General features: G+C 42.5%; 4 protein-coding genes and 1 pseudogene across 7 annotated transcripts in view; all 5 read right to left on the bottom strand.

The window, feature by feature from the left end:
* slc44a5a (solute carrier family 44 member 5a) overlaps nucleotides 1–13107 on the bottom strand; it is a 74252-nt gene extending 61145 nt beyond the window's left edge. For both annotated transcript variants that reach the window (XM_029725939.1, XM_029725940.1), the window contains exon 1: nucleotides 13005–13107. In XM_029725939.1, the coding sequence (XP_029581799.1) occupies nucleotides 13005–13089 (85 nt within the window). In that variant the 5' untranslated portion in view covers nucleotides 13090–13107. The remainder of the gene's footprint in view (nucleotides 1–13004) is intronic.
* Nucleotides 13108–19584: 6477 nt separating this feature from the next.
* On the bottom strand, nucleotides 19585–35857 carry sdr16c5a (short chain dehydrogenase/reductase family 16C, member 5a). 3 transcript variants are annotated; one of them, XM_029725936.1, is made up of 8 exons: nucleotides 35735–35857; nucleotides 29898–30229; nucleotides 27423–27554; nucleotides 27062–27161; nucleotides 26290–26434; nucleotides 24466–24591; nucleotides 23486–23553; nucleotides 22005–22428 (listed from the first exon to the last, which is right to left on the bottom strand). In XM_029725936.1, the coding sequence occupies exons 2-8, from the start codon at nucleotides 30216–30218 to the stop codon at nucleotides 22388–22390; spliced, it is 933 nt and encodes a 310-aa protein (XP_029581796.1). In that variant the 5' UTR covers nucleotides 30219–30229; nucleotides 35735–35857; the 3' UTR covers nucleotides 22005–22387. The 3 variants fall into 3 exon arrangements, with proteins under 3 accessions (XP_029581798.1, XP_029581796.1, XP_029581797.1); XM_029725937.1 differs by having other exon boundaries at nucleotides 35741–35825; XM_029725938.1 differs by lacking the exons at nucleotides 22005–22428; nucleotides 23486–23553 and adding an exon at nucleotides 19585–20782 and having other exon boundaries at nucleotides 35735–35856.
* Nucleotides 35858–41970: 6113 nt separating this feature from the next.
* On the bottom strand, nucleotides 41971–46945 carry penka (proenkephalin a). The gene is made up of 3 exons (XM_029725935.1): nucleotides 46738–46945; nucleotides 46376–46516; nucleotides 41971–43378 (listed from the first exon to the last, which is right to left on the bottom strand). Exons 2-3 carry the CDS (start codon nucleotides 46511–46513, stop codon nucleotides 42830–42832), a joined length of 687 nt encoding a protein of 228 aa, XP_029581795.1. The 5' UTR covers nucleotides 46514–46516; nucleotides 46738–46945; the 3' UTR covers nucleotides 41971–42829.
* A 31350-nt stretch (nucleotides 46946–78295) lies between these two features.
* On the bottom strand, nucleotides 78296–81960 carry LOC115169872 (inositol monophosphatase 3-like; annotated as a pseudogene).
* A 13612-nt stretch (nucleotides 81961–95572) lies between these two features.
* On the bottom strand, nucleotides 95573–139575 carry LOC115169871 (protein FAM110B-like). The gene is made up of 2 exons (XM_029725934.1): nucleotides 139423–139575; nucleotides 95573–97217 (listed from the first exon to the last, which is right to left on the bottom strand). Exon 2 carries the CDS (start codon nucleotides 96867–96869, stop codon nucleotides 95625–95627), a length of 1245 nt encoding a protein of 414 aa, XP_029581794.1. The 5' UTR covers nucleotides 96870–97217; nucleotides 139423–139575; the 3' UTR covers nucleotides 95573–95624.
* Between the last annotated feature and the right edge of the window lie 4604 nt (nucleotides 139576–144179).

Here is a 144179-nt window from a genome sequence, read left to right as displayed (position 1 = left end):
CGGGCAAGGGCGGTCCATTCAAAAATCATTCCTTCCTCCCCCTTGCCCTGCAAGTGTATACTTGTCAGACGTCATCAGAAGTGTCCACTTAATTTGAGGGCTGAGGGGATAGGATGTGTCTTTTAAGTGTTTGGAATGTAGCCATTGAAGAGGACTGGGAGGACAACATTCCACAGGCTACAAATAAACAGCCTGATCAACTCAATGCGAAGGAGACGTGTCATGCTGCATGAGGCAAATGGTGGTCACACCAGATACTGACAGGTTCTGATACACGCCCCTACCTTTTTTTATGGATCTGTGCCCAACAGATGCATATCTGTATTCCCAATCATGTGAAATCCATAGATTAGGGCCTAATTTATTTATTTCAAATGACTGATTTCCTTATATGAACTGTAATTCAGTAAAATCATTGATTGCTGCAGGTTCCATTTATTGTTTTGTTCAGTATACAGTAAATAGGGGCCAGAATATATGCCTGTTTTCACAGACTACATGTCAGTGGAAGTGTTTGAGGGCTATTGGTGTGGTGTTGTCAATGATGTGTGTGTGTGTTGATGTTTATTTGCTGGCAAGGCCTTATCTGTCCTCGGACAGTGATTTGTCTGAGGACAGAGATAATCCCGGCCTGTCACCCAGAGATAATCCTGCCTGCCTGCTCCCTCCATCTGAACACACAGCACCTGGGAGAAGGTGTCTTACACATACATGCATCATGTTCTCACCCTTTCTCTCAGAAACCATCTTTCCCCAACTCATCTTAAAAACGATGTTCCAAAGACAATCCCTCACTGCCCCACATCCAGATGCATATCCTACACCAGGGATGGGCAACTGGTGGTGCCTCCCATTCGTAGGCCAGCAGATCAGTTTCCAAAAATACTCTTGCCAGAGTGTGTAAAGCTGTCAAGGCAAAGGGTGGCTAATTTGAAGAATATCAAATATCAAATATATTTTGGTTACTACTTAATTCCATGTGTTATTTCATAGTTTTGATGTCTTCGCTATTATTCTACAATGTAAAACCCTTTAAATGAGTAGGTGTGTTTTGGGACCCTTCCCCAGAGCTGTGCCTCAACACAATCCTGTCTCGGAGCTCTACAAACAATTCCTTTGACCTCATGGCTTGGTTTCTGCTCTGACATCCACTGTCAACCGTGGGACCTTACATAGACAGGTGTGTGCCTATCCAAATCATGTCCAATCAATTAAATTTACCACAGGTTGACTCCAATCAAGTTGTAGAAACATCTCAAGGATGATCAATGGAAACAGGATGCACCTGAGCTCAATTTCAAGTCTAATAGCAAAGGGTCTGAATACTTATTTACATTTATTTTTATTAAATTTGCTAACATTTCTTAAAACCTGTTTTCGCTTTGTCATTATGGGGCATTGCTTGTAGATTGATGAGCAACAAAAATTATTTGATCAATTTTAGAATAAGGCTGTAACGTAACAAATGTGGAAAAAGCTGTCTGAATATTTTCCGAAAGCACTGTATGTCTTGTGTTGTACACTTCTTTTCATAATTTTTTATTTCATGAGAGATGTTGTACTTTATCATTTGTTTGACTTTAACACTTGTCCTTTTTGGGGGTTGTGTTAATGTCAGGATAATTTAATGGCACGTCTCATGCTGGACATGCAATTACCAGTCAGGATCTCTAGTCTCCACCGAGTGTTGTAAACAGCCCATGGTTCCTCTTATCCAACAGTCGCTGGAGAAACAAGTTTAAGTGTTCAGAGATAAAACAAGTTCATCCGACTGGCATGGAAGTGCCTAGAGTCTTCAGAGGTGTAAGGATAATTAGGAGTCTGAAACTAGGGAATTTGGTGCAGTGATACGGCTTTTGTTTATAGCAAGAAAAGGAATGGCCTCCCACTGTGATAAGTAGCTATCACCAGCCTGTGATAAGTAGCTATCGGCAGTGAGAATCTCAGTGTGTTTCATGCTTTAGTTTTTATCTGGGAGCTCTTTAAATCCTTTAGGTTTAGGGAGCGAGGATGAAAGGTAAAGATTATCTCTATTTTCACAGAGAAAAAAACAGCTTGCAGCTCTTTATTAATCTGATGATAACAATTGTTATCACAACCAATTACTGTATAGTATTGTCTACTATAATCATGTAGGATCAGTGCCATTCAGCATCCTTGGGACATCTCTACCTAACCAGAACCCATACCTGACCCTAGCCTTTACCATTTTAAAATGTCAACTTCAATGGGGTAGGGATGTCTCAAGGATCTTTACAGACTGACAACTCACAAGGTAAAGACATAAATGTGTAACCACAAGTGAAAACTGTCATTTGACAGTTGCAAGAAGAGAGAGCACCAATAGACAAGGCAAACAAACCTGTTGTACAGTTATATTCACAAGAACAAGCAACTCATGTCCCGTCTTTGTTCCATTTTCCATTTGTGTGTTGCCTAACTTCTCATGATGACTTCCACCCATTTGAGGGTAACCAAGTGTAAAATACAGTAGAGATAGATCAACCTTTACTACACAGACATTTTTTAAAAATCTATTATTGATGTCACCTCATAAAAGTTTCAATCTCAATTCCTAAAACACTGAATAATTCAAGACTTTTATTCTCTAGCCTCACCTAAAATATGTTCATTCATATCTGTGATTTTACCATTTGGTGAGAAGTTTACAAGCATAATGAGGAGATGTTACTGGTGGCAAAAACATCAAAACTGACTCGGGAAGGTAGTGAACAACTTGACTGCCACACATGAATTACCAAGAGCAGGGTTGCAAAATTATTTCCCAAAATTCACAGGTTTTCCAGAATAAAATATGTCCTGATTTCTGCACCCCCCCCCCCTTAGAGTTGTTCCTATGTTGTTGCATTACAAACTGTAATTTAAATTGATTTTCATTTGGATTTCATGTAATGGGCATACACAAAATAGTCAAATTGGTGAAGAAAAAAAATTCTAAAAAAGAAAGAAATTGAAAAGCGGTGCGTATTCACCCTCTTTGCCATGAAGCCCCTAAATAAGATCTGGTGCAACCAATTACCTTCAGAAGTCACATAATTAGTTAAATAAAAGTTCACCTGTGTGCAATCTAAGTGTCACATGATCTCAGTATGTATATATATATATATATATATATACACACATACATACATACATACATACATACACACACACACCAGTTCTGAAAGGCTCCAGAGTCTGCAACATCACTAAGCAAGGGGCACCACGAAGACCAAGGAGCTATTCTAACAGGTCAGGGGCAAAGTTGGAGAAATATAAAAAAATATCCAAAACTTTGAACATCCCATGGAGCACCATTAAATCCATTATTAAAACAAATAGAAAGAATATGGCACCACAACAAACTTGCCAAGAGAGGGCCGCCCACCAAAACTCACAGACCAGGCAATGAGTGCATTAATCAGAGAGGCAACAGAGACCAAAGATAACCCTGAAGGAGCTACAAAGCTCCACAGCAGAGATTGGAGTATCTGTCCACAGGACCACTTTAAGCCATACACTCCATAGAGTTGGGATTTACGGAAGAGTGGCCAGAAAAAAAGCCATTGCTTGAAGAAAATAAATAAGCAAACACATTTGGTGTTTGCCAAAAGGCATGTGGGAGACTCCCCAAACATATGGAAGAAGGTACTCTGGTCAGATGAGACTAAAATTACGCTTTTTGGCCATCAAGGAAAATGCTGTCTGGCGCAAACCAAACACCCCATCACCCCGAGAACACCATCCATGTTTTTCCCTGTCGGCAGGGACTGGGAAACTGGTCAGAATTAAAAGAATGATGGATTGCGCTAGATACAGGGAAAATCTTGAGGGAAAGCTGTTTGTCTTCCAGAGATTTGAGACTGGGAGGGAGGTTCACCTTCCAGCAGGACAATGACCCTAAGCATACTGCGAAAGCAACACTCGAGTGGTTTAAGGGGAAACATTTAAATGTCTTGGAATGGCCTAGTCAAAGCCCAGACCTCAATCAAATTGAGAATCTGTGGTATGACTTAAATATTGCTGTACACCAGTGGAACCCATCCAACTTGAAGGAGCTGGAGCATTTTTGCCTTGAAGAATGGGCAAAAGTCCCAGAGGCTAAATGTGCCACGCTTATAGAGACATACCCCACTATACTTGCAGCTGTAATTGCTGCAAAAGGTGGCTCTACAAAGTATTGACTTTGGGGGTGTGAATAGTTATGCACGCTCAAGTTGTTTTTTGGTCTTATTTCTTGTTTAACAATAAAAAATATTTAGCATCTTCAAAGTGATGTTGTGTAAATCAAATGATACAACCCCCCCAAAAAATATATATTTTTATTTTAGCTTGTAAGGCAACAAAATGCCAAGGGGGGGGGTGAATACTTTCGCAAGCCACTGTAAGGAGTTGGGAAGACAGCACAAACAGATCTGGGAACATGACTAGTTGAAGCACACATAATTTGGCCAGCTTGTCCTGGGCCAAGAGCCTCACAGCCTTTTGGATTTCATAGTTGAGGTTCTCTAAAAAACACATCTGGATTGATGCAAAGCCAGAACAAACTGCAGTCGATGGACTAAATCCCTGTGGCTGTTACAGTAACTATACTATAACACAGAACTCAGGCAGTTGATATGGTCTGCAAAAGTGTGTATTTGGTTGGTGTGTATTGGTTGGTTTCTAATGTCTTAAGCATATTATCTCTTGCAATATGCAGTGTCCTCTCACTGGAATTGAGCCTTTATTCTCAAACAAATGTTTTCGGTCATTAATTTCCTCATGGATCATCATTATCTTCATTTCAATGTGGGCACACACACACACACACACACACACACACACACACACACACACACACACACACACACACACACACACACAGCTTTAAACTGTGAGAAGACAGAAATGAAAAACAGGTACAGAGACAGGGAAGCAGCAGCATGCAGAGAAAATATGTTCTTCAGAAGAAAGAAATCTTTCAGAGGAGATAATAGCCTTTGAAAATCATGAGGAACCACACAGCTACCTTATACAGCAACCATTAGGAGGACTGTCAGCGGTTTCCCTCCCGCACACACCGTTGCCAGGCAGCTCGAGGGAAGAAACTAACAGATTAAAACCACATCTCTGGATCAGAACGATGCAGCAGAGACAACGGGGGAGCTGCTTCATTATTCATAAGCCTTTGTAAACAGGGGAGAGAAACTTCTCCAAGTACAAAGACACACTGGCCTACTCTCTCCCACGCTACACTGCACCACCTCCAGCCCTACACTGTAGTCACCTAGGAAATGACACACAAGCCAGTGATGTCTGTCCTTTGGAGTTTTTACTGTCACCAAGCGGATACTGAACCCTGGTCATCAGTGCAAATCGAGACCGTGTTAGCCCATTGAACTAAAGCCTTGACACTGGGATGCTTCAGGTCTCAGGCAAGGTTAGCTAAATCTGCATGGGCAAGAGAGGAAGTGCCAGGCTTTGGAAATGGAACCCTGAGGAAATCACTGTCAGCAAACAGTTTGACTTTGACTTTGACTCAAGGACCACAGAAAGAGTACCAGTGCTTTACACTCCATGTAAATGTGTGAAACTGATCTGAGGCCCGTAACACACTCCAGAATAGAGCTGGGACAATAAACCGCAAATTATCGATACCGACCAAACCGACCATTTATCAAGGACATTTTACTGATAACATTCCTCTAGTAAAGGCTACTTATCGTTAAGTTAGAAATAAAATAAGTCTGCTAATACGGAACGACTTGATTAGTGTAGTGTTGTGTTAGTTAGCTAGCATTTTTGTCATTTTAGTCAATAAGACTTTCGCAACGTAAGCTCAACTTTCTGAACATTCGAGACGTGTAGTCCACTTGTCATTCCAATCTCCTTTGCATTAGCGTAGCCTCTTCTGTAGCTTGTCAACTATGTGTCTGTCTATCCCTGTTCTCTCCCCTCTGCACAGGCCATACAAACGCTTCACACCGCGTGGCCGCTGCCACTCTAACCTGGTGGTCCCAGCGCGCACGACCCACGTGGAGTTCCAGGTCTCCGGCAGCCTCTGGAACTGCCGGTCTGCGGCCAACAAGGCTGAGTTCATCTCAGCCTATGCTACCCTCCAGTCCCTAGACTTCCTGGCGCTGACGGAAACATGGATTACCACAGATAACACTGCCACTCCTATTGCTCTCTCCTCGTCTGCCTATGTGTTCTCGCATACCCCTAGAGCAGGGGTGTCAAACTCATTTTAGCTCAGGGGCCACATGAAGGAAAATCTATTCCCAAGTGGGCCGGACCGGTAAAATCATGGTATATATATAACTTAAAAACAACAACTTCAGATTGTTTTCTTTGTTTTAATACGATCAACATAAAACATAAAGCTGGAGCCTGAGGACAGTGTGTCCACAATAGTACAAGCACAACATCACTATTAATCATAAAACACCTCAAGTTTATTTGAAAATTCTAAAGAAAAAGAACACACAAACACACAATGCCTCAGTGATTCACAAAAGTATATCACAGATCACAGAACTATATCAGGGTGTCTCATGCAGCACTTTAAGTGGGGTTGCATAGTTTATTTGACTCCTGATACCTGGCATCTTTTAGCTTTCACCAGCGCATCAATATCAGGCGTCACATCCTGAGTGGCAGCCAACTTCAGGATGTGATTCAAGTGCTTGTGCGTGAGCCTTGAGCGCAGCTTTGTTTTATTTATGCTCATTACAGAGAAAACTTGCTCACAAAGATATGTGGTTCCAAACATGCACAACAGTTTTGCAGCGAGGGCTGTCAAGTTGGGGTAACCTGGCAAGAGATTCTGATAAAATGTGTCCAAGCCAGCTGCGGCAAATTTGCCCTTCATATCCGAGTCACACTGCAAGTCTATTATTTCAAGTTGGATGCTGACGGGCAGATCAGAGGGATTCACGGTGAATGGCGAGCAAAAAACGTTGAAGTCTTTCTCCAGTTCACCAAAAATCTGAAAGCGTTGCTCAAACTCCCGTAACAGTGCCGTTATTTTATCTTTGAACCGCTTCATGTCTGCCACATGTTGGGTCGCGCACACATTTTTCAGACAGGGGAAGTGAGCTGCATCACCACCGGCGAGTTGCGTCTCCCACAATGACAGCTTCAACTTGAAAGAACATATGCTGTCATAATACTGCGTGATGACTTTGTTGCACCCTTGCAGCTGTTTGTTCAAGTTATTCAGGTGCTCTGTAACATCCACCATAAATGCAAGGTCCTGCATCCATTCTGCGGAATGAAATTCTAACACTGGTTTGCCCTTTTCTTCCATGAACTGTTCAATTTCTTCTCGTAAATCAAAGAAACGCCTAAGCACAGCACCTCGGCTTAACCATCTTACCTCAGTGTGGTATGGCAGGCCATGGATGTGGTCTTTCTCTCTGAGAAGGCTGTCAAACTGACGGTGATTCAGGCTTCTGGATCGGATGAAATTAACAGTTTGGATGACCACCTTCATGACGTTATCCATCTTTAATGACTTGCAACACAAAGCCTCCTGGTGCAAAATACAGTGAAAAGTCCAAAAATCACGTCCTCCATTTGCAGATTGCACATTCTCTCTGAACTTTGTCACAACGCCTGCTTTTTTCCCGATCATTGAGGGCGCACCATCTGTAGCCAGGCTGACAGCGCGGGACCAGTCCACTCCGACCCTGTCCAGCGTGCCGACGAGTGCGGTGAAAATATCAGCTGCTGTCGTTGTATCTGTCATCGGCACCAACTCCACGAACTCCTCGGTGATGGTCAATGTATCATCAACTCCGCGGATGAAAATGGCCAGTTGTGCAACATCTGTAATGTCCGTACTTTCATCAATTGCAACTGAAAACCCAATAAATGACTTTACTTTTTGCTTCAACTGGCTGTCCAAATCCACTGAAAGATCGGAAATCCTGTCTGTCAGGCTGTCTTGTCAGGCTGATATTTGCAAAAGCCTGGCGCTTTTCAGGGCACACAATCTCCGCTGCCTTCATCATGCATGTTTTTACAAATTCACCCTCACTAAATGGTTTTGAAGCCACTGCGATTTCATTAGCAATGAGGTAGCTAGCTTTCACTGCAGCGTCACTGATGTCTCGGCTGTGAGTAAACACAGACTGCTGTTTCTTCAGACCCGCCAACAGTTCATTCACCTTCTCTCTTCTCTGCTGTCCTTGAAAGTTGTCATATTTGTCGGCATGAAGACTCACATAGTGGCGACGAAGGTTATACTCTTTCAGCACTGCAACATGCTGTGAACACACCAAACATACAGCTTTCCCATTCAATTCCGTGAATAAATAGGAGGATGACCATTTTTCTTGGAACACTGCGTCCACTTTTCTCTTTTTTGACAGAGACATATTGGGGCAATGATGGTGCCAAAGCACAAAATGTTAAAAGTAGAAGCCGTAATAAATATCGCGGGCAAAACAAAGTAGCTCATCTGGACTGGCTGCACTTGCTTGACTTACTTGCTCTGCTCCGTTATAAACGGTTTGCTTGCTTAACACAATTGCTATTGCGCCATCCAGTGGACGCAATTGGAACAGCAGTTTCTTTTATTGAAAAATTGCAGCTCATTTTTATACTTTACAAAACCATCTCGCGGGCCGGATTAAACCCCTTTGCGGGCCTGATCCGGCCCGCGGGCCGGACGTTTGACACCCCTGCCCTAGAGCATCGAGCCAGCGGGGTGGTGGCACTGGAATCCTCATCTCTCCCAAGTGGACATTCTCTCTTTCTCCCCTGACCCATCTGTCTGTCATCTCCTCATTTGAATTCCATGCTGTCACAGTTACCAGCCCTTTCAAGCTTAACATCCTTATCATTTATCGCCCTCCAGGTTCCCTTGGAGAGTTCATCAATGAGCTTGATGCCTTGATAAGTTCCTTCCCTGAGGATGGCTCACCTCTCACAGTTCTGGGTGACTTTAACCTCCCCACGTCTACCTTTGACTCATTCCTCTCTGCCTCCTTCTTTCCACTCCTCTCCTCTTTTGACCTCACCCTCTCACCTTCCCCCCCTACTCACAAGGCAGGCAATACGCTTGACCTCATCTTTACTAGATGCTGTTCTTCCACTAATCTCATTGCAACTCCCCTCCAAGTCTCCGACCACTACCTTGTATCCTTTTCCCTCTCGCTCTCATCCAACACTTCTCACTCTGCCCCTACTCGGATGGTATTGCGCCGTCCCAACCTTCGCTCTCTCTCTCCCGCTACTCTCTCCTCTTCCATCCTATCATCTCTTCCCTCTGCTCAAACCTTCTCCAACCCATCTCCTGATTCTGCCTCCTCAACCCTCCTCTCCTCCCTTTCTGCATCCTTTGATTTTCTCTGTCCCCTATCCTCCAGGCCGGCTCGGTCCTCCCCTCCTGCTCCGTGGCTCGACGACTCACTGCGAGCTCACAGAACAGGGCCCCGGGCAGCCGAGCGGAAATGGAGTAAAACTCGCCTCCCTGCGGACCTGGCATCCTTTCACTCCCTCCTCTCTACATTTTCCTCTTCTGTCTCTGCTGCTAAAGCCACTTTCTACCACTCTAAATTCCAAGCATCTGCCTCTAACCCTAGGAAGCTCTTTGCTACCTTCTCCTCCCTCCTGAATCCTCCTCCCCCTCCCCCCCTCCTCTCTCTCTGCGGATGACTTCGTCAACCATTTTGAAAAGAAGGCTGATGACATCCGATCCTCGTTTGCTAAGCCAAACGACACCGCTGGTCCTGCTCACACTGCCCTACCCTGTGCTTTGACCTCTTTCTCCCCTCTCTCTCCAGATGAAATCTCGCGTCTCGTGACGGCCGGCCGCTCAACAACCTGCCCACTCAACCCTATCCCCTCCTCTCTTCTCCAGACCATTTCCGGAGACCTTCTCCCCTACCTCACCTCGCTCATCAACTCATCCTTGACCGCTGGCTACGTCCCTTCCGTCTTCAAGAGAGCGAGAGTTGCACCCCTTCTGAAAAAACCTACACTCGATCCCTCCGATATCAACAACTACAGACCAGTATCCCTTCTTTCTTTTCTCTCCAAAACTCTTGAACGTGCCGTCCTTGGCCAGCTCTCCTGCTATCTCTCTCAGAATGACCTTCTTGATCCTAATCAGTCAGGTTTCAAGACTGGGCATTCAACTGAGACTGCTCTTCTCTGTGTCACGGAGGCTCTCCGCACTGCTAAAGCTAACTCTCTCTCCTCTGCTCTCATCCTTCTAGACCTATCTGCTGCCTTTGATACTGTGAACCATCAGATCCTCCTCTCCACCCTCTCCGAGCTGGGCATCTCCGGCGCGGCCCACGCTTGGATTGCGTCCTACCTGACAGGTCGCTCCTACCAGGTGGCGTGGCGAGAATCTGTCTCCGCACCACGTGCTCTCACCACTGGTGTCCCCCAGGGCTCTGTTCTAGGCCCTCTCCTATTCTCACTATACACCAAGTCACTTGGCTCGGTCATATCCTCACATGGTCTCTCCTATCATTGCTACGCAGACGACACACAATTAATCTTCTCCTTTCCCCCTTCTGATAACCAGGTGGCGAATCGCATCTCTGCATGTCTGGCAGACATATCAGTGTGGATGACGGCTCACCACCTCAAGCTGAACCTCGGCAAGACGGAGCTGCTCTTCCTCCCGGGGAAGGACTGCCCGTTCCATGATCTCACCATCACGGTTGACAACTCCCTTGTGTCCTCCTCCCAGAGTGCTAAGAACCTTGGCGTGACCCTGGACAACACCCTGTCATTTTCTCCTAGTCCAGGCACTTGTCATCTCCCGTCTGGATTACTGCAACTCGCTGTTGGCTGGGCTCCCTGCCTGTGCCATTAAACCCCTACAACTCATCCAGAACGTCGCAGCCCGTCTGGTTTTCAACCTTCCCAAGTTCTCTCACGTCACACCGCTCCTCCGCTCTCTCCACTGGCTTCCAGTTGAAGCTCGCATCCGCTACAAGTCCATGGTGCTTGCCTACGGAGCTGTGAGGGGAACGGCACCTCCGTACCTTCAGGCTCTGATCAGGCCCTACACCCAAACAAGGGCACTGCGTTCATCCACCTCTGGCCTGCTCGCCTCCCTACCTCTGAGGAAGCACAGTTCCCGCTCAGCCCAGTCAAAACTGTTCGCTGCTCTGGCACCCCAATGGTGGAACAAGCTCCCTCACGACGCCAGGACAGCGGAGTCAATCACCACCTTCCGGAGACACCTGAAACCCCACCTCTTTAAGGAATACCTGGGATAGGATAAAGTAATCCTTCTAACCCCCCCCCCCCAAAAAAAGATTTAGATGCACTATTGTAAAGTGGTTGTTCCACTGGATATCATAAGGTGAATGCACCAATTTGTAAGTCGCTCTGGATAAGAGCGTCTGCTAAATGACTTAAATGTAATGTTAAATGTCTAACGGAACAATGATAGTCACAACATTGAAAGTAGTAGTAGTTTAAGGGGTAATATTTAAAAAATAACTGGTGCACATTAATGTTAAACTTATTGTTGAATTTACCGTTATCGTGATAATTCAGCCAATATATAGTGATATAGATTTGTCTATATCGCCCAGCTCTACCCCAGAACACATTCACACACCTCACCATCACACCTGCACTGCTTCAATGCCTCCAACAATGGATTGTTCAAGTGAGAGAAAACCATTTCCCCACTCTGCTAAGGAATGAGGCATGCAGGCCAGTGAACATAATACTCGTATATACTGGTCTGGTGCACATTGAACTCTTTCACTCAAATGGCAGACTATACACATGCACACCAGAGGCTGGTGGGAGGAGCTATAGGAGGACACGCTCATTGTAATGGTATCAAACATAAACATACCAAAACCACATATTTGATTCCGTTTCATTCATTCCATGCATTACAATAAGACCATCCTCCTACAGCCCCTCCCACCAGTCTCCTTTGATGCACACCTGACAATAGTTGACAGATTATTTTGACTGAGCAGAATGATACTGCACTCCAAAAACAGTACAGGTTGCTGTATCCAGCGGGCACTCCAGAACCAATCGACTGTGTCACAGAGAGCCTGGTATTCAGTAGAGCAGAGGGAAATATTCTGTAATTATGAACAACACAGCAACAATAGCCAGTAGGCTACAGTGTTTCGTGGTGTCTTAATGTCCTTGAAAACCAGAAGTAGACTAGGAATGTTTTTTGTGAAACGCATCAGAAAATAGAGAAGGTCATTTTAATGTTGACAATAATAGAAAATCTTTCTTGCATCATCTTCAAATTCTCAGCGCACTTACCTGGGTATAGACTGCCTGTGTGTTTTGTGCTTAAGGTTTAGTGTGCAAAGAGCAACAGTAAAATAATTTGGGTCGTCTAGTTACAAACTCAAATACAGTCATTGGCCTATAAAAGTAGCCAACAAAATTATGAATAGTGTTAAATACAGAGGGTTCCGTTACAGTTCACTGTCAGATGAGGTTGCAGTACAGTTGCCATCCTGCATATATACCGCGCCGAGATTTGCCCTGTGCGCGAGCGGCACACGACGTCTTAGCAACAAAGTTGCATCCCCGGCAATATGCAGGCGAGCGGCTCGTGCCATTGGTTAACCTCCGCGGCTTCGATTCGGACGGCGGACCAAAATAGCAAAGCTAAGTTAATGCGGAGTTGAGGATTTCACACAGGATTGTTATGTCGTAGCTAGCGTTCATCATGTCCCATAGACCAACATTTTCTAATCAATGTATTTGGATGGCAGGTGGAATGCTCAAGGAGGCTCGAGAACGCGCTAGAATTAGTGGTCAAATTAACACCCTGATACAAAAATAGACTTAAAATCCCTTTTCCCTGTTGTTTTTACAATATTTTAAAACAATTTCCCGTTATACCATAGAAATATCATGTGCCGGCCCGGTAGGATATCTGAGCGTACAATTTCTCACCTATGCTATTGCTACACACGCAGTTAATGTGCCATATTTATTTAATAACAGACCCCATCAATGTGACACACTTTACTTCAATGAGCCTACGTTAGGCTACTCACCGTAATAAAGGGAAGGGACGTCCGTTTTTCTTGCCATTTCACTGTGGACGGTAGAATTGTCTGGTGTGTAGTGGTGCGATGGCATGGATGTTGGGAGTCAATGAACACTCCCGTATTTGGCTCCAAGTTTATAGGATAGATCCTCTCACCTGTGTGAAGCTAGCCACAATAAGGATTAGCCACAATTGTGGAATTTGTGGCTCGCCTTCAAAATAAAAGTCCCTAATTGAAAGCGATTTAAACGGATGCCATATGCCATATTTGGACAATATAAAGAATGCTGAACAAGGTCGGAATGTTGTTATAATTTCCACAAAATAAAATAATTGGGTCATTCCTTCCAATTGGTGCCTTTTCTGTCGCCAGGATATATCACTACTTATTTAGTGTAAAATAGTGTCAAATGTGGATCCCAAAAGGCTTTCAATATAAGGTAAGGTGTCCTTTTTACCTTAAAACCACAAAATATGAATATTGAAAGGGAATTTTATGCATTTTGAACAAGTATTTTATTTCAGTTGATTGAGTTTTTGCCATGTCCCCAGGTGTTATTTGTCAAGTTCCACAAGAAATAGAAGCCATAAAATAAAATATTTAAAATACAGACTTACCTATGGATCTTGGGTCCATGAAACGGGGTATTAGCCTACTCAGTTACTCCAACAGATTACAATTCTGAAGCGTTTATACAAATAACGTTGTAGCTCTTTGTGGGACTTTGTGGGACTGTGAAACCACATAGTAGGTTTACTGGTGATCTTTTGTGTCTCATTTCACAGTGGTTTCAGAGTCCTACAATAAGAACTAGGACGCTAACATTTGTGAAAGCTCTTCACAGCTGTATTCTGTTGGTGTCACTAAGTAGGCTGATGCCCCGTTTCATGGACCCAAGATCCATAGGTAAGGTATTACAGTGCATATAGTATGCCCCCAATGCAATACTAAAGTATAATACATCCACAGATGCCCCCAATGCAATACTAAAGTATAATACATCCACAGTGTGATTAACAGATTTAGCTTTTTTGTGTTTTGTTGAATTGATGCACTCACCAGCCAGTGTATCACCCAAATCAAAGACAGTTTTCTCTGCTACCGCATGGCAAGCAGTACCGGAATGCCATGTCTAGGACCAAAAGGCTCCTTAACAGCTTCTCTCCCCAAGCCATAAGACTGCTGAACAATTAATCAAATGGCCACCAGACTATTTACATTGACCACCCCCCCATTTGTTTTGTACACTGCTGCTACTCGCTGTTTATTATCTATGCTGTCACTTCACCCCTACCTACATGTACATGTCGACCAACCTTTACCCCCGTACATTGATTCAGTACCGGTACCCCCTGTATATAGCCTCTATTTTATTGTGTTACTTTTTATAATTTTTTTACTTTAGGTTATTTGGTAAATATTTTCTTAACTCTTCTTGAACTGCACTGTTGGTTAAGGGCTTGTAAGTAAGCATTTCACAGTAAGGTCTACACTTGTTGTATTGCATGTGACAAAAAGTTTGATTTGATTAGGTACACCACCCCGTTCACGAAAATTAATTGCTCCCTACAAGACAGTGAGTCACGTGGCCGTGGCTTGCTATAAACACAAGCAGACAGGCATCAAGGCATTCAGTTACTGTTCGATTGAACATTTGAATGGGTAAAACAAGTGACCTAAGCGACTTTGAGCGTGGTATGATCAACGGTGACAGGTGTGCCAGATCCAGGACCTCAGAAACGCCCACCCACCCTCCTGGGCTTTTCACGCACATTGTCTGAGGTTTACAAAGAATGGTGTGATAAATAAAAAACATCCAGTCAGCGGCAGTCCTGTGGGCAAAAACAGCTTGTTGATGAGAGAGGTCAAAGGAGAATGGCAAGAATCGTGCAAGCAAACAGGCAGGCCACAGACAGACAAATAACGGCGCAGTACAACAGCAGTGTGCAGAATGGCATCTCGGAACGCACAACTCGCCGATGCTTGTCACAGATGGGCTATTGCAGCAGACAACCACACCGGGTTCCACTCCTATCAGCTAAAAACAAGAAGAAGCGGCTACAGGGGGCACGCGATCACCATCACTGGACAATTGAGGAGTGGAAAAACTTTGCCTGGAACATGACAGCGAGTTCAGTTTACTAGAGTGGCCTGCACAGTGGCCAGACCTCAACCCAATAGAAGATCTTTGGATGAGATGGAATGGGTTGTTCGCAGCATGAATGTACCGCCTTCCAATCTGAAGCAACTGCGTGATGCCATCGCATCAGCATGGACCAACATCCCTTTTGGACATCCCTCCCCCTGCTACTACTTTCCCTATTTAGCCCATTCCCAATGCCCCAGGGCAGTGATTGGGGACATTGCCCTGTGTAGGGTGCCGTCTTTTGGATGGGACGTTAAACGAGTGTCCTGACTCTCTGTGGTCACTGAAGATCACATGGCACTTATCGTAAGAGTAGGGGTGTTAACCCCGGTGTCCTGGCTAAATTCCAATCTGTCCCTCATACCATCACAGTCACCTAATCATCCTCAGCTTACAATTGGCTCATTCATCCCCCCCGTAACTATTCCCCAGGTCGTTGCTGTAAATAAGAATGTGTTCCCAGTCAACTTACCTGGTAAAATAAGGGTTAAATAAAGAATATGAATCTCTGAATCTGGAACATTTCCAACACCTGTAGAATGCCCTGAAGAATTCAGGCTGTTCTGGAGGCAGGTCTGACCCGATACTAGATGGGTGTACCTAACAACATTAAGACATTGTTTATCAATATCTAGTTCAAATATGACATCATTCCACTATTTGTATCCATTTGAATTACTTTCAATGGGGGGACCTCTATTTTGAAGGCTAACTGCAAATTCCACTATTGTGGCTAATCCTTAATGTGGTTATTTTAGCACAGGTCTGCCTCACCTCTCCCTCCTTTCTCCCTAAGGATGCATGCACATACATAGCTCAGAGAGCCAATTTAGGCCTAGCACCTCTCAAATTTTGTAACAACACGGAGAGCTCAGTATAGCTCCGCATTGACATAATTGGTTGATGGTAGGTGAGGGCGGGAGGTCCTGTATAAAACACAAACTCACTTCCTTGACAACAGCTCTGCGAAGGTTAAGAAGTATGAATGCCCTGACCTCAGAGGCCACATCACCATAAAGGCGCTGCACGGTCAATCTGTGTCTGCATTGGCCGTGCAGCATTTACGGTGATATGGCCTCTGCAGAAGTTAGGGCATTCATACTTCTTGCACTTCACAAAGCAGTGCAAAACTGTTGAGGGAAGTTGTCAAGGAAGTGACTGTGTTCATACAGAACCTCTCACCCTCACCTTGTCAACCAATCATCAACCAATCATGCCAATGTGGAGCTATACTGAGCCCGCCACATTGTTAGAAAATGTGAGAGGTGCACCGCGATGCGGTATGGAGCTATTCCCTCCGCAAGGCAATCAAACAAGCTAAGTGTCAGTTTCGAGACAAAGTAGAGTCGCAATTCAACGACTCAGACATGAGAGGTATGTGGCAGGGTCTAAAGTCAATCACGGACTACAAAAGAAAAACCAGCCCCGTCGCGGATCACGATGCCTTGCTCCCAGACAGACTAAACAACTTCTTTGCTCGCTTTGAGGACAATACAGTGCCACTGACATGGCGCACTACCAAAACCTGCGGGCTCTCCTTCACTGCAGCTAACGTGAGTAAAACATTTAAACGTGTTAACCCTCGCAAGGCTGCAGGCCCAGACGGCATCCCCAGCCGCGTCCTCAGAGCATGCGCAGACCAGCTGGCTGGTGTGTTTACGGACATATTCAATCAATCCTTATCCCAATCTGCTGTTCCCACATGCTTCAAGAGGGTCACCATTGTTCCTGTTCCCAAGAAAGCTAAGGTAACTGAGCTAAATGACTAACGCCCCGTAGCACTCACTTCCGTCATCATGAAGTGCTTTGAGAGACTAGTCAAGGACCATATCACCTCCACCCTACCTGACACCCTAGACCCACTCCAATTTGCTTACCGCCCCAATAGGTCCACAGACGACGCAATCACACTGCACACTGTCCTAACCCATCTGGACAAGAGGATCGCGGTGCACCTGCTGTTCATCGATTACAGCTCAGCATTTACCACCATAGTACCCTCCAAACTTGTCATTAAGCTCTAGACCCTGGGTCTCGACCCCACCCTGTGCAACTGGGACCTGGACTTCCTGACGGGCCTCCCCCAGGTGGTGAGGGTAGGTAACAACATCTCCACCCCGCTGATCCTCAACACTGGGGCCCCACAAGGGTGCGTTCTCAGCCCTCTCCTGTACTCCCTGTTCACCCACGACTGCGTGGCCAATGCACGCCTCCAACTCAATCATCAAGTTTGCAGACGACAGTACAGTGGTAGGCTTAATTACCAACAATGATGAGACAGCCTACAGGGAGGAGGTGAGGGCCCTCGGAGTGTGGTGTCAGGAAAATAACCTCACACTCAATGTCAACAAAACAAAGGAGATGATCGCGGACTTCAGGAAACAGCAGAGGGAGCAGCCCCCTATCCACATCGACGGGACAGTAGTGGAGAAGGTGGAAAGTTTTAAGTTCCTTGGCGTACACATCACGGACAAACTGAAATTGTCCACCCACACAGACAGTGTGGTGAAGAAGGCGCAGCAGCGCCTCTTCAACCTCAGGAGGCTGAAGAAATTTGGCTCGTCACCAAAAACTTTTACATATGCACAATCGAGAGCATCCTGTCGGGCTGTATCGCCGCCTGGTACGGCAACTGCTCTGCCCATAACCGTAAGGCTCTCCAGAGGGTAGTGAGTTCTGCACAACGCATCATCGGGGGCAAACTACCTGCCCTCCATGACACCTACACCACCCGATGTCACAGGAAGGCCAAAAAGATCATCAAGGACAACAACCGCCCGAGCCACTGCCTGTTCACCCCGCTATCATCCAGAAGGCGAGGTCAGTACAGGTGCATCAAAGCTGGAACTGAGAGACTGAAAAACAGCTTCAATCTCAAGGCCATCATACTGTTGAACAGCCATCACTAACATTGAGTGGCTGCTGCCAACATATTGACTCAACTCTAGCCACTTTAATAATGGAAAAATTGATGTAATAAATGTATCACTAGCCACTATAAACAATGCCACTTTATATGTTTACATACCCTACATTACTCATCTCATATGTATATACTGTACTCTATACCATCTACTGCATCTTGCCATCTTGATGTAACAAATGTATCACTAGCCACTATAAACAATGCCACTTTATACAATGTTTACATACCCTACATTACTCAACTCATATGTTTATACTGTACTCTATACCATTTACTGCATCTTGCCTATGCCGTCCGGCCATCACTCATTCATATATTTTTATGTACATATTCTTCATTCCTTTACACTTGTGTGTATAAGGTAGTTGTTGTGAAATTGTTAAGATTACTTGTTAGATATACTGCATGGTCGGAACTAGAAGCACAAGCATTTCGCTACACTCGCATTAACATCTGCTAACCATGTGTATGTGACAAATAAAAATGTATTTGATTTGAGCTCATTTTGGCCTCGCCATCCCTCTGGAGGCTCCGCAATTGCGTCACACCATCCATACGGCGCCTCTGACCACATACGTAGATCAAGCATAAATTGGCTTTAAATGCTGCACGGCCAATGCAGACATTGGATTGACCATGCACTGCCTTTCAGCGTGCACTGTTTAGAGCATGTAACGTCATCAAGAGAGCCAAGGAAGGGATGTATGGGCATTGCGCACCTTAGAGAATAACCTTAATCACTTATGATTTGCATTGTGAAATGTCTGTTCTGGAATACAGTATTCCCACATAAATGAATGCATTTAAACTATCAAAGTTTATGGAATACAATTCTGTGCAAGAGAAAAAAAAATGTTGGTACCAGACTAGAATTTGTTGCACTGTATTTCAGGCTGCTAGGCTTCTGAGGGTTACAAGAACGGTCTATTCCCTCTGTATGACCAGTGACCTCTAGTGAACAAAATGTAGTATTGCAATGTCCCAAATAATCTCACCTACACTACATACAAGACTATGCAAATCTACACCAAGGTCAGCATCAGTTGAACATTATTTCACATCAGTTATGATAAAACGAGATCAGTATCAGTAAGTCAACTGTACTTAACAATATTGCAATTCTCTCCAGATGAGACAACAAACTGAGTAACAACTGAAAGGTCAGGAGGTTAAATCGGATATTTAAAAGATTATCTAATACATTATATGAATACATCAAATCTCCCCCAGATGTATCCATTGTATTTGGAGACATCTGGGTTTGAATCCAACTGTTGTCATTCACTAGCCTGGCTGATGTGCTGACCGACATGGTACACAGTGAGGAGAGTGATGTGCAGTCCGAGTCTGTCCCTTTAGTCAGGAAAGTCATTGACAGGACTAGAAAGGGTTTTAAGTTCTCCACAAGATGGGGCTATGATCACACAATCACCAAGTAAACACATTTAGTACCTTGTCAGGGACCATTACAGAACCACCGGAGCAATTCAAAAAATAAATGCCTGACAGAAGACTTTTGATTTCAAACTTTTTACTATTAATAAATGTCTCATGACATTTGTCTTTCAACACAAACACATCTAAAAATGGATAATGTTCAGATACCAACACTTACACACAACATAATGCTAAAAGAGCGATAATTAATATGTAACATGGTTAAAATAAAATGATTAGCTCATATTGTCAACTCTTCAGTGCCAAAGGAAAACATCTTCCTTCAACCAATAAACAGCTCATTTGTTCAAATATAAAGGGTAGGTTCAGAGGACAAATACTGTATATGCAAACTATTTGATCATTTTCCAACAAAACAGAACATTATTTATCCTAACCTTCTGATCCCATGTCTAACACCTCTGTACAGAGCCATTGAATGCATGTGCATTATTACTTCATTGATTATCCTATTGGCAGTAGAGTAAACCTTCATCTGGCTACTGTAGACTTAGCAAACTTCACAAAACTAGTCCAGTACACACAGGTGTCATCCTTTACATGACAGTTTCCTGAGCTTCTCTACTAGGCCTTTTCTAATGTGTATTGTGCATGTGTGCGCATGAGGTAATCTAACCACTAATGACAACATCGCAGTATACTGTACCTCCATACTACTCTACTGTGAAGTTGGTTCTGGTTACCACTGTGGGTGAAACTGCTTTGACATCAAAACAATGGACCTTATGAAAGAAATTAATATAAAAAAAAATTAAAAACAAGTGCATCAATAATAAAAACCTTCCAATTTTCCTTTATACCAAAAAGAGGACGTATTCCACTGAATGTTACAAGAGTGAAATAGCTACCAGATTTAGCAATACTTACGTGTCAGTGTAGTGAGCTAACACCATATGTTTATGCTACAAAAATACAATGTTACATAAAAAAAAGTTTAAGGTAATACATTAATTATTTGATTACCAATACAGCCTACACATATCATTTGTCTGCAGAGTTAAACTAGTACGTAGGCTTTTCTTCATACACTAAAATTAATTATAAACAAGAATAAAACATGGAAAAGAGTAACAAATACAAAAACATGACAGGCACTATTAATCTCCTTTGAGGCACTAATATTACGGAGTATGTCGTCTCTTTTGTTCCTCTCTTCTCTACTCCACCTTCTTGACGCGTCCTTTGAAAGCATCCATAAAGTTGAACGCTCCCAGATACATCCCCAGCAGAATCCCAAGCTTGACGGGCATAATACTGTGGTGATAAAAACAGTCAATTAGGCTACATATTATCAATGATCACTGCAATGCGCAATTTATAGCTTATTAGAACAAACATCGTCTAGAAGAGAAAGTGAGTCCAAATTACTTCATTGGAACTTCATTAGAACCAAGTACATTAAGTAATCTATTATGTTAGTTAGCCTAACTAACATAATAGATGACTAGCCTAACTGGTAATCACAGTGAGACTAAATGAAACCCCTTAAAGAAAACTGATGAATCCAATAAATTATTCAGGGTATAAATCGACGCTGTTTGAATGTCTTTCGGTCCAGTAACAAAACTTATTTCAAAGGGCATAATAACCTCCTAATTGCACTACTTAAGATGTTAATAAGAGAAGCCATTTCATGCTTTAATCATTGTCTAATTGGTGGCGAGTGATTACGTCTACTGTATTCGTCATGGCTGTATTGTGTTTATTCGACATGAAGCCAACGACTCACTCTTTCATTCAGACTCATTCTCAAAGGCCTCAAGGAACTAAAGTAGCCATGGAAGTCATTCCAAATCAAGACTTCCCCACCAGACATACTCAGCCTGTTCAAATTTCTAAAATCCCTCTTTCTCAAGGACATTTCCATAACACAAAAAGCCTTGTGTATATTTAAAATGTTGAGGTTGTCAACTGCAGTCCTAATCAGGTATAGGTCTGAATAAATCTGTGTTGTATCCAGCTAAATGTAGTCTTGTAGTCCACTCAACCAGGTGCTTCTATAACAGCAACTGCTCATTGGCATCTGTATTTTACATAAATGCATAAGAAAGTGCTTAGCAACAGCCCAAAGGCTGGCAGATGGCGATATCGAGTCATTTCCATCTTACCGTCCAAACGCATTGTATGCAGCCGGTAATAGACTTGTATCCTCCTGGACCGGTTCGTAACTAAAACATTATCCATTTAGGCTGCAAAGGCATCAATTTCCTCCTTAACTAGATTTAATGGCAGGAAGGCCGGAATATATGCATACTTTCTTTATGAAAACACCCTTTTCCACCACCAAGCTAAAGTGGCTAATGCCTAGGAATGCTACTCTCAGGTGTTACGTATCACGTTTAGCCAATCAGGTTGCAGCAGTGTGGTTTACCCCTGACTGAACTCCGGGTGCAACAGTACGTAGCATTAGCCACTATCTTAGTGGTGGAAAATGGTGTTTCAAAGAACGTACTCATATCTTCAGCTTTTTTCCTCCTTCTCACCATTAAAATGTAGGAAATCGACACCTTTACAGCCGGAATAGAAAATGTTTTAGGTATGAACCGGTCCACGGGAATACAAGTGTATTGCCAGCTGCATACAATGCGTTTGGACAGTAAGATGGAACCATCAATTCCAGATCACTAGCTCCATCTGTGGCCTTTGGGATAGCTTGCTAAGCGTTTACCGGTACCTGCCAGCCTTATGGAGATACAAAGGCAACCTAATTCTGATCTTTTTTCCCCCACTAATTGGTCATTTGGCCAACACCTCAGAACTTTTCAGAGCTGATCGGATTGGGCAAAAGACCAATTAGTTTAAAAAATATCAGAATTCAGCTTACTGGGCAAATACAGCCAAAGACGAGGTGTTGTGATGTCACGTTGGCAGAGGGGGGAGACTGATGACCTTTTGATAGCCTTCAAAATAAATTGAAAAAGGGATTTTTTTTTAATGATATGATCGATGCAATATGCCCTGGGGTGTACCCAAGCAGCTCTGCCATTACAACAGAAACTGTTTCCTCATTTCTAGGGGCATGTTCAGGAGGGTACAACATTACAAATAGTTCTGATAGAAATGTATGGTGTAGATAAGAGAATATATGGTTGTCGTACAATTAGAATCATACCAGCTGTTTATCAGGTTGTTTCCCCTCCTTAAACACACCCCTGTAACGACTGTATTAGCGCTGACTAGGTTTGCACTGGGTATGAGTGAGGGTTTGCTGAATGATTGTAGAGTCTAGACTAACAGATGACTTCATCCCATCTTACAAAAACACATTTTTTATTATAATTCTTGTAGTAGTCACATATCCCGATGGGATTTACAATTATCACCATATAAAAAGTTGAAGATACACCCAACCACAAAAGTGCATTTCTACATACTGTAACAGGTATTTCATTGATGCACAATGCCTCTTTAACAATGGCATTAGGCCCAAGTGAAACATTCAAACAGCTTTGACAGATTTTTGTAATGCAGTAGTCAAACACAAACTCCCTCACTAGTTCCCTAAAATATGTATCTGTTTGCAAATTCATCAATGCACATGTACAACCCTTCTACAGGGCTTTGGGTGCGGTCTTTGTTTCACAAATAAAGTGACAGAATGAACCTTCAGTACTGATGATAATGCAGTAACACTATGCAGATTGAATTCCCTGATACCTCTGGTGAAAATTGAATGCTCACAATTTACCTCAAGCTGTTGGATAATGTAAATTCTATGCTAACAGAAATCACCTCGGAGCCCTCTCTTAACAGTGTGAAATGTAGACATAACCGTTAAATCTACATTTTGCTATCGGCAGCCAGTGACGCTGATGCACGAATGGCTTCGTAAGTTACAGAAAACAATTCACACCCTGAGGGTGTGTGCGTTTGTTGACCATAGGTATGGTTTAAATGAGGGTCAGAGTGCAAGGGGCTCAAGTGAAGATCAGTGCAGCTTAAGGCTTGTTGTCTCACAGTGCTCTGGGTTCTCGAAGGCACCCAGGTACTTCCCCAGGAGAGCTGCCTGCTTCCACCTCAAGGAGCTATAAGGACACGGTGAAGGGAGGTCAGCAACTTTAGAAACACTCACGTGTGTTTGTGCATTAACCATCTAAGATTAATAACCATCCATAGTGGATCTGAAGTGACATTTTCAACCAGAACCTGTGATCATTAATATGTGCCCCCAAATAACCACATTGTGTCAAGTTCTTAAGATACCACATGTACTTGAATATATGTTAGTGAAAAATAACATGTAACAAGTTTCTTTGAACTATATCAGAAATGACAGCCTGCCTGATGTAGTGAAGAAACAAGCTTCATAAGTGCTCACAGTTTAGCCTGGCAATGCATTCGTCCATAGACAAAATACTAAAGCTGTTGCTTGGCAACCCAGCTCAACTGCTTGGGTCCACAAACACCAACAGTATAAAAATGCTTTGACTTAAAGCTTGGGGTGGTCTGGTTTCTCTACAACTGCTAGTCACTAACCAGATGTTTAAATGTTTGTCTGTCCATCCTCCCTCATCAATTACTGCAGTATGTACTACACTAAATAATTCACCATCCTGTCTGAGACTTGAAGACTAACAGGCTAGTTTGGGTCAGGAACAGTAAAAACAAGCCGTAAAAAAAAGGGAAGATATGGACTATGCTAATTAAAAGACTTGAAAGTAAACTACTTCTGTCAGGGAGGGAGGCAAGAAAACTAGACCGAGGGCACCCTAACCTGGGCATATAATAGTGAAGGAAAATGTTTGTGACCAGGGGTATGACAATACTGTGCATTTTGAGCATATAACAATTTCTGAGTATTGGAATGGAGTGACTGACAGTGTCATTGTGCGTGTTTGTGCAGCAGATCTCTGTGATTGAGGCAGTGCGACAAATAGCTAAACCCAGCATGCTATCCCATCATGAAGTGTAGAGTGGAAGAACATGAAGGGACTCACTTCTTCAGGCCAATGATAAGATACATGGTCTTTGGGAGCAGAAGGTAGACCTGGTCAGTTAAAATGGCTTCAATGATCTTGTTTGCTACGTAGTCTGGATCCAGGATGGGCAACAAGAGAGGCCACCTGTGGGGGGAAACAATTTATTTTACCTACTAGCACAACTGTAGCCAGTCCATAGTATGTAATGCTTCTTCTTGTGTACAGTACACACTTATGTTTGTTGTTGATAGTGAAAAATTATACAATGTGTGGGTATAATCCTGGATGCTGATTGGTTAAAATCGCATTCCAGTCGGTATCTATTCCACAAGTTACCACTTGTTAAATCTATGACGTTCAAATGCCCATTTACTCTGTTCCATCTCACTTCGCAATCCACTGTTTTATCAGTCCAGCCAGGCAATTTATAAACTTGATCTCCATTATAAAAAGCATCTATACATGATCTCCCACTTATTTTATACTAGCATTGATTTTTCAACAACGGAGATTTGTATAAACCTTGCTGTCGGTCTCTCCAACATTGTTTCGATATTGAAATTCGATCTTCAGCTGTCCCATAATAATGAACGTGTCGGGGGGAGACAGACATGCATCGTTTCTCAGCCAGTGTAAATCATGAATCAGCTGGCATAATTTTTATGGACATATACAAAGAAATGTCAATAGAAACAGCTAAAACAAAATGCAGCAAGTTTGCCGTCTTTCCAGCTTCAATTTAAAGTGATAGTGTTAGCTGTGTTGTTGGCTAGCTCCTCTGAACAAGTGTCCTGACGAGAGAGCAGATTTCCTATGCCAGGTGAAATTGCGCATCATTAGCTCATTGGTATGGATGTATCCAAATAAAATGTCACTAGAAAACAGATTAAACAAACGCAAATGCAGCTACTTTGCTGTTATTCTGGCTGCACTGTTTGACGTCACTGTAAGGTAGCCGTAATTGGCTAGCTAGCGAGCAAGCAAGAGATAAAAACGTTGCCAGACCGTTCTAAAATGTTCCATTGCCATACTAACGACTGGGTCGCGTCCTTAGATACAGAACAAAAAGACTGAACGACTGGGCCGCGCCTCCGGCATCTGAACCAATAGAACGAACAACCAGCCGGCTTGGGTAGCAACCCTAGATTGGTGTCAGGACTATATCTTGGGGAAGGATGAAATAGTATGAATAAATTAATCAAAATTACATTAAGGAAAATTTGTCAATCATTATTTGAATATATTGGTAACTCGTAGTATAAAAGTGATAATGCCTCTTGAAGCCAGTGTTTGGAGGATATATTGGAACGATTTGCCTAACATCCCTGCCAATATATCCTCCAAACGCCAGCTTCTCTGGCATTATCACTTAATTGTACCATAGGGCTAGCAATTTTGACTAGCAACGTTGAGTATCAGTCCACATACTTGACCAATATGCGTGACCTTTTATACATAGTGTTGTGACAATAGGCATTAGTAACTCACAAGCACACAGCTCAGAGAGGAAGTCTCCCAGAACTTTTGTAAGTCCTGCCACAACACAATCTATTTTGCCCTGTCAATGCTGAGATGAGGTCATTCAAAAGAACCAAACACAATTTCAAAGGTCTCTCGTAGAGAGTTTCAAAGAAACAGAACTGGCATTTAAAGGGATTGCATATTAAGTCGTTTTCTACATGGACGCATACCCTTTTAGCAGGATTCAATCTCAAACTTCTAATGAGAAACTTTATTAAAATATATGCAAGGAGGATAACCCTTTATAAAAGCATTAAAAATAATATGACAACTTTAAAGTCAAATTAAATCCCGTATAACACCTTATGGCAGATAACTTACTTAGTATTGCAGCCATCGAACATGCCAGTATTGATGAAGTACGGACACACTATGGTAGTCTTGACTCCATCCTTCCCAGTAGCCAGTAGCTCCAGAGCCACAGACTCAGCAAAGCCAATAGCAGCAAACTTACTGGCACAGTAATCTATCAGGAGAGAGAAACATGTTTTTGCAAACAGTTTTAGAGCAGGTACAACAAAAGGTCTCTACAGCAAGATAATGTTTGTCTATACTAAATTGTGAAATTGGCAATGTCAACGTCAATTGAATGTTGAAATAGACTGTCCTTGAACCATTTTTCAGTCCATCTACCTCAGTCTGTCTTTGGAACCGTCAACTACAGTACAGTAGTACAATAAGTTACACATTAAACCCCATTCGAGGTCCACTGATAACATTGTATCGATCAGCTCCATGATAGGAATCTGATTGCACAATGTACTGGCCAGAGTTTACAGCATTGACAAAGGCAATGTTCTGCACAATGGCTACAGGGTGTGTAGCACTGTTGGGAAAAGGACCTATAAGTAAGCATTTCACTGTTAGTCTACACCCATTCTTTATGAAGCATGTGGCAAATAAATGTCCTTAGATTTTCTGTGCAGGCTTTTGTTCTTGCATTGCACCAACACCTGATTAAGCCAGTCATCAAACATTGATTAGCCATCAGGTGTCTTGGTGCTGGACTGGAACAAAAGCCTGCACATCCTGTCACTCTCCAGGTCCAGTATTGAGGAACATTGGAGTAAGTCATGCATAGTGGGTGATTTACCTGCTAGCCCATTGACACCAATCAGACCAGCTGAACTGGCAATGCTGACCAGATGACCGTGGTTGTTGGCAGCCATCGCTGGGAGAAAGGCTTTATATGTCTAGAGAGAAATTAGCGGGAGAACTTATACAATGAAATATGAATCAGTACACAGATCTGTGTTCATTTGATGGGTGTGGGTGGAATTGACAGGGACATAGGCCTACAATGAAGTTAGAGCCATCAAATTTTTATAAACATATTGGTGGATTTAGGATAATGCTTTCACATTTAAAATGCATGCACTGACTGACAAAGACAGCAAGTGAGAGAAACCAGACAAGACAGTAGCAGATGTGCACTAGTCATCTCATTTGCTCACCCAGAAGTGTGCCATGGTGTTAACTTCAAAGGTTTTCTCAATGAGGGAGTCTGGTGCATCCATGAACTTCCTGCCCGTGACGATGCCTGCGTTGTTTATGAGAATGCTTACGTCCCCCACCTCTCTCTTGACCTAAACATAAATATGCGTTAACTTTTACCACACTACTTCAAAAACACACATTGACTCAACACACACACGACATCTTTTTGTTTCCTACATCCTGGCAACCCACTTATCCCCTGTAGCTCAGTTGGTAGAGCATGGTGTTTGCAACACCAGGGTTGTGGGTTCGATTCCCACGGGGGGCCAGCACAGGAAAAAAAAATGTTTTTTAAAATGTATGAAATTGTATGAAATGTATGCATTCACTACTGTAAGTCGCTCTGGATAAGAGCGTCTGCTAAATGACTAAAATGTAAATGTAAATGTAAGGATTATATAACATTGTTGCTGTGTAATTATGGTCATGGGTAACAGATTGAACCTGGGGGGGGGGGGATTTTAAGAGGGACTGAACTGGTTGATTTCCCAAGTGTTTTTCTGTTGCTCAGATTTCAGTCTTGGGGGTGTGGTTCGATGTGGGTGTGTTATCGTACCCTGGCAGTTAGTGTTGTTTGTCGCTCTAGAGACACCGTAGCAACAACATAGCCAATAGCATACCACTTCCTCAAAATAGTCAGAATGAATCAATAAATCTATCATTCATTGACATTTTTGCCAAGGACATTTTAGTCACAATTGGGGTTTGGTGCAGTATTTCGCAAGTTCAAAAATGTGCATGAAAGCTAGTAGTGCGCTAGTAGTGCACTGTAGACTATCAAGTCTGCTGCTGCACAGGACAGCAAGCTATCGCAAATAAAGCACAAGTTACACTGTTTATCAGTGCCAAAAAACACTAGCTAGCAAAGTTCCATCTTTGTTTGTCAATGAAGCTAGCTAGTAGTAGCTTGCAGGCACATTGAGCAGGGAAGCCACGTTAACTATAAGCAGCTTATCAAGTCACTGGCGAGTGCGCTAAGGTACTGTTATGTTTTTACAACTTTCTCACTATTATTATAGAGTGCGTCTGTCTGTGGCAGACTCAGTGCTCGACTTGGGCAGGAGGGCATAGAACTGTGTACCGGCACCTCACATTTTCTACTGATTGAGTTCCTGCACCTCTTATAGAATATTAGCTAAAAAGTATAGTGGAGTTCCTGCGCCTTAATATAAAACGGCACCGTCACCCATAATGAGTAGCCAGCTGGCTCCTATTTCCGTCCAAGTCAAGCACTGGGCAGACTCAAGTGAACACTAGCAAACACATCAACAAGTGGCCACTCCACAAAGGGCTTAGGGGCCAAGTGTTCTTTCAACATAACATTGGCAACATGTTAACTTATGTAAACAAGTCCGAGGCGCTGCGTAATGTGTCTCACCATCTGTGTTCTGCCGTACGATTGGATAGTGCACAATCAGCACATACATGACAATTCCCCCTACGCGTTACCATCCGGTGTTAGTGGGCATGATTGAACTCAAAACCCAACCTCATGCCAGTCCTGATGAACTCTATTACAGAAGTCTCAGTTTTGTAATATACTGACTTTATAACCAAAATGACCAAACTTCCTTCCTACTTGACAAAGAGACAAAAATGGTATCCATGAGTTCATCTGACTATTGGGGAAGTAGATAAAGGGCCTCAAAAATCCCAACGTATCCATTTAAAAAGGTTGTCAGTGTTTCTGATAAGGTTGACAATTACCTGCTAAACGTATTTGTGTGGCTACAATATCTTTAGCTCACAAAATTTTCTGGTTTGCAGAGAAATGCATTGAAAGAGAAAAATGACACTGAGGTCTAATAGATCTAACTTCTGATGCATGGATTTGATTGATGTATTCGATGTACTCTCACTGTTCTCTAAATAACTAATGGCAAGCAAACTCAAATCAAACTTTATTTGACACATGCGCGGAATACAACAACTGTAGACTTTACCGTGAAATGCTTACTATACAAGCCGTTAACTCTTCTTGCACTGCACTGTTGGTTAAGAAAATATTTACCAAGTAGACTAAAACAAAATGTAATGATAAAAAGTAACTCAATGTACAATTGTTCTGTGGTTACTTTTATTACATTTTTCAGCCTACTCTCTTCAGTGGCCGCGTTCACTACACGACAGGATCAATTACATTGATCTCTTGCACTAAATGATGGCAGGTTAAACTGGAAGGATTCTGTGACTTTTTCCGCTGGGAGAGGACTGTAGATAGTTTATTATGCATGTATGAGCTATACATTGACACGAGTCCAAAATGGAAGGTTTTAAAAAATGAGGCAGTTTTCAACCCTCCGGAATCTCCATTTAATATCACTGCCATCAAATCACAGGAGACCATAAGACCTTCTGAGAATTACCCAACAAAGCAGCAACACTAATATACTCTTGATGGAAGACTAGTTGATAAGAATCAGGTGGCTTACCTGGTCAGCCACTCTGTAGACTTCGGCCTTGTCACTGCAGTCACATAAGTAGTAGTGGACCTTAGTCACCCCTTTCTCCTTCACTAGCCTTGAAGTCTCCTTCACGCCCTCCTGGTTGATGTCCCACAAGACCAGAGAAACGCCCAGGGGGGCAAACTTCTCAGCCATGAGCCGGCCAATGCCACTGCCTGCCCCAGTGATGAGGACGATTTCACCGGTGACATTTTTGTTCTTGGGTGGGATGAACAGTCGGACAAACGCCTCCATGTTGTAATAGATCGACATTACGATCACTTGAAGGGTTTCCAGGAGGAAATTCATTTTGCTGATCCCTGGAAAGACAGTTGTGACAATTAAAAGTTAATTTGTTTGCCAACTTCTGCTTGATTTGATTTAATTGTTTTATGCGGGCTTATTTGTTTGTCTATTGAATAGATTGCAGATGAGTATTTTATAGCCTAAACTTTGCAGTTTAGTGTTCTGCTTTTGTAGTTGCCAAATATATTTCTGTAGCCTATAGAAATCAGCATTCTTTGATATGAAAAGGATAACTTTCAACTGATAATATAATGCATGAAATGCAACTAGACTATTCATAAAATCACACGACAAACTCAAAACACACTTTTGATTGTGATGTAAACAAAATGCATGTGCACTGAATTAGGGCTGGGCGATATGGACAAAATATCATATCACAGTATTGAAAAAAAATGGGATGGTATGGCGGTACTTAATGTTTTTGAATAATAAAAAGTTCTACATTTGGTTAATGAGAGGCGTGCAACCCTAGGGTGGCAACACATACATGCTAAGTGATTTCAAAATCAGTCTTCTCTATCCTGATTGTTTTATACTGTTCAATTCAACTTCAACCCAAAATTATTTATACATTTCCTGCACTCATTTGAGATCATTTCTACACTGCCACGTAGGGCTGAACCATCTAGGCCTTATTTTGAACCAAATGTTGCAATTGCAAATTGACTTGCGATTTAGAGCAAAACACTTGGGGGATAGAATGACTTTTCAAATTCTATAGTTGGAATATAATAGTGGACACTTTGAATATAGTGTTTGACATGACAACGAATGAAAATGCCACGGGGAGGAGTTATTGTGACAGAGTAGGAACCAAATTGTTGACAAGTGTTTCCTAGGGAACCCTATAATCTTCGGCTACATTGAATGTTCTCCCTTAGCTACTTCATGTAGCTAACATTCTTACATCGCGTATTCCTCTGATTTAGAAGACACAGTTGCACAAACATGCTGATCTAGGTCTACACCAACACTGGTATTATCAGGCTGTATAGCTAATTATGTTTGCTCTGATTCAGTACATTTATTAGCTAGCTAGTGATTAGCATTAGCGGCTTTACAAGATTTAGGCCAAACTTGCTAAGAAAAGACAAACTAGCTGTTGGCAGATGTAAGAATGTATATTAAGAAGCAAAGTGAAAACAGCATTGTTGTCAACATTGTTACATGCGCTGCATTGACCATGCAGACTGAACGCAAGAGTCTCGTGGTCGAGGAACAACTGTGCTCCTTGGGTGACAGAGGGTGGGGCTAGGTCTGTGTGGAAAGCGACATGGAGAGCTGGCAGAAGTAGCGAAGTAAACTATACAAATTGACATTACACATGCCGTAACACATTTAACACCAAACATTCAAATACCGTTATAGAAGGTAAAGTAAAAACCCAAACCGGTCCGTGCATTAATACCGGTATATTATAAAATACGGTATACCGCCCAGCCCTACACTAAATGACAGGCCAGAGCTAATACAAAGTAGCAAAAACAAACGTCAGCGTTTCAAAATGTATCCAAATTTTACCGACGCAAAAGGTAGGCCTGAGGTTTCCATCAAATTGGCGAATATTCTAAAATCCTCATAAAAAAAAAAACAATATGCCAGAGGGGCGTCCCCATTAAACTGTGCGTGATGACGTAGTGCACATATAAATTACTTTTGCGGTTAAAATTACCATGTACCGAAAAAGTTACATTTTCAACTCTGATGGTTTTGTTTGTAAGAATGTTGTGTTATATAGTGAATGTGCCGACTGGTCTTGGCACATGCGCTCTAGCCAATAGTTCACACATGCAATGCGGGTATAGCCTAAATCAGGGATGGGCAACAGGTGGCCTGCGGCCTCCCTTTTTTAGGCATGCGGATCAAAACAAATATTACAAAGAAAATAAGGAAATCAGTCGGGTCTCAACCAGGGCTGTGGCGGTCACGAAATTTCGTCAGCTGGTGATTGTCAAGCAAATAACTGTCGATCTCACAGCAATTGGCATTAACACATTTAGCATCTCCTGGCTTCCTACAAGCCACTGATGCAGACCTTTAGAACATCTACATTTTAAAAAGTCTAATAAATCCATGTAATATTGCCTACGCCTTCACAATAAATCCATTATTTATTCTAGACAGGTCTAAAGAAGCATGATCTGAAGAAAATGTAGTCTATTTCAGAAGAACAGAATAGCATACTCTGAGTTGTCTTAATGTTAGGTCCTGATGTGGCTATGCCAAATGGCTGTGGGCTACACTAGTTCATTTAGCTGACAAGATTTGCTTAAAATTCTGTGCCATTATTTTATATTATGAAGAATACAATTGAACAAAGCTGAATAAAATAAAGGATATTTTCTCCAAACGATTTGAGGGAGTGCGCACATGCAGCTATTCTGTGTTGAGTGATTAAGAAATAGGTATTCCTACACACTTCATAAATATCTAATTCACAATTTGATAATGCCTCGAATTTCATGGCGGCATTCTCTTAGTGTGGCCATAATGACATCATTTTGTGGCTAGAGGCCGTTGTTCCCTTGGCCCAGAATGCTGCGCGCTCCGAAGCACCTCTCACTAACATGGCTCTCCATCAAGTGATCGGGTCTTTCTCACAGGCTACAAGTGAAGACAGACATCGGGGAAGCAACTGCACACATCCTTATCCAATTGTATTTATTTAACCTTTATTTAACCAGGTAGGCTAGATGAGAACAAGTTCTCATTTACAACTGCGACCTGGCCAAGATAAAGCAAAGCAGTGCGACAAACAGAGTTACACATGGAATAAACAGACATCCAGTCAATAATACAGTAGGAAAAAAAGTATATATACAGTGTGTGCAAATGAGGTAAAGCAATAAAATAGGCCATAGTGGCGAGGCAATTACGATATAGCAATTAAACACTGGAGTGATAGCTGTGCAGAAGATGAATGTGCAAGTAGAGATACTGGGCTGCAAAGGAGCAAAATAAATAAATACAGTATGGGGATGAGGTAGATGGATGGGCTATTTACAGATGGGCTGTGTACAGGTGCAATGATCTGTGAGCTGCTCTGACAGCTGGTGCTTGAAGTTAGTGAGGGAGATATGAGTCCAGCTTCAGCGATATTTGCAGTTTGTTCCAGTCATTGGCAGCAGAGAACTGGAAAGAAAGGCAGCCAAAGCAGGAATTGGCTTTGGGGGTGACCAGTGAAATATACCTGCTGGAGCGCGTGCTACGAGTGGGTGCTGCTATAGTGACAAGTGAACTGAGATAAGGCGGAGCTTTACCTAGCAAAGACTTATAGATGACCTGGAGCCAGTGGGTTTGGCGACGAGTATAAAGCGAGGGCCAGCCAACGAGAGCGTACAGGTCGCAGTGGGTAGTATATGGGGCTTTGGTGACAAAACAGATGGCACTGTGATAGACTGCATCCAATTTGTTGAGTAGAGTGTTGGAGGCTGTTTTGTAAATGACATTGAAGTCGAGGATCGGTAGGATAGTCAGTTTCACGAGGGTATGTTTGGCAGCATGAGTGAAGGATGCTTTGAGGTGCATATTGAAGATATTGGAAGAACTGTCCACATTTACTTCGTCAGCCAACAAGATAAGTAGGCCTAATGAACAGCAAAAGCACTAGCCTGTCAATCTACTATCCCCCATAGTACAAAAGTCCACCTCTTCTATTTTGTGCGAGAAATAAATATTCCAAACAAAGTCTGGGATAGTTGTGGGATGCAGTAGATCCCAAATTAATACAACCACTAGCATCAACAAAAAAACATTTATTTATAAGTTTGTAGTCTTAATATCTGGCACAATTGCCAGAAAATAGCCTAACATCGTTTTTGAAGTTCTTCCAAGTGTTTCTTGCACAGAGATTGAAATCCTCTTTTCAACTTTCCACACTCAAACTCTATTGTCGTATGTGTCTATAGTTAATCGACATCCATTGATGGAAAATGGTCTGGAGAGTTTAATAAGGGCGATTTATATTTTAACTTGCGACATATCCTTTACCTCACAATTATTATTTTTTGGAAAACCGAACGCAGGTTTTAGGGGTCTTCACTCTTGAAATTTTAGCTAGACCTGGCAACCCTAACCATTGAACAGTTGGAAAAATGCTAGAGAAAGGCAAGGGACAAGTCCTGTATGGCGAAACTTTGAGAGGTTAAATGAGAAGGAAATACAAACTTTGCGAGGTGGAATTGAAATACAGTAATGTTAATACAGGTGCAATGCGTAACCATCTGAACTTGAGCACCGTGAGACCCAAACTGTTGCAGCAGCATTGTGAACTCACGTGGAATGTTGTTTTTTTACAAAATTTGATTTTACCGCTTTTATTTTGTTAGTCACCCTAACTCAGATATCACATTGAAAACTGCTAAATGTTTCTCCACCCGAAGGCAAAATTGGTAGAGTAGCAGGAAATGTGTTCTGAAATGACTAAATCTTTTAACAAGCCCCATGGCAAAATGTGTTGCAAATTGCAATGGCTAGGGCTGGCACTGACTTCATAATTTGTATTTGTCAAAACAGCAGCCAAGACTCGATCATCATGTCACCAGGATAAGACCCTCGATCTTTTTTGGAAAGGAGCATCAAGATAAATACCGTGCACTTTCACCAACCTGTTCATATCTTAGTTCATCTGTAGCCTAATAAACTGCAGGCTTTCCAGAGTCGTAGTGGGAGGACCACACAACTGTATCGTGTGACTCCCAAATTCACTTCGATATGATGGTTTAATATATCAAAGATGGTCTATTATATTGATAAGATAGTCAAGTGACCGCTCTAACAATGGAAATACATGTCCTCAAAGATGGAAAGCAGGCGAGAACAGGTGGGACCATTCTAGACAATGAGGGCAGATACGCGTGTGAACAGGCCATATCGATAAATGACTCATCTTTGTAGCCCTCAATGGCAATGTCCATCTCTCTATAAACAGGCACAACTGGTTAAAAGTTATATTTCCACAGTTGCAGAAATGCCACGTGCGTCCACCTTATAGCAGGGAATATAAACCTAACCATTACGAAACTTATATTTGATTAAATAAGCCTCACGTAGCAAAATGATCAATTACATTTTTTTTACCAAATGCAACACTGACCTCCATACAAACATTCCTCACTTCGTGGACATGTTTGAGTAAAACCCCTCGCTTCGCCACTTCCCCTCTGAACATCAACATCAACATCTGTGCATAAAGGCGTTTCTGCCGTAATTTCTCGCATAATACATTTAGCGTATTTTGTCGACATTTGTCAAGTTTACCGACAAATTCAATGTTTCCATCAGGCCCGTCGTGACACTAATAGACACGTCCTTGACTCGCATTAAAAATGCTGGATGTAAACCTGGTTTCTTAATCTGCTTCAATTTTAGATATTTTGTAACAACGTTCGCTTCATTTCAACACTGTAAATTCGGGTCTGTTAACGACTTGTGCACTCGCGAATCAAAGCAAAAAAGACATTAACTAAAACAGGATTTCGTCTCCTTATGTTGAGCTATGTCTTCGGTGACGTTACCTGCACCTTCAGCGTGGTTTATCCGTTGCTTTTCCCGTCGTCAAGTGCCTGAACAGTGCAGCCTACTTTCCTTGAATTGAGCTGGAGCCTGGTTATGTAATGTCACATGACACCCAATCAAAGCCACTGATCAAATCCAGAAAGGAAGAGAGGCCCAACGGGGGAAAATCTGTCTCCCTCCAGCAGGTGGCGTTTTTTCGTTGTTTTGCTCACCAAGCAAGGAGTATGGAGGTCAATGAAAGTGTTGAATATTATTTATTTATGTCTTTTTTACCTTTATTCAACTAGTGTTAAGTTGCGTCAATTCGAATCTGGTATCAGAACAAAATAGTCAGCACATAGTAACTTCTGATTTCTTTGTACTTTAATTAATGCAAACACTTGAATGGTAAATGTGTGGTTCGTATATACGGGCTCCCTGTAAACCCCGCAGGGGAGACAGAGAACTGGTATGACATCACAAGTTCTTCCTTAAATACTGGACAGACTTAGTTCCCTCTCCATGAGGGCCTGTCATAGTAGAGGCTAGAATATGGTTTAGACTTATTCCAGCCTATCGTTGGCGTGCAGGTTGGTCCCAACCTCTAGACGCACTCCTGTTTCCTGGCGTAGCTGTTGTCTCTGGCGGATGTCTCATCTTGTGACTTCACAATGCACAGTTCTCTAAAACCCTTACACCCCCCTGAATATACCTTTCACCCATATCCTGTTATTGCTATTATTCTACAGAAAAGCTCTTGAAAAGCCCTGTTTTAAAGCATCAGCATTCTGTCCACATGACCCACCATCACATGAGCCACTTCCTCTAACATATAGCAGTATTCAATTATCTTATAGTTAATAAACTTATCATTATAGCATCTGTGTTATATTATATAGGTTATGCAAACAGATTGTTATATTATATAGGATATGCACACAAATAGTTGGTCAAACCCTAACACTAGGCAAGTCAGTTAAGAACAAATTCTTATTTACAATGACGGCCTACCAACAGGCAAAAGGCCTCCTGCAGGCGGGGACAGGGGCTGGGATTAAAAATAAAATAAAGATATAGGACAAAACACACATCACGACAAGAGAGACACCACAACACTACATAAAGAGAGACCTAAGACAAGAACATAGCATAGTAGCAACACAACATGGTTGCAGCACAAACATTATGGGCACAGACAACATGCACAAAGGGCAAGAAGGTAGAGACAACAATACATCATGTGAAGCAGCCACAACTGTCAGTAAGAGTATCCATAATTGAGTCTTTGAATGAAGAGATAAAACTTCTAGTTTGAGTGTTTTTTGCAGCTCATTCCAGTCGCTAGCTGCAGCGAACTGAAAAGAGGAGCGACCCAGGGACTTGGTCAACAAACAAATAATGGCTTATTTGCTACATGAGGTTTATTTGATTGAATAGAAGTTTCGTAATGCTTAAGTTGTTACAAGTGCGCTGATATAAGTAGGGTATGTGACATGGCAACTTTGAGAACAAAAAAACACTTTATATCGGATGAGGCTAGTAGCATCGTATCTCTCCATTGAATACAGGCGGCTGACGTCAACAACCCTCATCGAATATTCAAACATGATTGGGAGCTAGACAGCTCGCCCATGTTGCTTTGTGGACAACGACTCCCATTGTTAGGGCACAGAGACTTGTATCTTGTCAGTATATCCATGTTCTTTGTCCAAACTCGAGCTCTCGAACTACACAAGGAATTATGGGATTTATTGATGTTTGTCATTCACAAGGGCCTGCAGACTATATTTTAGAACATTATTTAGATAGTTTATCTTGTAGAATGTCAAAACAAAAATTTCCACACATAAAAAAATGACCGACTACATAATCACATGGTACATAACAATTCACATTTTCTGAAGCATAGGCCTAATGTGAGATTGAGAGTTGACAAGACATTCAATGAATAAGAATTGATTCATTAATTAAATTCATATAATATTTTTATATATATAATATTGTATTTTCCCTCTATTCTTTCAAAATTTTTACATTCCAAATACAAACTTATACATGCAAACAACAACTTACATACACACGCAAACAATGACTACATCTCATCTGCCCAGACCCCCATGCTCACACCCCCATCCCTATTGCCTGCATTATTGTTTGCCACTTAGCCTTAAATTATACCAATTTGTTTTTCTCAGTCGCCCATAATATTTCAATAATGAATCATTCGATTTTTCCATTGTGTCAATGAAGGCTGATTGATTGACATTCAAGTTTTTAGTATATGTTTTTTCAAGATGAGTGATATATTTTGACAAAACATTATGGTCCACCGCTCTTTCAATTACATAGATAGACTGACCAGGTGAATCCAGGTTAAAGCTATGATCCCTTATAGATGTCACATGTTTTTTTATTTTTTTTATTATTATTTAAAAAAATGTTGTAGCTTTATTTAACTAGGAAAGTCAGTTATTAAGAACAAATTCTTATTTACAATGACAGCCCACCCCAGCCAAACCCAGACGATGCTGGGCAAATTGTGCGCCACCCTATGGGACTCCCAATCACGGCAGGATGTGATACAGCCTGGTTACAGCCTTTATTTTGTTAAAGCCACTTACATCAGTGTCGATTAAGAGGAGGAGACAGGTTAAAGAAGGCTTTTTAAGCCTTGAGACAATTGAGACATGGATTGGGTATGTGTGCCATTCAGAGGGTGAATGGACAATACAAAATATTTAAATGCCTTTGAACGGGGTATGGTAGTAGGTGCCAGGTGCACCGGTTTGTGTCAAGAACTGCAACGCTGCTCTTTTTTAAGTTCAACAGTTTCCTATATGTATCAAGAATGGTCCACCACCCAAAGGATATCCAGCGAACTTGACACAACTGTGGGAAGCATTGGAGTCAACATGGGCCAGCATCCCTGTGGAATGCTTTCGACACCCTGTAGAGTCCATGCCCCGACGAACTGAGGCTGTTCTGAGGGAAAAGGGAGTGGAGAGCGAACAACTCAGTGACAGAGTTAATTAAGAAATGAACATCCCATCATGCTTAGGTTCATGTATTATTTTGGCTACCTTGGTTAGAAGACAAAATCTCATTGACTTTCAAAGAGCGGTCTCAAAGGAGCATAGGCGGTTTTCTGTTTTTCTGTGTGTGTGTGTGTGTGTGTGTGTGTGTGTGTGTGTGTGTGTGTGTGTGTGTGTGTGTGTGTGTGTGTGTGTGTGTGTGTGTTCAGATCTCAACCCAATTGAACACTTATGGGGGTTTCTGGAGCGGCACATGAGAAAGCGTTTTTCACCATCATCAACAAAACACCAAATGATGGAATTTATCATGGAAGAATGGTTTCAGACACTTGTAGAATATATGCCAAGGCGCATTGAAGCTGTTCTGGCGGCTCGTGGTGGCCCAACGCCCTATTAAGACACTTTATTTAGGCAGTTACCTGTATTTATACCACAGCATAGTTGAATACTAGTTTCTGATTAGCTAGAAGGGCATTATAGAATGGACATTAAGTAAGGGATAATCAACGAGGGGCTATGCGTTCTATGGAAAGGGTGTTCCCGACGTGCTAGTGGAGTGGAACTGACCTTCCACGGAGTTGCTTTTATATTCCAGAGAACCCATATTCAATTCAACTTTTGCTTTTAAAGGCAGCTCAAACAAAACATGCACAAATTAACTAGCCATTGAATTTTACCGTGCAAATATACCATGCGTTATAGGGAAATAATGCATTCTCTAGAATGCCCTTCAAGCCAATTAGAAAGGAGTATTCAACAACACTGGTATATTCTGGTTGCTAGCTGGCTAGCTAACATGCAAGGGATAAGAACATTGCCAGCGAGCATGGCAATGGAACATAAAGAACGAACGACTGGGTCGAGTCCATAAATTTTGAACTATCAGGAATCAAGGTAAGACCCAGGTGCAGACTGTGTCGAAGTAACAATGTTTATTACAGCAACAGGGGCAAAGGTACAGGACGGCAGGCAGGCTCAAGGTCAGGTCAGGCAGAGGTTGGTAAATCCAGAGGTGGGGCAAAGGTACAGGACGGCAGGCAGGCTCAGGGGCAGGCAGAGTGGTCAGGGGGGCGGGTACAGGGTCAGGACAGGCAAGGATCAAAAACCAGGAGGATGAGAAAAGAGAGACTGGGGAAAAGCAGGAGCTGAATACAAAAACGCTGGTTGACTTCACAAACAAGACAAACTGGCAACAGACAAACAGAGAACATGGGTATAAATACACAGTGGATAATGGGGAAGATGGGCGACATATGGAGGTGGGTGGAGACAATCACAAAGACAGGGGAAGCAGATCAGGGTGTGACAGAACTAATCAAACGAACGACTGGGTCGTGTCTCTAGCAACCAAAAGATGAGAAAGTATGAAGTTGCTTATATAAATTAAAATATCAACGACAACATTTTATTTATATTTGGTAAATGTGTGTGTTAGTAATGTTTTCTTTGGCAACTGTGGTATAAACGGGATAAACAGTTTTAACAAATGCAACAGAATAAACTTTGCTGTTATTCTGGCTGCAGAGGTAATGACTGTGCAGCCGTGGCTAGTTGGCTAGCTAGCAGCAAGCAAGAGATTAGAACGTTGCCACTGAACATTTTTTTATTTATTTTTTTATTTCACCTTTATTTAACCAGGTAGGCAAGTTGAGAACAAGTTCATGGCAACGGAACATGGCAACGGAACATAAAGAACGGATAACTGAGTCACGTCCGTAAATGTCGAACTAATCAAAAGAACAACTGGGTCGCATCTCTAGCAACCAAAAGATGAGAAAGTATGAATTTGCGTGTGCTTTCATATTGTTTTCTTTGGCAACTGTTATAAGCGGGATAAACGCCAATGTTCTGTACATAGAAACCCACAGTGGAGGTGTCATAAGACCCATAAAACCTAGTGGTCAAACAGGGAAATGGTTCCAATGGTTTTTAAACCATAAATTTTTCCTATAGGGAATTTTAGAAACACTTAAAATAAGGGCTGTGTTTCGTGTAGGCTTACCCTGGCGTGACGTTTTGATAACATGTAAATCTCTCTCGGACAAGGTGACTTATCAATATATTCAGCTCTATTTACTCTCAGATTTTAAAATGCTAATTAGCATCAAAGTAGGCCTCATGCAAAACTACAAATCCCTGCAAGCTCCTGCACGTCATCTCTAGCTGACACCTTTGCTAACAGGTATTGTGTCAATTTAAAACTTGCATGAGACAGTTCACAGAATTATCAATTCAAAGAAATGTAGCCAAATTTTGAATTACTACATTTAGCTAACATCAGAGATTCTTACCTTTGCCTCGATTCGGCAGTCTCATCCAGATCATCATGACATTTGTAGTTCTTTATGATAGCCAAATTAGTAGCTAATTAGCATTTCATTTTTGGGGGGTAAATACAGGCGAATATACTGATAAAAGTCACCTTGTCCTAGTGAGATTTTCAAAACGTCATGCCTGAGTAAACAAATACAAAACACTGCCTTTATTTTAAGTTTTTCTAAAATCCCCTTTGGGAAAAATGAATGGTGGAAAAACGATTGGAATCATTTCCCTGTTTGACCGCTAGGTTTTATGGGTGTTTATGGGTATTACTGTGGTACTCTATGACCTTGGAAAAATGAACTACACAAAGGAACTCGGCTCCGCCTCATCCCGCTGCGTCGTCCATTATTTCCCGAGGTAATGTACAAAACATACGCGTTTATTCCTTACATTATGTATGTATCTGCCAACATTTTGGAAGTTAATGGCTGTGGATATAGATATAGTGGTGCCTTTGGAAACAACTACCATTGAGAAGTGAAGTTAGAGAAATTAAAAATATAAATTAATGTGTCTGACAGGAGAGGGGGCTATCTATCCTGTTTTGTATATCTAACTTGTGAGTCATTTAAAATACTGCCTTATTGTGAGGAAGAGCATTCTTCATATAAACCTCTGGGGGGAGATTAAGTTAAGCAAAATATCAATCAGTGAAGTTTTGGTAGTCTGAGACGTTAGGGAGCTAAGAAACTAAAAACCTTTAATATTTTGCGCTCACTTGAGCAATCTGTACAAAAAAAGATAGACATAGGGCTAAGTGAAGCTGAGTGAATGCGTCAAATAAATACAACCCTCACCATTAACACCAGAGTTATTATCTCAGGTGGGCTTGGCAGAGTGAGGCAGGAACGTTGGCTCCACTTCCCAAGCAGAAAAACACATCAAACAGCCAGTGGAGTCCACTTATTTTTGCAGGATACATGGGTTTATTATGTTTTATACAACTAATTGGTCTGAAATGCTGCTCTGTTCTCAATAGAAAGAAGAAAAAATGAGGGCATTTATTGACTGAAAGCAACATGTTTCAACATCAGCATACTGGGATAAGTGTGAGCACGGTGGAAAGAGCAACATGGTTATTATAATAACAATGAAAAGCGACCGACACACTGCCATTAGATGGATAACTACAACACACTGGTATAGCAGTACTTAGAGTAGGGTACCTCCATGTTCCAACAACAAAGCAGATAACATTGATGGGCCCTTCAGTTCCAAAGACCAAACCACCAATGGGAAGGCCACAATAGCCTACTCCCCCATAGTTACAGCCTTTTGTGAGACTTTGTGGTGGAAATGGAAGCTTCAGAAAATGTTCTATGGCCACTTAAAGCGATAATTAACTTTTTTCAAGCTGTAGCTTATTTTAATTTTACCTCGCCAGGAGATTCTGGCCATTACTAAATAACCAACTAACAAACTTAAAAATAGTTTGGATGACAGTTTTTAAGTGGAAACTCGACTAACATTTAAAAAAAGTGAACTATCCCTTTAAAAACCAGTGGCAAGACAAAGGGAAAGAAAACAAACAGGTCATGCCACGATTGGTTTTCCACACATGCCCCAGCCTCGTACACCACAATGAACACAGGTTATTTTATAAATAACCAAAACCATAAAACATACAGTACTCTTTTTTTGTCACATTAAACCCAATCAAACAAAAAGCATGACAGTGAAGCTTTACAACGGAACAAGAATGGATAATCTAATCAACATTGAGAGTCCAGACTCAGGAGAGGTTGGAGGAGGGGCCGACCCCTAGTCCATGAATCCTCCATATCTCTTCTGTATTTCAGCCAGGGGGGAATCACCCCGCTCCCCCTCCCAGGAGCGTTTCAGGAGACCCCCCTGGTTCTTCTGATCCTCCAGCCACTCAGGCCTTCCCACCCTCCTCATGAAGCCCCCGTAGCGCTTCTTCAATGGCCTGCCCACCCCCTCCAGGCCCCCCAAGTCCCCCCCTCTTCTCATGAACCCCCCATAGCGCTTGGCCATTTCTCCATCCCTCTGGTCCTCAGCCTCTGCATTCAGAATCTTCAGGATCTCCAGACGGATGTCCTCTTCCTCAGCCACAGGGCTGTTCTCTCCTCCCTGCACTCGCCCCACCTCTACGGGTGAGCGCCTCCTGATCATGAACCCCCCGTAGCGCTTCATGAAGCCGCCATACTTCTTGGCCAGTTGGTGCTGCTGGCCCTGCACCTCTTCCTGTTTGACATCATCTACTACAACGCGCTCCTCCTCTAATAGGACGTCTCGGCAGAGGCGGAGCTTCGTGGTGTCCAGGCTGCCCTCACATTCTATTGAGCATGTCTGTAAAGACAGGAAGGGAAGAGGAACCTCAAAACACAGAGGTGGATCAGCGGTCACAAACCCATACCTTACTGGAAATCTATTTTCATTGGAGACTTGTCTCTATCAAGGGGCTCATGGTACACAGCCGTGAAGCAGCAATGGCAAGAAAAAGTATGTGAACCCTTAGGAATTACCTAGATTTCTGCATAAATTGGTCATAACATTTTAAGTCACAACAATAGACAAACACTTTGTGCTTAAACTAATAACACAAATTATTGTCTTTTTCTTGTCTATATTGAATACATCATTTAAACATTCACAGTGTAGGTTGAAAAAAGTATGTGAACCCCTAGGCTAATGAATTCGACAAAAGCTAATTGGAGTCAGGAGTCAGCTAACTTGGAGTCCAATCAATGAGACGAGATTGGAGATGTTGGTTAGAGCTGCACTGCCCTATAAAAAAAACACTCACAAAATTTGATTTGCTATTCACAAGAAGCATTGCCTGATGTGAACCATGCCTCAAACAAAAGAGATCTCAGAAGACCTAAGATGAAGAATTGTTGACTTGCATAAAGCTGGAAAGGGTTACAAAAGTATCTCTAAAAGCCTTGATGTTCATCAGTCCATGGTAAATTGTCTATAAATGGAGAAAGTTCCTCACTGTTGCTACTCTCCCTAGAAGTGGCCATCCTGCAAAGATGACTGCAAGAGCACAGAGAATGCTCAATGAGGTTAAGAAGAACTCTAGAGTGTCAGCTAAAGACTTACAGAAATCTCTGGAACATGCTAACATCACTTTTGACAAGTTTATGATACGTAAAACACTAAACAAGAATGGTGTTCATGGGAGGACACTATGGAAGAAGCCACTGCTGTCCAAAAAAAACATTGCTGCATGTCTGAAGTTCGCAAAAGAGCACCTGGATGTTCCACAGCGCTACTGGCAAAATATTCTGTGGACAGATTAAACTAAAGTTGAGTTGTTTGTAAGGAACACACAGCATTATGTGTGGAGGGAAAAAAAGCGCAGCACACCCACATCAAAACCTCATCCTCAACTGTAAATTGTGGTGCAGGGAGCATCATGGTTTGGGGCTGCTTTGCTGCCTCAGGGCCTGGACAGCTTGCTATCATCAACGGAAAAATGAATTCCCAAGTTTATCAAGACATTTTGCAGGAGAATATAAGGCTATCTGTCCGCCAACTGAAGCTCAACAGAAGTTGGGTGATGCAACAGGACAACGACCCAAAACACAGAAGTAAATCAACAACAGAATGGCTTCAACAGAAGAAAATACGCCTTCTGGAGTGGCCCAGTCAGAGTCCTGACCTCAACCCGATTGAGATGCTGTGGCATGACCTCAAGAGAGCGGTTCACACCAGACATCCCAAGAATATTGCTGAACTGAAACAGTTTTGTAAAGAGGAATGGTCCAGAATTCCTCCTGACCATTGTGCAGGTCTGATCCACAACTACAGGAAACGTTTGGTTGAGGTTATTGCTGCCAAAGGAGGGTCAACCAGTTATTAAATACAAGGGTTCACATACTTTTTCCATTCTGTACTGTGAATGTTGACATGGTGTGTTCAGTAAAGACATGAAAACGTATAATTGTTTGTGTGTTATTAGTTTATGCAAACTGTGCTTGTCTATTGTTGACTTAGATGAAGATCAGATCAAATTGTATGACCAATTTATGCTTAAATCCAGGTAATTCCAAAATTTTTCTTGCCACTGTATTGACTGGAGTGACAGAGTGATGTATTTGTTTTCAATAAAAAAAGCATATTTTACATATAAAGTAGTGTTTAGTTAAACAATATTTAACAGGGGATACAACAAGTCAAATTCTGGTGCATGGAATACTCTGGGTGTGGCTGCTACTCTCGCCATTGTCGGAGAAACACGGTTGGATGTATGAACAAATTCATTCTATTTGCCTATTCCAATGTGATGTTCATGCTCTACTCGTTTTAAGAGTCATTATATTGAAACAGATGGAAAGACACTTATCTGGTGCATTTTACCACTTTTTAGAATAACAGTTAATGAGACATGATGTTCCTCAAAGCCTGATGTTCCTCAAAGCCTACATCTTTAATGCCAAACATGTATTTGTATGTCTGAGCTGTCAAAGCAGAAGGAGAAGAGTGCTTTTGTATAGCCTACATATAATTCTGAATACATTATCTGATAGAAAATAACTTCTCAAATGAATGTTTATTTTACTGGGGGTATTTGAATGATATGAAAATATGCTATCTACCAACATTTTTATTGAGGCTGTATTGGACCACCAACATGCTGCCCCCTGATGGAGCTAAAACATACTAAGGGCCACAAATAAAGACAGGTTTGATGGAGATACTGAATTTATGCCATTGTGGTAAGATTTTAGACTTTTTGTTCGATGTTGAGAATTTGGGATAGGCCAGTACTATTGAATGGCTAATCAGACACTGATTCAGTCACTCCTAAATTGCCTTTAATAGCCTACATTTCAAGAATCGAAGTGACAAGGCTCCCGTGAAATTGATGATGCGCAACAGTCTTGGTTTTACTGCAGGCTATATGTAATAAATGAAACCAAATCCTCATCTCATTTCAAAACTTCATGAAGCATGGCAAAAATAAATGCCTCGTGGTCTCATGTTGTCGCCAGTTAGACCAACAACACAAGTTGTAGCCTAGATTAAAATCCAACCGACATGAATCATTAATATCAAATTGATGCAATTGACATTATCGGTTGCCTAATTTAATTGGTATTACATTGTCTACGTGCATCAAAATAAATGAAAAAGAGTTTAATAAAGTCGTGTTCCAAGGATACACGCACCTCATGGAACATTGCCTATCCATTGCGTCTTTTGGTGACCAAAAAACACAGGTGAGTAGCCTACTGCGTAATCTTTCCTTACTTTTTCCCGCGTCTAACTTGTTCGTATCACCCCGTTACTTTACTTTAAATATATACTTTAAAACATGTCCAAATGTACTTGACCTACCAGAGTGGTAATCGCCGTCTGATGCCCCCGTAGACGGCTGAGGCAGAGCGCACAGTCCTTCTCGCAGTCCGCTCCGACCGTCAGCGCAAAATACGCACCGAGAAGCAGTATCCGTAGTGAGTTCCCCGACAAAGCCATAGACTAGAGAAAATATTTTGGGCAGAGAAGCAAACAAATACTGGATTAGAAAACGTTTGTGATGAAGAGTTTTACTTATTGTTAATTTCTCACGAAGTGATAAAACATGGACAATACGAAAAAAGCCATGTATGTGCCCAAGTGGACACTAAATTAAACTCAGTGATCTTTCCAAAGTAACAAAGTTGCCAAGAAGAAACAAACCAAGAAAAGCCAATACTTGCCTCTGTTTTTCTGTTTAGTCCAAGTCCTGTTGTGTTGCTGTAGGAACTGTTGATTGTGAGGCTCTGTAACAAATATATTACCCTCTTGCAGTTAGAAAAAAAGCACTTGCGATTGAGCCAATCAGCTTTCTTTGAAATCGCACGGCTGGACAAGCTTGTGTGTCACGAAGCCAAATACTCAGGAGGAAGATGCTCAAAATGTATGTTGTATGAGTTAAGTTCATAACGCAATTTTAGTGTCTTGATAGGTATAAGTACTTCTCCAAAAACGTCATCATAATGTATCCAGTCATCAGAAGAGAATTTCACGCATAAACGGACGCAATTCCTTAGATTTATTTTACCTTAGATAATAGGATATTTGTGAAATTGTACTTTGACATGTATTATAATACGCTTTGTGTTTGCCTTTAATAATGGAGTAAATATGTAAATTTACATAATGAAAATGTTCACTAGATAACAGAGATCAATAAAATGACTTCTCAGTCATAAAACATGAGATGATGATCCCGATGCTATCACATTAGTTCTGTCATAAAGTAGGGTGCTAGACATTACAGCTGAGATATTCACAGACATACTCATCTTGCTCTGAGAGATTATATCACATAGAGCCAAGAGTTAGCACCTGTATAATGAAACCAAATCCTCATCTCATTTCAAAACTTCATGAAGCATGGCAAAAATAAATGCCTCGTGGTCTCATGTTGTAGCCAGTTAGACCAACAACACAAGTTGTAGCCTAGATTAAAATCCAACCGACATGAATCATTAATGTCAAATTGATGCGATTGACATTATCGGTTGCCTAATTTGGATGCTACCTGTTCCAGACCTGCTGTTTTCAACTCTCTAGAGACAGCAGGAGCGGTAGAGATACTCTCAATGATCGGCTATGAAAAGCCAACTGACATTTACTCTTGAGGTGCTGACTTGTTACACCCTCGACAACTACTGTGATTATTATTATTTGACCATGCTGGTCATCTATGAACATTTGAACATCTTGGCCATGTTCTGTTATAATCTCCACCCGGCACAGCCAGACGAGGACTGGCCACCCCTCATAGCCTGGTTCCTCTCTAGGTTTCTTCCTAGGTTTTGGCCTTTCTATGGAGTTTTTCCTATCCACTGTGCTTCTACACCTGCATTGCTTGCTGTTTGTGGTTTTAGGCTGGGTTTCTGTACAGCACTTTGAGATATCAGCTGATGTAAGAAGGGCTATATAAATACATTTGATTTGATTTATAAGATACTGAATATGCACTTACATAAAACATAACAGTCAAGATTAATCATGAAGTTAATATTTGATTGTGCATTAGCAATGTCTTCAGTCAATATATGTTTCACATAGGGATTTGTTACAAAAGCGTCCATTGAAATATGTCTAATTGAGTCGTTATAAAACGTTTCCTTGCTGAATTTCTTCTAGGAACCATATCTGTCAGTCAAGGACTGTCAAGGACTGATCCTTTTGTATTGGGCTGAATATAGGCCGTCATCTCTCTTTTAATTCAAACTGTCTTGATACTGTTAACAGCCTTATTAACTGTGAAAGTGTTTGTTGGGAAAGAAGAGCTACAGGCAGATAAAGTTGAAAGCAATCAGTTGCCATAAGGATGGTCTACAGCTGTCTTGTCCTTATCACAGTTTGCCCAGTGAGTAAACAGTCAAAAGGGAGAGGACAGGTTGGGAAGGATTTGAGCAATTACTTTCACCTCTGATGATTGCTGATGTTGCCTCTGTCTAGGGTATTAATGGACCTGAATACTATAGTTCGTAGAAACCAGAAACCCTAGACCCACTCCAATTTGCATACCACCCCAACAGATCCACGGATGATGCAATCTCTATTGCACTCCACACTGCCCTTTCCCACCTGGACAAAAGGAACACCTATGTGAGAACGCTATTCATTGACTACAGCTCAGCGTTCAAAACCATAGTGCCCTCAAAGCTCATCAATAAGCTAAGGACCCTGGGACTAAACATCTCCCTCTGCAACTGGATCCTGGACTTCCTGACGGGCCGCCCCCAGGTGGTGAGGGTAGGTAACAACACATCCGATACGCTGATCCTCAACACAGGGGCCCCTTAGGGGTGCGTGCTCAGTCCCCTCCTGTACTCCCTGTTCACTTATGACTGCATGGCCAGGCACGACTCCAACACCATCATTAAGTTTGCCGATGACACAACAGTGGTAGGCCTGATCACCGACAACAACGAGACAGCCCATAGGGAGGAGGTCAGAGACCTGGCAGTGTGGTGCCAGGACAACAACCTCTCCCTCAACATGATCAAAACAAAGGAGATGATTGTGGACTACAGGAAAAAGAGGACTGAGAACACCCCCATTCTCATCGACAGGGCTGCAGTGGAGGAGGTTGAGAGCTTCAAGTTCCTTGGTGTCCACATCACCAACAAACTAACATGGTCCAAGCACACCAAGACAGTCGTGAAGAGGGCTCGACAAAACCTATTCTCCCTCAGGAAATTGAAAAGATTTGGCATGGGTCCTCAGATCCTCAAAAGGTTCTACAGCTACACCATCGGGAGCATTCTGACTGGTTGCATCACTGCCTGGTACGGCAACTGCTCGGCTCCGACCGCAAGGCACTACAGAGGGTAGTGCGAATGGCCCAGTACATCACTGGGGCCAAGCTTCCTGCAATCAAGGACCTCTATACCAGGCGGTGTCAGAGGAAGGCCCTAAAAATTGTCAAAGACTCCAGCCACCCTAGTAATAGACTGTTCTCTCTGCTACCGCACGGCAAGCGGTACCGGAGCGCCAAGTCTAGGTCCAAGAGGCTTCTAAACAGCTTCTACCCCCAAGCCATAAGACTCCTGAACACCTAATCAAATGGCTACCCAGACTATTTGCATTTCACTGTTGTATTCGGCGCATGTGACTAATGAAATTTGCTTTTATTTGATAACTGTGTTTAAAAAGTTAATCCTATTGAAGTGATATGAATGTGCATGCTGTTGTGTGTGGCAATGCCAATGATTATGCAGATAATGATATTGATGACAATGACGATAACGACGAAGGTGAGAATGATGGTGACAATGATGAAGACTAGTCTTGGTTGAGTCACAGTTTATGTAAACCCATGGTGCTATTACACCCACATTACAGCACTCAGCTCTCCAGATGAGATCGGCATGTCAGATGGCACCCGTAATAGCTGTTATTTCATTTAAATGTGTTATTTTTCCTGGAGCAAGGGAAGCCAGTGGGCCAACAGGCTGTGTAGATGACATACTACTGTGCAACAATATGGCTTCCCATGTCCCCTGACTCCTGATGTCATTCTATTCTAGAACCCTAATGGAAGTCTCAGTGGTTGGCTGGGAATAATGGTATGAACCAAGAGAAAATCATTTCAGTCTAGCCTACACAATTTTCTGTATCGTTTTTTCGTTCAAAACTATGAACTACAAGCTTAATCTTTAAACTCAATTGAAGTGGTTATTCCCTTATTTTTGCAGTTTGTGTGTAATTTTTCTGTGTATGAAAGTCCACTCCAATCCAGTGAAATACAGTGTAGCTCAACCGTGTGTGATGTGTGTGCGCCTAAACATTAATAATGTAGGAAATCCTTGTTAAGCCTTTCACAAAAATGTCCACTGTACAAACAGACCATCCCCGATGATGACTACTAATATTCAAACACATCCCTGTTTACAATACAACATGTGTTCACAGCATCACAGGAAATGATTCTCCTGGCAACACAGCTTCTAGGAACCTACTCAATATGAGGAGTCTATTAGTTATGGGAAGTAAATACTCTGGATGCGTTCCACATGGCACCCTATTCCCTATGTAGTGCACTACCTTTGACCAGGGCCCTCTGGTCAAAAATAGTGAACTATATAGGGAATAGGGTGCCATGTTGGACGCATCCAGAATGACACCATGCTAAACAAGATCAGATATCAGTTTTGACTGCATATCCTGGATGCTGAGCCATATGATAATGAGGTTTTGCGGTTGTGAAACCATTCGGATTTAACCAATCCTGTGTCATGTTGCATTTGATCATTGTGATCCCCTTTAAGGTGATCTGTAGTATTAGCTGTAACAACAATTCCCCCTCCTTATATAAGCTACTGTCCATCTTTGAGTTGTGGGCTTTTACGTCAAAGATACCCTAGTACTGGTCTCTGCTCTATGCTGCCGCTGTCATACGATTTACATATGCAAAATGATCAAATTACTCATCTGATTTAAAAACAAAACCCTTGGTTTTCCACTCTGATGAGAATGATAGATTGTGTTATATGCCCACACATTGTAAATGTCAACCTTTGTTTTCTCATCATCATTTTCATTATTTTCATCATGTTCACCTCTTTCTCTCCTTCCAAATTGCCGTCTGCTACTGTAGAATGCTACATTGTTATCAAAACAATGAAAATATGCATCATCCTGTTACTGAGAAAGAGCCTATTACGTACACTATGCAGTACGGGCATGAATGTGAATAAAGGATCTTTGTTGGAGTTTAGTACATCAATTCCAGAATCCAGATTATACTCTTTCTTTCTTTCATTTTTTCTGTCTATAGGTCCCTGTCACCCCCTTCTCTCATTATCTCAGTAACTTTGATTTGAATGTAGACCATTATTCACTATTCACACTTTATGATTAAATAAGCTAAAAGAACAATAAACACAGCGTCTCATGTAATTAAACTGTCAGACAATAGTCAGGCTCTAGTAAAGTGCAGTGATGGCCTGAGCAAGCAAACCTTTAATCATCTCCCATATTCAATTTCCTGTGGTGTGAGAGAAGCAGGGGGGTTCAACCTGGTAATGACTGTTTAGGTAAGACTGGAGCATGGAGAGATGACAGGATAGTTCATTACTGTGTAGGTAAGACTGGAGCATGGAGAGATGACAGGAGAGTTAATTAATCTGTAGGTAAGACTGGAGCATGGAGAGATGACAGGAGAGTTAATTATTGTGTAGGTAAGACTGGAGCATGGAGAGATGACAGGATAGTTTATTAATCTGCAGGTAAGACTGGAGCATGGAGAGATGACAGGATAGTTCATTATTGTGTAGGTAAGACTAGAGCATGGAGAGATGACAGGAGAATTAATTAATCTGTAGGTAAGACTGGAGCATGGAGAGATGACAGGATAGTTCATTATTGTGTAGGTAAGACTAGAGCATGGAGAGATGACAGGAGAATTAATTAATCTGTAGGTAAGACTGGAGCATGGAGAGATGACAGGATAGTTCATTAATCTGTAGGTAAGACTGGAGCATGGAGAGATGACAGGAGAGTTAATTTACTGTGTAGGTAAGACTGGAGCATGGAGAGATGACAGGAGAGTTAATTATTGTGTAGGTAAGACTGGAGCATGGAGAGATGACAGGATAGTTAATTAATCTGTAGGTAAGACTGGAGCATGGAGAGATGAAAGGATAGTTCATTAATCTGTAGGTAAGACTGGAGCATGGAGAGATGACAGGAGAGTTAATTTACTGTGTAGGTAAGACTGGAGCATGGAGAGATGACAGGAGAGTTAATTATTGTGTAGGTAAGACTGGAGCATGGAGAGATGACAGGATAGTTAATTAATCTGTAGGTAAGACTGGAGCATGGAGAGATGACAGGAGAGTTAATTTAATGTTTAGGTAAGACTGGAGCATGGAGAGATGACAGGAGAGTTAATTTACTGTTTAGGTAAGACTGGAGCATGGAGAGATGACAGGATAGTTCATTATTGTGTAGGTAAGACTGGAGCATGGAGAGATGACAGGATAGTTCATTATTGTGTAGGTAAGACTGGAGCATGGAGAGATGACAGGATAGTTAATTACTCTGTAGGTAAGACTGGAGCATGGAGAGATGACAGGATAGTTAATTACTCTGTAGGTAAGACTGGAGCATGGAGAGATGACAGGAGAGTTAATTTACTGTGTAGGTAAGACTGAAGCATGGAGAGATGACAGTGTAATTAATTTACTGTGTAGGTAAGACTGGAGCATGGAGAGATGACAGGAGAGTTAATTTACTCTGTAGGTAAGACTGGAGCATGGAGAGATGACAGGATATTTCATCTACTGTGTAGGTAAGACTGGAGCATGGAGAGACTGGAGAGATGACTGGAGAGTTAATTGGTAAGACTAGAACATGGAGAGATGACAGGAGAGTTCATTAATCTGTAGGTAAGACTGGAGCATGGAGAGATGACAGGAGAGTTAATTAATCTGTAGGTAAGACTGGAGCATGGAGAGATGACAGGAGAGTTAATTTACTGTTTAGGTAAGACTGGAGCATGGAGAGATGACAGGAGAGTTAATTTACTGTGTAGGTAAGACTGGAGCATGGAGAGATGACAGGAGAGTTAATGACTGTGTAGGTAAGACTGGAGCATGGAGAGATGACAGGAGAGTTAATTACTCTGTAGGTAAGACTGGAGCATGGAGAGATGACAGGATAGTTAATTACTCTGTCGGTAAGACTGGAGCATGGAGAGATGACAGGAGAGTTAATTTACTGTGTAGGTAAGACTGAAGCATGGAGAGATGACAGTGTAATTAATTTACTGTGTAGGTAAGACTGGAGCATGGAGAGATGACAGGAGAGTTCATTTACTCTGTAGGTAAGACTGGAGCATGGAGAGATGACAGGAGATTTCATCTACTGTGTAGGTAAGACTGGAGCATGGAGAGATGACAGGAGAATTAATAGGTAAGTCTAGAGCATGGAGAGATGACATGAGAGTTAATTTACACTGTAGGTAAGACTGGAGAGATGACAGGAGAGTTAATTGGTAAGACTAGAACATGGAGAGATGACAGGAGAGTTCATTTACAGTGTAGGTAAGACTAGAGCATGGAGAGATGACAGGAGAGTTCATTTACAGTGTAGGTAAGACTAGAGCATGGAGAGATGACAGGAGAGTTAATAGGTAAGACTAGAACATGGAGAGATGACAGGAGAGTTCATTTACAGTGTAGGTAAGACTAGAGCATGGAGAGATGACAGGAGAGTTCATTTACAGTGTAGGTAAGACTAGAGCATGGAGAGATGACAGGAGAGTTCATTTACAGTGTAGGTAAGACTAGAGCATGGAGAGATGACAGGAGAGTTAATAGGTAAGACTAGAACATGGAGAGATGACAGGAGAGTTCATTTACAGTGTAGGTAAGACTAGAGCATGGAGAGATGACAGGAGAGTTCATTTACAGTGTAGGTAAGACTAGAGCATGGAGAGATGACAGGAGCGTTAATGACTGTAGAACCCTGGCTCTCTCTCTCACATGCACACACACGCATGCAGTGTGGAGCACACACACACACACACACACACACACACACACACACACACACACACACACACACACACACACACACACACACACACACACACACACACACACACACACACACTTACTGAAGAGACTGCAGGGTGCATGTAGGGAGTCAGCTGCACTCTAACATTTACGTAGGCCTGCTGAACTGTATGGAGTCCCAATGCCAGAATATTGGTTCATTTGAGTCCTTTATTGTCATTACACTAGTAACTACATATGGATGTACTAGAGTTGTACGAGTTGCACTCTCTAACTCCCTCTGACTAAAGACAAACTCTACCCTTCCACCCCAATATAGTACAGTACAGAGGAGACATACTGTCATCCCAGTTTGGTTTGCATGTTAAATAGGGCCCATGATTGAAGTATTCACCATCTTCATCAGCAAAGTGCTTCGCTCAAGAGCAACTGTTTTTCCTGAAGAGAGTTTTTACTATAGATGCGTCATATGATTAGTCATCAAACGGCCTGTTCTATCTAATCAACCACTCTGCACTGTTCCCTTGCCCAGTGTTTAATAGAATATGATCCTCTGTTCTATCTAATCAACCACTCTGCACTGTTCCCTTGCCCAGTGTTTACTAGAATATGATCCCCTGTTCTATCTAATTAATCACTCTGCACTGTTCCCCTGCCCAGTGTTTAATAGAATATGATCCTCTGTTCTATCTAATCAACCACTCTGCACTGTTCCCCTGCCCAGTGTTTAATAGAATATGATCCCCTGTTCTATCTAATCAACCACTCTGCACTGTTCCCTTGCCCAGTGTTTAATAGAATATGATCCTCTGTTCTATCTAATCAACCACTCTGCACTGTTCCCCTGCCCAGTGTTTAATAGAATATGATCCTCTGTTCTATCTAATCAACCACTCTGCACTGTTCCCTTGCCCAGTGTTTAATAGAATATGATCCTCTGTTCTATCTAATCAACCACTCTGCACTGTTCCCTTGCCCAGTGTTTAATAGAATATGATCCTCTGTTCTATCTAATCAACCACTCTGCACTGTTCCCCTGCCCAGTGTTTAATAGAATATGATCCCCTGTTCTATCTAATTAATCACTCTGCACTGTTCCCCTGCCCAGTGTTTAATAGAATATGAGGCATTTATTTATACGTTATATTCTTCAAGACTCAATGGGTACATATCATGAATTTATAAATCCCAAAATGAATGTAGCAACTGCTGATTGCCCCTTTAAATGTCCTGAACACAATCCGTTTCTATCTAAGGCGTATGATTTGTATAATTGCAGTAACCTCAACTGCAGTCTTAATAGGAACCTTATTTAGTTATACCTTAATGTTCTAATTCAAAGTTCAACATTTACATAAAAGACGGGACAATAACAAATCTGCATGCGTACAGGACACAACTGTGTAGGCTTTACGTTTGGGTCACCGCAGAAGATTGTCTGCGAAAGGGAAAGTGAAACACTTCATTAACAGAAAGAACATGGTTTAGGGGGATGCTTAAACAGAGTCAGCACAACGTCCTGCATGTTTTTCATCTAACTTCCTGTTGAAATTCAGACGTTAATTTACAGTCTAGACTCCAAAGCTTTGTCCTAGGAGATATATTCAGCAATAACCCACTCAGTGATGAAGGAATGTCATCGTGACTTACGTGACACTGACTGATTCAACTCCCCCACTCTAACAGAATGTGAAACCAAGATGCCATTTGAGTGAGAAGCGACGGATTCGATTTTTGGGTTTGTTTGTTAAATCCAGAAAATCTATTTGGGGTCAGCCACACTTCGAGAAAGTCTGTGGCTTTGCTGAAGGTTTTTCAGCCACGCAGCTCACTCATGTATTATTCAATGTTGGGACATTCAATCATTTTTTCAAGTTCAAGTTTTTCTACCCACATGACGAAATACATGGACACTGAAATACATATAGTGAGGGAAAAAAGTATTTGATCCCCTGCTGATTTTGTACGTTTGCCCACTGACAAAGAAATGATCAGTCTATAATTTAAATGGTAGGTTTATTTGAACAGTGAGAGAGAATAACAACAAAAAATCCAGAAAAACGCATGTCAAAAATGTTCTAAAATTGATTTGCATTTTAATGAGGGAAATAAGTATTTGACCCCCTCTCAATCAGAAAGATTTCTGGCTCCCAGGTGTCTTTTATACAGCTAACGAGCTGAGATTAGGAGCACACTCTTAAAGGGAGTGCTCCTAATCTCAGTTTGTTACCTGTATAAAAGACATCTGTCCACAGAAGCAATAAGTCAATCAGATTCCAAACTCTCCACCATGGCCAAGACCAAAGAGCTCTCCAAGGATGTCAGGGACAATATTATAGACCTACACAAGGCTGGAATGGGCTACAAGACCATCGCCAAGCAGCTTGGTGAGAAGGTGACCACAGTTGATGCGATTATTCGCAAATGGAAGAAACACAAAAGAACTGTCAATCTCCCTCGGCCTGGGGCTCCATGCAAGATCTCCCCTCGTGGAGTTGCAATGATCATGAGAACGGTGAGGAATCAGCCCAGAACTACACAGGAGGATCTTGTCAATGATCTCAAGGCAGCTGGGACCATAGTCACCAAGAAAACAGTTAGTAACACACTACGCCGTGAAGCACTGAAATCCTGCAGCGCCCGCAGGGTCCCCTGCTCAAGAAAGCACATATACATGCCCGTCTGAAGTTTGCCAATGAACATCTGAATGATTCAGAGGACAACTGGGTGAAAGTGTTGTGGTCAGATGAGACCAAAATGGAGCTCTTTGGCATCAACTCAACTCGCCGTGTTTGGAGGAGGAGGAATGCTGCCTATGACCCCAAGAATACCATCCCCACCGTCAAACATGGAGGTGGAAACATTATGCTTTGGGGGTGTTTTTCTGCTAAGGGGACAGGACAACTTCACCGCATCAAAGGGACGATGGATGGGGCCATGTACTGTCAAATCTTGGGTGAGAACCTCCTTCCCTCAGCCAGGGCATTGAAAATGGGTCGTGGATGGGTATTCTAGCACGACAATGACCCAAAACACACGGACAAGGCAACAAAGGAGTGGCTCAAGAAGAAGCACATTAAGGTCCTGGAGTGGCCTAGCCAATCTCCAGACCTTAATCCCACAGAAAATCTGTGGAGGGAGCTGAAGGTTCGAGTTGCCAAACGTCAGCCTCAAACCTTAATGACTTGGAGAAGATCTGCAAAGAGGAGTGGGACAAAATCCCTCCTGAGATGTGTGCAAACCTGGTGGCCAACTACAAGAAACGTCTGACCTCTGTGATTGCCAACAAGGGTTTTGCCACCAAGTACTAAGTCATGTTTTGCAGAGGGGTCAAATACTTATTTCCCTCATTAAAATGCAAATCATTTTAGAACATTTTTGACATGCGTTTTTCTGGATTTTTTTGTTGTTATTCTGTCTCTCACTGTTCAAATAAACCTACCATTAAAATTATAGACTGATCATTTCTTTGTAAGTGGGCAAACACACAAAATCAGCAGGGGATCAAACACTTTTTTCCCTCCCTCACAATTACACACAATTTAGAAGACTCAAAATGCACTCCCACTCAAGCTTTTTAAGGACAAACCACCAAAGAAACAAATCTGTTTCAATGAATAAACATTCTACAAATCAATAAAAGCACAGAAGCATGTTTGTTGGGATCCATCAGTGATATCCCATCTACTTTCATCAGGCACAATAGTGCTTTGATATGAAATGGTTATGTTGGGTAATTTGATGTCAAACTGTAATAGGTGTTACCAATTGTGTCATCTCTCTTGTTTCTGCTGGACATAATCTGCTATACATATAGGCTAGCTAAGTGATGATTGTCAGTGCAGCATTACACTCTACCCATGTTTTATGCAAAATGCATTGCCATGGCCATTGGTTTAGGGAGAAACTACAGTGCAATCGGAAAGTATTCAGATCCCTTGACATTTTACACATTTTGTTACGTTACAGCCTTGTTCTAAAATTGATTAAATAAATAAAAAATCCTCATTAATCTACACACAATACCCCATAATGACAAAGCAAAAACCGGTTTCCAGAAAAACCTTATTTACATAAGTATTCAGACCCTTTGCTATGAGACTTGGAATTGAGCCCAGGTGCCTCCTGTTTCCATTGATGATACTTGAGATGTTTCTACAACTTGATTGGAGTCCACCTGCGGTAAATTCAATTGATTGGACATGATTCGGAAAGGCATATAAGGTCCCACAGTTGACAGTCGATGTCAGAGCAAAAACCAAGCCATGTGTCACGTCCGTTTGTAGGAGGAGACCAAGGCGCAGCGTGCGTATCGTTCCACATCTTTATTATATTGTTAAACTTAGCCAAACAAACAATAAACTATAAACAAACAACAAACCGTGACGACAGAGGTGCAACATGCACTAACTCAAAATAATCTCCCACAAACACAGGTGGGAAAAACAACTACTTAAATATGATCTCCAATTAGAGACAACGATGACCAGCTGCCTCTAATTGGGAATCATACAAACCCCCAACATAGAAAAAAGAAACTAGAACACAACATAGAAAAAATCAACTAGATAAACCCCCAGTCACGCCCTGACCTACTCTACCATAGAAAATAAGAGCACTCAATGGTCAGGACGTGACACCATGTGGTCGAAGGAATTGTTTGTAGAACTCCGAGACAGGATTATGTCAAGGCACAGATCTGGGGAAGGGTACCAAAAAATGTCTTCAGCATTGAAGGTCCTCAAGAACACAGTGGCCTCCATCATTCTTAAATGGAAGAAGTTTGGAACCACCAAGACTTCCTAGAGCTGGCCGCCCAGGCAAACTGAGCAGTCGGGGGAGAAGGGCCTTGGTCAGGGAGGTGACCAAGAACCCAATTGTCACTCTGACAGAGCTCCAGAGTTCCTCTGTGGAAATGGGAGAACCTTCCAGAAGGACAGCCATCTCTGCAACACTCCACCAATCAGGCTTTTATGGTAGAGTGGCCAGATGGAAGCCACTCCTCAGTACGGTGAGTACAGTGAAGCATGGTGGTGACAGGATCATGCTGTGGGGATATTTTTCAGCGGCAGGGACTAGGAGACTAGTCAAGATCGAGGGAAAGATTAACAGAGCAAAGCACAGAGAGATCTTTATGAAAACCTGCTCCAGTGCGCTCAGGACCTCAAATTGGGGCAAAGGTTCACCTTCCAACAGGACAACGATCTTAAGCACACGGCCAAGACAATGCAGGAGCGGCTTCAGGACAAGTATATGAATGTCCTTGAGTGGCCCAGCCAGAGCCCGGACTTGAACCCAATCGAACACCTCTGGAAAGACCTGAAAATAGCTGTGCAGCGACACTCCCCATTCAACCTGACAGAGCTTGAGAGGATCTGCATAGAAGAATGGGGGAAACTCCCCAAATACAGGTGTGCCAAGCTTGTAGCTTCATACCCAAGAAGACTCAAGGCTGTAATCGCTGCTAAAGGTGCTTCAACAAAGTACTGAGTAAGGGTCTGAATACTTATGTAAATGTGATATTTCAGTTTAAAAAAAAAATCAATTTCAGAATAAGGCTGTAACTTAACAAAATGTGGAAAAAGTCAAGGAGTATGTATACTTTCCGAATGCACTGTATCCCAATTAGATTTTCACACCTCAAAAGCAGTGTGTATAGAGTAGATAAGGGGTCCCCAGAGCCCACAATATCTGCTGCTTTCAGCTCTTGCCTTTTTAAAAGTGGTTGATTTAGACCTGAGAAATCAGATGTGTGAGCTCTTTGCCTTGTCTTAAAAACAGAACTGCCCATAATGCATCAAAGACGCAGGGGTCCATACATGTCTGAGTGGACAAAACATTAAAACATGGATTTGAACCACTAACACGTCTTTAAATCTATATTTACATGCAACACCAAATTAGCAGAAGGCTCCAGGTATTCCTGGAAACAAAAGTCAACTTCTGTCAAGGCAAATCCAAACAGGGTGACCTTTATGATATGAATTGGAATAGCGAGGGGCTACAACCTTTGGATAAATGGGAACCCTCCTATATTAGCCACTTTGACATTTGGTAAGGTTAAGTGTCAGTCTGAGCCAGAGAATGTCCACTGAGCTATGGCTGCCGGATAATTACCACACTGCATAATGAGCAATTACACTAAATGAAATTAACAAAAGCACCGGTCAGTCATCATATGGATGTAATTATCGTCATGCCAAGCCGTACAGCCTAATTGTTTGCATAACTGTTAAGTGTAAAATAAACATTTGTTTAGATACTTTTTCGGAAATATATTGAGCTCTAATTGTAAGTATTCATTAGGTCTGAGTGTAAAAAAATAGATTTAATTGCTCCTGAAGTTTGTGAACTAACTCAGAAATCTAACCTTGCTTGATATAACCTTTAAAATACCAACAGTGTCTATAATCACTAGGGATCCAATATTAAAATTGTTTTTCTAAGATGAATAACGACAAACAACATTGTTGCCTAAGTGTTTTTGTTTGAGAGCAATTTACCTGAAAGGTACAGATCAATGTTGTTCTCAACTGACCAAGGGAAACAGGTATAGATGCGGGATCTTTATTTGAGCCAGTTTGCTACAGCAGGAAAATAATCCTGCAGCAACAGGACATGTGATTTATTATGTGGGTTATAATTCATGGACATTTTTGTAGGGGTTGGTAGATTTTTCGTCATGGCAAATCAAGTCTGAAATGTCAAACTTTGGAAGATTTTTAAAACTCAAATACACAGCAAGTTTGTAAAATTCTCAGATACAAAAGAGTGATCAAATGAATATCCTACATCTGTGAATGTGTAAATGATCTATGAGTAATGACAGTCATCCTCATCTCGGAATGAGACCTGTCAAACGGAACTATGGATTTGAATAAATCTTCTATCAAGAGTGATTGGGCTAAAAAACTTCACGGAACATTTCTCTATTCATTTATACACATGTAATTGCTGGGTTTGCTTTCTGCAGACTCAGATGACTACGTTTCTAGATCTCCTCCATCCTTTCACCCACTGTTTGAATATATATGAAGAGGACAATCTGTCACTGCTTTCTGTCTCTCAAATAGGTACAATTACTGAAACCCCAAGACAAGACTTGATGGCTTAAGCACAGCCACCATCCATTTATTTCCCAATTTACACATCGACAAAGACAACTTACATATGTACCAAGACTGAAGGGTTCTTGATAACGCATTCCACTGTCAATTTAACACACACAAAAAAAGAATCATGTTTGAATAACAGTGATTATGGCTAGAGTCTAATTTCTTATTTTAAATGGAACATAGGGCAAAGAACATCCTTCTGCAACACCTTTTGACCGGACACAACAAATTCAAGAGGTGGAGGGTGAACTCTTAAAAAAAAAGGTTATATCTAGAACCTTTCCACAGAAGGAACTAAATGGAACTAAAAATGTTCTTCCTGGAACCCTTTTTTCAGAGTGTAGATAATGGTAGAAAACACTTCTAAGCCCATCTACAAGGCAGAGTGCAAAGTGCATTTAAATGCTACCCCTTAAACCACTCGAGTGTTGCTTTCGCAGTATGCTTAGGGTCATTGCCCTGCTGGAAGGTGAACCTCCCTCCCAGTCTCAAATCTCTGGAAGACTGAAATAGGTTTCCCACAAGAATTTCCCTGTATTTAGCGCCATCCATCATTCCTTTAATTCTGACCAGTTTCCCAGTCCTTGCCGATGAAAAACCTCCCCACAGCATGATGCTGCCTCCACCATGCTTCACTGTGGGGATGGTGTTCTCGGGGTGATGGGAGGTGTTGGGTTTGCACCAGACATAGCGTTTTCCTTGATGGTCAAAAAGCTACATTTTAGTCTCATCTGAACAGAGTACCTTCTTCCATATGTTTGGGGAGTCTCCCACATGCCTTTTGGCGAACACCAAACGTGTTTACTTATTTTTTCCTTTAAGCAATGGCTTTTTTCTGGCCACTCTTCCGTAAAGCCCAGCTCTATGGAGTGTACGGCTTAAAGTGGTCCCATGGACAGATACTCCAATCTCCGCTGTGGAGATTTGCAGCTCCTTCAGAGTTATCTTTGGTCTCTGTTGCCTTTCTGATTAATGCCCTCCTTGCCTGGTCTGTGAGTTTTGGTGGGCGGCCTTCTCTTGGCAGGTTTGTTGTGGTGCCATATTCTTCACATTTTTTAATAATGGATTTAATGGTCCTCCGTGGGATGTTCAAAGTTTCGGATATTTTTTTATAACCCAACCCTGATCTGTACTTCTCCACAACTTTGTCCTTGACCTGTTTGGAGAGCTCCTTGGTCTTCATGGTGCCGCTTGCTTGGTGGTGTCTCTTGCTTAGTGGTGTTGCAGAATCTGGGGCCTTTCAGAACAGGTGAATATATACTGAGATCATGTGACAGATCATGTGACACTTAGATTGCACACAGGTGGATTTTTTAAAACGAATTATCTGAAGGTAATTGGTTGCACCAGATCTAATTTAGGGGCTTCATAGCAAAGGGAGTGAATACATATGCACGCACCACTTTTCCATTACATTTTGTATTTTTTTTTATCTTTGAAACAAGTAATTATTTTCATTTCACTTCACCAATTTGGACTATTTACTGTATGAAATCCAAATAAAAATCCATTTAAATTCCAGGTTGTAATGAAACAAAATAGGAAAAACGCCAAGGGGGATGAATACTTTTGCAAGGCTCTGTGTATTGTCAATGAAAGGCAGCATTCCGTTGCCTTTCATTGACAATATACATTATTACTCATACTTAAACAACAACCTCACCAGGGAAAACTAGGCTCTAGTCATATTGTACGTCCACCATAAATGCCCTGTTATAGTGTGCATTACACCGTAGCTCTTAACCCTCTAGTGCATTCTTATTGGTTAGAAAACAGGAGAGATCTTAAGAAGACACCAAGGTATCTAACCAATCTTAACACCATTATATGGTCACAAGGGAAATTAGAGGAGAGGAATTTGCAGGTAAAATGATTGGGTATAGATCTAGTCCACTGGTTTAACATGGCCAGCCAGCTCCACTTACTTTATTTACTTTGAAAAACAAACAGTTGTTTATTACTTCAGTGTATTTTTCTGACTGACAGACCTGTACCATGATAACCCACCCCCAACTCGCTCCCACTAACTCAAGATGATACAAACCTATTGTTATGATCACTTCACCAGAATGCACTTGATACCTACCTCAATCCAGTGGAGGCTGCTGAGCGGAGGACAGCTCATAATACTGGCTTGAACGGAGCAAATTGAATGGCATCAAACACATAGAAACTATGTTTGATGTATTTGATGCCGTTCCACCTATTCCGCTCCAGCCATTCCCATGAGCCCATCCTCCCCAATTAAGGTGTCACCAACCTCCTGTGCCCCAGTCACTCCAGTACAGTGTTTCTTTCTTTTTTCCTTCTTTTTTCTGCGTTGTTGGGAAACAGCTCGCAACTTCACAAGTTAAGCATTTCACTGTATTGTTTTACACCTGCTGTATCCTGTGCATATGACAATAACACTTTGAACTTGACCTTTGAACTTTGATACCCACTGTGCTGAGAGGGGCTGAGGGTGGGTGGTGGGTGGTGCCACTCGAGGCGGTGGCATACTGAGAGAGGCTGTAATGTAATGTCTGCCACGCCACCTTTGAAGTCCCATTCTTGAGAGTAATGGAACTAGGCCCAACGCTCTTCTAACACTCCTCAGCTCCTTTTTCCCCCTTCCCTCTCTAGAGTCTTTGTCCTGTGTTATTCACTGTACCCCCCTCTCTTCACTCACTCTAAACCATAGAGATATTCCTTCAAGATTAAGAGACCTCAGGGCTTCCAGATCACCCAATACACTGAACCTTCTGATGTGCTTTATTGATGTGTAAAACTGACTAGGCATAACGTTTCTCAGCAGAGCTGAGATTGACAGATTTAGATTAATAGTATACCGGCAAAGTGCATATAGTGAATTCCATTCTTGTACTTTTAGATGTGTGTGTATTCGTGTTGTTAGATACTATTGAACTGTTGGAGCTAGGAACACAAGCATTTAGCTACAACTGCAATAACATCTGCTAAATATGTGTATGCGACCCAACACATTGGATTTGATTTAGGCTAAACTAAATGTTTAAATATAGATTTTTTCTGATATTAGTAGTGGAACATAGTCTCCCTTGGCAGAGAGGTTGCCTCCCACAATGTTCACAATGTTCCCTAGGTCTGTGATTTCTGTGACTAAGTTGGACATAACAGGTCTTCACTACACAGTTAAAAGTATTTGTTTCAAACTATTGAAATACACACGCAATGGGACTATGGGGAGACAATTTGCTACAGGAAACTCTGGGGTTCCACTGATAAGAGGAAGGTAATTAAGCAGAGTGGTAATCTGGCTCAGACAACACTGAGTCAACTAACAGTAGTCTGTACAAAACTCCCACCCTGGATACTTCCACACACAGACCACAGATGAACAAAGGAAAGTAGGCTTATCACTGTCCGTTTGCGGTCTTAGTGAGATGGTGGAATGTTCTAGACTAGTGGCATTGCCACCGACAAACACTTCCCAACAAAGAACACCCAAACGTAATATATTGAAACATAATATAACAAAAATATCACTCGTCATAGGTCCAACTTACATTGAGAGATCCACATTTGCAACAACATTACACATCATATACACTACATGACCAAAGGTATGTGAACACCTGCTCGTTGAACATCTCATTCCAAAATCATGGCCATTAATATGGAGTTGGTCCCCCCTTTGCTGCTATAACAGCCTCCACTCTTCTGGGAATCCTTTCCACTAGATGTTGGAACATTGCTGCGGGGACTTACTTCCATTCAGCCACAAGAGCATTAGTGAGGTCAGGCACTGACGTTGGGTAATTAGGCCTGGCTCGCAGTCGGCGTTCCAATTCACCCCAAAGGTGTTCGATGGGGTTGAGGTCAGGGCTCTGTGCAGGCCAGTCAAGTTCTCCCACACCGATCTTGACAACCATTTCTGTATGGACCTCGCTTTGTGCACAGGGGCATTGTCATGCTGAAACAGGAAAGGGCCTTCCCCAAACTGTTGCCACAAAGTTGGAAGCACAGAATCGTCTAGAACGTCATTGTACACTGTAGAATTAAGATTTCCCTTCACTGGAACTAAGGGGCCCGAACCATGAAAAACAGCTCCAGACCATTATTCCTCCTCCACCTAACTTTACAGTTGGCACTATGCATTGGGGCAGGTAGCTTTCGCCTGGCATCCGCCAAACCCAGATTCGTCCGTCGGACTGCCAGATGGTGAAGCGTGATTCATCACTACAAGGAACACATTTCCACTGCTCCGGCCATGGAAACCCATTTCATGAGGCTCCCGACGAACAGTTAATGTGCTGAAGTTCCTTCCAGGGGCAGTTTGGAACTCAGTCGTGAGTGTTGTAACCGAGGACAGACGATTTGTACACGCTACGTGCTTCAGCACTCGGCGGTCCCGTTCTGTGAGCTTGTGTGGCCTACCACTTTGCGGCTGAGCTGTTGTTGCTCCTAGATGTTTCCACTTCACAATAGCAGCACTTACAGTTGTCCGGGGCAGCTTTAGCAGAACAGAAATTTGACAAACTGACTTATTGGAAAGGTGGCATCCTATGACGGTGCCACCTTGAAAGTCACTGAGCTCTTCAGTAAGGTCATTCTACTGCCAATGTTTGTCTATGGAGATTGCATGGTGGTGTGCTCAACTCTATACACCTGTCAGCAACGGGTGTAGCTGAAATAGCAGAATCCACTAATTTGAAGATGTGTCCACAAACTTTTGCACATATAGTGTACTTTTCAAAATAAGGTATCCCCAACTAGATTATACCCTACACATGTGAACAAGGGATCCTCTTACGTATGAAGAAGGATGGTATTTGCGAGAGACAATGGGCGGACAATGAACATCAAGATAACTTTTAAGTGGGCGGCAGGTAGCCTAGCAGTTAAGAGTGTTGGGCCAGTAACAGAAAGCTTGCTGATTTAAATCCCCAAGCAGATGAGGTGAATAATTCTATATACTGTAAAACAACTGTTAAGTATGTACTGTAGCATAGCACTACTAGTACCAATGGCTTTGACCATAATGTACTTTGGAATCCTGCTGGAAACCCTGTTTTCTATACCTCGTGAGTCCACTTACTTTGGTCTCGTAAAATACATGAGTTCATTTCACTCCAGAATCCTTTGCTTTGTACCTTTCAGGCATGAACTCAGGGTGGGTTGAGTCTCCCCATCTGCTTCACAGCACATGCAGATGGTTTGGATAATTACTACACTATATGCCTGAGGAATACTACTCATTGACGCATATATTCTACACCAACCTCTTTCTTACTGTCTTTCTGTCTATCTGTCTTTCTTGTTTCCTTATCTCCATGTGTATGTGTCTCTCTCTCATTTACACAATATAAAACTAGATCGACCATACAATATAAAACTAGATCCACACAATAAAAAACTAGATTGACCACACAATATAAAATCAGATCGACACAATATAAAATCAGATCGACCACACAATCTAAAACCAGATCGGCCACACAATCTAAAACCAGATCGGCCACACAATCTAAAACTAGATCGGCCACACAATCTAAAACTAGATCGGCCACACAATCTAAAACTAGATCGGCCACACAATCTAAAACTAGATCGGCCACACAATCTAAAACTAGATCGGCCACACAATCTAAAACTAGATCGACCACACAATCTAAAACACGATTGACCACACAATCTAAAACTAGATCCACACAATATAAAACTAGATTGACCAATATCTCTTAATGGTTGCTCCCTATGAAAAGCAAACAGCAGCACAGGAGGAAGTTAATTAACAGTTATGGTGAGGGACCAATAAAGTGAAGAACGGCAGTGTCACCTGTCCGATTATCATCTCCAAACGTGTAGCCAGGCACATTCAAATGTGTGTTTTGTCACTATCTGGGTGGCCTTCACCTTTGCTTAGCCTGTGAGGATGTGTAAATGTTAATTTAAAGAAAGGATGACATGATCTCAACTATCGGGCCGGGGCAATATTCAATTAAGCACGGTTAATATATCAGCGCTTCAAAACTAACGTACTGGAGTATTATAAAGCACGTTACCGGACAGATAGGATAGTGTCACTGCTCAGTGCTCAAGGCCCTGGAATGGGGGACAGTATTGTAATGTAGTTCTAAGGAACTTTAATGCCTGGAGCGTAATAAAAGACAATAGTGTTAAGTAAGGTATTTCCACTTTGGTGTAGGCTATCAAATACAGTCACCCATCAAACCCCCGCTGCTTCACCCCTCTCCCCCTCAGGCCACATAGAGCTCCTCCACCCTCCTCATCCATCGAATTCTCCATCTCAAGAAGACCTCACCCTATGATTACAATCCCTCTTCAGCTACGCTCTGCACTTGAAAATTGGAATTGTCTTCCTTGGGAAATGCCCCCTGGAAAGATGGTTGTACTCACTGGAATCACTGATAATAGCCTCTTATGAATGAAGGATAAATAACATAAGATCAATAAATAAAATCAAAAACTGTCACAACACCTTGGGGCCAAATTGTGACAATTTTGATTTTTTTTTTTGGTGGGGGATATATCAAATTGACACTTGTTTTAAATCACAGAATACAAAAACAATCCCTCCCAATTAGAGATCAAGTCAGATTTTATATCAATTAATTTGAACAGTTACTGTTACTGAAAGACAGTAGTGCGAGGAGTGGAGTTACTCCCAAATGTACATAATCGTATATAAATTGTGGGGGTTTATTTGTGCAGTAAAGTACACTAGAATGTAATTGTATGCAGTAGTGTTAAGAATTCCCTTCACTGGAACTAAGGGGCTTAGCCCGAACCATGGAAACAGCCCCAGACCCTTATTCCTCCTCCACCAAACTTTACAGTTGGCACTATGCATTCAGGCAGGTAGTGTTCTCCTGGCATCCGCCAAACCCAGATTCGTCCACCGGACTGCCAAATGGTGAAACGTGATTCATCACTCCAGAGGACGCATTTCCACTGCTCCAGAGTCCAATGGCGCCGAGTTTTACACCACTCCGTACGACGCTTGGCATTGCGCATGGTGATGTAAGGCTTGTGTGTGGCTGCTCGGCCATGGAAACCCATTCATGAAGCTCCCAACAAACAGTTATTATGCTGATGTTGCATCCAGAGGCAATTTGGAACTCGGTAGTGAGTGTTGCAACCGAGCACAGACAATTTTTACGTGCTACGCGCTTCAGCACTCGGCGGTCCCGTTCTGTGAGTTTGTGTGGCCTACCACTTCGGGGCTGAGCCGTTGTTGCTCCTAGACGTTTCCACTTCACAATAGCAGCACATACAGTTGACCGGGAAAGCTCTAGCAGGGCAGATAATCTCAGATTAAGAGCCTGTCAATCATCTCAGATTAAGAGCCTGTCAATCATCTCAGATTAAGAGCCTATCAATCATCTCAGATTAAGAGCCTATCAATCATCTCAGATTAAGTAGATACATATTTTTTCAGCATGTAGCCATTTCATTGCACTGTGTGCAATCTGTGACATTGAGGGCAATAATAATAAAATGGACAGCAATCACAACAAAAACTCCTCACAGAATCGAACATAATTTGTGTTCATGGATAATTTCAGCAGCCATTAATGAAAGTATAAAACATGTGTGCTGAAATCAATGACAACAACAACACGTCAATGATAGACAGGGCATGTTCAATGACTGAAACATCTATATGAAGCCTTCTCTAGACAAAGGGTGCGTTCGTAAATTCACTCTAGCTATCTACTCCAATTTCAGAGCACTCTCGTCTGAGTGTACCAGAGCGCAGAATAACTGATGAATTTACAAACCTTCAACACCAGTTGAATATGGCCGGTGTCAGTAAACGTCTGCAAAAAAGTGTACTAAAATTGTTGCCAGCAGCACAGTTACAGTCACCAACGCTCTATATAACATGAAAACAGCCTAACCAGCTCTGCTAGGGAGAGTAAAAGGATCAGAGTGAGGTGCTCTCTTATTTGTGTCTGGAAGTAGCTAGCCAACATTAGCCAGTTAGCTTGGGTGCTTGACTGCCGTTGTGAGATCAGAACACTTGGATCAACCCTACTCCTCCTGAATTTACAAAGGACAATCTGACAATGCTCTGAATTTACGAATGCCCAGAGCGCACTCTGAGCACACTCTGACACTCCAGATTGAATTTACGAACTGAGAGAGAGAGAGAGAGAGAGACATAGACACAGTGACCAGTGGTGGAAAAAGTACTCAATTTTCATACTTGAGTAAAAGTAATGATTTGAAAATGACTCAAGTAAAAGTGAAAGTCACCCAGTAAAATACTACTTGAGTAAAAGTCTAAAATAATTTGATTTTAAATATATGTAAATATATGTAAATAAGTAAATGGAATTGCTAAAATGTACTTAAGTATTAAAAATAAAAGTAAAAGTTTAAACCATTTAAAATTCCTTATATTAAGCAAACCAGAAGGCACATTTATTTTAATATTTTTTATTTATGGATAGCCAGGGGCACACTCCAACACTTAGACATCATTTACAAATGAAGCATTTGTCTTTAGTGAGTCCGCCAGATCAGAGGCAGTAGGGATGACCAGGGATGTTCTCTCTATAAGTGTGTGAATTGGACCATTTTCCTGTCAAAATGTAACGAGTACTTTTGGGTGTCAGGGAAAATGTATGGAGGAAAAAGTAGCTCATTTTCTTAAGGAATGTACTGAAGTTAAAGTAAAAAAGTAAAAATATAAATAGTAAAGTACAGATACCCCCCAAAAACTGCATAAGTAGTACTTTAAAGTATTTTTACTTAAGTACTTTACACCACTGACGGTGACCTGGGTTTTGTTGCCAGGCAACAGACATACACTCTGACATATGTAGACTGGTCGATTGTCCCGCCAGACCTGAACATTGTTCGCTTGTTTCTCGCTATTAGTGTTATTAAAAGGTATTCAGTGTTGAAACACTGAACCTCCCGAATTAAAGAGCATGGGGTACAACATATAGCTGTATAGAGAGAGCGAAAATGGGAGAGAGAGAGCGAGAGAGAGTCAGAGAGACAAGAGAGAGAGAGACATAGACAGAGAGAGACATAGACAGAGAGACCAGAGATAGAGACAGAAACATAGACATGAGAGACAGAGACAGATGAGAGCTGGACAGAGCGAGAGAGAGAGACAGAGACCGACTAAGCTAGAAAGAAGCATTTTACCTCTACAGGAATCAAATAGAAAGAAGCATTTTACCTCTACAGGAATCAAATAGAAAGAAGCATTTTACCTCTACAGGAATCAAATAGAAAGAAGCCCTTTACCTCTACAGGAATCAAATAGAAAGAAGCCCTTTACCTCTACAGGAATCAAATAGAAAGAAGCCTTTTACCTCTACAGGAATCAAATAGAAAGAAGCCTTTTACCTCTTCAGGAAAGTTGTTTTGATTACATTTGAATGACAATTGCACTTTTTATCCCCCAAAAAACTTACCATCACTGTGTGAACAACATCACAGTAGGTAAACCACTCTTTCAGTCCAAAAAAGGTATGAAAAACCAGGCTATTTAATTCAAGGAATTAATTTATATAAAAGGACATTAATCTTGCTCAATTTCAGACATGGCAGGAAGAAAAACAGAGTGCTTCTGACATTCACAGTCAATCCATTGCATGCAAATCCACTCTATTCATACTTTTGGGCACATTTTAAGAAGACAACCTGTCATCACAGCAGTTTCTAATTCACTTGTTCCATTCGAGGGCTATTTTGGAAGCAGAGAATGAAGCAATTAAAAGCGAGCCAGGATTCAGAGGGCATGCGTGGGTTGGAGTTTGGTGTGTAAATTGAAATGAGAGAATTCAGTATTGAAAAATGGTAGTCTGTGCCTCATAAGCCAGAGATGGGTGCTGGAAAGTAGAACTTTGTAAGTGAATAGATGTGTCATTCATGAGTTTACTTTTACCATGGCACATCATGTGATTGTGTGCCTATACAGGGTTATGGTAAATCTGCTATTTAAATAAAGAGTTCAACCTTGAACAGCAATAGGGTCGTAAAATAGATGGACTCCAGTCCACTCGGAGAACTCAGCTAAAACAATTTCGTTTGATAAACAGAATGGCCATGCAAATGTCTCTATCTTCTGGTAAAATTGTATTTGTCACTTGCGCCGAATAAAACAGGTGTAGACCTTACAGTGAAATGCTTACTTACAAGCTTTAACCAACAATGCGGTATAAAAAAGAAAAAAGACCTAAAACCAAAAAAATATGAATAAAAAATAAAAGTAACAAATAATGAAATAGCAGCAGTAAAATAACAATAGCAAGGCTATATACAGGGGGTACCGGTACAGAGTCAATGTGCGGGGGATCCGGTTAGTCGAGGTAATATGTACAGTGGCAATAAAAAGTATGTGAATCCAAATACCTGGATTTCTGCATAAATTGGTCATACAATTTGATCTGATCTTCATCTAAGTCAACAATAGACAAGCACAGTTTGCTTAAACTAATAACACACAAACAATTATACGTTTTCATTTCTTTATTGAACACACCATGTAAACATTCACAGTGCAGGGTGGAAAAAGTATGTGAACCCTTGTATTTAATAACTGGTTGACCCTCCTTTGGCAGCAATAACCTCAACCAAACGTTTCCTGTAGTTGCGGATCAGACCTGCACAACGGTCAGGAGGAATTTGACCATTCCTCTTTACAAAACTGTTTCAGTTCAGCAATATTCTTGGGATGTCTGGTGTGAACCACTCTCTTGAGGTCATGCTACAGCATCTCAATCGGGTTGAGGTCAGGACTCTGACTGGGCCACTCCAGAAGGCGTATTTTCTTCTGTTGAAGCCATTCTGTTGTTGATTTACTTCTGTGTTTTGGGTCGTTGTCCTGTTGCATCACCCAACTTCTGTTGAGCTTCAGTTGGCGGACAGATAGCCTTATATTCTCCTGCAAAAATGTCTTGATAAACTTGGGAATTCATTTTTCTGTCGATGATAGCAAGCTGTCCAGGCCCTGAGGCAGCAAAGCAGCCCCAATCCATGATGCTCCCTGCACCATATTTTACAGTTGAGGATGAGGTTTTGATGTTGGTGTGCTGCGCTTTTTTCCTCCACACATAATGTTGTGTGTTCCTTCCAAACAACTCAACTTTAGTTTAATCTGTCCACAGAATATTTTGCCAGTAGTGCTGTGGAACATCCAGGTGCACTTTTGCAAACTTCAGAAGTGCAGCAAAGTTTTTTTGGACAGCAGTGACTTCTTCCGTGTTGTACTCCCATGAACACCATTCTTGTTTAGTGTTTTACATATCATAGACTCGTCAACAGAGATGTTAGCATGTTCCAGAGATTTCTGTAAGTTTTAGCTGACACTCTAGGATTCTTCTTAACCTCATTGAGCATTCTGCTCTGTGCTCTTGCAGTCATCTTTGCAGGACGGCCTCTCCTAATGATAGTAGCAACTGTGCTGAACTTTCTCCATTTATAGACAATTTGTCTTACCATGGACTGATGAACATCAAGGCTTTTAGAGATACTTTTGTAACCCTTTCCAGTTTAATGCAAGACAACAATTCTTAATCTTAGGGCTTCTGAGATCTATTTTGTTCTAGGCATGAGTCACATCAGGCAATGCTTCTTGTGAATAGCAAACTCAAATTTTGTGTTTTTTGTAGGGCAAGGCAGCTCTAACCAACATCTCCAATCTCATCTCATTGATTGGACTCCAGGTTAGCTGACTCCTCACTCCAATTAGCTTTTGGAGAAGTCATTAGCCTAGGGGTTCACATACTTTTTCCAACCTACACCATGAATGTTTAAATTATGTTTTCAATATAGACAAGAAAAATACAATAATTTGTTTGTTATTAGTTTAAGAACACTATGATTGTCTATTGTTGTGACTTAGATGAAGATCAGATCAAATTTGATGACCAATTTATGCAGAAATCCAGGTAATTCCAAAGGGTTCGCATACTTTTTCTTGCCATTGTACATTTTTATTTATTTTTATTTCACCTTTATTTAACCAGGTAGGCAAGTTGAGAACAAGTTCTCATTTACAATTGCGACCTACATGTAGGTAGAGGGGCGTCAAGGTGGCAAATAGTCTGGATAGCCATTTGATTAAATGTTCAGGAGTCTTATGGCTTGGGGGTAGAAGCTGTTTAGAAGCCTCTTGGACCTGCCATGCGATAGCAGAGAGAACAGTCTATGACTAGGGTGGCTGGAGTCTTTGACAATTTTTAGGGTCTTCCTCTGACACCGCCTGGTATAGAGGTCCTGGACGGCAGGAAGCTTGGCCCCAGTGATGTACTGGGCCGTACGCACTACCCTCTGTAGTGCCTTGCGGTCGGAGGCTGAGCAGTTGCCATACCAGGCAGTGATGCAACCAGTCAGGATGCTCTCGATGGTGCAGCTGTAGAACCTTTTGAGGATCTGAGGACCCATGCCAAATCTTTTCAGTCTCCTGAGGGGGAATAGGTTTTGTCGTGCCCTCTGTCTTGGTGTGCTTGGACCATGTTTTTTGTTGGTGATGTGAACACCAAGGAATGTAAAGCTCTCAACCTGCTCCACTACAGCCCCGTCAATGAGAATGGCCAGGCACGACTCCAACACCATCATTAAGTTTGCCGATGACACAACAGTGGTAGGCCTAATCACCGACAACGACGAGACAGCCTATAGGGAGGAGATCAGACGGCCAGGTCTCTGACCTCCTCTCTATAGGCTGTCTCGTCGTTGTTGGTGATCAGGCCTACCACTGTTGTATCATCGGCAAACTTAATGATGGTGTTGGAGTCGTGCCTGGCCGTGCAGTCATGAGTGAACAGGGAGTACAGGAGTGGACTGAGCACGCACCCGAGGGGCCCCTGTGTTGAGGATCAGCGTGGTGAATGTGTTGTTACCTACCCTTACCCCCTGGGGGCGGCCCGTCAGGAAGTCCAGGATCCAGTTGCAGAGGGAGGTGTTTAGTCCCAGGATCCTTAGCTTAGTGATGAGCTTTGAGGGCACTATGGTGTTGAACGCTGAGCTGTAGTCAATGAATAGCATTCTCACATAGGTGTTCCTTTTGTCCAGGTGGGAAAGGGCAGTGGGGAGTGCAATAGAGATTGCATCTTCTTTTTTGTGTTTGATTAGTATCCCCATTAGCTGTTGCAAAAGCAGCAGCTACTCTTCCTGGGGTCCACACAAAACATGAAACATAATACAGAACATCATTAGACAAGAACAGCTCAAGGACAAAACTACATACATTTTTTAAAAGGCACACAGCCTACATATCAATGCATACACACAAACTAGGTCAAATAGGGGCGTTGTGTCGGGAGGTGTTGCTTTATCTGAAACCAGGTTTGCTGTTTACTTGAGCAATATGAGATGGAAGTTCCATGCAATAAGGGCTCTATATAATACTGTACGTTTTCTTGAATATGTTCTGGATTTGGGGACTATGAAAAGACCCCTGGTGGCATGTCTGGTGGGATGTGTGTGTGTCAGAACTGTGTGTAAGTTGACTATGCAAACAATTTGGGATTTTTAATTAACAGTTTCTTATAAAAAGAAGTGATGCAGTCTGTCTCTCTTCAACACTTAGCCAAGAGACTGTCATGCATAGTATTAATATTAGCCCTCTGATTACAATGAAGAATCTGTGGATCTGTTAGGGCGGTATGCAAATTGGACTGGGTCTAGGGTTTCTGGGATAATGGTGTTGATGTGAGCCATTACCAGCCTTTCAAAGCACTTCATTGCTACAGACGTGAGTGCTACAGATCGGTAGTAATTTAGGCAGGTTACCTTAGTGTTCTTGGGCACAGGGACTATGGTGGTCTGCTGAAACTTGTTGATATTACAGACTCAGACAGGGAGAGGTTGAAAATGTCAGCGAAGACACTTGCCAGTTGGTCAGCGCATGCTCGGAGTACACGTCCTGGTAATCCGTCGGGCCCTGCGTCCTTGTGAATGTTGACCTGTTTAAAGGTCTTACTCACAGTACCCGTTCTACTGTATTTTGGCATTTTTAATGGTTTTACACTGGGTTTTTATTCACAGTAGTTCCACTCAATGTAAGACATGTTTGTAAAAAACAAAAAATATTTTGCTTTAATCCCTCCACAAAAATACATTCTCTTTTCAAAACATGACCAGCACTTCTAGCAAAGGGTTAAATTAACAGACAGGGATAGCTTTGAACATGTAATTGTCATCAACAGTGCAACATAACCATAAGGGCATGCAGCAGTAGTAACACCACACATCAAACGATCTAGATCACATAGGAAGTAGTCATAACCCAGTCAGTGATCTCATGCACACCACCATTTCATTTAAAACACAGAGGGAAGTTGGAGACACAGTACATCATTACAGCTATATGCACAGGCTTAGCATACACAGCCAGTTCAGACATACAACATACGCTCATGCTGTACAAAATAGTAATTTTGAAAAAGCAGAGTTGGACAATAAAGATGAATCTCAAACTGAACACTTGGCCCCTAAGCCCTCTATCGATTGGCCACTTGCTGTAGTGATCACTCGAGTCTGCAAGTGTTTTGGCCAAAATGAGCATTGAGACGATGCACACTCAACATCCCAACTGCCAATTATCAATATTTCAAAATTACAGATTTTTTTCAATTTATGTTGACTTATTCTGACTATTTTTGAGGGCAAAGTAGTAATGACAGTGGTTCCTAGGTGACAGATTCATGGGAAGAATCCCATGCCAATTCCACCTAGTCGGCAACAGGTTTGCTACTTGATAGTGAGGCTTCCGAAGGGAGCAGTGGAGCCCTCGATGACTCGACAACCAGCGTTTGACTGCGGAGTGATTGAGTGTGATCCGAGTGCTCGGTTTGACATTCAGCCTTAGTATTCACAGTGCTAGAGCAGGTATAGTCATTTCTGAATGGTCTATTGTGAATCTGAACATCCCTACTGTATATGGGAAAATTCAACAGCAAACACCTAAAAAAATAAAATAAAAAAAACTGCTGATATATTAGCATGTTTAACTAATAATCAAAGTATTTCTATTGTAACATACCTGCAACAGAATGGTATCTTATTTGCAAATGTAGCAACTACATGTGGATGTAACACACTGTATAGCCTTGCCCCAGAGGTGGAGCATCAGGAAAGCTGCAGTACCTAGTGAATTCACACAGATGGTATTCATAAAAAAATAAGTGGAAATTGCACTTTCACATACATACACAGTAGTACACTAAAACTAATGTGCATATTTAGGAAGTACCATGCTATTAAAACCTGTTTGGGCTAGGGGGCAGTATTGAGAATTTTGGAAAAAATATGTGCCCATTTTTAACTGCCTCCTACACCAACTCAGAAGCTAGAATATGCATATTATTGTTCATGTTTGGATAGAAAACACTCTGAATTTTCTAAAACTGTTTGAATGGTGTCTGTGAGTATAACAGAACTCCTACGGCAGGCAAAAACCTGACAAGGTTTCATGCAGGAAGTACCCTGTCTGACAAGGAGTCGTGCGTCTTGCATCTGTTTATTGAAAAGTAAGGATCTTAGCTGTAACGTGACAATTCCCAGGGCTCCGATAGGCTCTCAGAACCCGGGAAATACCTGAAGGTTGACGAGGCAGCCTCAGGCTGAAACACATTATCGCCTTTGGTAAGTGGCGGATCAGAGGACCTTTGAATGAGGCGCGTGCACGATTCGCTCCTGAGGAGAAATTTAATTCGGCTGTTTAGGCTCAATGCATATTCCCGGTCGGAATATTATCGCTTTTCTACGAGATAAATGGCATAAAAATTGGTTTTAAACAGCGGTTGACATGCTTCGAAGTACGGTAATGGAATATTTAGACATTTTTTGTCACGCCAATGCGCCAGACCGTGATGTAGCATTCTGATAGTGTCTAGAACTCACGAACAAAACGTCGCTGTTTGGATATAACGATGGATTATTTGGGACCAAACCAACATTTGTTATTGAAGTAGAAGTCCTGGCAGTGTATTCTGACGAAGAACAAGCAAGGTAAGAACATTTTTCTTATAGGAAATGTGATTTTGGTGGAGGCTGACCTGGGTGGGTGTCTAAATAGCTAGCCCTGTGATGCCGGGCTATGTACTTAGCACATTTTGCAATAATCTTCATCCGAAAAGCTATTTTAAAATCGGACATATCGAGTGCATAGAGGAGTAATGTATCTATAATTCTTAAAATAATTGTTATGCTTTTTGTGAACGTTTATCGTGAGTAATTTAGCAAACTGTTAGTAAATTCCCCGGAAGTTTGCGGGGGTTATGCTTTTTCTGAACGTCACATGCTAATGTAAAAAGCTGTTTTTTGATATAAATATGAACTTGATTGAACAGACATGCATGTATTGTATAACACAATGTCCTAGGTGTGTCATCTGATGAAGATCATAAAAGGTTAGTGCTGCATTTAGCTGTGGTTTGGGTTTATGTGACATATGCTAGCTTGAAAAATGGGTGTCTGATTATTTCTGGCTGGGTACTCTGCTGACATAATCTGTTTTGCTTTCGTTGTAAAGCCTTTTTGAAATCGGACAGTGTGGTTAGATTAACGAGATTCTTGTCTTTAAATAGCTGTAAAATAGTCATATGTTTGAGAAATTGAAGTAATAGTATTTCTAACGATTCAAAAATCGCGCAACTGGATTTCAGTGGCTGTTACGTAGTTGGGACGAGTTCGTCCCACATGCGCCAGAGAGGTTAAAAACAACCCTCAAATTCAATTCACATTGTAGCAGCTTAAATCCCACCCCTACGTCATGTGTTAAGCTATAGTTAAACAAATGATCCCCTCATAGTTACCCTGTCTAGCATAATGTAAATGTTCTGTAGGAATGAGCAACTAAAAGAAGAAACCTCACAGGATCAAGGTTATTGTGCTACAATGAAAATGACTTCTATGAAGAAAACCCTCTTGATTCATCCCTATACCTTCACCAGCAATCATATCCCACAGGTGTCAAGAAGAACGACAACTACAGTGTTCCAACACATTTGTTCCTTTCCACACCAGGCATTGACTAAGTTTCCACGCAAATCAAAGGCGCCCATCTCTTAGCAACAAACTGTAGTTGGGCACATGGCTTTTCCTTGTCCAACTTATTAGCACTTTCTATGATAGAGAATGCAAGGACTGACTTATCTTTTTACAAATACTATTTTTTTTTTAGATGGTGAAAGGAGTTTGAAGGAGAAACTGGTGGGCTTTGTAATATTGTCTTGTTCCAGATTGTGCGGTCCTCTCATCTGTGTTTGTTTGGTCTTCGAGGCTTGTGGTCATCTTGTCTGTTTGTCCTTGATCATCTGTGTGTGCACATAATGGAGTGAGTGTAAATATCTGTGTGTGTATTTTTCAGTGTTTGTCAGCAGAGTCCCATGCCGGCAGTTTTGCCACCAGGGCTTGGTGGTCCACCTTGACGCTGGCTAGCAGACCACCATTGTTGCCCGCCACTCCCGAATAGTCTATCTCCTCGCCCTTCAGTGTGGTCATGTGACCTCCCAGGGCTGTGAGCAGGGCATTGCCGGCACAGATGTCCCACTTCTTAATGAAGGTCACGTGGACGTACATGTCTGCCTTCTCAATGTCCTCATCACTGGGGTCCAGCAGAGCCAGCACCTTATAGCCTATGGAGAGTAGAAAGTACAAGATCAACATCCACAAAACCGTGAAATAAATTGGAATAACACCCTGTCAGGTATTTACACAATCATATAACACCTATTAAAAAACTGAAGCCCACAGAAATAGGTATACTTACAAAAATGGCAAATGAAAGCCAAATCGTATGACGCATTCACAGCTCGCCCAAGACTACTTCCATAGCCAGATAATGACTAACAAATTATACATTTGGGTAAACTAACTTCAAACAAAAGTGCAGTACCTGCGCCCCCTGCTGGGAGGATGACTTGTGTTCCCGAAGGCCTCGATGAAACCCTTCACCTTCCCAGCGTGTGACCTGGACACAATGACCTTGGGGGAGTTCATGTTGTAGCTGGTGCGAGGCTTCACATTAGACCCGTCACCAACTAAGGCCCAGGCTGTGGACAGGAACATATGTATTGTGTAGAGCAGGGGTATTCAAATCTTCCCCTATGAGGTCCAGAGTACTGCTGGTTCCATTCTACCTGATAATTATTTGCAAACACCTGGACTGCATTTACACAAGCAGTCCAATTCTGATTTTCAAATTAGTCTTTTGCGCAATCATATCAGCTCTGAAAAAGATCTGATGTAAAAAAAGATCTGATGTCATTAGTCAAGACCAATTAGTGAAAAAAATAATTAGACTGCCTGTGTAAGTATCCCAGGTCTAAATCAGTCCCTGATTAGAGGTTATGAAATAATTAGCTTTGGGCCTGGACTGGACACCCGAATAGCAGAGCTGTGCTCTACGGACCGTCTATGCCTCCTGTACCATCGGGACACAATGCAGCCATTCACCAACTAAGCCACCTTATAGTGAGCTCCCTCCTGGGTGATTCCTCAAAGGAGTGACTTAGCCTCTGATGTCACTAGTGGTGAACAACTCAAGGATTTTGAGTCGACTCAGACTCTTGCTATCGGAGTCGACACTCGACTCAAGACTCAAATTTGACAAAACAGACCAAAATTAGCTACAGCTGCCATGTCAGAGCGGGCACTCACACGAATGAACTAGGTGATTGATTAGCCATCTGACAATCTCTACTAAGCAAAATATTCAAGGCTAATCAGTAACCTACGTCAGCCTAGCTGCCAAGGCAACAAACAAAATAAATGACCATTCCGACTCTTGGTGTTCAAGGAGTTAGTGGAATCTACTCTTTTGGAGTAGACTCTCCACCACTAGCTGTCAACCGCCCACACACTTATTTCATACAGTAGAACAGTGTTACTTTGTCCTGAGCCCCAATTATGTCTCTCCCCCTTCTCTCCAAACTTGCACTTGTTCACCCCCTCACAGATGTAAAAGCATTAGACTGGTGTAGAAAATACAGTGGACATTTAGTCTACTCAACAATCCAATGCTTTAAACCATTGAGGGGGAGTGAGACACACTAAGTACAGTCCGACAGTGAAGCATACACACACCTGTGTATCCTGTGAAAGGTTTGTGGATCACACCTATTACAGGTTTCCCATCGACAGCCACACACACCGTGGTCGTGACATACTTGAGTAGGTTCTCTGTCAAAACGATACAGAGAAAACAATGGGATCAAGAAACAAGACACAGCCTAGGAAACAAGACACAGCCTAGGAAACAAGACACAGCCTAGGAAACAAGACACAGCTTAGGAAACAAGACACAGCTTAGGAAACAAGACACAGCTTAGGAAACAGGAAATTGCTTAGGAAACTGCTTAGGAAACAGGACAGTGCTAAGATGGCTACACTGTACCAGAGTCTATGTAACCACCCCACCGTCTCATTTCAAACACCCACACAAAGAGCAGTGGAGCTCACTCTTAGGCTGTCTAAATTGTCATTCCCCCCATTGTCCTTATCTACATTAAGCACTGGAATAACAAGACTGGTGAAAGCTAGTCCATCTGTTGTCCTCCATATTGTTTTAAACATTTACTGTCAGGCCCCATTGTGACATCGCATTTAACATTCACATTGGAGCCCTGAAAGGCTCTGCATTTGGCCAAAACATTGAATGGTCAAAAGCTGCCCTGAGAACACATCTCTGTGAACCAGTCCATCCATATCAGCATGTACTCCTGTAAAAATGCAAGCCTTGGGAGTGGATTTCTGCACAATACCATACCTGTGTACTCCTGAGTGGCGTCCAGGGGGTCTATCCAGACTGTGATGCTGTCAGGAGACACCTCCCTCCACCCTCTGCAGGATGTCAGCAGGGATGTCTCTGTTCCACACACCCAGCTCATTAGCTGTCTCATCATGCTCTTCAGAGTTCACCTGCAAGGGGACAGAACACATCAGCTTGTAAAACACATTGTTATGAATACTATGAAGACTAAGGCTGTCCTGTTAGACACATGGTTATGTTAGTAGTGATCCCATTGACAACCTAAAAAAAAAAGAGACCAATGCCTATTATGGTGATTGATGCTGTAAAATAAAGGATCAAATACTGCCATATTACCTCAACTCCACGATAATGAAAATTCTTAACCCCTTACTTTTTATTACAAAGTATGGATTTCAGCAAACAAAGGAAGGCACACAACTACAGAGGGCAAACATGGGTACATGGTAAGGGCTTAAGAATGTAAACGCTTGAAGTATTGACTGAATAGAGACTCGAAGGAGTCAGAGATTCATTTCAAAAACTCTAGTCGGCACTCAACTCCGTGGATACAAATCCTCGTAGAGATACTTCACAAGGGCAAATAAGGGTATGTCTTTGATAACATTACAAACTCTCATAGGCTAGCGGTGTACCATAATCTCATGCTGTTTATTTACTTGTATGAATCAGTCGTGTGAATCAGTAAGTAAAGAATCAGTAAGTACAGAACACTGTGGAACACAGCTAAGTGAGAGCATCAACAAGCTAACGTTACTCATGTCTATATTGATTAACAGAAATAGTATATAGTCGGGGTCAAATAACCTCCTTACCTGTACATATGGATAGGTGTTCTTGATAAGGTAGTCCATCTTTCTGTGAGAGTTCAAGTCCTCCAGAGTGAGCTTCTCGCTTGGTCTTCACCTCGCGCCCGCCCGGAACTGCAGCCTCTACTGAAAGCGCGAGCAGGTCCCGGAGGTCCACGGTTCTCTTAGAAGTGAACGCAGCTATCCGGCTGGATATCACTCCAGCATTGAGTCCCAATAAGCAACTAGACGGATTCTCATCGGAGCCATGGGTTTAGTTCATCAGCTAGCTAACGTAGGGTTTTGACCAGAGACGGCGCCTCCTCTTGACAATGCTTTGTTCCGCTTGAAATGTGCAGAGTAGAGATAAACTTGTTCTCCAGTCCGCTAGCAGGGTTCTCGGCACTCACCCGCCAACAATCCCCCAGACATTTCCTCCGCGTAACCAAGTTAAAAACGAATGGCCCGTCCGAACTTCTGCCAAAATCGTTGATGGTGAAAACCCACTAACGAGTACTTGGCTGACGTTAGCTGACTAAATGTCACACACAAACGTCGGTCAGTGTTCGTAAATGCAAGACACATATCATTGACGATGCTTGCTAACTAGTTATAATTTCAAGTAATTTACATGTCTTGCTAATGCGCAGTTGTAAAATGTACTTAAGAGTTGATGGGTTACCGCGTTGACTGGCTGACTGAAGAGCTATCGTTCGTTGTCAAGGGAAATGTCAACAACAAAAAAATGGTCTTTACCATACAGTTAAAAACGACTACAGTAATGTCAGTGGTGGAAAATGAGCAGCAAACCTATCAATTCAGTTTTTGCTCCACGCCATAGTGTTGCCAACTATTTTTCAGTGAGATCCGCTAGTTCCGACTAGCATGAACACGGCAACGGTATATGAATCACGTACTGTGGGCAGGGTCAGAGTTCAAAGGTAAATTATTGTTTATTTTTCGGGTCACCGATCCATATGTACAGGTATTTTTCAGCAAATAAAAGTTAACATTTTACATTTTGCTGACGGTCTTATCCAGAAGGTCAGTGCATTCAACTAAGGTAGGTAAGACAACACAGTCATTGCTAGTAAAACCTTTCCTGCTAGTGCTAGTAAGACTAGTGTTAGTGCAAAGCCTTTTTTAACAATCACTCTGTATTTTAACGTACATAACACATTAACACACTTGCATATTTATGCAGTGAATCCGTAATTATTAGCTATACAAATTATTGCATTTTATTTAACCGTGCATCCAACCACTAGATGTCAGCAAATACTACAAGGTCTATCACCAGTGTCCACTTATTTTACATGATTTGTAAAAAAGGACAGACTTAGCAGAGAGCAAAACTATATCGAGTTACCATGATCCATATGCAGGCTTGATTGATTCAGCAATACCTTCAATAAATCATCCCTGTACAAAAAAAGGTTAAATATATACCCCTCATGTCTATTAGGATACATCAAATGTGGGCATCTATAATGATGTGAAATAGGTTACCCCATGGGGATGGGGGCATGTTATACTGTGTCTGTGGTAGCAGTCATTTGTCTGTCTCAGCCTCTTCCTGGCCTCCTGTCTGCCAGCCCCAGACATGTCCTCCCCAGGAGGGTGCTGTGTGGACAGGGGGGTTGATGTGTGTGTGTGATAGAGAGGGGTGGACCACATGTTTGCTGGTGTGATCAAAGAACAGTCTTGTCATTGAAGCAGTGTAGTCATCAGGATTTCATAACAATGATGAGTACAACATGATTTTGACATACATGTAGCAATGATTGAGGCAGGAATGAGGTGACATATGCACCCCTGCACCCATAGAAATGTGAATGGGTTTTGACTTACAATCCTTTCAGGTGATGTAAAAGAGCCATAAGTTAAAAACCCACACACCCTTCTATGGGTGCAGGGATGCATATTTCACCTCATTCCTGCCTCAATCATTGCTATGTGAAGTCATTGCTATGTGAAATTCTCTTGCTGAAAAGGGGGCTCTACTCACTTCGTTGACACACGGATGTCAAAATCATGTTGTACTCATCCTTACAGCATCATGTCATCTCTACAATAGCTACATTTTTACACTAAATCAGCTACCAAGGACAACTAGACATTCCTCTATCTCAGTGGTTTTCAACCTGTGGTCTACACATTTCTTTCAAGATTATTTTGTAGAATGAGTATTTTTGTGTGTGATTTTTTTTCTTTTTTTTCTTCTTCCAATAATAATAAAAGTTGGGAGTATTAATGGTATTAGAAGGAATTTTACATTACTTTTCACAATACAAATGGTTTATAATAACACTAATAGGTCTTTAATCTGTTACATTCCCTGATAAAATTTGGTCTAAATTTGTCCGCCAAGATATTTAATGTTAAAAAACTCCACAGTAGTGGTTCTCAAGAGCTTTTGACAGTGATTTGGTGGCCCCGGAACAGAAAATGTTGGGAATTGCTGTTCTATCCATTACACATAGGAATGTTATTTAAGATAAATCCTTACAGATTCAACTTTTGGACTTGAGACCTTCGATTTCTTCATGTTTTACATAAAAAAACACACATTTGGGTGTAAAACGGATCATAAAGTATCATCCGAACACTGGTATTGCCTACCCTCCCATGGTCCACCTGACCTGCTCACCTGATGGCAAAATACTCTAAAACTAGGACCTAAAGTTATTCCTGGTCAGTTAATTTGGTCAGGCAGAACTCTTGGCCGTACTTATAAGATCTCTCGTTATATATGGAGCCTTCCCAACAGCTAAAACCTGACTGAGTGACTGGGGCCCTCAGTGTAGGGAACCTCATTATGATTAAAATAACTGTCCAGTGTTTCCAGATTTCTATGAAGTACGATCTTTAATTAATTACAATATCAGTGAAATAGTTTTTCTTCCAATTAGTTTTAAGTACGTACAGTGCATTCGGAAAGTATTCAGAACCCTTGACATTTTCCAAATTTTGTTACATTACAGCCTTATTCTAAAATAGATTTTCCCCCTCATCTACACACAATACCCCAAAATGACAAAGCGAAAACAGGTTTGTAGACATTTTTGCAAATGTATTACATAAAAAACAGAAATATTCAGACCCTTTGCTAAGTCTCGAAATTGATCTCAGGTGCATCCTGTTTCCATTGATCATCCTTGATGTTTCTACAACTTGATTGGAGTCCACCTGTGGTAAATCCAATTGATTGGACATGATTTGGAAAGGCACACACCTGTCTATATAAGGTCCAAAGCCATGAGGTCGAAGGAATTGTCCGTAGACCTCAGAGACAGGATTGTGTCGAGGAACAGATCTGGGCAAGGGTACCAAAACATTTCTGCAGCATTGAAGGTCTCCAAGAACACAGTGGCCTCCATCATTCTTACGTGGAAAAAGTTTGGAACCACCAAGACTCTTCCTAGAGCTGGCCACCTGGCCAAACTGTGAAGTCGGGGGAGAAGGGCCTTGGTCAGGGAGGTGACCAAGAACCCAATGGTCACTCTGACAGAGCTCCAGAGTTCCTCTGTGGAAATGGGAGAGTGGAGAGACGGAAGCCACTCCTCAGTAAAAGGCACATGACAGCCCACTTGAAATTTGCGGTGAAGCATGGTGGTGGCGACATCATGCTGTGGGAATGTTTTTCAGCAGCAGGGACTGGGAGACTAATCAGGATCGAGGGGAAGATGAATAGAGCAAAGTACAGAGAGATCGTTGATAAAAATCTGCTCTAGAGCACTCAGAACCTCAGACTGGGGCGAAGGTTCATCTTCCAACAGGACAACGACCCGAAGCACACAGCCAAGACAATGCAGGAATGGCTTCAGCTCAAGTCTCTGACTGTCCTTGAGTGGCCCAGCCAGAGCCTGGACTAGAACCCGATTGAACATCTCTGGAGAGACTTGAAAATAGCTGTGCAGCGACACTCCCCATCCAACCTGACAGAGCTTGAGAGGATCTGCAGAGAAGAATGGGAGAAACTCCCCAAATACAGGTGTGCAAAGCTTGTAGCGTCATACTCAAGAAGACTTGAGGCTGTAATCGCTGCCAAAGGTACTACGACAAAGTACTGAGTAAAGGGTCTGAATACTTTTGTAAATGTTTTTTGAAAAATATATTTGCAAATATTTCTAAACCTGTTTTTGCTTTGTCATTATTATGACTTTCCGAAATACTTTCCGAATGCTCTGTATATACATTTGAAGTGGGAAGTTTACATACACTTAGGTTGGAGTCATTAAAACCCGTTTTTCAACCACTCCACAAATTTCTTGTTAACAAACTATAGTTTTGGCAAGTCGGTTAGGACATCTACTTTGTGCATGACACAAGTAATTTTTCCAACAATTGTTTACAGACAGATTATTTCACTTATAATCCCTGTATCACAATTCCAGTGGGTCAGAAGTTCACATGCTTTGGCCACAAATACGAGCATAGGATGAATCAACAAAATTATTTGGGTATGAGTTAACAGAATGTGAACTTTTAAAAGTGAGATTTTCACTGGACAGTTACTTTAGCACTGGGAGTACAGTAGAGTGGACAGTTACTTTAGCACTGGGAGTACAGTAGAGTGGACAGTTACTTTAGCACTGGGAGTACAGTAGAGTGGACAGTTACTTTAGCACTGGGAGTACAGTAGAGTGGACAGTTACTTTAGCACTGGGAGTACAGTAGAGTGGACAGTTACTTTAGCACTGGGAGTACAGTAGAGTGGACAGTTACTTTAGCACTGGGAGTACAGTAGAGTGGACAGTTACTTTAGCACTGGGAGTACAGTAGACTGGACAGTTACTTTAGCACTGGGAGTACAGTAGACTGGACAGTTACTTTAGCACTGGGAGTACAGTAGACTGGACAGTTACTTTAGCACTGGGAGTACAGTAGAGTGGACAGTTACTTTAGCACTGGGAGTACAGTAGACTGGACAGTTACTTTAGCACTGGGAGTACAGTAGAGTGGACAGTTACTTTAGCACTGGGAGTACAGTAGACTGGACAGTTACTTTAGCACTGGGAGTACAGTAGAGTGGACAGTTACTTTAGCACTGGGAGTACAGTAGAGTGGACAGTTACTTTAGCACTGGGAGTACAGTAGAGTGGACAGTTACTTTAGCACTGGGAGTACAGTAGACTGGACAGTTACTTTAGCACTGGGAGTACAGTAGACTGGACAGTTACTTTAGCACTGGGAGTACAGTAGAGTGGACAGTTACTTTAGCACTGGGAGTACAGTAGAGTGGACAGTTACTTTAGCACTGGGAGTACAGTAGAGTGGACAGTTACTTTAGCACTGGGAGTACAGTAGAGTGGACAGTTACTTTAGCACTGGGAGTACAGTAGAGTGGACAGTTACTTTAGCACTGGGAGTACAGTAGAGTGGACAGTTACTTTAGCACTGGGAGTACAGTAGAGTGGCCTTCTAGACCCTTTTCCCCTCCAGTTAAGCGGCTCCTCACTGAAAGATTGATTATTCCCACCACTTAAAACACAACTGCGTGGAGCTCAGTGGAGGAGACTCCATGATGGTGGTGGTGACAGCAGATTTCTGAGTTAAGGAGATAAGGAGCCTGTCAGCTGTTTACTCAGAGCTAAACGTCTCCTCTCTATTTCGCACAGCGGATGGACTTAGGCTAAGCTGCTGCAGTTGAGTAGAATGTCTCTGAAGGCTTAAAAAGCAGCGTCTGTCTTTCTACTGTGTGTGCAGGAGTGTGGAAGGAAAGAAGCTGACGAATCCAATAGCCTGCCAGAGATACTAGAGCGGGCCCTCAGCACAAAGAGAGGGTTTTTAAACAAAAAAATTAACCCAAAATGCAACAATTTCAAAGATTTTACTGAGTTACAGTTACATATAAGGAAATCAGTCAATTTAAATACATTCATTAGGCCCTAGTCTATGGATTTCGCATGACTGGGAATACAGATATGCATCTGTTGGTCACAGATACCCTTAAAAAAGAAAGTAGGGGCGTGGATCAGAAAACCAGTCAGTATCTGGTGGGACCACCATTTGCCTCATGCAGTGCGACACATCTCCTTCGCATAGAGTTGATTAGGCTGTTGATTGTGGTCTGTGGAATGTTGTCCCACTCCTCCTGAATGGCTGTGCGAAGTTGCTGGATATAGGCAGGAACTGGAACATGCTGTCGTACACATTGATCCAGAGCATCCCAAACATGCTCAATGGGTGACATGTCTGGTGAGTATGCAGGCCATAGAACTGTGACAGATGTCGCAAGGAACTGTGACAGATCCTTGCGACATTATCATGCTGAAACATGAGGTGATGACAGTGGATGAATGGTACGACAATGGGCCTCAGGATCTCGTCATGGTATCTCTATGCATTCAAATTGCCATCGATAAAATGCAATTGTGTTTGTAGCTTATGCCTGCCCATACCATAAACCCACCGCCACCATGGGGCACTCTGTTCACAACGTTGATATCAGCAAACCGCTCACCCACACAATGATAGTTGCCATCTGCCCAATACAGTTGAAACCGGGATTCATCTGTGAAGAGTACACTTCTCCAGCGTGCCGGTGGCCATCGAAGGTGAGCATTTGCCCACTGAAGTCGGTTATGATGTCAAACTGAAGTCAGGTCAAGACCCTGGTGAGGACGATAAGCATGCAGATGAGCTTCCCTGAGATGGTTTCTGACAGTTTGTGCAGAAAATCTTCAGTTGTGAAAACCCACAGTTTCATCAGATGTCCGGTTGACTGGTCAGACGATCCCGCAGTGAAGAAGCCGGATGTGGAGGTCCTGGGCTGGCGTGGTTACACATGGTCTGTTGGTTGTGATGCCGGTTGGACATACTGGCAAATTCTCGAAAACGACGGAGGCGACTTATGGTAGAGAAATGTAATTTCAATTCTCTGGCAACAGCTCTGGTGGACATTCCTGCAGTCAGAATGCCAATTGCACACTCCTTTAAAACTTGATATCTGTGGCATTGTGTTGTATAACAAAACTGCACATTTTAGAGTGGCCTTTTATTGTCCCCAGCACAAGGTGCACCTGTGTAATATAAAATAAAATACAACTTTATTCAACTACGCAAGTCAGTTATGAACAAATTCTTATATACAATGACGGCCTACTCCGGCTAAACCCGGACGAAGCTGGGCCAATTGTGCGCCACCCTATGGGACTCCCAATCACGTCCGGATGTGATACAGCCTGGATTCGACCCAGGGACTGTAGTGACGCCTCTTGCACTGAGATGCAGTGCCTTAGACCGCTGCGCCACTCGGGAGCCATGAGTAATGATCATGCTGTTGAATGAGCTTCTGGATATACCACACCTGTCAGATGAATGGATTACCTTGGCAAGGGTGAAATGCTCACTAACAGGGATGTAAACAGATTTGTGCACATTTTTGAGAAATAAGCTTTTTGTGCATATGGAACATTTCTGGGATCTTTTATTTCAGCTCATAAAACATGCGACCAACACTTTACATGTTGCGTTTATAGTTTTGTTCAGTATAGTATATTCAACTTTCTGTGATTATTACAGCTTTGTCAGGTGTCGTTTCACTTCATTTTAATGTGAAACAGAAGCTGTTTGTTTTGAGTCTATGATGTTGTTGTTTGATCCTATGACATTGAAACAGGCCCTACTTTAGCTGAATGTAGGCTACAGTTAATTAAAAGATTCTTCCTTTTCGGGGCATCCAAACTAAGGGGGCTGTCAAACACTCATATTTACTGTCCTGGCAGCACACCAGGAAACACAAGCTACCATTTGAGACTCCAGGGTGAGGCTGAGGTCATGGTGAGGTCATGCTGTTCTTAAAACAACCAGTTGTGAGTAGATGAAGACCGGGAATGTCTCTCCCGAGAATACTGTAGAAGCTATAACCACATTGACCACGTTTACATTCGCAGAGTATTCCGGATAATAGCTCTTATTCCTGTTAAAGGTGTAATATGCAGAAATCTCTGCCATTTCCTGGTTGCTAAAATTCAAATAGTTTGCCTAATTTCAGTTTATGTGGCAAAACAAGCAAGCAGTGTAGAGAATCATTGTACCATCTAAACCGCTGTGGAATATATTTATCAAAAATATAAAAAATATAATTATTATTAATAATTTCAGCTGTTTTAAACTGGTGTACAAACGCGAAACTTAAAAATGGGAATCATAGAAATTGCGCACATAGAACAAGTCTTCCGCTTTTTAGACTTTGTCAATGAGAATGACAGATCTATAACTCACATTTTTGTGAATTTGGTCAGGTCTCCCAAAAAGTTACATATTGCAGCTTTAAGGTCTAATTCAGGATAAACTGTTTAAATGCACCTTTGATATCCCGCTCACAAGCATCCCTGTACCATGAATAAACATAATATTCCTAATTTGCCCAGGGACACCAGAACGATTTTTTGACATGGGGTGCGGGGGAAAAAAGTTAAGCCTCTATTTTTCTGCTTATAATTTCCGAAATTATGTAGGCTATTAGTTAGTCAACTTGTCTATAATTATATACAATACATGCAGTTTATCTTCTGTCATTACTTGATGCTCTACAACAGGGATCATCAACTAGATTCAGTGGCGGGACAATTTTTTCTTGAGCGGATGGTCATGGGGCCAGAACATAATTACAAATAATTTGTAGACTGCAAATTGACTGCAGGAAGCCTAAATATATATAATATTTGACTAAAACATAATAATTTCAAACCTTGCTTTATACGATCACATATCTCTCTATTATGTGTGTGAATACTTAGGAACAGATTTCCAAATAAAAAATCTGTGGGAGCTGATTTGTCTTTTATGTCCAACAATATACATTTTTTTCTCAGAAAACTTGGGGGGCCAAATAAAATCACCAGCGGGCCAAATTCGTTCTGTGGCCCACCAATTTGGGAACAATGCTCTAGAATACTAAATAAAGCCTTGCTCACTAGAATGATGTCATAAATCGATAAATGAATGCATTATCAACAACCTAGTTAACATCGGTAAAGTTCTCTCTTTAATTTCTGCTTCTCTCGTGGAGCAAAAGACGGTTAGGGACCAGGGAGATCTTCAGTGCAAAATTTCCTAACAATATCAGTTTGTTGACCGGTTTTAAGGAAATGAAAATCTGTGAAAACAATCCAACATGTTTCTGATAGTATTTCACTTTTAATCTTGAATGCATATTTTGTGGTTAAATGTGAAATACTTTCAGCTTTTATGTTGCTGTAAAAAATTGCACGTTTAGGATACACAACACGGTCTCTAAGCGCATGTTCACGTTTTTTAAAGATGAAAGAAATTAATCTTATTTCTCCACTCCTGTTCCCAAGACAAAATTAACATTTGGTCTATAATTTTACAACACTTAATTCTGCAGGAATTAATATTATAATAGGCTACATGAGGCCGTGTCCAGACTTCAGTCAGTATTCCAACTATAACTGTTTCCATCTGACCTTCAAAAGTGATACTATGTGAAACAGCCTGCGCAAACCGCAAAAACAACAGGAAATGGGATAATATGCATGCCACAGTATCTCATCTAAGATCAGCATATCCCAGGCATCTTATTCAGACTTCTCAAAACCAGGATACAAGCTTATTCAGGTTTTTTTAAACAGGAAAATATGTTTATATGCATTAACACAAAAACAGAATACTTGAGTATTCCGAATAATAACGGGATATTGGTGTGCATGTAAACATGGTCATTGTCCTTCTAGCAGTTGTAGTTTTACAGTATAGTACCGGTATGTGTGGTGACTGAACCAATTACATTTGAGAAATAATCTGAGGGAAAGCATGTTATCTTTCATTCAATGAGTGGGGGTTTCCATCAGTAATGTTTCACAGTGTAGCCTAACGTGGGACCTTGTTCTTCATGGGTTGAGTAAACTGTGCTTGATAGATGAGTCAATCTTAGCCTTATCACATTGGTTTTGGATTAGGTCCAGTGGCGATTTTAGCATGTAAATCTTGGTGGGGCAAACAAAAACAAAAAAAATTGGGGATGCATGCCAGCAAAACCACTGCACAACACAACACTAAACAGTACATTAATTGCACTATAACAGTGACAAATGGTGCCCACAAACTGTTAGGGCCGACATAAAGCTGTCCCAACAGCAGAGTCCCAACATCTTACCACTGCTACACCTGGCTATCAGCGGAGCCTTGTCTGGCAACGAAAAACAGTTCATTCAGCCTCATTTACTACCTTTAAAAAAAAACATAGCTGATATGGCTGACTTGCTTGAACAAATGTGGTTTTACTGACAATTGAGATGTACAATCCATTGCATAAGGGGATGACAAGCGGATAAGAGGCAATCCGTAATTTCGATTAAGACATTAACGAACGAGTTATGATATGGAGTTGGCCCCCATTTGCCGCTATAACAGCCTCCACTCTTCTGGGAAGGCTTTCCACTACATGTAGGAACATGCTTCCATTCAGCCACAAAAGCATTAGTGAGGTCAGGCACTGTCGTTGGGTGATTAGGCCTGGCTCGCAGTCGGCGTTAGATGGGGTTGAGGTCAGGTCTCTGTGCAGGCCAGTCAAGTTTCTCAACAAACCATTTCTGTATGGACCTCACTTTGTGCACGGGAGCACTGTCATGCTGAAATAGGAAAGGGCCTTTTCCAAACTGCTGCCACAAAGTTGGAAGCACAGAATCATCTAGAATGTCATTGTATGCTGTAGTGTTAAGATTTCCCTTCATTGGTACTAAGGGGCCTAGCCCGAACCATGAAAAACAGCCCCAGACCATTATTCCTCCTCCAACAAACTTTACAGTTGGCACTATGCATTGCGGCAGGTAGCGTTCTGGCATCCGCCAAACCCAGATTTGTCCGTCGGACTGCCAGATGGTTAAGCGTGATTCATCACTCCAGAGAACGCGTTTCCACTGCAAGGTGATCTTAGACTTGTGTGTGGCTGCCCAGCCATGGAAACCCATTTCATGAAGGTCCCAACAAACAGTTATTGTGCTGATCTTGCTTCCAGAGGCAGTTTGGAACTCGGTAGTGAGTGTTGCAACCGAGGACAGATGATTTTACGCGCTTCAGCACTCGGCAGTCCCGTTCTGTGAGCTTGTGTGGCCTACCACTTCGCGGCGGAGCTGTTGTTGTGCCTAGGTGTTTCCACTTCACAATAACAGCACTTACAATTTGACGAACTGACTTGGAAAGGTGGCATCCTATGACGATGCCACGTTGAAAGTCACTGAGCTCTTCAGTAAGGCCATTCTACTGCCAATGTTTGTCTATGGAGATCGCATGGCTGTGTGCTCGATTTTATACACCTGTCAGCAACGGGTGTGGCTGAAAATGCCGAATCCACATTTTTATGAAATAATACTCAAAACTTTTCGAAGTAGACGGCAAAACAAGCCATTTATTGAAATAATGCAAAATAAATGAAAATGAACGCAATTCATTGCCTTCATTTTGAAGTACTGAGTACCAAAACAGTTCAAACTCCAATATACTGAACATGTACACTACCGTTCAAAAGTTTGGGGTCACTTGTCCATTAAAATAACATCAAATTGATCATAAATACAGTGTAGACATTGGTAATGTTGTTAATGACTATTGTAGCTGGAAAAGGCTGATTTTTATTTTTTATGGAATATCTGCATAGGCGTACAGAGGCCCATTATCAGCAACCATCACTCCTCTGTTCCAATGGCACATTGTGTTAGCTAATCCAAGTTTATCATTTTAAAAGGCTAAATGATCACTAGAAAACTCTTAAACTGTTGTGTTGATTTAAAAGAATCATTAAAACTGGCCTTCTTTAGACTAGTTGAGTATCTGGAGCATCAGCATTTGTGGGTTTGATTACAGGCCCAAAATGGCTACAAACAAAGAACTTCCTTCTGAAACTTGTCAGTCTATTCTTGTTCTGAGATATGAAGGCTATTCCATGTGATAAATTGCCAAGAAACTGAAGATCTCGTACAATGCTGTGTACTACTCCCTTCACAGAACAGCGCAAACTGGCTTTAACCAGAATAAAAAGAGTGGGAGGCCCCGGTGCACAACTGAGCAAGAGGACAAGTACATTAGTGTCTAGTTTGAGAAACAGACGCCTCACAAGACCTCAACTGGCAGCTTCATCAAATAGTACCTGCAAAACACCAGTCTCAACGTCAACAGCGAAAAGGTGACTTTGGGATGCTGGCCTTCTAGGCAGAATTCCTCTGTCCAGTGTCTGTGTTATTTTGCCCATCTTAATCTTTTCTTTTTATTGGCCAGTCTGAGATATGGCTTTTTCTTTGCAACTCTGCCTAGAAGGCCAGCATCCCGGAGTCGCCTCTTCACTGTTGACGTTGAGACTGGTGTTTTCCGGGTACTACTTAATGAAGCGGCCAGTTGAGGACTTGCGAGGCATTTGTTTCTCAAACTAGTCTCTAATATACTTGTCCTCTTGCTCAGTTGTGCACCGGGGCCTCCCACTCCTTTCTATTCTGGTTAGAGCCCATTTGCGCTGTTCTGTGAAGGGAGTATTACAAGATCTTCAGTTTCTTGGCAATTTCTTGTATGGAATACCCTTCATTTCTTAGAACAAGAATAGAGTAATGAGTTTCAGAAGAAAGTGCTTTGTTTCTGGACATTTTGAGCCTGTAATCGAACCCACAAATGCTGATGCTCCAGATACTCAACTAGTCTAAAAGGCCAGTTTTATTGCTTCTTTCATCAACACAACAGGTTTCAGCTGTGCTAACAATTGCAAAAGGGTTTTCTAATGATCAATTAGCCTTTTAAAATGATAAACTTGGATTAGTTAACACAACGTGCCATTGGAACACAGGAGTGATGGTTGCTGGTAATGGACCTCTGTACGCCTATGTAGATATTCCATTAAAAATCAGCCGTTTCCAGCTACAATAGTCATTTACAACATTAACAATGTCTACACTGTATTTCTGATCAATTTGATGTTATTTTAATGGACAAACATTTTTGGCTTTTCTTTCAAAAACAAGGACATTTCTAAGTGACCCCAAACTTTTGAACGGTAGTGTATGTCATCATAACGTCGTAAAACTTTGATCATGACCTGGGTTTGACGCAGTCTCACAGTCAAGCCCAGAGAGAAGACTGAACAATGTAGTAAATTAGCTTAACAGGCGCCCTCTGACAAACATCTAACAGTTTTGAAATTATATACATTTTCTTACAGCATTTACACATATCTTAAAGAAAAGCAAGTACCACAAAATCAAACTGCCAATGAGAATGTTATGGACAACAAACTAAACAGAAGCAAAAACCACGTAATGCTGAATGATTTCATGATGCTGCCTGAATGCTATCACCATAGTAACATTGAAAGGAGGGGATAAATCTGGGGTTTCCCCGGGAAGGGGGCAGGGTCTGGAATGTACCAAACAAACTCTCCTGGTACCAAAGGGGTGAAGCAGGTTTGGACTGTACCATGCTTTCACAGCCCTTTTTTCAAGGGAGTTTTTTTCTATAGACACTCAAAGCTCAGAATTATCAGACTGAAGACTGGTTACACACTGAAGCGCTGCATTCACACCCGTATGGCTTCCAGGCTCAGTGTTGTTCAGAAAGAAAGGACATTAAGAAGACACATCTAAAAAGAGCTGGCATCATTGTGCTGGTCTAAACAGACAGAAAGCAAAACAATGAGAGAGAGCTGTACTGCTCGAAGAGACGGAACTGAATTGCTGCCATCTTGAAAAAGGCAATCTTTTCCTAAACCTGTTGCTTTAGCTGGAGGCCGCAGTGGCGGGTGGGTGGGAGGAGCCATGCAGATTCAGAGGACAACAAACACTGAATGCAAAAGTGACCGCAAGATCCATTCAAGGGCGTCTTGCCAGTCAATACTTTGACATTCAGAGTGTCCAAAGACCTTCATTCCATCGGAAGTCTTTTTTTGTTTTGTTGCAAGGATCGTCTAATAGTTTGTTTCTTCCTTCTCTTTTAGACATGAGACACTTTCTGCGACTCGCGCGCATGTTTGATGCTGTACAGCCATTTGATGACGCGGGCGTTTCGTTCCACGGCCGAGATTCCGTACGGCACGCGTTCGCTCACGTCTTCCTCCTCGTCCGTCATGTCCTCGTTGCTATGCCGTGATTGATCACAGTCCGAGCTGATCATGCTGGCGCTGCGGAAGTTGAGGGAGATTATGTCGGAGTTGGCGCGAGCAAAGCTCTCCACGCCCACGCTCTCCAGCTCCTCAGGGTCCAGCCCACAGTAGTTAAAGAAGCGTTCCACGTCGGCGCCTGCCCGCGCATACCGGTCGCTCAGGTCCGACTTGGAGCGGTGCAGAGAGGGCCGGCGGGCCAACGAGCTCCCCAACTCTAGCTCCAACTGCTCAGCTGGGGTGGCAGAGGAGGGCGGTGCAGGCTCCCTCTCAGGGGCCTGAGGGGCATTGTCGCAGAGGGGGGCAAGGACTTTGGTACTGGGCTTGGGGGGTAAGGGAGGTGCGGAGCTGCTGCTGCTTCGGGCCGCCCTTAGAGGCTTACCGTTGCACAGCCTGCGGATGTCGGATGAGCTGTGGGAGGCATGGAGTGGTGAGCGATTGCCCTCACCCCGCTCCTCCAGCAGCCGGCGGCTGAGATTCAGGTTCCCCCCCTGGGGGCTCCGTCGGCCGGGTGCAGGCGGAGGCACCTTGAGGGACTTGGCGACGGAACGGAGGCTGGTGGGCTCAGTGCAGTCTGTGGTGGGTGTGGGGGTGGAGCGGTGGGGGGCCAAGCTCCTGGCCCCAGGCTTTAGAGTAGCGCTCTTAGCGTGGCCCTCAGAGACCGAACCGGAGCTGTTCAGGAGGTTCTTGAGTATCTCCAGGTTAAGGTTCTCCCGTTTGCTGGTGGTGGCGCACGTGTCCGACTTGGAGTTGTTATTGAATGTCTTGAGGGCCACCCCACCACAACCACCACCATTCGCCCCTCTCTTGGCCACGGCGGGGCAGACAGGTGGCTTGGCCAGCAGCTGGGGCTTGACAGGCTCCTGCTTAGCGTTGATGACCTCCTGGCTCTTCACGTACTTGGACTTGTCCGCCTCCAGCCGCTCCACGGCGCTCAGCCGCTTAGGATTGGTCTCCACCTGGCGCCGGAAGTACTCGGGTCCCTTGTTGAGTATGCGCAGGGGGACAGCGGAGACAAAGGCCGCCCCGGGGCCGGTGGGTTTGCTATCTGCCAGCGACGGCAGGGTCTCGGTGGGCATGTCTGGATGGCTCGGGGTGGCCGCCGTGGCTGACGCGGGGGGTGGCTCTGCTGCTGCTGCACGTAGGGCAGCCTGCAGACACGCACATAAAGCCAGGCGAGCGGAGAATGGGAGCCGTCTCCACTGGCCTTCAACAGCCAGGTCTCATCCCCACAGAGCATCAATCAGCCCTTACTGCTGCCCTGATCCTACTGCCCCACAGCCTGCCTGCCTTAGGGTGGGGGGGAGAGGGGAGAGAGAAGACAGAGCAGTGCAGTGGTCCGGATCAGTAGGCCCAGTGGCTGAAGGATTGTGGGAAGGATCAGCCTCGTCTCCCCTCCTTTGTTCGCCCGACTGGAGGCAGCAGATCTGAAACACAGACGGACCAATTGCGTTAGGAGATCAGGTGACATCAGGTCATAGCAACAACATAAAGAGCTGGGAGACATGCATGTACTTGTCTGTTGAGTAGAGGTCGACCGATTAATCGGAATGGCCGTATTTTTGGATGCCGATTTGGCCGATTAAAAAAAACATTTTTTTTGTTGTTTTTTTACACCTTTATTTAACTAGGCAAGTCAGTTAAGAACACATTCTTATTTTCAATGACGGCCTAGGAACGGTGGGTTAACTGCCTTGTTCAGGGGCAGAACGACAGATTTTTACCTTGTCAGCTCGGGGATTCAATCTTGCAACCTTACGGTTAACAGGTCCAACGCTCTAACCACCTGCTTTACATTGCACTCCACGAGGAGCTTGCCTGTTACGCGAATGCAGTAAGAAGCCAAGGTAAGTTGCTAGCTAGCATTCAACTTATCTTATAAAAAACAATCAATCAATCATAAATCACTAGTTAACTACACATGGTTGATGATATTACTAGTTTATCTAGCCTGTCCTGCGTTGCATATAATCGCTTAGGTACACGTTGCTCCAATGTGTACCTAACCATAAACATCAATGCCTTTCTTAAAATCAATACACAAGTATATATTTTTAAACCTGCATATTTAGTTAATATTGCCTGCTAACATGAATTTCTTTTAACTAGGGAAAATGTGTCACTTCTCTTGCAACAGAGTCAGGGTATATGCAGCAGTTTGGGCCGCCTGGCTCGTTGCGAACTGTGAAGACTACTTCTTCCTAACAAAGACAGCCGACTTTGCCAAACGGGGGATGATTTAACAAAAGCGCATTTGCGAAAAAAGCACAATCGTTGCACGACTGTACCTAACCATAAACATCAATGCCTTTCTTAAAATCAATACACAGAAGTATATATTTTTAAACCTGCATATTTAGCTGAAAGAAATCCAGGTTAGCAGGCAATATTAACCAGGTGAAATTGTGTCACTTCTCTTGCGTTCATTGCACGCAGAGTCAGGGTATATGCAACAGTTTGGGCAGCCTGGCTCGTTGCGAACTAATTTGTCAGAATTCTACGTAATTATGACATAACATTGAAGGTTGTGCAATGTAACAGGAATATTTTGACTTATGGATGCCACTCGTTAGATAAAATACGGAACAGTTCCGTATTACACTGAAAGAATAAACGTGATAGTTTCCGGATTCGACCATATTAATGACCTAAGGCTCGTATTTCTCTGTGTTATTATGTTATAATTAAGTCTATGATTTGATAGAGCAGTCTGACTGAGCGATGGTAGGCATCAGCAGGCTCGTAAGCATTCAGTCAAACAGCACTTTCGTGTGTTTTGCCAGCAGCTCTTTGCTATGCATCAAGCATTGCGCTGTTTATGACTTCAAGCCTATCAACTCCCGAGATTTGGCTGGTGTAACCCATGTGAAATGGCTAGCTAGTTAGCGGGGTGCACGCTAATAGCGTTTCAAACATCACTTGCTCTGCATGGGTAACGCTGCTTCGAGGGTGGCTGTTGTCGATGTGTTCCTGGTTCGAGCCCAGGTAGGAGCGAGGAGAGGGACGGAAGCTATACTGTTACACTGGCAATACTAAAGTGCCTATAAGAACATCCAATAGTCAAAGGTATATGAAATACAAATCGTATAGAGAGAAATAGTCCTACAATTCCTATAATAACTACAACCTAAAACTTCTTACCTGGGAATATTGAAGACTCATGTTAAAAGGAACCACCAGCTTTCATATGTTCTCATGTTCTGAGCAAGGCACTTAAACGTTAGCTTTCTTACATGGCACATATTAAACCAAATTGAACATGTTTCATTATTTATTTGAGGCTAAATTGATTTTATTGATGTATTATATTAAGTTAAAATAAGTGTTCATTCAGTATTGTTGTAATTGTCATTATTACAACAACAAAAAAATAATTACAAAAATAATAATAATAATAATAATTTAAAAAAAATGTATAAAATAAATAAAATACAAAATAAAAATCGACTGATTAATCGGTATCGGCTTTTTTTCTAGTCCTCCAATAATCGGTATCGGCGTTTAAAAATGATAAATCGGTCAACCTCTACTGTTGAGGGGAACACTATATAAAACACACACGTAAAGGAATACATGCAGATGCAAGCACACACACACACACACACACACACACACACACACACACACACACGCAAATCACACACACTTAAACACAGAGAAATATGGCGTTAGTCAAAGGAAGAAGGACTGAGTACAAAAGCACACAGTACATTTTGCTCTAATATCAGAAGTGTTATGAAGGATAAGATGTCTGTCAGTGAGAGGAGTCAGACTATTCCAACTCACTCTCTCTCTCCTCCTCTCCCTCAGACAGACACACACACACACACACACACACGAGAAAGTGCTGACACTGCCACCAGTGGTGTGCTTTTTTTCACCACACACACAGAGAGACAGAGGGCCAGAAAGACAGAGAAAGGGAATGAATGACAGAGAAGGAGAGCGAGGTATCGAGAGAGTAGAGTGAAATAGAGAGTGCAGTGAAGTATAGACTGAAGCACTCAGCCTTGACCAGAACCTCAGGGAACTTCACGGGAAAAAGATTGAAGTGAAATTTTGGGCTGTCATCAATAAAACTCATTACAGTGGCATCAAGGAGAGAGGGCTGTAGGTGTGCCCGCTGATGGACAGGGAAATTGCAGTGACCAACCAGTTTTATAGCCCCACCGTGTGTGTGTGTGTGTCTGCTTTGATCTTGAGGCAGCGCTGCCTGCGACACGTCACACATTACTGAGGGAGAGGGAGGGGAGTCTGAGGGAGCGATGAGGAGCAGACACCTGGACAGACTCAGTCAAACCAAAAACACACCCTAATGTCTGGCTTACTAAAGATAAGAGTAGACTGATGAGTTCATTTTAAAAAGGGACAATTTGTAGTTTACTTTGTCATTTTCAAGTGGTGGCACTGCCTGGACGGAGGGTGTGACGGGGTCATGGATCAAGGCAAATCTAACCATTTGTTGTTGGTTTTGCTTTTGTTTCTGGATTGAATGGGGTTGTGGTACCTCAATTTGCTACTATGGAAATGTAATTATCAGAGGCACCTTTGGATGCTACTGTTTTTAAATTTGTGAATCCCCTCAATCACTGAAATTAGGAGGGTTGTTACTACAACAAAATGTAATCACAATCTGCAAACATGTGACTTTCTCCACCCCCACACTCCCCATCATATCAGTAATAATTGTTTCATATACACATGCCTGAATCCAATATCTCCAACTTTATCCACCCAAATCACTAATTATTAAAAAGACCTGAGGCGAGCCTGCTTCCCTCTATTTAGTAATATAATCACATTAGGGGTCTGGGGACTCCCACAGCAATCTGCACAGGAATATTTACATAATTCAATCGAGCAATGACACAGAGTCCCAGCTCCAGCCGAAACACGCCACTGGCCGCGGGGTAACCGTGGGGACCCATTTCATCATCTAATGGTAAGACACTCCAGGAGAATAAACCAAACCATTTGTAGTCCCTAGTGGTTAATAAGGAGGGACAGTGTTTCCCCTTATTATAAATTAGGCGGGCTACCTTGCCCATTGATCCCGCTTACATTTTTCATTTTTCTTCAATGAAATTAGTTTCAACGGAATAAATTTGTTTGGTTAGCCCCGGATGCAGATTCAGGGGCCTCTGCAACACGCCTACATGAAAATACATAGGGGAAACACTGCAGGGTCATCCACAGCAGGACGTCTGAATGAACAGAAACTCTCCCAGGCCCCATTTCCTCAAATATTTACTATAGATATGGTCATGGCTAGATCTTAGAGCTAAAGGACCCTGTAGATCACCTATATTATAATGTAAACATGAGAGGATTATATAACTATGAATGTTATGGGAGACAGAGGACTGTGTAAAACAGCATGACAACAGGATACTCTCATTAGAAGTGGGTGGGTCAGTGGCAGGGCCCATACATACGAGGCCGCAGTCTGCCACCACACTGTCTGCAGTCACACACACACACACACACACACACACACACACACACACACACACACACACACACACACACACACCGTAATTAAGGAGCAGGAGGGGGTCAGGGCCAGTACTATACACAGTAATACCAGTAAATACCAGACTCTCCTCAAGCCAATACAAATGACTATAATCACCCCCTGGACTACTAGGCTACAGTCTTAACCCCCCCCCCCCCACACACACACACACACAATACCCTTACCCACCCCCCTCAACAGGGCTATGCCAACCAACCAGCTGTGGGGCCTTTTGTCCCATCTGCCCTGCGACACTCTGGTTGTTTGGTGCGGGGGTTGTTTGGTGCTGGGGTTGTTTGGTGCTGGGGTTGTTTGGTGCGAGGGTTGTTTGGTGCGGGGGTTGTTTGGTGGGGGGGTTGTTTGGTGGGGGGGTTGTTTGGTGGGGGGGGTTGTTTGGTGGGGGGGTTGTTTGGTGCGGGGGTTGTTTGGTGCGGGGGTTGTTTGGTGCGGGGGTTGTAGAGTGAGTTTGTAGTGTATGTACATGATGTCAGCACAGAGTTCAGTAGTTTTTCACCTGACATTCAACCAGCGCCTAGAGACTGGATGATATAATGCACATGTTTATGGTCAGTGACCTACAGTTTTGATTCAATTACTCAAAGCAAAAGTCACTAAGTCAGATAAGTCCACACACACACACACACACACACACACACACCTCATTCTCTCTCCCCCCTCTTCCTCTGTCTGAGGAAGCTGATTCCTCCTAATAAATACCATTTGCCATGTCTTTCTCCTTAACAGGCTACCTCTTTATTAGACGTTTATTCTCCATGGATCTTTTTATGATTTTTAATTTCACCTTTATTTAACCAGGTAGGCCAGTTGAGAACAAGTTCTCATTTACAACTGTGACCAGGCCAAGATAAAGCAAAGCAGTGCGACAAAAACAACAGAGTTACACATGGGATAAACAAACAATGGAAAAATCTGTATACAGTGTGTGCAAATGAAATAAGGAGGTAAGGCAATAAATATGCCAATAGTGGCGAAGTAATTACAATTTAGCAATTTACACTGGAGTGATATGTGCAGATGAGGATGTGCAAGTAGAAATACTGGTGTGCTGAAGAGCAGAAAAACAAATATGGGGATGGTGTAGGTAGTTGGTTGGATGGGCTATTTACAGATGGGCTGTGTACAGCTGCAGTGATTGGTAAGCTGCTCTGACAACTGACGCTTAAAGTTATTGAGGGAGGTATAAGTCTCCAACTTCAGTGATTTTTGCAATTCGTTCCAGTCATTGGCAGCAGAGAACTGGATGGAAAGGCGGCCAAAGGAGGTGTTGGCTTTGGGGATGACCAGTGAAATATACCTGCTGGAGCGCGTGCTACGGGTGGGTGTTGCTATGGTGACCAGAGAGCTAAGATAAGGCGGATCTTTACCTAGCAAAGACTTATAGATGACCTGGAGCCAGTGGGTTTGGCGACGAATATGTAGCGAGGACCAGCCAATGAGAGCATACAGGTCGCAGTCGCAGGTAGTATATGGGGCTTTGGTGACAAAACGGATGGCACTGTGATAAACGACATCCAATATGCTGAGTAGAGTGTTGGAGGCTATTTTGTAAATGACATTGCCGAAGTCAAGGATCGGTAGGATAGTCAGTTTTACGAGGATATGTTTGTACGCTTGTTTATTCCATGTGTAACTCTGTGTTGTTGTTTGTGTCGCACTGCTTTGCTTTATCTTGGCCAGGTCGCAGTTGTAAATGAGAACTTGTTCTTAACTAGCTTACCATGTTAAATAAAAAATAAAATTAAAATCAACATGAGTGAAGGAGGCTTTGTTGCGAAATAGGAAGCTGATTCTAGATTTAACCTTGGATTGGAGATGCTTAATGTGAGTCTGGAAGGAGAGTTTACAGTCTAACCAGACACCTAGGTATTTGTAGATGTCCACATATTCTAAGTCAGAACCGTCCAGAGTAGTGATGCTAGTCGGGCGGGCGGGTGCGAGCACCGATCGGTTGAAGAGCATGCATTTAGTTTTACTAGCATTTAAGAGTAGTTGGAGGCCACGGAAGGAGTGTTGTATGGAGTTGAAGCTCGTCTGGAGGTTTGTTAACACAGTGTCCAAAGAAGGGCCAAATGTATACAGAATGGTGTCGTCTGCGTAGAGGTGGATCAAAGAATCACCCACAGCATGAGAGACATCATTGATATATACAGAGAAAAGAGTCGGCCAGAGAATTGAACCCTGAGCACCCTCATAGAGACTGCCAGAGGTCCGGACAACATGCCCTCCGATTTGACACACTGAACTCTATCTGAGAAGTAGTTGGTGAACCAGGCGAGGCAGTCATTAGAGAAGCCAAGGCTGTTGAGTCTGCCGATAAGAATACGGTGATTAACAGAGTCGAGAGCCTTGGACAGGTCGATGAAGACGGCTGCACAGTACTGTCTTTTATCGATGGCGGTTATGATATCGTTTAGGACCTTGAGCGTGGCTGAGGTGCACCCATGACCAGCTCGGAAACCAGATTGCATAGCGGAGAAGGTACGGTGGGATTCGAAATGGTCGGTGATCTGTTTGTTATCTTGGCTTTCGAAGACTTTAGAAAGGCAGGGTAGGAGAGATATAGGTCTGTAACAGTTTGGGTCTAGAGTGTCTCCCCCTTTGAAGAGGGGGATGACCGCAGCCGCTTTCCAATCTTAGGAATCTCAGACGATACGAAAGAGAGGTTGAACAGACTAGTAATAGGGGTTTCAACAATGGAGGCAGATAATTTTAGGAAGAGAGAGGGCCCAGATTGTCTAGCCCAGCTGATTTGTAGGGATCCAGATTTTGCAGCTCTTTTCAGAACATTAGCTGTCTGGATTTGGATGAAGGAGAAGTGGGGGGGGGGGGGGGGGGGGGGGGCTTGGGCCAGTTGCTGCGGGGGGTGCAAAGCTGTTGGTTGATCAACACAGGAGATGCATAGTGTCCTTTGACTAGAATGAGCACATCCATAACAGCAGTGTATGTTTGGAATGTTCGACCAAACAGAATCCTTCATTCTCATAACCGCATTAGCCTAACATTCCATTCTCTTCCTCAAAAATAAATCAAAGGCCAACAGAAAAACCCCACATCAGCTGAGAGCTCAAATCCATTGCTGGGTCTGGGAGAGGCAGACAATCCTTTTGTTTTCTCACCCCCAGGACCCAAACACATGATGGTCAGTGTGTTACGTACTAGACAGTAAGTAGGCACCCAGACATTTGGTGATGACTGCACTGACATGGCTAGGAGCCCATGTTCAGTTAAATAATGGTATTGTTGCGACAAATTGAGACAGAATAATAATTACATACAGTATAGCTGAATGACCAATGTAGCATGCAGAGAGAGAAGTACTGCACATGCAAAATCACAACTCATTACAAACTACAATGAAGTCCACAATGTTACTACTACTACTTCAACTGGTAATGTAAAGCATCTTCCTCAATCACTTTGTTAGATCTAAACTGATTGAGAGTGGATGAAGACCACAAATGTTTTGATAATAAAAACGACAGTCAGCTTTGAGCTGCACAACGGGGGTTAGATCAGCTTTGAGCTGCACACGGAGGTTAGATCAGCTTTGAGCTGCACACGGAGGTTAGATCAGCTTTGAGCTGCACAACGGGGGTTAGATCAGCTTTGAGCTGCACAACGGGGGTTAGATCAGCTTTGAGCCGCACAACGGGGGTTAGATCAGCTTTGAGCCGCACAACGGGGGTTAGATCAGCTTTGAGCCGCACAACGGGGGTTAGATCAGCTTTGAGCCGCACACGGAGGTTAGATCAGCTTTGAGCTGCACACGGAGGTTAGATCAGCTTTGAGCTGCACACGGAGGTTAGATCAGCTTTGAGCTGCACAACGGGGGTTAGATCAGCTTTGAGCCGCACAACGGGGGTTAGATCAGCTTTGAGCTGCACACGGAGGTTAGATCAGCTTTGAGCCGCACAACGGGGGTTAGATCAGCTTTGAGCCGCACAACGGGGGTTAGATCAGCTTTGAGCTGCACAACGGGGGTTAGATCAGCTTTGAGCCGCACAACGGGGGTTAGATCAGCTTTGAGCTGCACATGGGGGTTAGATCAGCTTTGAGCTGCACAACAGGGGTTAGATCAGCTTTGAGCCATCGCTAATTCTCAAGACTCAGATGTTTGCAAACCCCCAAATAACGACAGTCTCGGAGTGTTGAGTCATTCAACTGGCAGTTGACTTTAATAGGGTTTGCAAATCTACCATCTGCCAAGGTCTTGTACACAAATCTGCAACAGACAGGAGAAGATTCAGAGCCACAATGTGTCAGGTTGTCATGTGTCATTATAAACTCATGGTACATTCACTATAATGAAAAGATACCCTGTGATACCTATAGCATGTCTCCTAATTTCCCCCAAATGGTTCCATTTGTTTACAGATTTACTCAACCCTTCCTTCAGATATTGGTTCTGACTGAATATGTGCTTGTACCACATCTCCCTGGGGGGATGGAGCCCATTCCCTCTCATCTCTGTGTGTGGTTCTCTGAACATGGTTAAAACCATCTCTATCTGGATGTTGTTACCACAAGAAACACGCCATTCCCAGGTTTCTCCTCTCGGATGTTGGGGGGGGGGGGGGGGGGGGGGGGGGGGCTGGTCTTTGTGGAGGGTAGTTATTTATTGGCTGCATGCCCAGAGAGGTGCTTTTGGATAGAGGGATGGGCTCACCCCTTTTACATTAAGGAGTCTAGAAGAGTGGGTAAGATTTTAGGCCAGAAAGTCTTTGGTAGATTTTGGGGTAGCATAGAATATAAAATAATACCTTTATTTCCCCCAAAATATTGTGCAACACACAGTAGGAACTACTTTAGAGTTACTATGTACAATGTGCATACAGTCTATTGCAGTTCAAAAGGGGACTGCTCTCTAAAGCAATGTTATCTAATAAAGGCAAGGAAAAACATGTAATATCTACTGAAGGAAGAATACAGCAAGGACTCTGTGATAAATGTTTAAAGTTTAAATTAATCTACTGTTGAAATAGTTTGTTTTCAACATTCATTCACAACAATAGTTTTGCCCAATACAGTAATAATAAAATGAAAATAAAATGTGAGTGCACTCATATCAGTTCAGTTCCTTCCACGATGTACCAGTCAAATGTCCCTCTATTAAAACGAGGCGACGATGATGATTCTAGAAGCTGTAGATGAGGCTCTTTAGATGGCAAAGTAGTTTGTAGAAGATGACTGTAGGTGGTGCTGTTGCCGTAGAATCAGGATGCGGTGCACACATCAAAAAGAGGGGCACAAAACCAGTCAGGATTCTGCATTCACAAATGTCAAAGGAAAAGATTCCAATTACCTTCTGGTTCATCACACTGATCATCTAAGCACTCGATTCTTCTTTAGTAGTAAAAATATACTTTACAACTTTCTAGGTTTCTTTCTGCTTCACAGTTTGTCGGCGCTCTCTCCAAAAGCAAGATGGGAAAAACAGTGAGATCAAAGTGACAGTGAAAGATGTTCAGACTCTAGGGGTCGCCCACAAACTCCCAACACATTAGTGTAAAAAAAAAAAAAGGAAAAAGTTAAGGACTGTCTTTATGTGAAAAACGAAAAAATTGCAGCGACAGTTACCAACTGCCAATACTTTCCAATGTCAATACAAGGCTTTGGAAGATCTCTGTTACTCTGAGGAGATATGGAGATATTGACGGCAGCCAGGGCTGTGTCTTCAGCCAACAGACATTACAATAGACCTGTTACAGAATAGGTCTGCTGTACTTGTACACTTCAGCTATCCTGTTACATCTTGACTATCCCACCGTGTAAATAAACGTTTCATTTTTCAATAGGAAAACTGATTAAAATAAAATATTCATTTTACGCAACAGGAAAAGTATTTTGGGCCTAGTGTAAGTCTATTGAATTTGATACTTTTTGGAAGAACGGAGAGAAACTGTAAAAGCGTTTGTTGGACCGAAATTGCCAGTTTTTCCATTAGAGCATATTTGCGCCAATACGACTCTACAAGCAGGCCTGTGTTACTTATTTTGGATGGTGAGAATCAATATTTATGGTTCAAAGATCAAATCTAAACTCTACAGATGTTTAACAACCTGATTCAACTGATCATCAAGTCCTTGACTAGATATGTTAGTGGTGAGCTACAACCATAGATGCTACTGTGTGAGAGAGATTGTCAGTATTCTTTTAGGAGAGAATACTGACCATCTCTTCTCACTCACTCACACACACACACACACACATAAACCTCCCCTCTCCTCTCCTCCACACACTTACACATTCACAGTGGGTGAACACACACGCACTCCGTAAATGTGATCCCACCATCAGCAGGCCTAACGGCTGCCGACAGATATTGCTAATGGGATTGGAGAGAGAGGCTGTTTTGGGACAGTTTGTTCAACACAGACACTTCTTCTTTACAATGCTGCTGCCTGCCAGCACATCACCTTATCCAGCTCTATTCACACTAGCAGTTATGTTTATTTACTAGAAGAACTGGGGCAGGTACAGTGCATTTGGAAAGTATTCAGACCCCTTGACCTTTTCCACTTTGTTACGTTACAGCCTTAATCTAAAATTTGTTAAATCGTTTTTCCCCCCCCTCATCAATCTACACAAAACACCCCATAATGACAAAGCAAAAACAGGTTTAAGAAACTTTAGCAAATGTTAAAAAAAAAGTTTTGTTGAAATATCACATTTACATAACTATTCAGACCCTTCACTCATTACTTTGTTGAAGCACCTTTGGCAGCAATTACAGCCTCTCGTCTTCTTGGGTATGATGCTACAAGCTTGGCACACCTGTATTTGGGGAGTTTCTCCCATTATTCTCTGCATATCCTCTCAAGCACTGTCAGGTTGGATGGGGAGCGTCACTGCACAGCTATTTTCAGGTCTCTCCAGAGATGTTCGATTGGGCTCTGGCTGGGCCACTCAAGGACATTCAGAGACTTGTCCGGAAGCCATTCCTGGTTGTCCTTCTGGAAGGTTCTCCCATTTCCACAAAGGAACTCTGGAGCTCTGTCAGAGTGATCATCGGACTCTTGGTCACCTCCCTGACCAAGGCCCTTCTCACACGATTGCGCAGTTTGGCCGGGAGGCCAGAGATAGGAAGAGTCTTGATGGTTCCAAACTTCTTCCATTTAAGGATGATGGAGGCCACTGTGTTCTTGGGAACCTTCAATGCTGCAGAACATTTTTGGTTTCTTTGCCCAGATCTGTGCTTGACACAATCCTGTCTCGGAGCTCTACGGACAATTCCTTTGACCTCATGGCCTGGTTTTTGCTCTGTCATGTTCTGTCAACTGTGGGACCTTATATAGACAGGTGTGTGCCTTTCCAAATCATGTCCAATCAATTGAATTTACCACAGGTCGACTCCAATCAAGTTGTAGAAACATCAAGGATGATCAATGGAAACAGGATGCACCTGAGCTCAATTTCAAGTCTCATAACAAAGGGTCTGAATACTTATGTAAATAAGGTATTTCAGTTTTTTTTTGCAAAAATGTCTACAAACCTGTTTTCGCTTTGTCATTATGGGGTATTGTGTGTAGATTGAGGAAAATGTTTTATTTAATACATTTTAGAATAAAGATGTAATGTATCAAAATGTGGAACAAGTCAATTGATTGGACATGATATGAAGAGGTCTGAACACTTTCTGCATGCACTGTATCTGAAATGTAAATCTGCTTGCACTGCAGCTGTTCAAATTCAAACGGGACACCAGTGTGTTAATATTACGTTTGTTAATGCTGGCCTGGAGAAAAAGTGTGCAACCAACAAGCAATGAAGCCCTCCAGGACCTCAGTTGCCCACCCCTGCTAAGAGAGGAGAAATATCCCGTGAAAAAGTACACAGGGTCCTTAGTGCTCTACTATTGAGCGACTACCGCTGGAACATTGTGTGAAACAGTCAGAGTTTAGCCTAATGCTTCTCAGAGGAGTAAGCCTACAGCACAGCCTGCCCACCAACACCAATCACTGCTAGGCTATAGCACTCCACTATAGCAATCTCCCAAATCAACAATGACTAACCTGCAGATTCAGTTCCTTATAGCCAGAAATATGGCCCTGAACTAAATTACTGTAATGAAGCTGGTTAGTTATTACAATAATTCAAAAAAATTATAATAATAGATATTCTACTTATAACTTATTTACTTTAGTTTCACATGGAAGTCTTCTGAGAGAATACAATTAAATTAACAGAGATGTGGCATGGGCTATTTAGTTGACAAATAAGCCTAATAAGAAAACCTTTTTCAATTTGTCTGCAAATGAAGTAGGCTAAAGCTTTTTTAAATCTGTTCTCTCAATTTGTAAGAGTACGGGGGCATAACCTCATAATATCGGTTCTTCTTCCCTCATAAAAAAACAGCAGATTATCTCATACACTGTGGAGAGCACAGCCTCCACACGATGAGCCTCAGCATCACACGATGCAGCAGTGTAGGCAGGGATATTTATAAACGGGGTTCCTGGCAGACCACGCACACACGTGCGCCTGCTTGAGTCGCTAACCCGCCTGACTTCGCCACTCTCCCCCTCCCTCCCAGCATGCTGTGCGTTTCAGTGGTGTTAATTATGGTCACGCCACAGAGAACAGGAGGAAAACACGAGAGCAGTCCTCCCCTCTTCTTCCTGACACCACCTCCACAAAAACAGCTCCTCAGCCTCCGTCCTGTAAAAGTAGGACAGTTGGAGTCATAGGAGAAATAAAGAGGCTGAATAACGTCCTTTGATGTCGGAAAGCAGTTTCAGGATCTGTTTCCCAAACATTCCATAAAGACCATGACCAATGGCCTCCCAAGTGGCGCAGTGGTCTAAGACACTGCATCGCAGTGTTAGCTGTGACACTAGAGATTCTGGGTTCGAGTCCAGGCTCTGTCGCAGCCGGCCGTGACCGGGAGACCCAAGGGGCAGGGCACAATTGGCCCAGCGTCGTCCGGGTTAGGGGAGGGTTTGGCCGGCAGGGATGTCCTTGTCCCGTTGCGCACTAGCGACTCCTGTGGCGAACCGGGCGCAATGCACGCTGACACGGTCGCCAGGTGTACGGTGTTTCCTCCGACACATTGGTGCAGCTGGCTTCTGGATTAAGTGGGCATTGTGACAAGAATCAGTGGGGCTTGGTTGGATTGTGTTTCGAAGGACACATGGCCCTCGACCTTCGCCTCTTCCGAGTCCATACGGGAGTTGCAGCGATGACGACTGTCCTACCAATTAGATACCACAAAATTGGGGAGAAAAGGGGGTAAATGTATAAAAAAAAATAAAAGACCATGACCATTAGAGGGCATAATGAAACTGGCCCTAGGACTCAGCCTCAGTGCACTCTGTCTGTTATGCTGGAGCATAATTCTTAACGACTTTGACCCTCTGAAGTTTAGCTACACATAACATAGCCTATTTGTCTAATGGGCTGCCATTCATGTAGTTACACTGACCCTTTCCTAACCAGCAGGCCTCTCTCTGCCCACTGTGATCACTTAATCTAGGATAGATCTGATCTAGGCCAAAATGACTGTTCAGCACACAGACTATGTAGGCTAAAGGTTACTGTTACTATGACTATTTAGAACTGAGTAAAGCTTTTGGTCCACCGCAGCACCTAATCATTGTCTTGACAGTACTGGTTCAAAACCACAATTAATTGAGTCAGGTGTTTAGGGTTCTGGGCTGGAACAAAGGATGTTGCACCACATGCGCCATATGGCCCTCCAGAATCATTGGCTTCCTCTGTTCCCTGTTCTAAACGCTGCAGGTAGAAGATAGTAGGCCTACCTTCTCAAATCCTAACCTAACACAGAACTGACTTAGATCAGTAGCATCCTACTCTGTTCTTAACAGCTTGCCTTCTCACTGTTGTGATACATCCATCCTGTTCTTAGCAGTGATAGTCACAGTTGTGATACATCCATCCTGTTCTTAGCAGTGATAGTCACAGTTGTGATACATCCATCCTGTTCTTAGCAGTGGTAGTCACAGTTGTGATACATTCATCCTGTTCTTAGCAGTCATAGTCACAGTTGTGATACATTCATCCTGTTCTTAGCAGTGGTAGTCACAGTTGTGATACATTCATCCTGTTCTTAGCAGTGGTACTCACAGTTGTGATACATTCATCCTGTTCTTAGCAGTGATAGTCACAGTTGTGATACATTCATCCTGTTTTTAGCAGTGATAGTCACAGTTGTGATACATTATCTATCGTTTGTTTACTAACACCAGCAGAAGCAAGGTGGGCGTGTTTGAGAGTCCCTGCTTCTTGGCACAGTGGAGGATCAGTATATTGCTCTGTCAGCTATACCAGCTTACAGTACTGATACTAGCTTACAGTACTGATAGACAGGGAAGCCGTCCCAGCCATAGATAGAACACTGTCTCAGCTGAAAGCAGATGCATCTCAAATGCAAGATAACTCGGCTGGCTAAAAGGAGAATGTAAGTTCCAATCAGCCTCGGTGTCTAACAGTGGAAAATCGTCATCATCACCAGTGAGTGACGAACTTGTCCACTTGTGTTTTCCTCTGTCCTGACATGATCTTAAACACACTGGAATAACATTTGGGTCTTTGTCTTTCTTCAACTGCAGAAGACTGCTGCTACCTAGCTGCCTGTTAGCTTAGCTGCTTGTTGGCCTTGGTGGTAGAGTGGAAAAACACTGTGGCACTGAAGTAATGAAAACACTGAAGCAAGGAAGGAACATTTGGGATGATGCTCCTCTGTTCAGCAGTGCTAGGCCTAGCTAGCTACAGTACTTCAGGGATTGGCAGGAGAGGGTGTGTACTGGGAGAAAGGAATGAGGGCTGTTCAGGGTCTCTGAAGAAATCTAAATCACAACTACTTTGAAGGTGTTTAGACGAAGAGGCGAACAGATACGGTTTAAGGGCTGATGGACAACACGGAACACTTTATCCCTGGATCCTGTATTTTTAGTTAGGGAAACAGGTGGAGTAAGTTAGTGGTTGGATTTGGTAGATTTGTTCCTTTAAATGGTTTTGATCAAAAGGGGAGAATGTCTTGTTTCAGAGGTGAACATTTTAGTTTGAATAGGCACCAAATCTCCAGTCATTAACGTTGTTTTGAATACAACAATACCAGGCTGGAGAATATAATCAAGGCTACTGAACCTGCTGTCAAGGAATGCTTTCTTTGTGTGTCATCTATAATAGTTTGTTTTGTAATTCTACTGAATAAGCTCTAAAGCCATTAGTTCCTATCCTAGGCTTGGACACTTCAAAGTTAAGCTTTTCTAAGTGAAGTTGCTTATATTCCTATTAGCTTGGCTACTTGCTGCAGCCGTGTCTGATCTCTCTGTCAGACAGACTGGCAGCATCAGAACAGAGTGCTCCACACAACAGACAGGGGAGTGTTTAGACTGCAGAGTAAGGGGATGGTGCTGCGTGTGTGTAGTGCTGAGTAAGGCCTACTCCCGTTGGAGGAACTAAACTCCCATCATCATTCAGCTGGAAACGTCCATCTGACTTTGAGACTCTTTTTACTTAGTAAGTGAAAAAAATGAAGGTAGGCTTGGTCTGCTGTACTACAGTAGTTAGTAGTAAAAATCACACCGTCATGCATGAACATGAAATTCATGCAGCCTTGATCAGAATCTTGTGACAAACATATAATCATTCTTTCATCCTTTTTCTATAATCACTAAATATTCTCATTTGTTTCCACAAATCTGGAGCAGAGAGGAGTAGCGCTGTTTGCTGCCAGTTTCAGTGCAACAAGACTGGCCAAAACTCCTGGAAACATGTCACTCAACCACGCACGCACACACACACACCCCGACACACACAGACACCCCGACACACACAGACAGGCAGCGCCTTGGAGAAGGGCCTAGCTAAGCTGAATAAATACACACAAGCCATCAAAATAAGACAGCTCTGGCATGGAAACAGTGGACTTATTGAACCAAACCTTGATACATGATGTGGCGTATCCACTAACATGAGACCGCAGTCAGTCACATGTCTAAGGACATTTAAAGAGGAACAACACGCTGAACAAAATATTAGGTTTAGTTCAGTCAACAATGAAATAGTAGCAGGTAAAAACATCAAATGGTTCAATCCATAAACAATTACTCAAATGATGCTAAGTCATTACATTACATCATTTATAATACTAAAATTAACAACCAAGATAAAGCCTCAATGAATTTCCATTACACAGCCTCAGCCACTTTAGAAGTGCTGCAGCAGTATTAAGTAATACTCCCCATCCCACACACAGATAAACACACCACAGTACTTAAAACATAGCAGCACCCTATGAAAAGCTCTTAGGGTTCTGAATCTACAAGCTTCCAGTGCTGAAATATACACATAAACAACAGTCACTTGACACAAGCGCCTGGAAACAGGCACCCACTCAGACATGATAGCACACACTTGAATTAAAACAGCCAAACCACATTGTGTGCCTGATTTATATTTTATTGGACATGGATGACATTTTTACATTTACATTTTAGTAATTTACAAGAGCAATTAGGGTTAAGTGCCTTGCTCAAGGGCATCAACAGCTAGTCAGCTCAGGGATTTGAACCAGCAACCTTTTGGTTACTGGCCCAACACACGTAACCACTCAGGGTTGTGGCCCAGTATCTAGTTACCGACCACCACACACTAACACTTACCACTGCCGCTTGCTGCTGAATACTTTATGCTGACCTTTAAAACAAAGTCACCCCTTCACCTCCCTCTTCCTCCCCTTTCCCGCCCACGGTTTCCCTGCAGGCATCGAGATGGACCGCCTGCAACAGCAGCGAGGACCCGCAGTGTCAGGATTAGAGTACTGGGGGGGCGGTCCACCTGTCAGACCGTGACATCGGCTGGCGCGTGCCACTGACACCTGCAGCACCAGGCAGACACATGACGCTGAGATCTAAAAGACTACAGGCTGCAGCACAGCCCCTCTCTCACCCCTGGCTTTCTCCTCATCTAGTTCCAGGTCTTCAGTGGACCGTTCCGATAGTCTGGTGGGGTGAGGGGAAGGGGGTGCAGCACCAGTACTATACCTTTATAGATGGAATCCTCAGGAGACGACGTGAAGCAGCCATTCTTAATAACGCTGTCGAGAGGACAGACGCAATGAACTCGATCCAGCCCCGTGGACAGGGAGCCTGTGTGTTTAGACTAGCCAGCCCAGACATAATGGCGACGGATACTGTGTCTGCCTGCCATGACCTCATGAAGCAGTGAATGCTAGTGTAACAGCACTCCTAAGCGTGTGTGTGTGGTGTGTGTGCATGGAAGTGAGGTCGTGAAAGATACTGAATGTAGGCTATTTGTCTACATAAAATATTTGTTCTCCTTTTAAGATTTTAATTTTGCACAGTGACCCAATTGAAAAAGTCTGAGTCATTGCACTGGTTCAAGTATGCCCAGAACATCTGTCTTAGACTCTCCCTAATCGTAACCATAGCTGGTTCATTATTAGCATAAAGTACTGGGTAACCTTCTTTACAACAAAGGACCTACAGGACCACAGGAAAAGAACCATATGTGTATTAAGATCCAATACAGCCACCTCTTTGTGAGGTAGGCCTAAGTTATTGCCCTCAACTGGAGGCCCTTGCAGGCCAATTATCTTCTCATATAAAACATGTGTTTAGTCTGATCAATCAAATGCATGATGATTAATCCATCATCTAAACCAGCGCAGACACTACGCAATAAAATAGGACAACGATGCCTTGTCTGTATTCCACTGGCTAGTATTACCTCTTTAACTTTCTGCTTTTATTTCCAAGGACACTAAAGGAGAGAGGGATGTCTCCTGACCTTCGACAGTTCTACTGAGCCACAATGAAATCAAGATAGACAAGACACTGGCAGACAGTATTCAAACAAACTGGTATCTAGAAGTTGAAAGGGTATGAGAAATTAACACAATAACACATCACTTCAGCAAACTACATTTGGATACATAATTCAACAACAGGCTATGGAGTAAAATAAATAAGTTGACTGCATGACTGTTAATTTCATGCACTTTCTTGCAATGTTGGAGGAATTGCCATTTTGCCTTCATTTTCTGTGTAAGTTGAACAGGGCCATGAGACACTGACATACTTGGAAAGGGACGTAAGGCTTAGCCATAGATACTATTGGAAGGTAGACTAGTCAACAGGGAAAGACAGACCTGTGTAGGGCCTAGATCAATTGCAAAATAGTCACAACTGCTCTACTAGCCTGTATCAAAATAAAAACATTCAACACTGTCAAACTATGTGCCACATCTTACTAGGAAAAAACCCCATCCCTAACAGGTTGTTTTCCTAACACTTTGCCTGATACAAGAAACAAGCAAATTAGCATACAAACTTACTGCTTGAGCAGATCTTCCTGCCAGCCCAAACGTTGACAAGTACTTTCCAGAGCAGCAGAATCAGGAAACACAGAATCACGGTACAGAATGGGAGCGTTTTACAACCCTAACAGTATAACCACACGTAGGAAAATAACTGAGTAGGACATGAGCTAACCTGCTTTCAGGCCCCATTAGCCTAATACAGTGTGATCTACCTGGGGCCTTAATCATGCTCTACATCCTGCCTAATGATAATGCTAGTACTGCTAGCCAAACCATGTGGCAAGACCCTTACGGCAAGACTAAGACTCTAGCAGCTAGCCTCCCTGTGGCTCAGTTGGTAGAGCATGGTGTTTGCAACACCAGGGTTGTGGGTTCGATTCCCACAGGGGGCCAGTACGGGGGGAAAAAATGTATGATATGAATTGAAATGTATGCATTCACTACTGTAAGTCACTCTGGATAAGAGCGTCTGCTAAATGACTAAAATGTAAAATGTAAATGTAGTAACCACACCTTAAAGCTGGATTCCCTAATGGTGAAACTGACATGTCCGTTTAAGATTTTACAACAAAGTTACTGCAAACAAACAGTTTCTTTAAAATGTATAAAACCCTTTTTACATCAGCAGATGTCATAAAGTGCTTATACAGAAACTCAGCCTAAAACAATGCAGATGTAGAAGCACGGTGGCTAGGAAAATCTCCCTAGAAAGGCGGGAACCTAGGAAGAAACCTAGAGAGGAACCAACCTCTGAGGGGTCCTCTTCTGGCTTTGCCCAGTGGAGATAAGAATACATGGTCATTAAGCCAGATCATTCTTCAAAATCATCATTGCACGCATGATAAAACAGGAGAATATGTACTGCATTATTTTTACCTGACGCTCCCCAGCGCTCCCAGTCTTTGTCTTTGCTTCGTCAACAAAGCAAAAACAATGGGCGACAGTGGCACTGTTTCCATCATTAACCAAGTCAACACAGAAAATGGTACAGGACAAGCAAAAGTAACTTACTCTGTATTTTCAGTATGGAAAGTATAAAATCACTTGGACATTCTGCAAACGTGCACAGGAGAGAAATAATCTCAGTGCATCCCTCAACACAGATTAAGCCAATGGCTCTCAGGGTAATGATCTCTCCAAAGTGGGATGAAGGGTTAACAACATTACAAAAGGCCAAAGCTTGACCCTGTCCACAGGTAAAGTCTGAGGAACACAACCTAATTCGCTAACACCTAGAGAACACTCAGACCAGATAATGGTGTTGCTAACCGAGCTAAGAAGCACAATGCAAAACGCTTTATATTTAAACTGGCAAAGAAAGCATGGTTCATCTGAAACAAACTGGTGTAGGCTAATACATTTCAGAAAGACTGAGGTAGATGAGAAACTGTAAAAATCTGTCAGAGCACCCTGTACCTGACTTCGCTAGCCTAATTGCTTCTTCAAATTTAGCAATCCACTTTTTGCACAACATGAGCCTGCTAATAGGCCTACCCTTCAGAGTCATTTCACCCCATCACTCAGGGTAAAAGCTGCTAATAGGCCTACCCTTCAGAGTCATTTCACCCCATCACTCAGGGTAAAAGCTGCTAATAGGCCTACCCTTCAGAGTCATTTCACCCCATCACTCAGGGTAAAAGCTGCTAATAGGCACAGATCTAGCAGCAGCTGGCCCTCCCTAAATCCTATCCTGAAACATTTTGGGGGTAAATGCTTATTAACACTCGGTGTCTGTAGGAGAAACGGCATCCTACTTCTAACTGACATTGGTTAAAGCCTTACTACACTAACTGACTATGAGAGACAACCAGATCGACCAAAGTTCAACAACTATTAGGCCCTAGCTTGTCATTACAGTGTTGTTTAACAAAAATGTTAAGTAAGTATTAACTAAAACAGGATTAACTTGGACAAGACCTGGTTGTTTAGGTGAGTATTAACTTGGACAGGACCTGGTTGTTTAGGTGAGTATTAACTTGGACAGGACCTGGTTGTTTAGGTGAGTATTAACTTGGACAGGACCTGGTTGTTTAGGTGAGTATTAACTTGGACAGGACCTGGTTGTTTAGGTGAGTATTAACTTGGACAGGACCTGGTTGTTTAGGTGAGTATTAACTTGGACAGGACCTGGTTGTTTAGGTGAGTATTAACTTGGACAGGACCTGGTTGTTTAGGTGAGTATTAACTTGGACAGGACCTGGTTGTTTAGGTGAGTATTAACTTGGACAGGACCTGGTTGTTTAGGTGAGTATTAACTTGGACAGGACCTGGTTGTTTAGGTGAGTATTAACTTGGACAGGACCTGGTTATTTAGGTGAGTGTTAACTTGGACAGGACCTGGTTATTTAGGTGAGTATTAACTTGGACAGGTTCTGTTTTTTATTGCAGAGAAACCAATTTGGCTGAGGGGAGCTGAATCCACCAACCTGAGTAGGCCTAATACTAATCCTCTTCTTTTGATTCGCCGGAAAACTACTTAGTAGTCTGGATGACAGTCAGTCTGCATCCAAGGGGAGGTCCATGCAAAACCCTCCTGGTCCTCTGTAGCTCAGATGGTAGAGCATGGTGCTTGCAACGCCAGGATAGTGGGTTTGATTCCTGGGACCATCCGTACTTAAACTGTACGCACACATGACTAAGTTGCTTTGGATAAAAGCATCTGCTAAATGGAGCATATATACAGTTCATTTTGAAAGTATTCAGACACCTTTTTCCACATTTTGTTACGTTACAGCCTTATACTTAAATGAACAATACCCCATAATGACAAAGCAAAACTACATTTTTTGAATTTTTTGCATATTTATAAAATGTACATAAGATTTACATAAGTATTCAGACCCTTTACTCAGTACTTTATTGAAGCACCTTTGGCAGCGATTACAGCCTCGAGTCCTCTTGGGTATGACGCTACAAGCTTGGCACACCAGAATTTGGGGAGTTTCTCCCATTCTTATGAGGTATTGTGTGTAGATTGATGTGGGGGAAAAACGATTTAATCAGTTTTAGAATAAGGCTGTAACATAACAAAATGTGGACAAAGTGAATGGGTCTGAATACTTTCCGAATGCACTGTGTGTGTGTGTGTGTGTGTGTGTGTGTGTGTGTGTGTGTGTGTGTGTGTGTGTGTGTGTATATATTAACTGAAGACAGGCTTTTTATGTTATATTGAGATACTTGACCTCCAGTCAATTCCTATTTTCAACTACTTTTATGCAGCAGTTTACTTCAGGAATACCAAATACTTGATGGCCAGTAGATGCCACCTAAAAAAAGTAGACTTTAGAGACAACTGCCCTCGTTATGACCTATGTAGGAGTGATTGAATGAGAGAAACAAAAAGGTCAGATGTGGAAACCCAAAAACCGTGTTCTAGTGCCTGGTACAGTAGTACCCCACCCCCCGTGCAGAGGATTTGGGTCATCCTTTAATCCCCTTGTCAGACTGTTAGACTGATCTCACTGGCCCTGAGGTTAATTCACCAAGATCGACTGTACAGCACAGTAATCACTGCCTATTGTCCCAATACAGCGGGTTACGGAGTTCACTGAGGAAGATCAGACAAAATTGTCCCATCCACAAATAATAGGCTAACAAAACAACCCTGGCTCAAATCAGAGAGGGCTAATAACAAACTCACGCACACTCATAAAGAATGATGAGCCTTCTGAAACAGCCGTGGTCTCAGTCTAAAAGTCTTAGAGAGCCAAGAGGATCATGGCCCCAAAAGGTCTTAAGAGCTTACGATGTTATACCGCACAGATAAACATTATAGGTGAACCAGGGATACTGTGTAGTGTACTAGGTCATGAAGTGACCTCAAAGTAACCCTCCGGCAGGGTTGGGGTCAAGTCAGTTCAGATGCTGAATAGAAACAGCTAATTTCCTTCTATTAGAATCTTTTGAACGGAGTTAAAATGGTAGTGACTCCAATCCTTGTCCCAGGAAGACCTGTCTGCATTAAGGGCAGTTCTGTCAAATATTTTGACTACTATGCACACCTGTATGTGGAAGGTGGGTTTTTGGTCCCATTACTGTCAAATGTCCCTTGTTAGTATTGTAGAGATCACAAATCATTGTCATAACAACACTAGAAAGGATTTCTTTGTCCCTGTGTTACTGGATATGAGCAGGTGCATTTGTGGATGGAAAGTGAGGGAGCCAGCTTTAGGATGCAGGGACATTTGGATACGGTCCTTGGGTATCTTTACTTTACCATGAGGGACAACAGCAAAACAAATGTCAACAAAATACATTTGTGGAGGAGCAGGCTGGGCCAGGGATGTTCTAACTCAGGGATGGGAACTTTGATGGGGGTGGAGGGGCACAAAAAAATCTGAATTCATCATGAGGGGCTGCAGTGGCTCGCCGGTCGGCGTACCCACATCCACACATAGTAAGAACGGGCCCTAGTCTTTTGGGGGTCGCAAGTGAAATTTTGTTTCCCCCCCATCTTGCAAGCTAAACATTTTAGCTTTGAGTTAATTTCCTGCAATTCCACATATTTTGCCATGGGGCGGAAAGAAGAATTAGCAGTTTTAAAGCAAATTTCCTGCAACTCTACACATTTTTTTCATAGGGTGGAGAGAAATGTTTGCAGTTTTTAATGTGAAATCTGGGGGAGGGAGGTAGCCTAGTGGTTAGAGTGTTGGGCCAGTAACCAAAAGGTTGCTGGATCAAATCCCTGAGCTGACACCCAGTAAAATACTGCTTGTATTTGGTTTTAAATATACTTAAGTATCAAAAGGAAATGCAATTGCTAAAATGTACTTAAGTGTCTAAAGTAAAAGTAAAACTATAAACCATTTAAAATTCCTTATATTAAGCAAACCAGACGGCGCAATTTTTATTTTTTATTGACGGATAGCCAGGGGCACACTGAGACAATTTACAAATTAAGCATTTGTGTTTTGTGAGTTCTTCAGATCAGAGGCAGTAGGGATGTTCTCTTGATAAGTGTGTGAATTGGACCATTTTCCTGTCAAAATGTAACAAGTACTTTTGGGTTTCAGGGAAAATGTATGGAGTAAAAAGTATATTATTTTCTTTACGAATGTAGTGAAGTAAAGTCAAGAATATATAAATAAAGTAAAGTACAGATACCCAACAAAAACTACTTAAGTAAAAATACTTTAAAGTACTACTTAACCTGTTGGGGATAGGGGGCAGTATTTGCACGGCCGGATAAAAAACATACCCGATTTAATCTGGTTACTTCTCCTGCCCAGTAACTAGAATATGCATATAATTGTTTGATTTGGATAGAAAACACCCTAAAGTTTCTAAAACTGTTTGAATGGTGTCTGTGAGTATAACAGAACTCATTTGGCAGGCCAAAACCTGAGAAGATTCCAAACAGGAAGCGCCCTCTCTGACCATTTCTTGGCCTTCTTTGCCATCTCTATCCAAAACAGGGGATCTCTGCTGTAACATTACATTTTCTAACGCTCCCATAGGCTCTCAGAAGGCGCCAGAACGTTGAATGATGACTTTGCTGTCTCTGGCTGAAAAACAGTAGCGCATTTGGTAAGTGGTCGATCTGAGAACAATGAGACTGGGGCGCGCGTGCACGAGACGACTCCATGTTTACATTTTCAGACTTTGAACGAAAACAACGACTCCCGGTCGGAATATTATCGCTTTTTTACGAGAAAAATCGCATAAAAATTTATTTTAAACAGCGTTTGACATGCTTCGAAGTACGGTAATGGAATATTTAGAAATGTTTTGTCACGAAAAGCGCCGGGCGCGTCACCCTTCTTTACCCTTCGGATAGTGTCTTGAACGCACGAACAAAACGCCGCTATTTGGATATAACTATGGATTATTTTGAACCAAACCAACATTTGTTATTGAAGTAGAAGTCCTGGGAGTGCATTCTGACGAAGAACAGCAAAGGTAATCCAATTTTTCTTATAGTAAATCTGAGTTTGGTGAGTACCAAACTTGGTGGGTGTCAAAATAGCTAGCCTGTGATGGCCGGGCTATCTACTCAGAATATTGCAAAATGTGCTTTCACCGAAAAGTTATTTTAAAATCGGACACCTCGATTGCACAAAGGAGTTCTGTATCTATAATTCTTAAAATAATTGTTATGTTTTTTGTGAACGTTTATCGTGAGTAATTTAGTAAATTCACCGGAAGTGTTCGGTGGGAATGCTAGTCACATGCTAGTCACATGCTAATGTAAAAAGCTGGTTTTTGATATAAATATGAACTTGATTGAACAAAACATGCATGTATTGTATAACATAATGTCCTAGGAGTGTCATCTGATGAAGATCATCAAAGGTTAGTGCTGCATTTAGCTGTGGTTTTGTTTTTTGTGACATTATATGCTATCTTGAAAAATGGGTGTCTGATTATTTCTGGCTGGGTACTCTGCTGACATAATCTAATGTTTTGCTTTCGTTGTAAAGCCTTTTTGAAATCGGACAGTGTGGTTAGATTAACGAGAGTCTTGTCTTTAAAATGGTGTAAAATAGTCATATGTTTGAGAAATTGAAGTAATAGCATTTCTAAGGTATTTGAATATCGCGCCACGGGATTCCACTGGCTGTTGACTAGCCCATAGAGGTTAAGTACTTTACACCACTGATACCACCCCTACCTTGTCACAACACAACTGATTGGCTCAAACTCCACTAAATAGCTTTTAACAAGGCACACCTGTTAATTGAAATGCATTCCAGGTGACTACCTCATGAAGCTGGTTGAGAGAATGCCAAGAGTGTGCAAAGCTGTCATCAAGGCAAAGGGTGGCTACTTTGAAGAATCTGAAATATATTTAGATTTGTTTAACACTTTTTGGTTACTACATGATTCCATATGTGTTATTTCATAGTTTTGATGTCTTCACTATTATTCTACAATGTAGAAAATATTTAAAAAAATTTAAAAACCTGTAATGAGTAGGTGTCCCCAAACTCTTGACTGGTACTGTAATTCGAAACCCAAATCAATTGGCCGTTACAGGCAGAGAGGAGTTAGTGACGAATACTGTCAATGTCACAATCGTCCACAGTGCTACTGCAGACACAGCTCTTCTCTGTCTCTCTGCACCGCTTGTTTGTGTTTGGGAAATATGGAACTGCTCGTTACCTGGCACCCTTCCAACTGTTCCTGTGGAGACCTTTGGTTGAGACCATCTGCTCAGGCAGGGTACTATATGGTCTGTCTCATCAGTACCTTCTGGTGGGTCGTTCACACTCACAGCAGTGCTGCCGTATAATCCCCCTTCATTCGACCTGATGTTGAAATAATCTCACGACTCTGGTAGCATGCCCAACCATCTGTAAATAAGTCTCTACACCAGTGGTCACCAAGCTTTCCTGAGTCAAGATCACGTTCTAATTCAAAACGCAGGCCGAGATCTACCGCTCAGATTTTTTTTAAACGTGACATAAAAAACGTAAGCCTATGCAACATTAACCAATTAAAAACAGTTCTGTTTGTTCAGTAGGCTATAGGCCCAATACATTATCACTGCATATTGGCTATGCTTGAAATGCCCTGCCAATGTTGTTCTTCTAAGGCCATTTTCAAATGATATTTCAAAATTGTAGGTATATGATCACACTGGTAACAGATCATTTGTTGTATTACTTGTGAGTTACAGCTGAGTGAGCATAATCATTTCCTTTTTTTACTGGACTGATGGCCTGCATCTGATGGTCAATCTGAGGGGAGGGAGTGAGCAGCGGTGAGGCAGCCTTTCACCCGACTCACAGTCCCTCCTCTCTTCCTTCCTCCACTGAGAAAAGGAGACACAGTCTTCCAGCTGATGGCGAAACTCAAGTCGCACTGCATTATTTCTGCCTCATGCACCAATTCATGTTTTTACTCCTATGACCAGAGAAAGTAAAATATTCCTGGATATTAAAAAATGACAAGACAATAATAATAACAATGCAAGCTTATCGAAAAACATTGCATTCATTCATTGCACCTGCAGTGCTGGTTGTAGCGTGAGTGAAAGTAGAGAGCTCACATTTTATGGCTCATAAAAAAAAAGTGTTGAACAAGGTGTTGACAGTGCTCAATAACTTAAGCATGAACTTACTCATAAAAACAGTTTTGTAGGAATGAGGTTTGTGCAGTAGGTCTAATACATTATCACAGCATATTGGCTACATGTCTGGCCTGCCAATATTGCTTTTCTCAGACCATATTATATTTCAAAACTCAAGCTTTGATTCCAAAATAGATCAGTTGGTGTTGCACTTGCAAGGCACAGCTGAGCATAAATTCAAATTTCTATCCAAAACAGGGGATCTCTGCTGTAACATTACATTTTCTAACGCTCCCATAGGCTCTCAGAAGGCGCCAGAACGTTGAATGATGACTTTGCTGTCTCTGGCTGAAAAACAGTAGCGCATTTGGTAAGTGGTCGATCTGAGAACAATGAGACTGGGGCGCGCGTGCACGAGACGACTCCATGTTTACATTTTCAGTCTTTGAACGAAAACAACGACTCCCGGTCGGAATATTATCGCTTTTTTACGAGAAAAATCGCATAAAAATTGATTTTAAACAGCGTTTGACATGCTTCGAAGTACGGTAATGGAATATTTAGAAATGTTTTGTCACGAAAAGCGCCGGGCGCGTCACCCTTCTTTACCCTTCGGATAGTGTCTTGAACGCACGAACAAAACGCCGCTATTTGGATATAACTATGGATTATTTTGAACCAAACCAACATTTGTTATTGAAGTAGAAGTCATGGGAGTGCATTCTGACGAAGAACAGCAAAGGTAATCCAATTTTTCTTATAGTAAATCTGAGTTTGGTGAGTACCAAACTTGGTGGGTGTCAAAATAGCTAGCCTGTGATGGCCGGGCTATCTACTCAGAATATTGCAAAATGTGCTTTCACCGAAAAGTTATTTTAAAATCGGACACCTCGATTGCACAAAGGAGTTCTGTATCTATAATTCTTAAAATAATTGTTATGTTTTTTGTGAACGTTTATCGTGAGTAATTTAGTAAATTCACCGGAAGTGTTCGGTGGGAATGCTAGTCACATGCTAGTCACATGCTAATGTAAAAAGCTGGTTTTTTATATAAATATGAACTTGATTGAACAAAACATGCATGTATTGTATAACATAATGTCCTAGGAGTGTCATCTGATGAAGATCATCAAAGGTTAGTGCTGCATTTAGCTGTGGTTTTGTTTTTTGTGACATTATATGCTATCTTGAAAAATGGGTGTCTGATTATTTCTGGCTGGGTACTCTGCTGACATAATCTAATGTTTTGCTTTCGTTGTAAAGCCTTTTTGAAATCGGACAGTGTGGTTAGATTAACGAGAGTCTTGTCTTTAAAATGGTGTAAAATAGTCATATGTTTGAGAAATTGAAGTAATAGCATTTCTAAGGTATTTGAATATCGCGCCACGGGATTCCACTGGAAATGTCACTCTGATCCTAAAACGATTCACTGTCAAGGCTTCGGCCCTTTGAGAACCAGTCAGTGTGCACAAAGGGGCGGGATGTGCACCCTCCTCACATAACAGCACGGCAGGAAGTCATGTAGTTTAGATGTACACTAATTTAACCTGTTGGGGCTAGGGGGCAGTATTTACACGGCCGGATAAAAAAACGTACCCGATTTAATCTGGTTACTAATCCTACCCAGTAACTAGAATATGCATATACTTATTATATATGGATATAAAACACCCTAAAGTTTCTAAAACTGTTTGAATGGTGTCTGTGAGTATAACAGAACTCATTTGGCAGGCAAAAACCTGAGAGATTCCTTTACAGGAAGTGGCCTGTTTGACCATTTATTTGCTTTCTTTGACATCTCTTCCAAAAACTCAGGATCTCTGCTGTTACGTGACACTTCCCACGTCTCCAATGGGCTCTCAGAGCCCGGGAAAAACCTGAATGACGTAATTCAAAGCCCTGGCTGAAACACACGAGAGCTTTTGCTAAGTGGTCTATCAGAGGACAAAGGCTTAGGCGCGTGACCTGCCCCGCCCCCGTCTTTCGGTTTTTCCCTCAGTTTACAGACACGCAGATTCCCGGTCGGAATATTATCGCTTTTCTACGAGATAAATTGCATAAAAATTGATTTTAAACAGCGGTTGACATGCTTCGAAGTACGGTAATGGAATATTTAGAATTTTTTTGTCACGTTATGCGCCATGCGCACGACCGTGATTTACCATTCTGATAGTGTCTAGAACGCACGAACAAAACGTCGCTGATGGAACATAACGATGGATTATTTGGGACCAAACCTACATTTGTTATTGAAGTAGAAGTCCTGGGAGTGCATTCTGACGAAGAACAGGAAAGGTAAGACCATTTTTCTTATAGGAAATATGATTTTGGTGAAGGCTAAACTGGGTGGGTGTCTAAATAGCTAGCCGTGATGGCTGGGCTATGTACTTAGAATATTGCAAAATGTGCTTCATCCGAAAAGCTATTTTAAAATCGGACATAGAGTGCATAGAGGAGTTCTGTATCTATAATTCTTAAAATAATTGTTATGCTTTTTGTGAACGTTTATCGTGAGTAATTTAGTAAATTGTTAGTAAATTCCCCGGAAGTTTGCGGGGGTATGCTTTTTCTGAACGTCACATGCTAATGTAAAAAGCTGTTTTTTGATATAAATATGAACTTGATTGAACAGACATGCATGTATTGTATAATGTCCTAGGTGTGTCATCTGATGAAGATCATCAAAGGTTAGTGCTGCATTTAGCTGTGATTTGGGTTTTTGTGACATTATATGCTAGCTTGAAAAATGGGTGTCTGATTATTTCTGGCTGGGTACTCTGCTGACATAATGTAATGTTTTGCTTTCGTTGTAAAGCCTTTTTGAAATCGGACAGTGTGGTTAGATTAACGAGAGTCTTGTCTTTAAATAGCTGTAAAATAGTCATATGTTTGAGAAATTGAAGTAATAGCATTTCAAACGTTTTGAAAATCGCGCCACAGGATTCAACTGGCTGTTACGTAGGTGGGACGATTTGGTGCCACCTAGCCCATAGAGGTTAGCGTCCCACCCCTGGTACACCCTATCAACAACAGGTGAAATATCAAGAGCGCCAAATTTGAAAACAATTAAATGTCATAATTCAAATTTCTCAAACATACAACTAACTTACACCCTTTGAAAGATAAACATCTCCTTAATCTAACCACGTTGTCCGATTTCAAAAAGGCTTTACGGCGAAAGCATAAAGTTAGATTATGTTAGGAGAGTACATTGGAAATAGCTGTGTGTAATGTTTTGTCAATGCAAAGACACGCATCACCAAAAGCAGAAAACCAGCTAAAATTATGCACTAACCTTTGACAATGTCCATCAGATGACACTCCTAGGACATTATGTTAGACAATACATGCATTTTTAGTTCTATCAAGTTCATATTTATATCCAAAAACAGCGTTTTACTATGGCGTTGATGTTGAGGAAATCTTTTCCCTCCAATACCGCCAGTCAAATCAGCACAACAAATTAAATAATTACTATTCGAAAACATTGGTAAAATATTATATTGTCATTCAAAGAATTATAGATTTACATCTCTTGAACGCAACCGGATTGCCAGATTTAAAAATAACCTTACTGGGAAATCACACTTTGCAATAATCTGAGCACTGCGCCCAGAAAAATACGCTTTGCGATACAGACTAACCGCCATGTTGGAGAGATCTAAAATCGAAAATACTATGTAAATAATCCATTACCTTTGATTCTCTTCATCAGATGTCACTTCCAGGAATCCCAGGTCCATAACAAATGTAGTTTTGTTCGAAAAAGCTCATAATTTATGTCCAAAAAGCTCCGTGTTGTTAGCACATGATCTAAGCCCGCCGGACTTCTCTTCATGAAAGAGGGGAGAAAAAATATTTACGTTCGTTCAAACATGTCAAACGTTGTATAGCATAAATCATTAGGGCCTTTTTCAACCAGAACATGAATAATATTCAAGGCAGACGATTGCATTCTCTTTTAAAACGTATTGGAACGAGAGTACCCAACATGAACTCGCGCGCCAGAGTCTTGTCGGCCACCACCGTTCCAAGGCTCTTGTTCGTTCAGTTCTCACAGTAGAAGACTCAAACAACTTTGTAAAGACTGGTGACATCTAGTGGAAGCCATAGGAAGTGCTCAACGATTAATAAGCCCCCGTGTGTTTCAATGGCATAGGCTTAAAGGTAATTCAACACATCAGGTATCCACTTCCTGTCAGAATTTGTCTCAGGGTTTTGACTGCCATATGAGTTCTGTTATACTTACAGACACCATTCAAACAGTTTTAGAAAATTCAGAGTGTTTTCTATCCAAACCTGAACAATAATATGCATATTCTAGCTTCTGAGTTGGTGTAGGAGGCAGTTAAAAATGGGCACATATTTTTTTCAAAATTCTCAATACTGCCCCCTATCCCCAACAGGTTTTTAAATGACAAGACATTGGGCCAAGGCCCACATCCCAGAAGAAAGGAGGTTCCTATATCCTGAATGCCGCTGAAAGTAGCTGTCCTCGCAATCAAGCGCAAATACACAGTGTCTGCCAAGGAGTTCTTGTACAGGGCTCTACACTAAATGTGTACAGTATGCAAATTATTAGTAGGCCTATTTTCCAGGGCTCAGGAGTGTTTGATTGGCCTGTTATGTGTTGAATGGTTGAGGTATCAGGGTTTTGGGAGTCAAATGACCATCCGGGAGGCCTCACACTGGTGAGTGTTAGGCCACATGATCAGATCAGCTAGTTCTCTTGTCTCTCCAGAGGCAGATGCACTCGACTTTAAAAAAACAAGCAGCAGGTAGGGCAACCGTTGACTGGAGGCAAAAGACACAACAAACACACACACACAGAGACGTGTTCACTGTGTCGGGAAAAGGCCTGCAGGGGCCGTGATACAGCTGCGTCTCCTCTCCATTGATGTGTCAGGAATCAGACAGATGGGTCTAAATTGCCTCCAGAGGATTCTCATGAGCGGAGAAATATGAGACTAGGGCCACACTATCCCAACCGAAAGATGAAACCATCAACACAATATCACAACCTAGCCTAAATGGCCAGACTATCACAAAAGTGACTCAGTAGTACACACTAACATAACTGAAACATGCGACAGCCACATAACTAAAATGGCCACACTATAATCTCCGATATGACACAACAGAGACAGTATCTGTAACAAAATGCAGACATAAACTACATTACCACAACCAATAGTCGCATTATCACAATCCTAAATTGACACTGCACAGCCACATTTTCACATAGCCTAACCTTACAGAGAATTCTAATGAGCCTCAATGTTATCACCACAGCAATCTCAGAATTAGCCCAGCCAACTCAAACAGCCCAGACATAAAAATAGCTAGCCTGGCTGAGACTACAGCCACACTTTAACAACGCCTATATCAGTGACACAATACAACCTAGCCAGTAAATGCCACTATCATACAATGTAAACAGTAAATTAACTCAAGTATAGTACAACCACCAGAGAAAATTCACGAGCATCAGCAGCAACTGCAAGGCTTTATTACAGCTAGCTTAGAACATAGAAATGTGAGTTATAGATTGTCATTCTCATTGAAAGCAAGTCTAAGAAGCAGTAGATCGGTTATGTACGCTATTCTATGCTTCCCGTTTTAATGTTTCGTTTTTGCGTCTTACTTTCGGTTTTGTACACCAGCTTCAAACAGCTGAAAATACAACATTTTTGGTCATGGAAAATATATTTCACATCGGTTTAAATGGTACAATGATTCTCTACACTACAGTTAGAGATGTCTATGGTCAACCTTCAAGGCTCCCACTGTCTACAGTAAATGCCCACTCCCAAGTCTTTGTACTCTACTTGCTCTCCCTCCTTCCCCTCCTCTACCTCTCATCCTCCTCCCTCCTGAGTGTCAGCTTTATAACCAGTCTCAGTAAAACTCCACTGCTCCACTTTAAATCCCCCCTCACACCCCTCTTTTTCCCTCCCTCTTTCCTTTTCCCTCTTCTCCCTCTCTCCCCCTGTTTTTCTGCTCCCTCCAGGATCATATCAGTGGAGCTGTCCTAGTGAACGCTGTCTGACTGACCCAGTCTCTCTCTATTGCTCCTCAGACTGCATGCTAACATGCCTCAGACACTGTAGCGTACTCATGTACAAGAGCGCACTATTGTTTGAGTACAGAAACTAAGGTTGTTGGTTAGCAGTGTTTGCTGGACCCCAGGAAGAGCAGCTATGCAGTCATAGTTATCTCCAGGAACCATGGATATTTAATGTCACTGCCAACAATTCTTTGACTCCAAATGTTTGAGACAAACATAGCCAGCCGCACACTCAACAATTAAGGCCCAAATAATGAAGCCTTAAAATGTCCTAATGAAAATGTGTGACGTCTCGCTGACCACCACATCATGCCCTGAGGCTGAGGAAGGAACGGCCTAGATTATAGGAGAGAGGACATGTGGTACAGGTCCTGCAGAACATTGCACATCACTAGCTGTTTGATGTGTAATTCAAGGACCCCAGACTAACCTTTGTAACAGTCACAATAAGTTGCTTTGTGTCCTCTGAGATCAGAAGTAGATTAAATTGACCACCATGTAAATGGTAGATTTACCTCTGCTATTTCATAAAGCCCAAGCATACACTGTTAACCCTATCCCTTATTGATTGGCAAGTGATTGTGTTGCAATAAAATGTTTTATAATGACTAAAACCACCACATGCAAGTCTATTAATGGGAGTGGGCATGCTACTATGCATTCCCAGCAGGCATCCAGAGACTTCCTTTCACGATTCACCTACCCTTTCTTTTCAGATCAGTGCAGATGAAGAGGAGAGTGAGAGGGAAAGGAAGCCCCTTCTAGACTATTACGATGCACCCCATGTTGCGCCCGACAAGAAGAACGAGGGGGATAGAAGACCTGACTGTCTGGTCGTGCCTTTTGGAAAACAGCAGAAACTCACTCTCTCACAGCTGTAGCAGATCTAACTGTTCAACAAGACGCCAAGCAATAAAACAGAATGTTGGACATAAAACATCAGCATCCCAAAATACCTGCCTCTCTCTTCCAAGGAGGAACACTAACCATGAATAAAGTGGTAAAGTAAGCCAACAATGGTTATTTTTTTATTTATTTCACCTTTATTTAACCAGGTAGGCCAGTTGAGAACAAGTTCTCATTTACAACTGCGACCTGGCCAAGATAAAGCAAAGCAGTGCGACAAAAACAACACAGTTACACATAAACAAACGTACAGAACAATAGAAAAATCTACGTACAATGTGTGCAAATGTAGAAGAGTAGGTAGGTAAGGCAATTTATTTATTTTTACCTTTATTTAATTAGGCAAGTCAGTTAAGAACAAATTCTTATTTTCAATCACGGCCTAGGAACAGTGAGTTAACTGCCTCGTTCAAGGGCAGAACGACAAATTTTTACCTTGTCAGCTCGGGGATTCGCTCTAACCACTAGGCTACCCTGCCACCCCAATGAATAGGACATAGAGGCGAAATAATTACAATTTAGCATTAACACTGGAGTGATAGATGTGCAGATGATGATGTGCAAGTAGAGATACTGGGGTGCAAAAGAGCAAGAGGATAAGTAAGAATATGGGGATGAGGTAGTTGGGTGTGCTATTTACAGATTGGCTGTGTACAAGTACAGTGATCGGTCAGCTGCTCTGACAGCTGATGCTTAAAGTTAGAGAGGGAGATATAAGGCTACAGTGATTTTTGCAATTCGCTCCAGTCATTGGCAGCAGAGAACTGGAAGGAAAGACAGCCAAAGGAAGTGTAGGCTTTGGGGATGATCAGTGAAATATACCTGCTGGAGTGCGTGCTACGGGTGGGTGTTGCTATGGTGACCACTGAGCTGAGATAAGGTGGGGCTTTACCTAGCAAAGACTTATAGATGACCTGGAGACAGTGGGTTTGGCGACGAATATGTAGCGAGGGCCAGCCAACGAGAGCATACAGGTCGCAGTGGCAGGTAGTATATGGGGCTTTGGTGACAAAACGGATGGCACTGTGATAGACTGCATCCAATTTGCTGAGTAGAGTGTTGGAGGCTGTTTTGTAAATAACATCGCCTTGGACGTGTGTTTTGAGTCATTGTCATGCTGGAATACTCATCCACGACCCATTTTCAATGCCCTGGCTGAGGTTCTCACCCAAGATTTGACGGTACATGGCCCCGTCCATCGTCCCTTTGACGCGGTGAAGTTGTCCTGTCCCCTTAGCAGAAAAACACCCCCAAAGCATAATGTTTCCACCTCCATGTTTGACGGTGGAGATGGTGTTCTTGAGGTCATAGGCAGCATTCCTCCTCCTCCAAACACGGCGAGTTGAGTTGATGTCAAAGAGCTCCATTTTGGTCTCATCTGACCACAACACTTTCACCAGTTGTCCTCTGAGTCATTCAGATGTTCATTGGTAAACTTCAGACGGGCATGTATATGTATTCTTGAGCAGGGGGACCTTGCGGGCGCTGCAGGATTTCAGTCCTTCACGGCGTAGTGTGTTACCAGTTGTTTTCTTGGTGACTATGGTCCCAGCTGCCTTGAGATCATTGACAAGATCCTCCCGTGTAGTTCTGGGCTCATTCCTCACCGTTCTCATGATCATTGCAACTCCACGAGGTGAGATCTTGCATGGAGCCCCAGGCCGAGGGATACTGACAGTTCTTTTGCGTTTCTTCCATTTGCGAATAATCGCACCAAATGTTGTCACCTTCTCACCAAGCTGCTTGGCGATGGTCTTGTAGCCCATTCCAGCCTTGTGTAGGTCAACAATCTTGTCCCTGACATCCTTGGAGAGCTCTTTGGTCTTGGCCATGGTGGAGAGTTTGGAATCTGATTGATTGATTGCTTCTGTGGACAGGTGTCTTTTTTACAGGTAACAAGCTGCGGTTAGGAGCACTCCCTTTAAGAGTGTGCTCCTAATCTCAGCTCGTTACCTGTATAAAAGACACCTGGGAGCCAGAAATCTTTCTGATTGAGAGGGGGTCAAATACTTACTTCCCTCATTAAAATGCAAATCAATTTATAACATTTCTGACATGAGTTTTTCTGGATATTTTTGTTGTTATTCTGTCTCTCACTGTTCAAATAAGCCTACCATTAAAATTATAGACGGATCCTTTCTCTGTCAGTGGGCAAACATACAAAATCAGCAGGGGATCAAATACTTTTTCCCCCCACTGTATACATAATGGTGTCGTCTGCGTAGAGGTGGATCAGAGAATCACCCGCAGCAAGAGCGACATCATTGATATATACAGAGAAAAGAGTCGGCCCGAGAATTGAACCCTGTGGCATCCCCCATAGAGACTGCCAGAGGTCAGGACAACAGGCCCTCCGATTTGACACACTGAAGTAGTTGGTGAACCAGGCGAGGCAGTTATTTGAGAAGCCAAGGCTATTGAGTCTGCAGATAAGAATGCGGTGATTGACAGAGTCGAAAGCCTTGGCCAGGTCGATGAAGACGGCTGCACAGTACTGTCTTTTATCGATGGTGGTTATGATATCATTTAGGACCTTAGTGGAGAAGGTACGGTGGGATAAGAAACGGTCGGTGATCTGTTTGTTAACTTGACTTTCGAAGATTTTAGAAGGACAGGACAGGATGGATATAGGTCTATAACAGTTTGGGTCTAGAGTGTCTCCCCCTTTGAAGAGGGGGATGACCGCGGCAGCTTTCCAATCTTTGGGGATCTCAGACGATACGAAAGAGGTTGAACAGGCTAGTAATAGTGGTTGCAACAATTTTGGCGGATCATTTTAGAAAGAGAGGGTCCAGATTGTCTAGCCCAGCTGATTTGTAGGGATCCAGATCCAGATCTAGCCTCAGTGCAGTGGGCAGCTGGGAGGAGGTGCTCTTATTCTCCATGGACTTTACAGTGTCCCAAAACTTTTGGAATTAGTGCTACAGGATGCAAATTTCTGTTTGAAAAAGCTAGCCTTAACTTTCCTAACTGACTCAGTATATTGGTTCCTAACACCCCTGAAAAGTTGCATATATCGCGGGGGCTATTCGATGCTAATGCAGAACACCACAGGATGTTTTTGTGCTGGTCAAGAGCAGTCAAGTCTGGGGTGAACCAAGGGCTATATCTGTTCCTGGTTCAAAATTTTTTGAATGGGGCATGCTTATTTAAGATGGAGAGGAAAGCACTTTTAAAGAGCAATCAATATCCTTCCAGGATACCCGGGCCAGGTCAATTAGAAAACGCCTGCTCGCTGAAGTGTTTTGGGGAGCGTTTGACAGTGATAATGGGTGGTCGTTTGACCTCGGACCCATTACGCACGCAGGCAATGAGGCAGTGATCGCTCAGATCCTGGTTGAAGACAGCAGAGGTGTATTTAGAGGGCAAGTTGGTCAGGATGATATCTAAGAGGGTGCCCATGGTTACGGATTTAGGTTTGTACCTGGTAGGTTCCTTGATCATTTGTGTGAGATTGAGGGCATCTAGCTTAGATTGTAGGACGGCCGGAGTGTTAAGCATGTCCTAGTTTAGGTCACCTGACAGTATGAACTCTGAAGATAGATAAATGGCAATCAATTCACATATGGTGTCCAAGGCACAGCTGGGGGCTGAAGGGGGTCTATAACAAGCGGCAACGGTGAGAGACTTGTTTCTGGAAAGGTGGATTTTTAAAAGTAGAAGCTCAAATTGTTTGGGCACAGACCTGGATAGTATGACGGAACTCTGCAGGCTCTCTCTGTGGTAGATTGCAACTCCGCCCACTTTGGCAGTTCTATCTTGGCGGAAAATGTTATAGTTAGGGATGGAAATTTCAGGATTTTTGGTGTCCTTCCTAAGCCAGGATTCAGACACGGCTAGGACATCCGGGTTGGCGGAGTGTGCTAAAGCAGTGAATAAAACAAACTTAGGGAGGAGGCTTCTAATGTTAACATGCATGAAACCAAGGTTTTTACGGTTACAGAAGTCAACAAATGAGAGCGCCTGGGGAATGGGAGTGATGCTGGGGGGCTGCAGGGCCTGGATTAACCTCTACACCACCAGAGGAACAGAGGAGGAGGAGGATAAGGTTTCTCAACCCTCTGTTCCGTTGACCAGCTCCAGTCCATGTGATATTGCTAACTGCTCTGCTCTGTCAGATAGTGAGCTGACACTATTTCATCAGTTCTCAACTAATAGCTTTAATCTCAGCTATAAGGCGTGGAGAACCACAGCTTGCCAGTCCCTGGCACAGAAAAGGTTGATAAACATAGGTGTAAGATCCACACAGCCCCTCGTTGGAATGCTGGTCTTTTACGTCGGCTAATACTCTACTTTAGTAGTCTGATGATTCTCAGTGTATGATGTAAAGATGCTCATGTGATTCGCAGATTGTTCCAGGTCAGGCATTTGCAGCAGCTTAGAGCTTCACTTCTAAAGATAAGTATTTAACCCCTTTGTTATGGTAAGCCTAAATAAATTCAGGAGTAAAAAATTGCTTAACAAGTCACAATAAGTTGCATGGAGTCACTGTGTGTAATAACTGTGTAATAAGTGTTTATCATGATTTTTGAATGACTACCTCATCTCTGTACCCCACACACACAATTCTCTGTAAGGTTCCTTAGTCAAGCAGTGAATTTCAAAACACATATTCAACCAAAAAGACCAAGGAGGTTTTCCAATGCCGTGCAAAAGGCACCTATTGGTAGATGGGTAAAACTAAAAGCAGACATTGAATATCCCTTTGAGCGTGGTGAAGTTATTAATTACACTTTGGATAGTGTATCAATACACACAGTCACTACAGGAAGCCTGTACAGAACACAATATTCCAAAACATGCATCCTGTTTGCAACAAGACACTAAAGTAATACTGCAAAACATGTGGCAAAGCAATTCACTTTTTTTCCTAAATACAAATTGTTATACTTGGGGCAAATTCAATACAACACATTACTGAGTACCACTCTCCATATTTGAAAGCATAGTGGTGGCTGCATCATGTTATGGATATACTTGTAATCCCTAAGGACTGGGGAGTTTTTTTAGGATAAAAAAAGCAGGTCGAAGGCACTGCATCGCAACAGCCTGGGGTTCGACCGTGACCGGAAGTACCATAGGGCGGCGCACAATTGGTCCAGACCCGGGGGGGCTTTACTTGGCTCAACGCGCTCTAGTGACTCCTTGTGGAGGGCCGGTCGTCAGTTGAATGGTGTTTCCTCCAACACATTGGTGCGGCTGGCTTCCGGCTTAAGCAGGCGGGTGTTAAGAAGCGCAGCTTGGCGGGTCATGTTTCGGAGGACGCATGACTCCTCCTTTGCCTCTTCCGAGCCAGTTGGGGAGTTGCAGCGATGAGACAAGATCGCAATTGGATCGCAATTGGATATCACAAAATTGGAATGAAGCTAAGCACAGGCAAAATCCTAGAGGAAAACCTGGTTCAGTCTGCTTTCCACCAGACACTGGGAGACTAATTCACCTTAAAATAACCTAAAACACAAGGCCAAATATACACTGGAGTTGCTTACCAAGAAGACAGTGAATGTTCCTGACTGGCTGAATTACAGTTTTGAATTAAATCTACTTGAAAATCTATGGCAAGACCTGAAAATGGTTGTCCTGCAATGATCAACAACCAATTTGACAGAGCTTGAAAAACTTTGAAAAGAATAATGGGCAAATGTTGCACAATCCAGGTGTGGAAAGCTCTTAGAAACTTACCCAGAAAGACTCAATGCTGTAATCGCTGCCAAAGGTGCTTCTACAAAGTATTGACTCAGGGGTGTGAACACTTATGTAAATTAGATATCTGTATTTCATTTTCAATAAATTTGCTAACATTTCTAAAAACCTGTTTTCACTGTCATTAGGGGGTATTTTGTGTAGATGGATGAGAAAAAAATCTATTTAATCCTTTATAATTCAGGCGGTAACAACAAAATGTGGAATAAGTCAAGGGGTATGAACACTTTCTGAAGGCACTGTATGTCTTGTATGTTTTTAGGAACATGCCGAGTGATATTTTCAAATGACTTACGGGTTTTCCTTGTGCAAGAAAATTTGTAGGCTAGCTTGTCATCTTCATGTTTTGTTTTCTTAATGTAAACCCAACAGATTTTAAGGGGGTACTTTTGGTTAATGTTTATGGCATAGAGAGGCAGCAGCACTATGTGTAACCGATGTGAAATGGCTAGCTAGTTAGCGGTGGTGCACGCTAATAGCGTTTCAATCGGTGACATCACTCGCTCTGAGACCTTGAAGTAGTTGTTCCCCTTGCTCTGCAAAGGCCGCAGCTTTTGTGGAGCGATGGGTAACGATGCTTCGTGGGTGTCAGTTGTTGATGTGTGCAGAGGGTCCCTGGTTCGAGCCCAGATAGGGGTGAGGAGAGGGACGGAAGCTATACTGTTACATATGGACATTCAGTACAAGCAGCAGTCATAACACTTTCAAGAGTGAAGCTAATGACTCCCTGGTAAAGGTAATACAATTTAGAGTTAGCATTTACTGCATTTCTGTGTTCCTCTTGACATTATCCCTTGCTGCTTGCCATAGCAGAGTGTAGGCTAGCCTAAATGATATCCCTTTGCAAGAGGCAACAAACATGTAGTGTATAATAGCACAGCCTACTACTCCAGATAACTGGGAATAGTGAGATGAATATAATGTATCACACTGACCTGGCATTGACTGTGAGACCCATATGTTAGACATCTCACCAATTCTTCAAGGTTCAGCATTCCTTACAACTAAAAAGTTTTAGTGATGAACACTAGAATCAACAGCTGCTGTTGTCTTGGCTGTGCCAGCCCAGGTGTGTGTGGCCAGGCCAGATAAGGGATGAGTTTATTGGTGAGCAACTGGGCAGGTTTAGTGTTTAATATTAATGTGATCTAGAGGGGAATACAAATTGGCCAATTACACAGCAGGGACAGAATGTGTCGACGGTGTCATAGTGTGTTGTTTCGAGGCGGGAAACTATGACGCACACAGTCAGGTTTTTTGCCTAAAATGTTTGGCTATTGCTGTTATGCAATATGCATCACAACAGTGTCAAGCTTTAATGGGATACTGTGAGATTCTGGCAAGTAAGCCGTTTTTCTACAGTCAGAAGAACTCGTGGATACCATTTTAATGTCTCTGCGTGCAGTGTGACGGAAGTTAATTTTGCGAGCCAAAGCTAACTAGCAGTAGCGCAATGACTGGAAGTCTACAAGTACAGTAGCATTACACTAGCATACCTGTAGAGATAATTGACAGAATCTCGCAGTATCCCTTTAAAATGATTAGGCCTGGGCCAAATGCATATTTTTTTAAATGGTAGCTTACCTTTTAATGCACACATTTGATGTGTAATAAAAGTGACTTGGGGCTTGACATTACATTTATGACCGCATGCTTCACACTGTTGGTCTCTGTCATAAACCTGTTATATACATATCATGCTTCACATACTGTCAATAGGAAACGTATTATGTCAAGCTAAGTCATGTTTATGACTTATGCAGGCAGTATGACGGAACATTCAAATAAAGTGTTTCTGCTAAATTCATCCAAGCCTAATGCTTTTCCCTCGTATTTCCCTGAGAATCTGTTCACACTGATACAAAATACCCAAATGCGTTTTCCACGGCAGCCTACCAACGAACGAACACACACACACACACACACACACTCTCTAATCCCAATATTTAGCTTTTGACACTAAACCTGTTGTGTGCAGCTGTGTACCAGGCACTGTAGATCAAATGATTCAGCCAGAGTTAGTTCAACTGTTGTACCCCATCAGCCCCAAAATATAAGCTTGTTTCAATCCAATGTTTGTAAACAAAGTAAATGTAAACAAAGTAAATGTAAACACTATATAGGAGCCTCAAAACATGGTTAAAACTAGAATGTTGATATCATGGACGGTCAGTACTTGCATCCATAGCTCTGTCTATGAATTTGAGAGTTGTTACAATTCTCCAGCCCCATCCCTCAGCTTTTTACCCGAAACAGGGGCGGGGGCTGCACTTAGTTAATGTTTCAACTGCTGATTGCCGCTTTAAACTATTGGCACTCGATGCTAACAGACCTAACGCTAACATATAATCAATGCAATACACTTGCACTTAATTTCCACTAATTTGACACTTATTTAATAAAGACAGTGTGTCTCAGCCTAAAAATGTCAGTCAAAACAGACAAACACCACAATATCTCAGAAGAGCCATAACATTGTCCTGTATGCCATGTTCTCAGTGGACTGGCGAGTCCAAGTTTCCCTATTTGTTAGCGGGCAATTACTCGAATTATGTCACATCTCATAACCCCATACAAGCATACAATAACGATGCTGACTACGCAAACCCCCAGCGCTCTGGCCACCCAAAACATCACAACGACAGAATGTTAAAACCGCAAAAAAAGAGCAACATTGAGGCTTAGTTGCATCGTTTCGTTGTGACCTGCTGCTTCAGGCTGATGTAATGACGCAACGTTGTAGGACTCGTGTAGCTACTAAATTACAGCCACCAACAACCTGTATGGAGCAATGTGAGCCCCAAAAACAACAGTGGAGTACGCACGAACGTTGCCTGGTGCTTGCATGCCGGTTGAAACACGACGTCGCACATGTTCACGAATTTATTCTGAAATTGACTTTATTCAGACTTTACTTTATTCCATATTTTGTGTTTAATAACTAGCTAGCTAGTTGACATCATTCAAACAATCCATTCAGCCTACGGTGATGGAGAATTGAGGGAAACGGACGAAAGAAGTCAAGAATGCATGGCAACGCCAGTCTGTGCAGAATATATCGGCTACTAGACAAGCATATGGTAAACCATAGGTCAATTCCTTACCTTGATACCCAGCGAAGGAAAACAAAGGATGCTGCAGTATCTTTCCGTTATACGGAACGTGTGAGGATGGCCTCCAAACTGTATGGGCAACACCAAACAGCTAATTCAACGCAATCTGCAGCGCACTGTACAGTCCGTATCCAGACAATGACGGCGCCGGGGAAAGGGGTGACAAGGGACATATTCCAAATGTTCTTGCATATTAATCTTCGTATAATGATTTAAGTCCATATTGCTTGATTATTATAACATAACTATTGATGAATTGTTAACGATAAATAATTGGTGCTAGAGATATGATGCTATTTTTAATTCTCAGTCGATTTGTGCACCCCTACCATTGTAGATGTTGCGCCCCATTTTCTCTTAAAGGAGACGCGTCCTTTTTATGAAGACGGGTCATGCTGGCTGGTATACACGTTCATCAAAGCAATAACGGAGCAAATGTTCCAGTTTTGATATATTTCTGTGACATCATTTAATGCTAGCCATTTCGCTAACCATAACCCGGTGATCTTCAGGCATTGGCATATACATTAGTTTATACATTCATATTAATTTTGTCCATATCATGCTCACTTTAATCAGCCTAATTGAATTAATTAGGGAGCATGATCCAATCTGTGCCTTGAATTGAAAGATGCGCCTTATGACTTTTTAACAAAAGCACATATGATCATGTGCCTCGAAGTTCTTTTTTTTCTTCATGCAAGAATGAAAGTGGTCACTTATAAGTAGGCTACAAAGTCAGGGAATACCTCAAAACACACACAGACACACACACAGACAGACACACTCACACACACACACACACACACACACACACACACGCTCACACACACAGCTGTGCTGTTCCCAGTCTCTACCACATCCATACTCACCATCAACCCATGCTTGCTTACACAGTCAGAAATAAACCAACACTATCCTTGAAAAGTAAAATCCTCAAATTATGTCACTGTGAATACAAGCAGACACTTGAGAACTCTTAAGATTCTGGTTTCCTCGTATTTTAGACAGGACAGTCACAGATTGGTACAAATGACCCTCTTTTGTCTCAGGGCCCTCAGTAAACATCCCATCTGCCTTTTCACCAGCTTCATTAATGTTAATTGCTGCAGGAATTATGGAGATGCAACAGGATTACAGCATCTTCATTCCCCCTCTCACCAAAGGGATCTTCAGAAACACATGGCGCTAAACTCTGTTCCACTGTCACACAAATAACCATTTAGGACGCCCTCCCTTGTGTGTCCCATGCCAGGCCTGCTGGAACCCTACCAGTGCCAGGCTTGTCCTACAATGGCATCAGCTCCCTCTGAGCTGACGGGGATGGATATTGGCACCATTGGCACAGACACTCCAGGGGTTTCCATGACTGCATGAGAGACGGCAGTACTGTTGGGAGACTGTCAGAATGAAGAACAATGAAAAATGAAATGCATAAAACAATGCTTGTACTGAAATCCATAAAGCATCTTACTAGATATTCAGACTCACTGAGTCGTTCCTTTCTCGAGGATATCCTTAGATGCTTCTCAGACAAAAGACATCTCAGGACAGACATTGAGGCATTTGGTATTGAATATCTAATATAATGGGGAAGGGTTTCAGATACCATTCGCTCATTATGCATCTCATTTCACAACCTATCCCTATCCTGTATCTTATAACGCACTACTTTTGACCAGAGCCACATTAAAGCTCTGCAATGCATTATGGGAAACAGGGTGTTATTGGAGATTTTATGTCTATCTGGAGAAATGGGAACAACAGAACAACAGGAAGTAGGACAACCACATCTGATGATTTAGTGGTGCATGGAAAAGAAGTCAGGAAATTTAAGGTGGCAGCACAACACCACTGATTCTCCCATGGAACACAGCAAGAGAGCAGGGCATTGACCCGAGTGGTGCAGCGGTCTAAGGCACTGCATCTCAGTGATAGAGGAGTCACTACAGACCCTGGTTCGATCCCGGGCTGTATCACAACCGGCTGTGATCGGGAGTCCGATAGGGTGGCACACAACTGGTCCAGCGTCATCCGGGTTATTAGGGGAGGGTTTGGCCGGGCTAGGCCGTCATTGTAAAATAAGAATTTGTTCTTAACTGACTTGCCTAGCTAAATAAAGGTTAAATAAAAAAATGGACAATAACTGCTTCTCTCAGACATACAGTAATGTCAAGGGTCCCTACTCAAATAAATCATAAATAAATAATGAAGAGATCATAAATCGGCTGTCAAAGGGCCTTCAGTCAAGCATCGACAGTGTGTCTGGTATCATCACATCCATTAGATAAAACAACACCTCAGAGACCAGACAGTGAGATCACCCCCTGCTATGCTAACACTACTATATCACCTCCCTCACATGTGGCTGCTGGCATTACCAGGTCTGACCTAGGCACATGGTGTTATTATAATCATTGTGACCAGCTGCTGTGTGGGATGCAGAGGGGGCGGAGGGTATGTGTTGAGGGGGTGGAACCCTCTGAGGAAAAGATTGTGTGGAATTTAATCAGAAGCGAGCCCCTGTGCACCCACCTCCTCGGCCTCATTGTCCTCTTTTCAGGAGGAGGGTCTTCAAATCAATCCTGATGGCACGCTGCCATGCCTGGCCCACGATTGTGCAGTGATTAGAGAGAAAGAGATAGATAGTGAAACGGAGGGATGGAGAGTGAGATGGAGAGAAAGGGAAGGATGAAAGATTAAGAGGGAGAGTTGGAAAAAGGGTGGGGTGTAGAGACAGAGGCATATATGGAAGAAAGAGAGAGAAAGGCATGGAGAGAGAGATGGCTGCTGTTACAGCCAAACATATTTGATTTAATGTTTGTTATCTCTAATTGGCCAAGTGAGGCATCTCATTGTCTGTCTACAGCCTTTATTAGATAGCAGGTTATTTCGAAAAGGCCTGTGCTTTCATCTCTTTTAGACAAATCACAGAGTGTCTTCTGTGAAAATGTTGCATAAACTGAGAGGAATTAGATATAGTGAAATGTACCTCACCAAGAGAAATGCCTAATTGAAGCTATAAACTGCAGTTTTGCCAGGAATTGGTGTCATCTTGATATTGTGGTCTTGGACTCTGATCGTGTGACCTCGTCGTGCTTGTGGTGTCATGATCACATAGTATGGCTCTCACATGGGCTTAGAAATCATGTTCCTCCCAGAGCCTAAAGAGAGATCACAGTTGATAAAATTCCTGTTATTCAAACAATAGACATACTGTAGCAGCTCTCTAGATCCCTTATCTTGTAACGTTGTAACACGACCCACTGTTATTGGATATTGTGAAAGCAGACAGGAAGTCCCATAGTGTCAACACAATATCTCCTTTCATTTAGATTTCCCCTCGTAGCCTTTCAATGTAGAGCCCTGCCTCTATTCATTTTGGTAGGGGAGATAGAAAGGAATGGGGAACGTGTCGAAATTCATTAAGTACACGCGCTGGGCTGAAAGGGAGGGCTCTTTCCCACTGAGCTCGCCTGCTTCTGAGGGCTCCGTTTCGGGCAAATCCTATATGCTGTTACTTAGCCATGACAAAACCAGGCCGGAACACCTGACTTCTTGTAATGACAGACGTACACACAAAAATGGCCAAACTATTTGTTGATCAAGAAAACAAAAACATTTGTCACATGATTTTAGAAAGCTGTTACATGGTGTTATGGGGAGATAAATGACACTTGAGGATAATTGTTGTGTTCAAATTAAGATGATCCACTTCCAATGCAGCTTATACAACAAATCATTATTTAAAATAATTGAAGTTGGTCAATGACACTATTGATATCATAATGAATCTATTCTAAACGTCAGAGCCGAGGGTGTATAAGGTCACAAGGCGAGACCCAAATGCAGACACGAGGCAGATGGTTGAGCTACGATATTTATTATACCAAAAGGCAGGTCGGGGACAGGCGAGAGTTCATAGACCAGGTCAGAGTCCAAACAGTACCAGGTGATAGGCAGACTCGAGGTCAGGACAGGCAGGGGTTCAGAGAACAGGTCTGAGTCCAAACAGTACAAGGGGATAGGCAGACTCGAGGTCAGGACAGGCAGACTCGAGGTCAGGACAGGCAGACTCGAGGTCAGGACAGGCAGGGGTCAGGCAGACAGATTCAGCGTCAGGACAGGCAAGGGTCAAAACCAGGAGGGCTAGGAAAAAACTGAGCCTGGGAAAAATAGGAGCTAAGAGAAACGCTGGTTGACTTGGCAAAACAAGACGAACTGGCACAGAGAGACAGGAAACACAGGGATAAATACACCGGGGACTAATGGGGAAAACAAGAGACACCTGGAGGTGGGTGGAGACAATCACAAAGACAGGTGAAACAGATCAGGGCGTGAAAGTAGACTAACACAGCTGAATGGGTTTAACACAGCTGAATGGGTTTAACACAGCTGAGTGGGTGTCACGCTGGTATAAAGGATTTGGAGACAGGCGCTAGAATACACAATAGGGGTTTTTAATACACCCAAAACAAACACATATACAAAACACTGGGCTGTACCCAAAAAAAAGAGCGAGGGTAAACCTTGTTGAACGCCACGGGATGATACCCGTAATACACAATATATAAGACACACAGCATAACAGCTGCACCAACGCATAGGTACTCACACCACCAACGGACATGGGAACAATAATTGACAGGACAATGGTAAACCAAGGACACACTTATACAATTCCTAATCACTGGGAATAGTTGCCAAGTGTGCGTAATGAAAGTTCTGGAGGGATTGGGTTTACAATG

Source organism: Salmo trutta, chromosome 31, assembly GCF_901001165.1.
Source record: "Salmo trutta chromosome 31, fSalTru1.1, whole genome shotgun sequence".
NCBI classification, from domain to species: Eukaryota; Metazoa; Chordata; class Actinopteri; order Salmoniformes; family Salmonidae; genus Salmo; species Salmo trutta.
This window is presented reverse-complemented; position numbering and strand designations above follow the sequence as displayed.

What these genes read in the sequence shown, in the direction of transcription:
- sdr16c5a (XM_029725936.1), bottom strand. Translation starts at nt 30,218, where the DNA reads ATGAATTTCCTCCTGGAAACCCTTCAAGTGATCGTAATGTCGATCTAT. An exon ending in TGGTGTCAATGGGCTAGCAG is followed by an intron (nt 26,435 to 27,061) that starts GTAAATCACCCA and finishes CTCTCCTGATAG; the next exon opens with ATTACTGTGCCAGTAAGTTT. An exon ending in CTTATCATTGGCCTGAAGAA is followed by an intron (nt 23,554 to 24,465) that starts GTGAGTCCCTTC and finishes GTGTCCTTATAG; the next exon opens with CTCCTTGAGGTGGAAGCAGG.
- penka (XM_029725935.1), bottom strand. Translation starts at nt 46,513, where the DNA reads ATGGCTTTGTCGGGGAACTCACTACGGATACTGCTTCTCGGTGCGTAT. An exon ending in AGACGGCGATTACCACTCTG is followed by an intron (nt 43,379 to 46,375) that starts GTAGGTCAAGTA and finishes CTGTCTTTACAG; the next exon opens with ACATGCTCAATAGAATGTGA.
- LOC115169871 (XM_029725934.1), bottom strand. Translation starts at nt 96,869, where the DNA reads ATGCCCACCGAGACCCTGCCGTCGCTGGCAGATAGCAAACCCACCGGC.